The 138,101-nt window shown below is 43.3% G+C and overlaps 7 protein-coding genes, 1 long non-coding RNA gene and 1 gene segment (V, D, J or C); 4 read left to right on the plus strand and 5 right to left on the minus strand.

Annotated features, from left to right (window-relative positions):
* Nucleotides 1–1,207: 1,207 nt before the first annotated feature.
* numb (NUMB endocytic adaptor protein) lies at nt 1,208–40,188 on the plus strand. Of its 6 annotated transcripts, none has more exons than XM_035167998.2 (11): nt 1,208–1,373; nt 22,449–22,585; nt 27,071–27,145; nt 32,946–32,978; nt 33,693–33,767; nt 34,724–34,864; nt 35,340–35,544; nt 35,730–36,020; nt 36,264–36,407; nt 37,158–37,292; nt 37,942–40,188. In XM_035167998.2, exons 2-11 carry the CDS (start codon nt 22,460–22,462, stop codon nt 38,688–38,690), a joined length of 1,974 nt encoding a protein of 657 aa, XP_035023889.1. In that variant the 5' UTR covers nt 1,208–1,373; nt 22,449–22,459; the 3' UTR covers nt 38,691–40,188. The 6 variants fall into 6 exon arrangements, with proteins under 6 accessions (XP_035023889.1, XP_035023890.1, XP_035023893.1 ...); XM_035167999.2 differs by having other exon boundaries at nt 35,733–36,020; XM_035168002.2 differs by lacking the exon at nt 37,158–37,292 and having other exon boundaries at nt 1,209–1,373.
* An 892-nt stretch (nt 40,189–41,080) lies between these two features.
* On the plus strand, nt 41,081–47,297 carry exd2 (exonuclease 3'-5' domain containing 2). Of its 4 annotated transcripts, none has more exons than XM_035167899.2 (10): nt 41,081–41,191; nt 42,228–42,296; nt 42,407–42,844; nt 43,689–43,945; nt 44,033–44,156; nt 44,521–44,831; nt 44,961–45,067; nt 45,162–45,297; nt 45,544–45,912; nt 46,038–47,297. In XM_035167899.2, exons 3-10 carry the CDS (start codon nt 42,437–42,439, stop codon nt 46,252–46,254), a joined length of 1,929 nt encoding a protein of 642 aa, XP_035023790.2. In that variant the 5' UTR covers nt 41,081–41,191; nt 42,228–42,296; nt 42,407–42,436; the 3' UTR covers nt 46,255–47,297. The 4 variants fall into 4 exon arrangements, with proteins under 4 accessions (XP_035023790.2, XP_035023794.2, XP_035023792.2 ...); XM_035167903.2 differs by having other exon boundaries at nt 42,407–42,829; XM_035167901.2 differs by lacking the exon at nt 41,081–41,191 and adding an exon at nt 41,200–41,463.
* A 2,365-nt stretch (nt 47,298–49,662) lies between these two features.
* On the minus strand, nt 49,663–60,747 carry si:ch211-168d23.3 (BRD4-interacting chromatin-remodeling complex-associated protein). The gene is made up of 14 exons (XM_035167898.2): nt 60,501–60,747; nt 59,470–59,646; nt 58,751–58,796; nt 58,556–58,598; nt 58,314–58,379; nt 56,613–58,130; nt 55,681–55,914; nt 54,855–55,437; nt 54,561–54,703; nt 54,184–54,245; nt 53,375–53,523; nt 52,732–52,826; nt 52,452–52,554; nt 49,663–51,421 (listed from the first exon to the last, which is right to left on the minus strand). The coding sequence occupies exons 3-14, from the start codon at nt 58,789–58,791 to the stop codon at nt 50,697–50,699; spliced, it is 3,762 nt and encodes a 1,253-aa protein (XP_035023789.2). The 5' UTR covers nt 58,792–58,796; nt 59,470–59,646; nt 60,501–60,747; the 3' UTR covers nt 49,663–50,696.
* Nucleotides 60,748–61,574: 827 nt separating this feature from the next.
* Nucleotides 61,575–64,688, minus strand: LOC118116314 (enhancer of rudimentary homolog). The gene is made up of 4 exons (XM_035167906.2): nt 64,558–64,688; nt 63,387–63,474; nt 62,705–62,825; nt 61,575–61,862 (listed from the first exon to the last, which is right to left on the minus strand). Exons 1-4 carry the CDS (start codon nt 64,558–64,560, stop codon nt 61,760–61,762), a joined length of 315 nt encoding a protein of 104 aa, XP_035023797.1. The 5' UTR covers nt 64,561–64,688; the 3' UTR covers nt 61,575–61,759.
* Nucleotides 64,689–65,484: 796 nt separating this feature from the next.
* Nucleotides 65,485–75,589, plus strand: psen1 (presenilin 1). The gene is made up of 11 exons (XM_035167904.2): nt 65,485–65,804; nt 68,059–68,147; nt 69,705–70,054; nt 70,352–70,493; nt 70,873–70,940; nt 71,062–71,282; nt 72,135–72,233; nt 72,349–72,441; nt 72,553–72,726; nt 73,302–73,420; nt 73,584–75,589. Exons 2-11 carry the CDS (start codon nt 68,109–68,111, stop codon nt 73,737–73,739), a joined length of 1,461 nt encoding a protein of 486 aa, XP_035023795.1. The 5' UTR covers nt 65,485–65,804; nt 68,059–68,108; the 3' UTR covers nt 73,740–75,589.
* A 6,777-nt stretch (nt 75,590–82,366) lies between these two features.
* Nucleotides 82,367–102,799, plus strand: paplna (papilin a, proteoglycan-like sulfated glycoprotein). The gene is made up of 28 exons (XM_035168869.2): nt 82,367–82,712; nt 85,302–85,364; nt 86,154–86,257; nt 88,338–88,398; nt 88,625–88,727; nt 88,843–88,973; nt 89,160–89,283; nt 89,510–89,590; nt 89,691–89,863; nt 90,010–90,133; nt 90,222–90,348; nt 90,440–90,505; nt 92,274–92,478; nt 92,563–92,739; nt 92,866–93,016; nt 93,263–93,343; nt 94,273–94,468; nt 94,683–94,767; nt 94,854–94,980; nt 95,633–96,155; nt 98,074–98,232; nt 98,631–98,758; nt 99,277–99,322; nt 99,509–99,655; nt 100,052–100,179; nt 100,412–100,520; nt 101,567–101,742; nt 102,074–102,799. The coding sequence occupies exons 2-28, from the start codon at nt 85,308–85,310 to the stop codon at nt 102,232–102,234; spliced, it is 3,750 nt and encodes a 1,249-aa protein (XP_035024760.2). The 5' UTR covers nt 82,367–82,712; nt 85,302–85,307; the 3' UTR covers nt 102,235–102,799.
* A 1,826-nt stretch (nt 102,800–104,625) lies between these two features.
* LOC118116658 (immunoglobulin lambda-1 light chain) lies at nt 104,626–111,536 on the minus strand. Its single transcript, XM_047341690.1, has 7 exons — nt 111,494–111,536; nt 111,063–111,391; nt 106,354–106,420; nt 105,407–105,748; nt 105,300–105,320; nt 105,066–105,172; nt 104,626–104,960 (listed from the first exon to the last, which is right to left on the minus strand). Exons 1-7 carry the CDS (start codon nt 111,534–111,536, stop codon nt 104,934–104,936), a joined length of 936 nt encoding a protein of 311 aa, XP_047197646.1. The 3' UTR covers nt 104,626–104,933.
* A 3,455-nt stretch (nt 111,537–114,991) lies between these two features.
* On the minus strand, nt 114,992–115,727 carry LOC124852584. The segment is given in 2 exon segments: nt 114,992–115,353; nt 115,565–115,727. Coding segments are annotated over 2 exon segments (381 nt in total).
* A 4,241-nt stretch (nt 115,728–119,968) lies between these two features.
* LOC118115945 lies at nt 119,969–121,505 on the minus strand. 2 transcript variants are annotated; one of them, XR_007032991.1, is made up of 4 exons: nt 121,432–121,505; nt 121,111–121,348; nt 120,918–121,000; nt 119,969–120,706 (listed from the first exon to the last, which is right to left on the minus strand). It is a non-coding gene; the product is annotated as an uncharacterized LOC118115945 (long non-coding RNA). The 2 variants fall into 2 exon arrangements; XR_004697614.2 differs by having other exon boundaries at nt 120,691–121,000.
* Nucleotides 121,506–138,101: the final 16,596 nt, after the last annotated feature.

The raw sequence follows: 138,101 nt of genomic DNA on the forward strand, positions 1-138,101 counted from the left end.
AGGATGTAAGAGAATGACAGCTTTTCTTAGTTATATGTGATAATACATTGTCGTTTTATATTATTCGTTGGACAAAAAAAAGACATTTGAAGACATCACTTTGGGGAAATTTGGTTTTTGCTCTGCTGCTCTGGAGGGTTTTATAAAAAACACTGTGAAAAGTCCGGTTTTGATTCAGAAAAAAAGAATAATACAGTTTCAGCCCTTTAAATATGAAGATTCAAGAGAATGACAGGTTTTCTTACTTTATATGAATATATTTTGGCTTTATATCACTGGTTGGACACTTAAAGACATATGAAGACGTGGGAAATTACACTTTTCTATTCTTTCTTATGAGGAAATAATAAATAAACCAATTCTCAGACAAAGAAAGAGTCCAGTGGCTGAAAGTATCACATAGTACTTTGCAGCTCTGCAGGATTTTGAATAAACGTCCAGTTTTGATACAGTTTTTTTAAGGAAACTGCCCCGAAAAAGATGCAGTTTCCGCTCATTAAATATGAGGATGTAAGAGAACGACAGCTTTTCTTCATTATATGTGATAACAAACTGAAAACATTGTGGTTTTATATTACTGGTTGGACAAAAAAAGAAATTTAAAGACATCACCATGGGAAAACTAGAGAATTTAGATCTTTGCTTTGCTGCTCTGGATGAAAAGTCCAGTTTTGATTCAGGGTTTAAAATAAAAAGACATTTGAAGACTTGGGAGATTATATTCTATTTCTATTCTTACTTCTTTTTCATTGAGGACATAATAAATAAAAGTTTGTCAGATAAAGAAACAGTCCAGTGGCAGTGAGGGGCATCAGTGTTCTGCAGCTTTTGATGATTCTTTAATTTTATAGGATATTATATAAGATGATTTTATAAGAAGCAATAAAAAGTCCAGTTTAGCTTCAGGTTTTAAAATAAAAAGACATTTGAAGAAGTGGGGAAATTAGATTCTATTTATATTCCTACTTCTTTTTTTATAAATAAGTGTCTGTCAGTTAAAGAAACAGTCCAGTGGCAGTGAGGTGCATCAGTGTTCTGCAGCTCTCGATGACTCTTTAATTTCACTTGATGTTATTCCAGATGGTTTTATTCGATAAGAAAACGCAGTGAAGTTCGGATCCCGGCTGAACGAGCGGTCCATCGATCACCTCCGATCTGCTCTCGCGGGCCAATGGGCGTCCTCGGGGGCGGTCCGTTGCTAAGGAGGAAGTTTGGTTGAGTCCCGGGGCAGCAGCCATTCAGCGGCGGTGACTGAAGCGATTGGACTGCGAGCGGCTCTGCCTGCGCTTTCTGTGGAATTTGAATTATTCCGGCCCGGCACGGTTCGTGATACCGCAGGTGACGGCTTCAGCGGGGCGTCTTCTGCGCGACAGGTACGTGCTGGCCCCCGTGGAGCGGCTACTTCCACCAGCTCCCCCCCCCACCACACACCCACCCCCCCTCCGCTGCAGCACGTTAGCTCCAGCGGGCTAAGCGGCACTAGCACCCGGTTGTTTTTTTTTCTCTCCTCGGATGCGGCACACGCAGCTACGTTAGCCCCGTGGCTCTGTAGCTCGCATCGAACCCGGGTTACATGGCGTTTAGCCCGCTCGCTAACCCGACTAGGTGCCCGGGTTGGGTCCAGTGTGAGCCGGGGGGACCTGTCTGCCCCTCGCGGCGGCCGGAGAGGGTCTGTTTCTGCCCCTGACGCCCGAGCTAGGTGGGTCAAGCTGGTTAGCTAGCTAACGTCAGATAGGAAGCTAACGATCCTCAACTTACCTGGTTACGGGTTAGGTTGGGAAGAAACGTGACGCACTGGACTGTCACTAACTTTGGGTTAATCTGGGTTTCACACTGTTTAACCCTCAGTTGACATCAAGAGAGAGAGAGAGAGAGAGAGAGACTAATCAGTTAACAGTTGATTTTAAGTTGATTAAAAATGAGCTATAATTTAAAGAACACAGACTACTCATACATCCAGCAGCCAGACGTCAGATTACCCTGCATATCTCACCTATGACTCACAGCCACAATACGCTGGGGATTGGTTTATGATAATGTGATAATGTAGCCTCACATTCTCTTATATGGTAATAATGTCATGTCCCAGGACCTTGTGGCCTGTGTGTGAGAGTTTACTGCCTGGAAGCAGCAGCATCAGTGTGAAGATGTACATTCTGGTCTGTCGTCCCTGATCAGACACTGGTCAGGTTATTACCCCCCCCCCTCACCCCAACTTCACTAAGGTGGGCTCCATGACAGACACAGCATCTCACACATCAGGGCAGAGACACCCTGTTTGTTGGGGAGCAAACACAGTTGGATGCCCTCAATATTGTTTCGTGGATTTGATTCGTTATGTGTATGCTACTGTTTTTGTCAGTGGAGAGACAAGGAGACGATTAAACACTAAAACTGGTCATTGTTTTGCTTTAAAAATAGTAAAACATGCCCCACAGACCAATATAATGTCTTTATATTGCTTATTTTACCCACCAAACAATCCAAAGCCCAAATATATTCAATGGACCTTCATGGAAAAGCATCAAATCCAAACATTTGAGACCCTCAACCCCACAAATGTTTGGCATTTTACTTATAACCCCCTTGAAACAATGCGGATTCATGTTTTGTTTATCCACTAATCGAGTAAATAGCTTGTTACTTAAGCTCGAACGGCGACTTAGCTTTGCTCTATTGTTTCTATTTATGGAGTCAGTACCAGGAGTTTCCTTCACATTTGGAAATTGTATACGTCTTCTGGAAAGGAATTTAATGATCCCTCCCATACAACGAGAGACAAGTGAATTGGGAGTGTCTTTATTTTATTTCCCCTCATATTTTCGAAGTAACTCATGGTTTAGTTCATCTCTCAGAATGAGGGACATAGGATTGGCTCTCTGCCACCAAACCCACTGTGCAAGTCCGTCAGCTGTTTTTTGAGAGAGAGAGAGAGAGAGAGAGAGGGGGAGAACCCCACGAGCAAGTCCAAAGCATTGGGATTCAGACTTTGGAGAAACTGATGTTGCTCTCAGCAGTTCGCCCTGCTCTCCAAAGATAGGCGTTTATTTCTTGGCAGTGAGCAGTACATGTGAATGCTGAGTGGTGATGCAACACCGGGGAGATAAACTGTCAGTGCGATGACGGAGCAATCAAAGGGCTTCACTTTTGTCCCCTGATAGTCGCGAGATAGTCGAGCTTCTTGCTGCTTACGGTGAAAGCATAATGAGCATCAATGTCAGCTTAGCTTTCAGTGCAGTGGTAGCTGAATAGATACGAGATGACAGGAATGGGAGATATGCCTCCGTGTGTCTGTTCTTCTTTTCAACATCAAACAGTCTGGATAAAGGGCAGATTGTCTGTAGCCAGTGTCTTGTCTCACCTGTGCTGTTTATTCATCATGTTAATCCTCCCTACTTGCAGTACAGATGCGGGCCTTTTGAATGTGCTGCCTGATAGTGTCGTCAAACATCACAGCTCTGTAGAAATGTGGGCATACCGAGCGTATTGGGTTTGATTTCATAAATTGTTTAAAATGTTTTCCCTCTCTCGGTTTAACTCGTGTGGTTAAGGTGAGAGAAAGGAAACGAAAAACTCAGGTGCAGAAATAGTTTCTCTCCTAAGTTCAGAGTGATATTGAATGTGGGGGGGTAATGTCAAAGAAAGCAGACTTGTCAATCATTTGTTAACAAACTTGTTGACACTCACAAACAAACAATGTGGGCTTTTGGGTATAGCTGCACTCAGGAGATTTTTTTTACTCACAATTGACCTGTAAAATGGATGGTGCCCAAGGGATCAGAGGACAAATGTTGTCAGCATCATTAACATATATGTCCATGTGGAAAGTGGTACCTCTGCATCATTACATGGAAGGCCATCCCCCATCTGCACTTCCACATGCACACAGCTCCATATCCTGAGCTGATTGGGACCGGGTCCAGCAGGGACACTCTGAGAAGATCCGACTCGAGGGGAGGTTTTACAATCAGGATCTCAAATGTGCAGCTGACCCCGTTTCAACATAAGTAGCCTGAAATAGGTTGTGTGGAACCGCAGAGTTTGTTGGAGCTTGTTACGTTGATGTGTTTGTTGGTAAGCAACGGCGTAAGTGTGTGACCCTCTGTGGCCGAAGGACACACTTACACTGTTGTTATTGGTGCACATATACCGTCAATTCTGCCTTATGTACAAGACACATAGAGTCAAAATGCTGTTTCTCCCAGACTCTGAGGTAGGATAATATACAAGTACTAATCAAACAGCAAAGGGTTTAAAATGCTAAACAACTTTCTCAAAGGGAATCAGTAAATGATGTGCTCCTCAAACTGATTAAAAAACAAATCCAAATATACTACGAGAAGGTCACCCAGTAGAGTACATACCTCCACCAAGGACCAACAGTTCCCATCAATCCAACCAAGCAGCACCACATTTCACAAACTTATAGATATCAGTCCTGTAAATTTCTAGATTTATAGTTCCATGCGTTGTTCCTTGAGAAGTTTGAAATTGCCCAGATCTTTTTTTCTCACACAGTAGTAGCTACCACTATAACCATAGCAACCATATAACATTTACACCATTCATATTCGAGCACATATTTTATCACTTAATGTAAATAAACACGTGTAAGAAATCTTTCTATGGTACATGGAGTTTGCACTTGTCCAGCCCATAATCTATCTGTTGTAATTTGATTATTATCATTTTATTTACCCGAGGAAAGACACTTATTGTTTTTGACAATAACGCATGCTCCGATTATTTGTGAAGAACGGTTACATCTCTAAAATGCATCCACTCGCCCAGTTTTCTACGAACCCTGCAGTATTTGGCTTTGTCAGCAGTCACGAATATAAAAACCCACAGTGTAAGGCTGGGTGTTGCTTGGTGTTTTATTGCTTTGAACATGGTTCTTCTGAGTGTCCCCATTTGGGACAATATCTGTAGCTCTTAATTAGATCCAAGGGGCATTGAGCTCCTCATTTTGCCCTGGCTGTTTAAACTGTGGATTATAGCCGGGAGGACTGTGTGGGGGGGGTACGTCACTGTATGCAAGGAGTTGCCTTTCAGGTTTGCGTCTGTATCACTCCTCCCCGGGTATGCCATGGGGCTCAGGGACTCCTTTTGTCTCACTGGGGCCCTGTATGGAGCGATACCTGAGCCTCCTGGACTGGAAAAGCTCATGCTTTATTCAGCCCTCTGATCTCTGCTTTAATTACGAGTGACCCAGGACAGAGCGACCAGTGGAGTTTCTCCCTGGGTCAGAACTTTGTACCAGTTACTGGTGCCAGTCAGGGAGCTTGATTGTGTAAACCTTTTGGCTGAGGTGTGTTTTTGCCTTTACAAAGATCTATTTATAAAACAAAACAATAAGATTGACCCAAAAGACACAAATAGGGAATAAGGATTAAGGACATTTTAAGCATGCTGCTGCAGTTGCATGTTTTTTTTTGGATTTGAGTAGTTTGACTTGCATGTAAAGAGTTTCCCACCTGTCCCTCGTCTTTTCGATCTTCCCCGTATGGCCTCTCGGCTGCACTGTTATTGACACCAATAGTTATCAGTGTAATTAATGTGTCTGTGAGTTTTATCACTCAATATGACTTCTATCTTGAAATGTAGTAAACTATTTCTGACCTGTGTGTAGAAAGCTGTAGTACAACTTAATAGACATTTTGTAATGTGGGTGCAACAACAGACTTTGGTAGTGGCTTTATAAAACCACCTTGGTGTATCGCACCTCTCATTTCCGCTCTATACACTGTTGTTAACATCTCACTCTGTGGTTGGTATAATAACTCCCTGTCTCAACACTAAGTGATGCACGTGTGTCTGTGTTTATATCTAATGACTCCCTTTCCATAGTGAGACCATTCCTTCACATACTGCGCACAATTTCCATTTCCTTGACTACAGTGACAGACAGTCCTGCGTCCAGTATAGTTTTGACTAATCTGTAGTATAGTCCCAGTCTTTCTTGGCCCCCGCCTGCCATCGTCACACTGGTCGTGTATCAACGTTGCCGTGGCACCGGTTTGCCAGTTCCCACAACAGTGGTTCTCGGGTGCAGCAATTAAAAGGATATGACTTCACAAAATGTCAAAAAGAAAATAATTACTTGCTTGCAATATGTGAGAGAAGCATTTCAAGCCCAGCCCCAGACAGCACAGTGCCTAAGCTTGAAACATGCGGTGTATGCACATTTGTACAGAATCTTTTATAATTACTTTTGCTTCTTGGAAGTAAAGAGCTTCTGTTTTTTTACAAGCATAACTATACAAAGTAAACTGGCTTTATTGTTGTATTTTACACATGTAGTATAAGTTTAGTTAAATGTAAAGTAACAGTTTACATCTACATAACTCTTTTGTTATGTAGATGAATAATCATTATTATGTTGTGACAGATTTGTGTACGTAGCATCTTATAGAATGATTGGTCAGATGTTTATATTTTCTTTGATAAGGTTTGACTGACTTAAACCATAATATTGCATTTAAGTGGTTTTGGCTATTTTGTTAATGTGAAAATGGTTTTCAAGAATTTTTTTCTGGGCAAATAATGTCTCAAATGAACTATAGCTTTGATATCAAGGTGTTTAAAGTTGGCTAAATCTAGAAAAGATGTCAATGAAATGTGTCTTTAACCAAAATGGCACCAAAAACCAGCTCGGGTACGTCTCTCATCTCTCTGGGCCTCACTGCTCTGAGATCAGACTCTTCAGCTGACTCATGTTGTACAGGGAAGCTCCTTCCGACCCACACGGGTTTACTTGGACCGGTACTGGCTGTTGTGTAACTGCAGTGTGTCTGATCCAAAGTCCACTGGCTACTGTTGGGTTTCTGTTAGATAACTGCATGATACAAGTAGGCAAAAGATTCAGATTCGAGTTCCATGTTGTATTTGAGTTATTTTCTTACTGAAGCAGTGACTGAACAGTTATTGTTGGCGCAGTCTATGTATTGTTTCACGTCTGAATTGTTGACAATGGAGGGAGGATTGACACAGCAGCAAACAATGTAGCCTGGTCTGATCGATGATGAATGTTCCCCAGCACAGGAAAGATGTCAATTATTAATGGGCTGAATAAAGTGGTCTGCCTCAGGTGGAGAGGTGAAGTTTTCTTTATAAATCTGTTGGTAGTTTGCACTTGTGTGAAGCACAAGGGCTGTTGGAAAAATGTAACACTTGCATGTTGTAGAGGTCACACAGTTTGGTTTATTTAGCTTTTTCAATCCACATTCCTCCTCAGATAATGTGAAGTTAGTCCGGGACAGGTAGTCGAAGCCTTGTTCCTGAGTGGTAAAGGGTTATCTGTGCAATGGGGCGGTGATGAACACGTTTCCCTGTGTGTTGCATCACTGTGCAGCCTTGAGCACTGCAGCTTTTTGTTCTCCACGGGGCTATAGGGACAGGTGTGTGCGCAGCATGTGTGTGTGCACATTTGCTCTGTGTATGTTGGATTGCACAGACCGGGGAAAGTATGTGGAAGAAGCAGAAACATGTGCGGCAGCAGGTTCACACACCCCACACCATTGCACCATTCCTCCTCCACCGAGCGGTCTGCGGAGAGGATGTCAGGCTTGTGAGAGTGCCACTGTGCTGAGTCGACAGGAGGGGAACAATGGCTTCGCTGTGCTGCCTGTCTGTTTGGCTGCCTTCATGCAGCATTTCAGCGAGGGGAACTGTCGGCTTTTGGCTCCCCAAGCCTTGTTGACCAGGCCTTTGCCTGCTGGTCACTGACCCGTTGTGCCCACAGTGCCTGCAGCTCGTCAGGCCTCTGAGGGATACCGATTATCCCACAGTAATTGGTGCCTGGGCTCTGACTGATCAAAGGTGGCCAGCTGCTTGTGGAGCCCTGGTAATTTTCCATTCTCTGCCTACTCGCCTGTTCATCTGTCTTCTTCCCTGCCCTGACCCAGTCTTTAGGCAAGGAGAGGAAAGGCTTGACGTTACTGTAGTCCTGAAATATAAAATGGCCTGCCCGAGTTTCATCTGTGTCTGCAGAGAAAGAGCTTGATCGCCTGGCTGCTTTGCCGTGTGAGTGGACGTGGTGACATCACTTGTTATGTTCTTATTACAGCCTTGTACTTTGGACTCTTTTACAAATAAGCTGTCCAAGGTTTTTTTTTTGGACTAAAAGAAGGATTCTACCATGGCTGCTGAATCAGTGGTTGGCACTGGCATTAAAGTTCTCCATGGAATTGGTTGCTTGCCATTTAGAGACTTTTGCTTACATAAACAACAGTGTCTATGAGGTTAGAATCACTGTGTTATGGAGTGAAAAGTGAAATGATATAATCTCAGTTTGACTCACGGTCCTGGAGAACAAAGTACAACTTCACATAGGAAAGTTTCCCAGAAATAACCCCTGACATGTCCAGAAGTATTTCCCTATACTTTAAAATTGTCAGAGAATGAAACCTTCCCTGTCATAAAACAGTGCTGTGTTCACCAGTGTAATTTAACCACACAACACAATTCTGGTCATTAAGGCTTCAGGCAGTACTTCGAAGGAACACAGCGTAGTCTCAGGAGAATTCTCTAGAAAGTAAGTCGTGCTCTATAGCTGCGCCATAAACCTGCAGGGTAAATAGCCAGGTCGCTCCAGCAGTTTGTATTTTAATATGTTGTGTAACTTGGTATTCTGCAGTCATCCTTGGCTAGACGAATAGCTCAACCAGGACAGAAAGAAAGAGGCTCAGGTACGTGGAAAGAATTCCTGAAATGAGCGAGAGAAGCTCAACAGCTGCCCTGAATGCTACAGCTCCATTTACATTCATGCTCACAAGACCAGTTCGGTTGGCTGATTCCTGACGTCAGTACATCCCACCTTGCGTCATGCAGACTCACATTACTGTCGAACTCTCATTCCCTTTGGTGGTTAGACTTAGAATTAGGTTACGGTTATGTTTTGTGCAAGGGCAAGGCATTTAGTTGTGATGGTATAGTTTTAGCGGTGAGCGAATACAATATGTGGGAAGCGTCCTCACAAAGGTGTGTGTGTGTGTGTGTGTGTGTGTGTGTGTGTGTGTGTGTGTGTGTGTGTGTGTGTGTGTGTGTGTGTGTGTGTGTGTGTGTGTGTGTGTGTGTGTGTGTGTGTCTTGGCCTGGTCAGAGGGGCAGTGTAGCTATTGCATGTCTGTTCACTCAGCAGGAAGTTCCTGTTCTACTCCATCCTCTCATCACTCCTGCTGCTAGACAAATACTGCTACTGACACACACACACACACACTCTCATACACTGACCAGTGGCACTGTGTTGCTATTTACCCGTTGTGTTGTTGCGATGAAAAGCCGTATTATTGACTCAGCAGCTGGGACCATGGAGTGGGTTCTCTGTGTGATATCGATTCTTCAACCAGTATTTTTCTATGTAATCAGTTGTTCTCATTCTCTCCCCCGTCCTCCTCAGTCATTCCCGTCTTTTCTTCTTATTCAGGATTTCATTCACCCACTTATACAAATCTCTTTCACACTGTCACCCCTTTTGTATGTCTCTTTCTTTCTGCCTTTAACTCCCTGTCACTGTCTGTGTGATACCCTCTCAGCTTCCGCCCTGTGACACGCACGATCTCGAGTGTGTATGTGATGCTTCACAACGTGTCAAACGTGCGTATGAATGTCAGAAGTCAGCAGTTCCGTGTTTAAAGGCCCAGCAGACTACATTTCCCCTGCAGCCATCCCTAGATTATGATTGGGAGAGCAGTGAAGAGTGACAGGCCTTCATCACTCAGCGAACACAGTGACCTGACCACACTAGTGACACAATTCCTCACTGCGGGGCATTCCTTGCTACCACATATTCAGATAGCTGTCTTAAATCTTTTTCTCCACACAAACTGTTAGGGTACAAGTTTTTTTAAGTAATGCCTGCTAGTTGCAAGGTATTTTTTATGATTTGTGTAAAGTATTGACTATTTCCAGTCCTGTGAACACACAGCTGAAATTATCCTTATTATTAAGCAATGTGGGACTAAAATTATGGTCTTTATGATTAAAGGATGAGGGATTGTTTTTTTAACCTCCTTCTTGTGTCTTCCATCCACATCTTTCCTGAGCTCTGTTGTTTTTATTTCAGCCCACAGACACAGGCTCATTCTCTACTCACTAACATAGTGCTACTGTAAAATGTTTCTCAGTTTAATATTCTTTGGTTACCAAGAGACGGGGCAGTAATGATGATGAAGACAAAAAAACATCAGATTTTACTCATCCCAAAACATTTGCCAGGATAGATGGCACATAAAAGCGTATTCTAAAGGGTCTGCTAACCACCACTGACAGCATGATTTAACTCTCCCCTGCTGTATTAGTACCATGCGTACAACAGAAAGTGCAAGCCCACAAAGTTTAATTCCTGCAGGATTGGCTCAGACCTTCTTTTGGGGAGTAAGTTAATTGGCTCTGATCACTGGATAATTTTTCTTCCTCTATGATTTGTCTTTGATGCCTAAATTAACTCAAATTTGTGATTATGTAACACTCACAACATTTAATATCAATTAGTTTTCATAAACTGAGTGTTTGAAGCCTCAGCTAACATGGCCAGTCAGGTGAGTTTCCTATAAGCTTCTTTAGAGTCAAAGTCATTGGGTAAAACACAAACATGTGGTCCCAAATAAAATACAGGAGCCCAGGGTCGGTGCCACTGTCAGAAAGTAATGCTCCTTGTTTTATAGATATGAATGTTAATGACAAGATGGACGGTGAACAGGGTTTATCAAGGTCCTGTGGGAGACTGAATAGAAGCATCGAGGAAGAGGAGTCTTATCTGAATCCACATGTAAACATCAAGTCAAAAAGAAGTTAGCATTGACATTAGGTTGCTGTAAATATAACCACTTACATTATTATGTCACCAGTGGTAAACAACAGTATCATAGAAAGAACATAAACCCGTAACTATTAAGAACTAATCAGCCGCCTTCAGTGGTGCAGCCTGGTTTGCAATGTGATGGAAGTACAAGTAGTTCCTGGAGGTGGTTCTGGAAGGTTGCCATGAGTTTCACATCATTTGATGTGTCAGCTAGTAGGCGGCACAAGCCGCAGCAATGGTCAGCTGCTTGACAACACAATTTACAAGCACTGTGTTTTAAAAAACATCAAGTAAGTGCGTGTACATTTCTTTCTTAAAAACATACTAACACGAAATAGTAAAATGATGAACTGGAAACCAGCCCTTCAATAAACAGTTATCTGGATGAAACTAGAACAGAATAAGATAAGGAATGTTGTAGAGATTACTGACTCAGTGTGGGAGGGTATCTAGGGCATCTTGAGTAAAACAAAAAACGTGCCCTTAATAAATATATTGTCGGTAGTGTCATGCCTTTACTGGCATCTGTGACTACCTGCAGGAGAACCTCAGATTTAAAAAAGTCTGGTCTGTTGAACAGGGTATGTGACTAGAAGTACAGGTTATACCTGTTGTGCAGATGAACCTGAGTAAGCAGGGGAATATCTGCAGTTTCATCAAGCTCAAGGCTGATTGCTTAGGATGCTCTCCTCTGTTCAATGACTCCTCAATGACTCCTCAATGACCTAGGAAACCATTTCTAGTGTCTCATCAATCAAGTAATACCTGTTCCTCTCATCAACCTTAAAATAGTAAAATGAAAAAATACTATTATCTGTTTTGTTATGTATAGAGGTCGATTTGACTTCAAGTTTATAGAAGTATTTAATTTAAATTTGAGGAAATGCTCAGGAGCTGGGCCAAGCTCTCACTTTTGACCAACCAATACTGGAACTGCCCAATTACAGCATTGGTCCACAATGGTGACAGGCTCCATGATGAATACTCATCCAACCACATCTGAAACCTTTGTTTGGGTTGATGATGTGACTGGAGTAAGGCCATGAAATCACACGGTGCAATAAAATAGTCTCATCTAATGCAATCTGAAGTACAGTTTAAAAATTGGCCCATATTCAAAAAGAATGTCCTTCTACTAAATACCAGCTCCCCATGTGGAGTAACTGATATGTCAGTCAACATACATTAAGCGAGGAGACTGACAGCTCACGTGGGTAGCTAAGGTTGCCTGGGGGGAGAGTTGCTAGAGCAACGGCTCAAAACACCACATTGGAGACCTTTGACGTCGTAGGAGTGTAAAATCTTTTCGGTTTGTTATGAAATTGTGGCTGGACAAATTAGACTGCACCACAGACGAGGTAATTAACTGCTGACAGTGTCATTACTGCTGTCACTGTCGGCGTGACGTGTGTTTCAAAAACCCAGCTATAGACTTGTCACTTGCCCTGCTGTGGTTAAATCAGAGATGACTGTGCTGCTGGTGCAGAGGAGGATCTTTGACTTGTGATCGCCAAGGCAACAACCACACACGAAACTTTCCACAGACTGACTTAAACACATCGCTCTCCTCTTGATAACATTATCCGTGGTATTTTATTTTTCTCTTCTGAATCAGCAGCTCTGAACGAAGTGCACTCTGATGCCTGTCTGTGCCACGCATGCTAACTGGCTCACACTGCTACAACAAGACCTCTTAAACCTGACAGAAACTGTGTGTGTGTGTGTGTGTGTGTGTGTGTATGTGTATCTGTGTTGGATGTGATGTAACACAGTCATTCTGTGTGTTTGTGGTTAAATCCTCAGCTGGACTTGACCACAACAGAGGTTTAAGCTCGACATTCTTTGTGGGCGATTGTAAAGTGAATGTTGACACATGGGTCTTAAACCACAATTCTCAGATTGTGTCAGTCTGACTAATCCATCTGGGCTCAGGTTCTTACAGTTCACAAAATCACAGAAGGAATTCTGATCCAGGAAGATCATCTATCTGTTCGAGGCAACAGGGGCTCTGCTTATTTAGTTTACCGTTTTATATGAGTATATTAATTCCCAGAGGATATAGACTGTTATCTTAGATCCGCATTTTTCCTGTCAGACTATAAATGTGCTAATGCCGGCCTTTTGATGTGATTTAACCATAAGTCGGATTTATAGATTTATAGATGTATTTACAGCTCAATTCTGAGGCCTGGTATATATGTAACATCGGCTGTGTTTCCTCAGGTCAGCTTGGACAGAATTACCATGTGTAGTATTTCCTCTGATTTATACACATTTTTGTAGGTTTTGTAATGACACTAGAGCCATTATGCCTTGAGAAGCTGTTGTTATCTGTGTATAATTGTGTGTCAGTGTCTCAAAGAGAATGTTTTTCATGAGTATTGTCTTTTTAAAGTGTATATTTTGGTGAACGTCAGGTGTTAGTTTATGAAAGTCTGTCTCCATTTCTGCTTGTGTGTTCTCTCTGCTGCTGCTGCTGCTGCTGAGTGTGTGTGTGTGTGTGTAATGCAAGTGATGTCAAGGGGAAAAAGTAAACACGGTTTCCATGAGTAGCTCTTTTGCTCCGAGGTTTACTCAAAGTTTCCATGCAGAGTTTACTTCTGGAGTCGGAGACGTATCATTGTAGCTCAGTCTGAGTGACCGCCTGCGAGGAGGTTAGTCCTCTGTTCCGCAGTTTGCGTGACACTAATGTCTTCTGAACAAAGAAGTAAAATACTGACTCCTTAGCTGAAGAGAAAGGAACATGAGGCTGGTTTAGGTCAGCCGATGTACAAAGTGACAGCCACTTTATAAAGACATCCTCTGATGGCAGGAGGAGATTCCTAATGTGTTCCCGGCCACAGTTGGCTGCAGAGAGGGACCTGGATTGATGGAGTTGGGGCTCTCAGGCCCCTCCTTCCAGGCGAGTGCTTTCAGTCAGCAGCACCTCTCCGCAGCAGGGCTACAGTGTTTACAGCTCTCTTCATTTAATTGAAACTCCACTCCATTTGCCTTACTGTCTCCTCTGGCGAGAAGTATAGAAAAACAATCACAAACATGCTGCTTTGGGGGCGAATGCATGGAACATAAATTTTAAGCATGCCATCTCCATGCCCCCTGTGGCCCTGTGACGGAAACCAGGCCAGACCCTGCCTATTGATTCAGGCTGTGAATCACTGCCCGGGCACGCCTGGGGGGAGACGATACAGTGACAGTGATTTGCCACTCCCCGGTGCCAGAGCACTGCCCTGGCCGTTTAAATGTGGCCTCAGCTGTTGCCCAAAGTGATGTGTGGCTCTCGGTGTTGAATGGCCTGCTGGCCGGTCGACATGCTGTCGGTCCGGCACCCCTTAATACCACGCCTGACTGCTCCTAGATACACAAGCACGATCGCACACAAAGAGCCTGATACAATGATGTACACACACACTTAGAAGTTGCTGGAGTAAAGAGCAACTCAATATCCCCTGTGCAGCAGTCGGGGCCCTATTTTCTTTCTCTCTCTCAACCCTAACCTCGGTCAGTCATGTGTACTCAGGAAATGGGGGTCATCATGTCTTGCTGGGGGCAGGGAACAGATTGAAGGACTCTGAAATGATTCAGTGGCAGACAGGGAGTGAGTGAGCCATGCAAACAGTAGCCAGCACTGCTATTCCCATCGTTTCCTTCCTTTTTGTGGAGAACCACCCATTTGTACAGAGTTGGGGGTCAATCTGTCTCTGGCGCTTGTTCGGCTCCTTGCACATTTTTGACCCTCCTAAAATAGATGCTTTTCAGGAATAAAAATACTGGCTCATTGTCCTGCTGACCTTCCCATTTCATTATTTTTATTGGTTCAGTTTGTAGCTTACGTTTGCTAGTAAAGGTTTTTCCATCTTTTCATGATTTGTGTCTCGTAGTGTCTGTGGATCTGTGCACAGACACAGGTTGTACCTATCGAATAAAGTAATTCCTACTATTTTGTGGAGGTTGATTCAAAGTGTAAAGAAGCAGGGAGCGGCGCGCTGAGCCGGAGCAGCTGGCGATAAGTTGCACTTGTTTAATGACAGCGTTTCTTTCCACCAGCTTAGACTCACTGTTATTACTGCTGTTTTAGTTGTGAATTTCCTTTCCTCCCTGTACTGGTGATTTTATGTTTAAGTGAATTAAAGTAATTGATGAAGGCAAGTGTGATCCTAGTTTCTGCATCGCGACTTGGATTCAATTGCAATAAACACTTTAGATAGTATTGCATTTGCTAAAAAGCGCATTGCGATGTAATAACTGAAAGAAAGAGAGAAAGATAATAAGAAAACACAAACCTAATGAACAAATTGTGAACAGTTGCTTTACTTGTTGTTGGCAGTTTGTTGTCGGTGTAGTGCAGGAACAGTTCATTTTATTCATTGCATAAATGTCAGCTCCAGAGAAAGGAAAAAACAAAAGTTTGATTCTCTGAGTAAACAACTCATGAGATATGTTGGTGGAAAAAATTGTCTGCACATGTTCAATAATGAAGCTGTTTGTTTTGTCCAGACAGTCTGCCACTACTAAATATATCCTGTTTAATATTGACATTGTTGAATTTGGGCCAAACTGACTAGTAATTAATTCTGCACTGATTCATGTGACCCAAAATATCACATTTGGGGCTCGGCGTTAATGAGACGAGCTGCAGGGACACTCCATCTCACATTGTTCTCCTGCACTTGAACATTGAATGTCAATATTCGACTGTAATTAAATCAGTTGCAGCCCTGAGCTGTAGCTTAACATGTCAGATGTGAATTTCCCAAATCCGGTTGTTGAAGGTTGAATTTCATTTGTTGTGCAGTTATTGTAGAAGTTAGCCAAGTAGATGGTCCTGGACTTCGACCTCATCTTTGACTCACGCAGTTTGTCCTTGACATTTTGGTTTTCCCGCCACTTCACATGTGTGACTGTGCCCTGCTTTCTCTTTTTTGCTGCACTGCACACTTTCATTTTCTCCTTGTGGGGTTTCTTTTTTTTTTTTTTTTTTACATAAGCACGCCAAGTCACAAACCGGGGCCCGGAAAATTGGATTACCACAGTAACAGCATTTTTCAAATTCTCTGTTCATATGGCCGTTTGGGAGCAGAACAGAGGCGCTATTACCTCGAGTCGACCGGCTCCCTGATAACAGGGCTCAGCAGATACGCCGGCCAGACATGTTTTGCATTACCCATGGCAGGCCTTTTTTGATTGAGGCATCCTATCTCATTGGCGCTCTCCAGACTGTAAACTCAGTCTGAGCACAGAGGACATGGGACTCCCTGAGCAGAGCAGTATAAAATAGGATGAAGAGTATCAGCTGGCACAGCGGTGGGACAAGTCATGAAAGGAGACAGTGGGGCCCTTTTTGTCTTGAATTGCTGCCTATTCTCTCCCTTTCTGTCCCTCTCTCTCTCGCTGTCAAGCTCACTCACTTCTCCGAGCCTCTCCCTCCCTCTATCTCTTCTTTGAAACCCAACCGCTGTACTCATCCCTCGGATCCTTCTGCAAGGATTAATCAGTTTTCCATTCCTGAAGAGATTATTCAAATACCGTTACATCTACAGCCAGCAGCAGCAGCACTCCCACCCTCCTTCCCAGGCAGCTGACTGAGGGGAAAACTCTTATTCTTTCCCACTGTTGTCCTCTATTTCTGCAGATTTGTTCCCTGTTTGTCCTTTGCGTGTCTCCTTTATCACCATGGTTGACACTGCATGTCCGTATGTTGCTTGCTCATCGTGGGAACTGTTGGGTTTTCTCTACCATCTTAAGGTCTCGACCTTATTATGTTATGATTTGGCTTTTAAATTGGACTAAACAGAATATCTTTTATTACAATCGATTCTTCATTTTGCCATGGACTTTTGTGTGAAGCACTTTGTAACCTTGTTTAGATAAGTGCTATACAAATAGTCATTATTATTATGTCTATAATTGTCCTGTGAACGCGTTGGTGATATTGCGTGTTAGTCTCTAGAGAGCTCCCTGCTTTTTGTGCTTCACTTTCACTTGTTTCTGTGTATATGAACACACAGAGAGTATAAACAGCCCTTGTGTAATTATCCTCATTAGTGCTGGTGGGAGCCCAGCCAGAGATCCTCATGGTACCCGACTACAGGAGCTGTGACAGCTCCAACTGGGTTCAGATCCTGCTTTCCTACACCAAAGCCTTCACCTCCCCACCGATCCCTTTTCTCTACAGTTCCCTGTCCCTTTCCTAATCCCCCTCTCCATGCCTCTCGGTCTTGTTTCTCTTAAAATCTGCCCAAACTATTGTATTTTTGTAGAAGTTGACTCTTGGACATTCAGCTCCCTTCTGCCATGATTTAGACAAACATGTTTCTAGGCTTAAAGTGAGGCTCATTTCTATTTCTGATCTATGATTATTTTCCCTGTCGTGCAGCCTCTGCCTTTAAATAAACGAGCCAAAAATAGTTATACTTATGTTATACTGTGATATTAGTTTTTGGAAGGAAAGTTTCACCTTTGAAAACATTACTGTTTGAGAATAACAAGAGGTTTGCGGTTGAAGAGGCAGAAAAATAAATCTTTTATTCATTTTTTTAGATTTGTATTGAGCTGTTATTTGCCTGCTTTGCTTCAAAGTATATAATTCTTTGCTCCGCCACTAATGCCTGTGACGTTTGTAAACTCTGATGTATTAGGTCAGAAACTATTGCTGTCTGTTTTCCTGTAGCTTTGAGTCACCTCCTTGAGGTCATAATGTTCCATTGATTTAGATTTTTTTTTAATCCAGTTAAAAACTTTTGAAGATATGCTAATGCACTGAGGAAAGTCATCCTTATTTTTAATGAGTCTGGAGTAAGAACAAACCTGGGGGAAAATGTTCTAATGCATTTTTCACAGCTGCCTTCTCCACCCTACCTTTCAACTTCTTCAGCTGCTCACTTTTTCACTCTTCCTATTTTCCTAATTATTTTACTTCATTCTGTCCGTACTACCAATAATCTTGACTTTTCTCTTCCTTTACCTTCTCCTCCCCCGTCTCTATCTGAAGTTGCTTCTCCTTCTCAGTCTAGCACCTTCTCTTCTTACCCTCCTCCCTCTGGATCTTGGCCAAACAAAGTGCTAAACCCACCTCACATGACCCACACCCACCCAACCCAGCACTCTGCAGCAGGCGAACGCAGCCAGACTTTTCCCTTCACTGCTCATTCTGCGCTCTGTACCCTCTGGCCTTCATCCCTACCTGCCAACACCGCACACAGACACACACACACACACACACATACTCGTGGTAATGCTGATTTCATACACAAACTCCGTGTTTGACATGGGATAATAACCATGTGTTCCACCTGCTTTTGACCTACCAGTCTGCTGTTACAGGTTAATCCCTGGCTGCTGATGTTGACACACACTCTCCTCTGCAACTGTAGACGAGTTCACATTGCTGTATGACATTGTACACTGCTTTAGTATCGATAGAGAATATTTGCTTAACAAAGTATTTGAATTGATCGGTTCATTAAAGAGTTTTGCTGCAGGGTTTACACTTGGAATCAATGTGAGAGTTTGACAAAACCAAACGAGCAGTGTCAGATTAGGGTCTAAGTCTAAAGCAAGGTCGGGGACTAGAGTCAGATGATCTGTAATGGAATCGTTCAAATCGATCACCCTGATGAGAACGAGGTAGCCAAAGGAGCGCTGTAAATAATGGATGGTGTACTCTTTGCTGTGAGTGCATTCTTAAAGAAGACATATGATGCCTTTTCCTCTGGTGTGTTATATAGGTGTTTTGTGAATTTTAAAGTTCAGCAAAGTTAAAAAGTCTGTGGTTCAGGGAGCTCCTCTCCTCCATTTTAAAAACACCTCTACTGAAAAATGCCTTGTTGGTCGTCCAGCTGATACTTTTGCATTATCAAGATGTCACGATGCCCCACATTTGCACAATGAATGCCTAGCAGCTAGTCTGACACGCCCCCTAACACAGCCAGGTAAAGCAAGAGCAGAGGCCTGACATTGCCTACATGCACTGGAAGAAGTTGACCAATCACAACAGAGTGGGCCAGTTGACCAATCAGAAAAGACTGGGCTTTATCGGTTGGGGGCTTAAAGAGACGGGAGCTAAAACCAAGTGTTTCAGACAGAGGCTGAAAAGAGGAGCCGCAGCAATAGACAGCCTGAAAAAGGTGATGTGTTTTCTGAACATTAAAGCATTCAAACCTTTTAAAAGTCATAACCCAAATTCAAAATCTGAATCTGAGCAGAATATATCTCCTTTAAAGTTAGAAATTGTCTTGTCTTGTTTGGATGTAACAGATAAAAATGATGAAAATCTTCAGTGGGAGGAAACATGTTGTTGGGGGATTCTGACGATCTTGTTTGTTTGGCAACACTACTCATCAGATTCCTGCTAATGGTTACACATGTTGTACAGCAAGTCCATCAGGTGCATATGTTTGGCTCAGCGCTAACACTTCACCGGTTACACACAAACATAGCGAAGATATGCTCTCTTTCCCACGTACATGAATATGTATGCGCTTTCACCTACATTCCTGCTGCCTCCTTATTTGTCTCTCTTAGACACTGCAGTAGTCAGGAGAGGAGGTGTGTGGGTTGTAAGCTGGCAGCTTACAGTGTTAAGTGATTTAGAAGGTGAGTTTAGTAAGGCGCTGTGAGTTGAGGCAAAATATATGGGACATTAATGACTTACATCTGCCTGTGAGACCAAAAAAAACACCCTATTATCTCAGAATAATAGTTTCCTGCATCTGTTTGTCCCTGGGATAGATTCAAAGTGCTCGGTTCTGAACTTGAGTTTTCCTGAACGACCCCTTCTCTCCAAAAAGTCATTGTTGACAAAAAATACATAACGTAGTAAAGATGTGTTTAAAAAAAACACCAGCACAGTGGGTGGTGTCTTGTGTCTGGTGACAATATGATGAGTGGATTCAATGTTATAATATTTACTCAAAAATGCGTATATAGAGCACACTTGACACAAACGCTGTTATTTGTTGCACCGAAGACGAGGTGCTCGACAACAGACAAATCTGTTTTCCGCCTGCTCCTCCTCTTCACTCTGCAGGCTGGAAGCATGCAGCCTGTCACTGGCACCGCAGTGAGCCCAAACATGATATGACCTAAATAAACGAGTGCGTTAGGAGAGTGAGGGATGAAGCAATATTCTTTCCCTCCCTCACTCAGCCGTCTTGTTTTCAAACACTTCATTCTACTGCAGGCTGAAACCTCTCACATGCCCGTGTGCACAGTTAAATGGCAGACGCACACATCGGAGTCGGTATGAGTGTGTTTACATCCTGGCACCTGAAGAGCTTATTTGGCTTCAATTCCACAGGTGCTTGCACTCATCTGGGCTCTTATTGGGCCTTGTTTCTGGCTCCCATTTCACACAGCTCATCTTGCAAATTTATATCTCTACCTAGTACCTACTTTATAACTCAGGGGTCATAATCGTCTGCGAATTATGCTGCAAATAACAGGTGTGAGACAAGAGGTGTCGGCTGGGCCACACAATAGCTTTCATTAGGGAAGAGGTGACAAAAATCCACCAACTATAGCCAAAATCTCTGCGTGAATTTGGCATCTTGTTTGCCAGCTTGGCCACACTAGTACTCATTTGGCCAAGTGACGAGCTGTCCTATTAGGAGTCGTACCTAGTTCACATGTTGGCAACAACAGGTTTTATATTGTTTAAAGTGCTGGAACATGCTACCTGAGTCCATGGTCCCCTCCAGGGTTCCTCCTATAGTGACAGTAGGAAGTTTGATGTGTTTCGGTGTGTTTCGGTGAGCAGGTCAGGACTCTGTGCTTCATTGTGTCGCTGCCCACAGAGCTGGAGCCTGACAGGGACAGATAAGACAGCCTCACCTCAAACACACTCTACACCCCCTGCCATTAGCGGCTCACAGGACAGGTTGCATTATGCAAACAGACAGCTCAGTCCTGTGAGTGTGTGTGTGTGCATGTGCGTGCATGCATGCGAGTGTTTGTGTAGTTAAGTCGGTGCATATGTGTGCGATCGCTGTGAGCATGTGAGTGCACGCTGCTGTGTTTCTACTTGTTCTTGTGTGTGTGTGTGTATGTTTGCGGACAGTCAGTTCACATGGATTAAAGACCTTTAATCCAGCCAGATCCTCATCGGCTAAGAAGTTAGTGGCTACAACTTGTTAGTCAAGGAGTTTGCTCTTTGCTCATGTGTTAAAAGTCAGAGTTGCAAGGCTGAATGACTCCTGGTCCCCATTAATGAGTTACTCCAGAAGACTTGAGCCAGTCTCTCTATGATGGATGCACCTCTCAGTTCCAGTTTGGATCAGCAACTTTTAATTGGGCCTTGGCTTTTTTGTTCCTCCCATTATCCCCCCCCAAAGCCAAGAAGACATGCATGTGCTGTCTGTTTATAGAAGTGCATTAAGCCCATGTCTCTCTCTTGTGCTCTCTCCTCTCAATGCACAAACGTGCGTGGGAGGAAGGATTGTCGCACGTTTTTCTTTACAGAGAAGACTGATAAAATAGCTGCTTGCCAATATCGACTATTCGCGCAAGCATGCAACATTAATCTTGATTCTTTAACTCTGAATCTTAATGTTTGCTCCTTCGATTCAGCTCTTCCTGAAGAGGCACAACGACGGAAAGGACTGATAACTAGAGTATGTAGAAATTTAGCATGTGTAAGCTTAACAGTTGGACCAGTGTTTCATAAGTTATCTGTTGTTACCTCTGTAGTTTTTGCCCCATCACATTGTTTGTCAGCAGGATTATGCAAACATTACTGAACAGATTTTCACAATACTTAGTGGAAGGATGGCACATAAGCAAAGAGAGAACCCAATAACTTTTGGTACAGAACTGGACAAAAGGGTAGATCCAGGAATTTTTGTCATCACATTCGTTGTTTGTGAGATTTGCGATTTAGGGCTTGTCACCAATTGCACTTGATGAAAATAATCTGAGTGTGTGCAACTTGCTGGGGCTTGGTTGGATTTTAGGGGACGGTTGGGCCTTGGCGGAGGTATGCGCTCTACTGAGTGCCATTCCAGTTTTCCAATTAATTACTTTCAAATATTTCCTGGCATCAACCAGTTCTGCTGTAGCAGCTGAGGCAGCCAGAGGTTCAGGAAGGGAAAGCTGTAGTTAATGAAGAGGGAGAGATGTAGGAGAGGAGGAGCAACAGGTGAGATTGACACAGAGGGAGATAGATGTCTTTACCATCGATCTCACCTGTAATAATTCAGTGTTTAACAATACGGTAAATAATCGTCATTGTCAAGATCTCAGCGGTCACTTTGGTGTCTTCAGCACAATCATATCCATCAATGAGAATTTGTTTCTCCTGTTCAGAGACAACACTTTACTGTGTTATGCTCTAATTTCTGTGTCTAAAGGATTCAAGTTTAAAGACAATAAACAGGACACACTGCAGCACTGTTCTTTTGCACAATCCCCAGCGTCTCATCCATCATCAAACAGACGGGACAGACATTAATTTCTGTGTTGACAGACACTATGAACTGCTACATTTCCCAGACTTGGAAACTTTTAATACTTCTTAATAACTGTCTTTAACGGCCCTATTATTGGCGTTTCTCCAGCTTTCCCACCAGTTCTGCACCTTTTTTATTTTTTGCTGCCGATGACTTTGCAGTTTTCACCATGTGTTCTAATAAAATATCTCTTTGCCCTCACAGGGAGCTCAGCAATGAATAAGCTACGGCAGAGCTTCCGGCGGAAGAAAGACATCTACGTGCCGGAGTCGAGTCGGCCGCACCAGTGGCAGACAGATGAGGAGGCAGTCCGCACCGGCAAATGCAGCTTTGCAGTCAAGGTGACCCTCCCCCCGTTTCCTCGCACATAAACACACCTGCATACACAAAATATCACACATTTTTCACAAACACACAAACACTGACCTCACTGTAGAACACTCACGCCTGAGAAACTCTCATGTTGGCTTTGCTCCCCAAGGACACTGCTTGTAATTAATCATAAGCTATCAGAGAGTGTGAGCACATATTTTATCTAGGTTGCAATGTTATATACTGTATCCTTCCACAGTAAGGGGGGGGGGGGGTTGTGTGCACTATTGATTTGTGGCCTCCAAGAGCTTTCAGAACCACTTGAATCATTAAGTTAAACACACAAAATGAAAGAAAAATGCTCCAGTATACTTGACAAATAAACTGGGAGCATTGAAGAGCGAGTCCCTCAACTCGGTAGAATACTAATGCAGTATCTTTGTACATGCAGTCTTTAGTGCTCGACCTGCGGTGCTGCAGTTGATGAAGTGGAGAGTTCACCGTATTGTGGCAACAAAACCTTCCCCATTTGCAAACAGAAGCACAAAGTCACGCTTCCTCTCATCACAAGGGTCCAATGTTCACCTTAGCTTGGTTCTAAAGGGGAATTGAAAACTTCACAGTCGTGAAACGGGAATGTTTATCTCACAGCAGATGAACTCTGTGGCTGTTCAAAGTGTGTCACACATAAGTCGGAGCACAGGTTATATATTTTTTTATTACCTGTGTTTCATTTGAGCAAGAAAGGCGAATTGGAAATGCATTTAGGGGGTTAGTGGTGTGAATATAATGGAAGGTAGTGAAGAGCAGGATTTATTACTCCCTTAAGATTTCTTGGCTGAGCGAAAAGCTGAGCGAAAAGCTCATACTTTGTAGGATACAGATATTGTAATGAGTCATGATTTAAGTGGGATCTTAGTTTTGTTTTTGTTCAGGTCTATACATAGACTTAAGGCTCACTGTTGTGTGTCACTTTACGTGGGTAATTAAGTAATAACGCTGAAGTTTGTGTTCAAGTGCTCATGTTTCTGATCAGTTGGTTTGAATTAGTTATGTAATGCTATAAAAACAGGGTGGAGCGTCATGATTGACAGCCGAGACTTGTGATATTTCAAACTTCAATAATATTCCGATTGATTGTGTACATGTGTGTCAACGTGTTGGCTCCTTGCCTCAAATTGAGCTTCCATAAATTTCAGCCAGTTTGTGAATTTCCTCTTAAGCTGACTTCCAAATGTTCCCTGAACACACGTGCTCATACATACCTCCCCTCCCCCAAACGCTCCCCATACATTGTCTCTCAACGCTGATCTCAAAGAAACACTTGTCTTTTAGCAACTGCTCTACTCTGTCTTCACACATCTGTAAAGGTGTAGATGAACTAGGAGTTTTAATTTACTACTTTCATCAAATGTGCTCATTATTTCCGAGCTTTATCTTTTTGCAAATTGCCTTGAAGGAACGAAGTTTCATTAAAGTTCTGTAGATTTCTTTCCTACCGTTAAATTGCTGGTTGTACATAAATCAACAAAACAACAAAGTAAAACCTGCTCTGCCGCTGTAACCAGCCGGTGGGGAATACCTTGAAATCTAAACCTGGGTAACTGACCGTTCTTGTGCTGCTCTAAAGATCGTGTCTTTACGTATTTACATCAGACAGTGAAACGCAGACTCTGTCAGGAACAATTAAATAGCTTTTTCTTAGATTGTCTAGATTGTCACGATTACTTCCGCACACACTTCTCCGCCAGCAGTTTTTTTCCCTCTGCACTGGCTTTCACTGTGCCAATGCAACCTACCATGCTACTCCTCTGTGTCTCTCCTCCCCCCCCTCGCTCTGCTCCCTCGCTCCTGCTCTAGGTGCCTCAGAGGAGCCCAGTTGTGTGTGGGTTGAGATAGTTGCAGTGGAATTATCACCGACTGCCGCACTACACAGTAATGATCAGAGGAGCGAGAGAGGAGTTTTAAAGTCGTGCTGGGGGGGAAGCGGGTGATCTGGGCTGGTGGTGATATAAAGATTGGGGGAAATTATGTTGTGGCTTGGGGATTCCCCCATTACAATAGCATCTTTAATACAGGCCCAGTCTTTCATTGATCACATTTAACATTTTAACGCTGATTGTGTAAAGCTTGTTATTTGTTTGTATGTTAAGCAGCATTTGTGTTTATTTGTGTGTACTTGCATGTCCTCTGTAAGTTTAAACCATGTAGACTTATTTGCATAAAAATGAATGTGGGTTTTCGTGTAAGCTTGTTTTCTGCAGGTATCCCCACGCTGGAAACAAGTCATATGTATGTAAGGCTTCTTTTCACAGACTTTCTATGGAATCTGGCAGAATTTGTCACTGAAACTGACTTATGGCCAATACCATATGTTAATTCCTGGAATCCATCTGGAACACATCTGGAGGATTCATATCAGCAAAATCTGTACAGAATATTCAAACAATACAGGGCTGCTGTTTTTAGGCCTCAGGTAATCTTGACCTCACATGCTCCTCGTCAGCTGCTACTTCAAATGTTTACAGAATGTGGATTTAAGCACATGTTGCACTTTTTGTCTTTCTGTATTTGCTATGTTAACTCTACTGGTCCTCAAGACCAGACAAATTGGCCCCAGGGCCAGAAAGATTTAAATTAAATATAAAATCTCAAGTTTTTCCACCAAAACTGGTATTGCACTTACAGCACGTTAATACAAATATCATGATGTAGCCCAATGCAGGATTAGTTACCAGTTAAACTGATCCTGGGGTCAGCCCACTAATAAACATGGGTTTAAGATCCTAATTAGCCTCTGTGTGTACATCAGGCTGTTCAGGAGATATTAATTCCATTTGTTCGAGTTGCTTTTGTTGAGCACGGATATTAAATATGAATGTTGCGGCCCCCAGATTGTTGCTGCCAGCTAATTACTAACAGGAGTAAGATACAACAAACCATCTGTTGTGACACTTCAAGCCTCCCCTGGGTTTACGCATCTCACCTTAGTGACGTCTCCTAACAGATCCCTTTATTAGTGGCTCTGCAGCTTTGACTGTCCTCACTACCCACAGCTGCGTCCTCACATCACTTGTCTTTAAAACACGTGTTTCTGTGCACATCTCTGTTTTTAACGTAACATAAGTGCATACACAGTGTTTTCCAGTACCGTGATGTGACTCAAAGTCGTGGCGTCACACTCTTAAAATAGCCTGGACAGAGGGTGGGGGTGTCAGACGGCGGTCAACATCACTTGCTGTGTGTGTATGTGCAAGGAAAGGGTAAGGACTTCCTCTCCGGCCCCACATGTACAATGGCTTCTGGGCTGGTCAGGGTTATAAGTCTGGACACTGGGGTGATGCTGCTTCAAGTCTAAGACGGAGGGAGGGAGTGACGTGTTGGAGGGAGGCAGCCGTGTTGTAACGTGGTTGGAGGACAGGATTTCCCCCAGGAAATTGTTCATTTGAGCAAAAATATGGTGTCGATCATTCACTGCAAATTCCTTAGCCACTGCTGGCAAATGTATATAAAATCTTTCCTGGCATAGACGGAACGATAAACTGATTCGTCAAGAGAATTATCTGCAGATGAATTAATAATAACTTTAATGGCTGTCAGTGCACACCTCTGCCAAGGCCCAGCAGTCCCCTTATAAAACCACATTTATAGTCATCATGATCCATGTATTATTATTATTACAGACATCAACAATCAGCTTGCTATCTTGCATTTAATGAAAGTGAAAATGAATTCCTGGATCCACACCTAAAGTTAATGATTCTTCTTTGGGTCATGCCCCACGCCTCCAGTTTTTCTATAATCCTTCTACCTAACAAACACAGATGAAAAACATCTTTTACGTCCTCGGTGGAGGTAAGAATACTTAGTTACAACCCGAACTCATAGTGTGAAGAGCGTCCTTCAGGATGGGGTTGACCCTGATGAAGGCCACAAGGTGAAATACAACAGTTGTGAGATTTGATATGTTTTCCTTAGACATACAACTGATTCTAGAAAGGTTAAACTGTAATTGCTGTAAATCATTTCAGGAAGGTTAGTTTCCTGCAATCGACACTATACCTGATCTGATCTCATCTGTATTTGCGTGTGATGAGCCAAAACAATGATGCAGGTCAGGTTTCTAGGTCCACACGGAGCCACAGGAGGTGGCTGCCAGTCGACCACGCACAAAGAGCAGCTTCCTTCCATGTTTTTGTTTCTCTCACTCTCTGTTGCATCTGTTCATAGTTCTTTGGCGTGTTCAGTATTTTCAATAGCAATTTTTAGCACTTTCAAAAATATGGGGATTAACCAGGGAGCAATTGAACTGTGATTGACCTCAAAATGTTAATTAATTAGGTTTATAAATCACCAGTGCCAGTATACCGGGGGGGGGGACTTATTTAAATACCAAATCTAATTCCAGAGTTTATTATGGGAGCCATACTTAAACTTGAGTAGAGATGGCCACAGGAAAGGTTTGTCACAGTTTTACTTAGTCTCGCTCTCTCTCTCTCCTCTCTACCCTGCAGTACCTGGGACATGTGGAAGTGGAGGAGTCCAGGGGGATGCACATATGCGAGGATGCAGTGAAGCGGCTGAAGACGGTACGTTTCACAGTACTTCCAGGAATGAGGCTGTTAAACACCAGACATCCTCCTTCCTCTTTATCTGTTCTCTCTTTTTTTTTTATCTTTTCCTCCATTAATTTCCTTCTCTTTGAAACCAGAATCCAACTGACATTCTCTAACGTCTGTTTCACGACAGCCCTCTATCTTCTGTCACTTTTATTCTCCTCCGTGTTTCGTCTGTGTTTATTCCTGTCTAGGAGTCTCTGTACATAGAGGCCCGAGTGTGGCTGATTCTTACCATTTGTCAATGAGCGTCTCCACCCAGCATGACCTACACACAACCTCCAGGGGCGTTGGGCTCTGTTCTGAAACGTCTCTTCCTTTCCGAGCACGCTCTCTCAGCCAGAGTAGATAGGCCGGCGTGTACTTCCTGCTGCGGCAGATTCCAGCGGAGTTGCACAAAAAGGAGCAAATTCCAGTTTGGGGAGCAGGGGAGGGGAAGGGGGAGAAACTGTAGAGCAATCGCTTTTCCATGTTGTCAGTTGTTTGCCAAGGCCCCACCCAGTTTATATAGTCGTGTGTGTATATATGAGGCTGACTCTCTAAAGTCACAGACAAATCTGAGTCGACAGGTCTGTTACCGGGGACTGTATGATTAGAGATTCCTGTTCAGGAGGATCCTCATGTCAGGTATCATAGTTACGAAACTCCTGCTTGAAGTATCTGTAGTTAGCGTTTCAGTTTCAATTTGACATGACTGATTAAATGAGAGCTCACACCCTGTTTCTCCTGTTATCAACACTTTTGGATTCTGTTCAGGGCCTTTTAGTTGAACTGCATATTCTACTCAGTGAGCTGAGTCAACGTCCACCTGATGCGTCATGTGCGTGTATGTACTTTTCAGATCAGGTGCAACTTTTGCGTGCTTCTCCCGTTAGTGTTTTACACGTCATCGTTTTCAAGACATGACTCATGAATTACTTTGTTGGTTTTTCAGTGCTCTCAAAAAGTAGAATCCTTGGTGGAGATAATAATAAAAGTGAACGTTCATATGAATGCCAGCAACACACACACACACACCTATACAGCACTAAGTTTATAACATGCACATACTTGTAGACACCTGTAGTTGTATTGTTGTGTGTGTGTGTGTGTGTGTGTGTGTGTGTGTGTGTGTGTGTGTGTGTGTGTGTGTGTGTGTGTGTGTGTGTGTGTGTGTGTGTGTGTGTGTGTGTGTGTGTGTGTGAGTGTGAGAATTAACACACACACACAATTAAAACACACACTCAGAGATGGCTTGCAGGCAAATCATTTGTTCACACAGCAGCACACACTGGAAGACGTGTACCCATAGAAACAGCAGACAAACACACTGACTATACACACATACATGCAAGCCTAATAAACGCACACACACACACACACACACACACACACACAGCAGGACATACACTCTGGAGCTTGATGAGGTCACATGGTGTAGACACAGAGCCTGAGGCCGTGAGATCTTATTGAGATCCAGTCATTTTAACAAGGCACATAAAAAGGAGCCAAATCAAAAGGAGGAGGCGGGTGCTTCTGTCCTCCTGTCCTCATGTCTCCTGTCCTCCTGTCCTCCGTACGGCCGTGACATTTTTTTCTTATCCCCTCCCAGGTTTGTTTCCTTGTTGTGCAACCCGTGACTGTTAAGCATTCTTGTCTCATTCATAGTCTGCTGACTTATCCCACACTCTTTATATCAAGATGCCATCGCACAATAAAAATAGAATTTCCAGGCTTTGGGAAAGTTTTTCAACTACATAATTTTCATTATTTCATAATTCTGTAACATTAATATTCACCAACATTCAGCAACGGGGCTGAGAGCAGTGGAATAACAGAAGAGTTGTGCTGCATTGCGTCGCTCTGCACTTTTCATTTCCATTTCTCTAATTCTCTTTCCATTATAATTAGTGTTGGAGTTCAGTGATTTTTCAGACGAGAGCAGTTTGTTAATGCCGCACTTTCATCCCGCGTTGCTCTACATTGACCTGCTTAAAAAGAATAATACAGTGATTTGGATCAACAAAACAAGGTTTGAGTCATGGATTCTTGATCAATGGTGTTCGGGGCCTGGGGCCAAATGAGGTTTCTGTTTTTACATCTTACATCATTTTAATGGGACGTCTTCTCTTAACATGCGGAGGGGAAGCTGGCAGGAAGGCTGACTCTGTCTTATATAGCACAGCAAAACTCACTGGCACAAAAATACGCCTTCCCCTGATGCCATTTATCCATGTCAGCGCTTAACCTTCCAGACGAACCCAGGTCCTCCCTCTTTTGAACACAGTTGGCGAGGTCCTGCCAGATCCCACTTCATCCTCACTGACTCTTTAATTAGCTTACTGTTGCAGCTAACTGTTGCCAGGCAACAAATACTGCCAGTGTAAACTCTTATTTCCAGGAACTAATAACCCACATTTGTCTGGAACCAGGCCCTCACCTGTGGGCTCTCATTGTCTCATGTGGGCTAAGTAAAGGAAGCTGTTTCCTGAAAATCAGCTAGCGTCTGCCAGACAGAAGCCACATCATCAACACAATCTGGCAGCATCAGGCCGAGCGTTCTCAGGCCAGACGAGAGAGATGAACAACGGAGAGATAATTCTCTCTGCTGCATCAGTAGGAACAACAGGGAAATAAATGTGCCTTGAGCTGGAGGGTGTGTGTGTGTGTGTGTGTGTGTGTGTGTGTGTGTGTGTGTGTGTGTGTGTGTGTGTGTGTGTGTGTGTGTGTGTGTGTGTGTGTGTGTGTGTGTGTGTGTGTGTGTGTGTGTGTGTGTGTGTGTGTGTGTGTGTGTGTGTGTGAAGACTCCAGCTCTGAGCCAACTCCATTGTTTTTCTCAGCAGCCTTTGGGACAGTAATGAGAGTTTTCTCGCAGCTCTGCGACCTGTGACTCAGAGGGAAGGATGGAGGCGGGTGGGAGGAGGAGGAGGAGGAGGCTGCATTGCGGTAGCGTCAACCTCCAAACTGCCCTTTTTTTTTTTTGTCATCGTGATGTCACTTCCTGCTATTGCATTTGGCCACTGGCCCAGGGTTTGTGGTGTATTCTGTGTTCCATCAGCGGGAATATTTTAGCTGCTTCTCAGGAGCTCATAGAAACCAAGGTTGTTTCCTCTGTGTTGACTGGGTGAGGCACCCCACCATGATGCTGGAAGAATTTCAATTGTGTTTGTACATCAACACCCAGTAGCCTCAGGCTGCATCACTGACATGTATCAGAGTTCATCAGGTGGTTTGTGTAACCTGGCCGTTTCAATTAAGGCTTCTAGCGTCACATGGTTTGCAAAGTTGTCGCTGACGCCTTTTCACCCTCACTAGAGATATTTCCTGTGTAAACACCAAAGGCAGGAAGCTACACAACAAAGTCTTCATTCAACACAGAGCCGCGTCTGCTCATGTCCTGAACTAACTAAACATAAACATTAGAGCCCGGCAAGTATGAGCCTTATGTGCCGGGATAAAAACGGGTATTTTTTTTGTATTTACAACAAAGTATACGATTAAACCATGAAATATCAGGCCTCAATCACGTTACTTTGCCATCAGGATTTGATAACATCTTAGAAATCAACTGTCATGGTCCAAATCAGCATCGGACCCCTAACAGCTCACATGCACCTGTCCTGCAGGGTGGTGGCTTGAGCGCTGACCGTGTCGGGTAAAGTAATAGGATGACATACACTCTTATCTTGGACTAGAGGTATCTGTAGCTCATGTTGTAAGGTGTGACTGTCACAGATGTTACACAAGATGTGTGCTTTTAATGTCGCACATCCAGCTGGTGGCTCATGCTGTTCTTGGCACCAGCCTGGTAGTATCACAGTGATACGATCACCAAAAGGTTTTGACTGTGTGTGTTAAGGTTGTCTTTTAAAATGCGGTCTAGTATTTATCGACACAGAAACCCTTGTTGGGTACAAAGTAAGTTTCGTGCTCCAGTTGTTTTTGTTTTGGACGTGTCGGCTTCACTTTAATCTTTCAAACCTCAGCTTTTCTTTCTGCCCACAAAGCTTTTTCCCCTTCTATAGTTTCATCACCTATTTAATACCCGAATAATGTTCTTTTTGTTGGTGTTACACTTTTTTTTTTGTCTTTTTAAGCAGGTTTTAATGCAGAGAAATGCCTTCAAATCCCCCTCCCCTCACATAACCTCCCATTCTAGTTATCACAACCTTATAGATATTTTCCCCCCCTAACCACCTAGCATACTAATACTAGCTGAGCATACTCTACTCTACGCTACGCTGGCACACTATCAAGTGCTGAGCTCATTTGGAATGAATCTCCATTGCTGGTTAACACGTTAAATCATGCATTAACATGGTGCTCTGAGTGCTGTCTCCACCACGGCTGAGTAACAGGAGCGGAGTGGCACTCCTTTTCACAGCTTATGGGGAGGAGAGGAACAATCAGGGAGCGAGGGGTGAAAGGGAGGATTAGCACCAGGCTGGGTCTGGTTGTGGCGGCCTAAACTTGACCCTGATTCTGGCCAACCAGTGAACAGACTCAGAGGTCAAGCTGCCGCCTGTGGGAATCTGTTTCTGTCTGCTGAACACCCATGGAAGGAGCACATCTCGGTCTAGGAGTCAGAGGAGAAAGAATAAAATGGGTTTAACCCCTCCGCAGATACACACACCTGAAGGTCTGCAGGCTTTATCTCCTCTGTCCAGGCAGCTTGGTAGTACTGCTGTAGTGTTGCAGACTTGTTGCTGTCGATTTCTGTCACAGAAGAACTTGAGGGCGTCATTTCCTGCTGCCGGGGTGATCGAGAGGGAAACAGTAATGTGGTTTACTGGCTTCCCGTGTTGTGGTAGTACTAACGGTGATCATAAATACAATAACGACCACATTCAAACATCTGTCAGTTTGGAATCATGTGGAGCTACATGATCCATTATCTCTCCCTCACTCACTCCTCACTCACTCACTCACTCACTCACTCACTCATAGACTGTATTTGAAGATGAACGATTTCATTTCTTATTCCCATTGTACAAACAGCTTTTTTTTATATGTACTTTATATATACTGACTTTTAGTCTGGTCAGTGTCCAATCCACTGATGTGGAAGAGGTGGGGTTTATGATCTTTACAGCAGCCGGCCACCAGGGGGTGATCCAGACGATTCACTTTTGGGAACTGTCATGTCGTCAATCTTAATATACAGTCTATACATAAATGTACAGTCTATACATAAACTCTGTATAAAGATGAATGATGCGTCTCCTCTTCCTACAATTTTACAAAAATAATAATAAATAAAGCTAAAGTATCTTTGATACAGCCGCTGCCATCTTGTGCTTTCAACGTCATTTGCTGATACATCGACCAATCGCGAGTCAGTCTCGGCTGTCAATCACGACATTTAACCCCCATTTTTTGCATCAAATAATTAAAACTATCAGAAACTTTAACACAAATGTTACCTGAAATGACAGAAACCGTCTTTGAGAAACAATAATTTGAAGTGTGTACCTTTTAAGTGACTTTTTAATTTGATCCATGTCCCATCTGCTTACATGGTGAATATGGGGTTTATTATCTATACTGCAGACATCCAGATGAATTTGCTTCTCTTTTGTGAGCCGTCATGTTGTTCATCTTCATATACAGTCTATACTCGCTCACTCACTCACTTGCTCACTTGCTCACTCGCTCATAACCCACCTTCACCTCAACGAAACCCAAAAATCAAATCCCTCCCCGTAGGCTCCAGTCAATTTTTAGACTTCCTAGGTAACATTTTCATGCCTTGTTCCTCCCTCCGTCTCCTCCATCCCTCTCACCCACCCTCCAGGACAGGAAATTCTTCAAAGGATTCTTTGCAAAAGTAAGTTATTGCTTTGTGTGTCTTGAGTGTGTTTCTCTCTCTATTATTCCTATTATTAATATAATTTTTTTTCCTCCTGTCACGTAACACTTCACCCTTTTGATCACGTCTGAAGGCTGGAAGAAACACACACACAGACACTGATGCACGCGAGAGATCAGTCTGGAGAGAGGCAAACACAGTGATGCATGTCTGTGGGCAGGTGGGGGTGGTTTAGTGTGGGGTGGGGCACTTATCTGTGTTTGTGTGTGTATCTCTATGTATGCGTGTGGGTTGTTTTTTTTTGATTAACAGGCGTGCCTTCTCTCCGTTCAGCCCTTCTTCCTTGAACCAAGAACGGAACAATGAACAGCTTGTATGAATGAAAAGTGACTTTTTGGTGCACACACACAGATAATTTATTGTTATTCTAACCCATGTGGCCACCACTGTCGACTGCATCTGTGCACCAAATCTCCTTTTGTGCCTTTGATTCAATTTTGGGAACTAGTGAATGACACAGCACTCAGAAAAAACCAAATCCTGATTTGTGTCTCCTCTTTTGTCTCTTACCTGGTGCTTTCTCTTTGTTTACAGGTGTGTTCTCTCTATGTGTGTGTGTGTGTGTGTGTGAGTTGAATAGGTACAAAGGGAGCTAATCTTGGAGGATATGGACATACTGGAGCGGTTTCTTTTGTTTCTTAACTTGTTCCTGTTCCTTTTGTGTGTTGGCAGGCCGGGAAGAAGCCGGTGCGGGCCGTGCTGTGGGTGTCGGCAGATGGTCTTCGCGTTGTAGACGACAAAACAAAGGTAATAAGTCCCTTCGTTCCTCTTATCACAGGCTTGATCAAACAGAAAGCGCTGCCAGAGGAAGCACATGTGGATTTAGCAGCATTAAAGCTGGAAGCTGCTGAGCTGTTTGAGTTAATAATGGTGGTGAAGCTGGTCTGGTCTAGTGACCTAAAAAAGGAAAAAGGCCCTTTTGGAAATATGTGCTCACGGCACCTGTAGGAAGTAGGAGTTGATTTAACGCCTTCACATTATAGGTCACAGGGACACCTGCTGGAAAGTGCTGGTACTGCATCAAATGTAGTCTGTTTAAACATTCAAAGCACGTTTAAGAAAACTCGAGGATGTAGGTTATAAACAGGAGGAATTCAAAAGAGCAATAAAAAGAGAAGGCACATGGCTGTTGTTTTCTATATCTACGTAATGTATCCGTTAAAGTTTTGTTATTAAATGCCCTGTAACTAACTAAGGCCATTGTTTTGTGTGTGAGTCTAATTTTAAGTGTACGTAGTTAAAAGAACCAGTCTTTCTGAGGTGTGTGTTCATTTCTGTGTACACACACCTCGTAACTTAATTGTTCAATTGTCACTAAAATATAGTGATAATCGATCATGAGATTGTTTTTTACCATATGAGCACATGCTGTAGTTTATGGAAAGATATTTTTAACCGGTCCAGGATCTTGTATTTCACCTTGAGTCCTGGTTCTGTTCTTTGTTTGCATTTATTTAGTTGTGTTGTTAAAAGCAATAAAAGGATCCAGGATTTCGTGAGGTTCAGCGTTATGTCGTGTTCAGGTGCAGACAGCTGCTTCTGGAGCTCGTTGTAGTTCAGTGTTATTCAAGCACCCTCGGAGCCTTCTCAGTGAAGTACTCTTCATTCATGCAGCATTTCGAACAGACTGGAGTGAAAGTCACTTGACCCTGACCACAGCTTCGAAGCTGCTAATAATGAGGTAATGGTTATTCTCTTTGCAGGACCTGATTTTAGACCAGACAATAGAGAAGGTGTCGTTCTGCGCTCCGGACCGGAACTTCGAGAGGGCGTTTTCTTACATCTGCAGGGACGGCACCACGCGGCGCTGGATCTGCCATTGTTTCATGGCCATCAAAGACTCGGTGAGAAATCATTGTGAAGCTTGAATACAAACAGATGGCTCACACACAGTACATAATAAAATACATTTACATATATTCTTTTAACCACCCTATTATATTTTTGTACAACAGCATTTTGATTGATATTTTTTTATAATCAAGCAATTTATCAAGGTTTATTAAATCAAATATTCTCTGTTTTCATCTCTTCAAGTACGTTGTTCTTTCAGTATCAAAATAAATAGAATATTTCGGGGTTTGAACTGTTGGTCACCATTTCTGTTAAATTGAAAACGATTGATTTGAAACATGATTAAAATAATTTAGTTGTTGCTCTAAAGTAAACTACGATTTATATCATGTTATAATAGAATAATTAATTGTTAGTGAGCTCGGGTGAAGGAGAGACCATTATATTACTGTCATACTGTGATGGTTGTGGTCTGTAGTGGTTCCTCCAGTAACTTACGATTTGTTTTCCATCGTCTCTTTTCAGGGAGAGCGCCTCAGTCACGCTGTGGGTTGTGCGTTCGCCGCCTGTCTGGAGCGGAAACAGAAACGGGAGAAGGAGTGTGGGGTCACGGCAACCTTTGACGCCAACAGAACCACCTTCACCCGCGAGGGCTCGTTTCGTGTTACCACAGCAACAGAGGCGGCAGAGCGGGAGGAAGTCATGCGGCAGCTACAGGATGCTAAAAAAGGTCTGTACTTATTGTGTTGTTATTCCCTGATCTGGGAAAATGGTTGTCCAGTTTAACCGAGGTGTTTTTGTGAATACAAAGACAATAGCATGTAAAACTTATATTCATTGTATTGCTGCTCGGTTTCACATCTGTAAAAATGTTGGTAATTTTAAGAGTTTTGTTGCACTGCTCTTTTCCAACAGCAGAGACGGACTTGAATGTTTCTGGGAACTCGGTGACAAACTCCTCCGCACACCAGGGAGGAGGTTCACCCTCTCCCTCGTCCTCCCCGCCTCTCTCTTTGCCCGCGCTGGGAGCTCAGGCGATACCCCGCAGACATGCACCAGCTGAGGCTCTCGCCAGGCAGGGCTCCTTCAGAGGCTTCCCAGTCCTCAGTCAGAAGACGTCTCCCTTCAAAAGACAGATGTCGCTGCGTATGAACGAGCTGCCCTCCACCATGCAACGGAAGTCCGACTTCCCCATGACAAATACAGGTTAGTCTGGGACCCACGATCTGTGTCTCCAGCTCTTTTATCACTTTACGCATCAGAATAAACTATCTTTTCAGTCTGGTTTTAGAAATATATTGTGCATTACTGACTAATCAAACATGAACACATTCGCAGAACACAACCATTTTCTATCTTCTAATGAGTCGTGTCCTTTCTTTTACGTATGTTAGTGATATTTTCTCCTCTATTAACTCCGGTTATCCATTCCCTGGTGTCCTCCTGTAGTTGCTGAGGTTGAAGGTGAAAGCGACAGCATCAGTTCGCTGTGTACTCAGATCACATCAGCATTCAGCGGGCCCCCAGAGGACCCCTTCTCCTCAGCACCAATGCCCAAGCCAGCCTCATCCCCACAGTCTCCTGTAGCACCAGGTAAAACCTCCTCTTTTAGCCTTCGACATCTAACGTGTGTAACTGGGCATCTGCGCAGCTGTGTGGTGTGAGAGGCGTCTGTGTGTGTTTCTGTGTGGTCTAAATAACTCAACAACATAGGCAATCAATCAAGTTGTATTTGTTTTGCCCATATTCACAAATTACAGTTTGCCTCGTGCTCAGAGTCTGCATCGGTCCTCTGATGCTTTTCATTGCTGCTCTGTTTTTTACTGTCTTATAGCTGCTTTGAATTATTTCACTGTACGAGCTCAGAAGTGCTTATAAAACATTTTAGTGTCCTGCAGCTATTAGTTTAAAAGTCTAGAGACCTGAGAAGCTGGAATAAGAGTAATCAACTTCTCAGCCATTTTGCATTTGCCAAACAGAACCGCTCCGTTTAGTAGAGAAACGATGAAGCTTAGATTAGTCGCTCACTTCAGATGACGGCCAAAAGTTATTTGTTGCCAAATTTTCTGGGCAACAGTCCCATTCATCAGTTTCCCACATTTCTGCTGAGTTTGTGATTAATTTGTCTCCATAGGAAATGAATAAACTTAAATTATACTGAGTGCAATTGAATTTGCAGTGAGAGAGAGAGTGAGTGCCGTGTAATTTACATGTGTGATTAACAATCGTTAAGACTGCAAATTAACGACACAGTAGCATTGTGCATGTCTAACAAGAGTCGTGTCCACGACGCCCGTCACACACGCTTGCTTCGTACTAGCATCTGTCTTTTATCTGCTGTAGTGAACTGCACAGCTCCTGCCTTCTCTGTTGCTGCTGCTACTGCTAACCCCCCAGTTCTGCCCCCTGCCCTGCCTGCCCGAGAAACTAACCCCTGGGCCAAGACCCCAGCAGGGGCCCCGGCCTCAGCACAGCCAGGTAAGCAGCTCCACGGGGAGATTAAACTGTTATGTTTGCACGTCACAGGATGCATGAGAGTCTGATACTGACAGGACAAATGTGGGATTTTGACCTTTTGGATGAATCATAACGGACTTTGAGATACAGCAACTGAATGTCACCAAGTTAGACAGGTTAAGTCTGATTGTACATTGAAAAGAGGTCAAAGTTGATCTTCATAACACAAAGGCTGCAGGTTCATGCTGCTGTTCTGAACAACCGGTGGTTAATCATTGTGGTTTGACCTTCTTATCAGCGAGGTCGGCAGCTGCAGCAGCGACTTTAAAATCACTGAGGTGTTTTAAGCACTTTCCAACTCTTCACACCTGGTTGATGCAATTTGTGAGAAACATACTCACCTTAGATTCATAACTGAGCTAAATCTGAACACAATGATATGATACACATAGATTCAGTGTCGCGCACACTTCAGTTCTGGAGTTATGAGGAGCAGAACTTTGTTTTACTTCCTCAGTAATTAAGTAATACAGGTACTTTGGAAGCAGGAACTGATTATACCTACTGTGACTCACTTTGAATGTGTTCAATTCCCCTTTTTTCAACGGTAAACTGTACCAGTAATATTTTGTGTCTGTTGTTTTCTTTTCTGTGTGCTCGCTGACAACAGGAGGTGACTGGTCATCTCCTACTCCGGTGATAGTCGAGCCCCCCCCATCCTCCCCAGTCCTACCGTCTCACAGGCGCACGCCATCAGAAGCGGACCGGTGGTTGGACGAAGTAACCAAGTCCATCCGAGTTCCGCTGCCCAATCCGATCATGGCAGCGGCGTCGCCTCCCACCCAGGCGTTCACTGCCCCTGTGCAGATTCCTGTGGCGTCTGTTCCTTCTGTTCCCTTCATGACCTCTCTGCCCCCCGTCGTGCCCATTTTGCCCCCCCGGCAGCTCGCCTTCCATGGTCAGGCTCCAGCCTCCTACCCCATGTCCAACGGGCTGCCATTCCCTCAGCCCGGCGCGCCCGTGGTCGGCATCACTCCTTCGCAGATGGTGGCTAATGTGTTCGGCTCAGCCACGCAACCCCAGCCGTTCCCCGTCGCTGCCTCTACGACACCCCAGCATGACACCCAGCATGTGGGCAACATCAGCCCCTTCATCAAACCCCCACACCCCCACACCATGAACCCTATACACCTCCAGTCATCCAATGGTAGTGTGACCTTTAATGGGGCAGACAGCTGGGCCCCTCCTTCCCAACTCGCTCCATCCTCCCTCGCCACCGAGCCGCCCCCCCAGCCGCTGGAAGATGCCTTTGAGGCCCAGTGGGCAGCCTTGGAGGGCCGCTCACGCCAGCGCACCACACCCTCCCCGACAAATCCCTTCTCCACCGAGCTGCACAAGACCTTTGAGATTCAGCTCTGAAGATTGTGCTCGAGATGAGAGTAATGGACAATAAGTGAGCACAGGTGGGTAACTGACAACAGAAGAGAGGGGAAAGTCCCTCTGCCTCTCTTCATCTCTGCTTCAGCGGACAATATCAGCAGGGCTGAAAAGAACTGGCAGATAACGGAGAGCAACGGGTGAATCAACAGGGAGCAGAACTCTGCACAGCAGTGAGGGGAGATTAAAAAAAACAAAACCGTTTGCTGTTAACAAGGGTGCTGCTCCCCAGGCTTTTCATTAGCATCGTCTGTATTGTTTTGTTTGTGCTGTGGAGCTCGAGGTCGTCGTTACCCTGTGGAATCACTGTGCAGAGCCACACCCAGCCCCGTGTCAGCCCCCGACCCCCCCACCCAGGTGTGGCGGCTCCCGTCCCCTGCCTTCCTTTGCTTGGTCGAGCTCCCAGCGCCCCCTGTTGAAAGGACGACACCTCCATCACCTGGCAGAGGAACTGCAGCACTGAGAGAACTCGGCTTCCAGATGAGAAGTTCTCATTAATAACTTTCCAAGCAGAAGAATGGAGTGAGACAATGCCAAAATCTTTATTTTTATGCATTAAGTATATTTTAAATAGCTTTGGAATCTAACAGAAGAGTTGTAAGTAATCTTGCCAAAGGCACAGGCTAGCTACAATGAGACAAGTTTATGTTCGTGTATACAAGAAATGACCCTATATATTATACATAAAATATATATATCTATAAAGAATCTATACTGTACACAGCTCACAGCAGTGCTAATTTTTAATGTGATGTAAAGAGATTTTGTGAAGGGACAGCTGCTTTACTGTTGTGTTTTACTGTTTTATTTTTGAAGAAAAAATCTCTTTATTGCCGTCTACTGCATCCTGTGATTGGATGTGAAGCATCTCACTGTAAATACGGTATCATTGCAGCAACAATCAATGTGGACCTAGCAGTGGTGGTGGTGCCCGACTGGTTGCCTCTCTTACCTGTACTTTTAATAGTTTAGTACACATCAGTACTTAACATTTTACTCCCTCTGTCCTCCCCGTCGTTCATTTTGTGTGATAACAATCTTGCTTGTTTTTCTTTTTTTTTTTATTTAACACACAGTAGGATGTCTTCACTTCTTGTATTATTATTTTTTTTTTTTAGTAGTTGATTTCAAAAATTTTATTTTGCACAAGCACTAAAGTAGATGATTTGACTTCACAGGTGACCTTGATCAACATGGTTTAGTCAGTCGTGGTGCTGCAGTAGCTGAGGCGCTGCACGCTGACCTGCCCTGACCTCCGTTAGCCTGCTGACGGTCAGCAGAAAGCTGCAGTGAGAGAAGATGATTTTATCTCTCACTGTCGGATTTCTCTCTGTCCTGTTATTTTTTTTAATCAAACCTGTGAATACGATCTATTCTCTGATCTATTTTTCCATTTTGTAATTATTTCATTACTTTATTCCACTTCTTTCGAGAAATACTGAAGCTAAAAGATTGAATAAATTGATGGTGGTAGAGGAAAGAGTTGTCTGTGTTCTTGAACAAATAAGGTTTTTTTTACATGTTAAGTAGTAAAACTGTTTCACCTTGATGAGGTAACAGGTTCCATTCTTCAGGGCACAAGCTGGATATGAAAAGAAAATATTTAGAAAATTTTGTAGAATTATAACACTACAAATGACCAATATTCGAATAGAATAGAAAACTTTATTGTCATTGTACAGGATACAATGAGATTAACAGTGCTCCTCAAGATTAGTGCATTAAAAATGTAAACATCAACCACCATACACATTCAGTTCCAGTCTCAATTTACCACTTTTTCTGTTCTATTTAATTGTAGATTGAGTTTTGAGCTAATTATTTAGACAGAATTTGAGGAATTTGTGTTCAGGGATTAAAAATAATGTTTATTGCATTTCATAGACTTATATTTACACATAATACAGTATATTAAATGTAATGAATATCAGGGGAAAGGTAACAGGTGAGAAGATGTCAACTTTATTTATATTGCACATTTAAAACAACTTGATCGCTAAAGTGCTTTACAAAGTAAAAGGTGTAAAAACAAAACATCAATATGCAAAATATCATAATGATAATAAAAGAAAAGGCCAAAGGGAAGAGATATTTCTTTAACAATGATTTGAAGCGTGTAAGAGATAGTGATGCTTTTCTGTTGACACCAAACAATTCACTACTTTGCACAGGATATAACTATGATATCAGATTATATTAAGACTATTCCCAGACTGAATGAGGTTATAAAAATCAAAGCTGTATCTTTCCCAGCAGCTCTAATGACACGTTGTATTTTCAGATTCAACAAAAACTGTTGTTGTGCACGAGTCTGTTGTTGTTGTTAGTCCGCCCCTCCTGCAGGGGGCGCTGACCGACAGAGCCGCGTCCCGGTGGCAGCCCCCGTCGATATAAATGCAGCAGGAAGTCAGGGTCCAGTTGATCACACAGAAACAAACGTGCACGCGCGAGCAGCTGCTGTCGAGTTGCTTTAAACCGTAAAGGTAAGATTTTTAAAAAAAACACGTGGAGCAGCTGAACCGAACCAGCACCGTGTCTGCGTGGGTCCGCGTTTCCGGGTCAGTCCCGTGTTAACCGCCCGGTGCGAGTTAGCAGGTTAGCTCCGGTGTTAGAACCCGGAGCTAACGAGGGTTTAACTTCACTGTAACGAGAAGAAGTCATCAGGAGTAACGACCGCGGACATTCTACCCCCTTAAAGGAAACGTCAGCAACAACGAGGACGCTAACCCGGGTTAGTTTCTGCCTCCTGACCCGGGTAATGCTAGCTGCTAAGTGGTAGCTCAACTTTAACGTTTGACTGACAAACCCACTGGAGTTAGTTGTTGTTGCTCCTCGTGAACTCTGACCCGCACACACACACATACACACACACACACACACACACACACACACGTAGAAGCTCAGGTGTTGTGTTGAGCTGCTGGTTTTTCGTATAAAGGAAATAAACTTCTGGGTTTTTATCTCATTAGCTTGTTTTATTTTAACTTCACCTGCAAAAATCCTGAGAGCTAAGTTCGTAAAAGCTAATGCTAGCCTGCGTTGTTCTGGTTTGTGAATCCCAGTGTCATCTCGCTTTAAACACCTGGTGACATCAAGTTCCTCCTCCTGAGGATCTAATGCATGGTGACAATTAGGAATTGTGTTTTAATGATGCGGTTTCATATTCTGTTTATCTGCAGATTCTTTTTGCATCACACTCAGATTCAGTGTTTGAGTCCACAGAACACACATCTGGAGTTTCAGGGGTCAACAGCTTTGCAGCCAAATCCAAAACAATTGGAAGTAAATAGTGATCGATTCTTCAAACGGAGTAAAACACGACATGTCTCCATCCAAGTGTCCGGAAGCCTCGACATTCAAATTCCACTCAAAGCCGTGTCACCGTGTTTTTAGTGACGTGTTGAGTCTGGATTTAAAAACACTTCCCACTCAAAGACAAACAGTTGGATTGTTTCTACAGTTTCTGACCGGATGATATGTGGTGTGTGTGTTTTTGTTGTTGTTGTTGTTGTGTTCCAGAGATGCAGTGTCCGTCCAGGTCACAGAAACACAACTAGGCTCACATGGGATCTCACTGACACAGGAGAGGTAACACATCTCTTAACTTCCTTTAACAGTTTGTGACCCCGCTCATCATCTGGCCCCTGAAGACTGAGTTTGCTTTCGTGCTTTTTGACCCTTGCTTTGCACTTTTTCAGCCTGTTTTTTAAAAATCACTACAAGTCGACATGTCTCATCGAGGGTCTTTAACTGCCGTCGTAACCACAGTGCTCGGGGCGACCTTGGGAGGGCTGCTCATATGGCGAGTTTACCGAACGAAGAGGAAGAGGCTGCCTTCCGTCCAGAAGGCGGCCGATCCCGTGGAGGCTCCTCCTCCGTTGGAAGCGGAGGTCGCCGCCGCCAAGTGTCGATGCATCCAACCGCAGGCCACCGGGGAGAAGGAGTTCAAGGCTGTGGAGTGTCAGACCACACAACTGCCGCCTCCTGTGCGGATCCCGTCAGAAGACCTGCTGGGGGTGAAACCAGTAATGGTGAGCTCTGAAGAGGAATGGCAGCAGCTGTGGCCGCTGATGCAGAAGGAGCTGTCGGTGTTCCCCGTTCTCGGGCTCGACTGTGAATGGGTAAAGACCAAAGGCGTAAGAAATACCGTTCGCATGTTTTTAAAATGGGAAGAGGACAAATCCACCCTGGGTGACTCAGTACGGTATCGTGTGCTCGGGCTGTTTTTCACTTGTTTGTTGTTCTTTGCATGCGGCCACAGTTACCCACAGGAACAAGTTAACAATACAAAATCATATTAATATTCTCAATTGGAGTTCCTGCAATTATTCGTTCAGTAGATCCTGCACGTTTGGTTTGTCCCGACCTTAGATTGTATTTAAAGATGGACGACACGTCTTCACTTCCTCCCACTATCCACAAATGGAGCAAAACTATCCTGGATACAAACGCTGCCATCTTGACGTCACTTTGAGTCCGTCCTGTGCAGTAGCGATTGGGGAATGCAGCCACGTTAGCCAAGTCCCACAGAAACATGGACCTGACCAATCACGTGTCAGTCTCAGCTGTCAATCATGACCTGTCACCCTGTTGTTATAGCATCAACTGACTAATTACAACCAAACTTATCAGAAATGTGAATACAAACCATCAGCGTGATAAGAACTACCTGAAACGACCGAGAAAAATATATGTGACGTGTTCTTTGACTGTTGAGTTCGGGCCTGTCCCATCAGGGTTTATGACGAAACTGCAGACAGCCACCAGGGGGTGATCTCCACACTTTGGGGGATGCTGTCATGTCGTCCATCTTTACATTCTATGGCCCAGCTGAGCTAAAAAAAAAAATATCTGTAGCATTTGGATTCATTCTTTGATAAAAACATGAAATTTCAAAGATCAGTTTTCCTCAGTCGTCCTTCTCTAACCGGTGAAGCTGCTCGTGTCCCTGTCTGACCCGGCTGCTGTTTTCTGTCGCAGGTCTCTGTGAAGGGCCACACCTCGGCGGTCTCCCTGTTGCAGATGGCCTCGTATTCAGGTCTGTGCGTCCTGGTGAGGCTGCTGCCGTTCCGCAGCAGTCAGCAGAACTTCCCTCTCAGCTTCATGGAAGTCCTCAGAGACCCCCACATATTGAAGGTTGGCGTTGGTTGCTATGAAGATGGCAAACGTCTGACGCGCGACTACGGTCTGTCCGTGACGTGCACGGTCGACCTGCGCTACCTGGCCTTGAGACAGAGGTACAGCTTGGGTTTCTTCTTTGTAGTTCTTCACACTGTGAGAAGTTATTCATGTAAAGTCAAAATGTTCGTTTGCACTTGTTTCAGACAAGCAGTGACTAATGGACTCAGTCTGAAGTCCCTGGCAGCAGATCTGTTGAACGTTTCTCTGGATAAATCTCTGGAGCTGCGCTGCAGTGACTGGGAGGCAGATCAACTGACGCTGGAGCAGGTACTCATCCTTTGTGTGACAGAGTTTTGAAAATTAATTTTTCAGATCTACTTCAGTAAATACATCAATGATCTAGACTGTGGCACCGGCTATATTCTAATATGATTCGCCACAATTTCATAATGAACCAACAAATGGACACGTCTCATGAGAGATCTCTAATTAGTGTTTTGCTGCGTTGAAGAGGTTAAACCATTTCACGTGAGCATCCTGCAATGACAAAACATTTTAAAATCACTGCAGCTCGCACATCTGATTGGTTTCTTCTCTGTAGCAGAAGCAGCTGAGACTCAAATATTTCCTGCAGCTCTTTTTCTTTAGTGTTCTAGTTTTCATCAAAGTCTTTCTCGTCTCTTCGTCCCAGATGACTTATGCTGCCAGAGATGCTCAAGTTTCCATCGCCCTCTTCCTCCATCTCCTCGGCCTCCACTCTGAAGCCAGACCCGACTCTACCAGCGGGAGCTCCTACTCCGAGTTGGCGTCCCGCTGCCAGGGCCTGGTGGACGTGCCCTTCAGGGGCCGAGGAGACGGCGACGACAGGGCGGCAGATAAAGAGAAGAGGCGGCGGACGCGGAAACCTCCCACTTATGAAAGCCCAGAGTCTGGAGATCAGCAAGTCCCAGACCCTCGACGGAACAACAAGAGGAAACCGCTGGGTGTGGGATATTCTGCCAGGTAGGGGGGGTGACAACACACAATGAAAACTAAACAACTGTTCCCAACAGCTAAAAATCAACAGTTTTCATCAACTTCTGATTAAAAGTAAGTTTAATTGAATCCAAATCTCCTCCGTCTGTGTTACAGGAAGTCTCCTCTCTATGATAACTGCTTCCTCTACGCTCCCGACGGTCAGCCTCTGTGTACCTGCGACAAGAAGAAAGCCAAGTGGTACCTGGACAAAGGAATAGGAGGTGCGCCGCAATGTTTACAAATCTAAACAAAATATTTCTCATTCTACTTTGGAAAATCGAAAATGTCTTCTAATGAGATCTGTTTCTGACTCAGTGCTTCAGAGCGAAGATCCTTTTGTGGTGAAGCTGCTGTTTGAGCCGTCGGGACGTCCTGACTCCCAGCAGGACTACTATCTGACCGCCAAGGAGAATCTGTGCGTCGTCTGTGGAAAAGCTGATTCCTACATCAGGTTTGACATGATTCTCTGTTACTGATGATGTTTATCAATGAATCAGTACAAGTCCAGGAACTTGTAAGAATGAGCAGTAAATCCTCACATTGGAAAAGCTTCCACTACTAGTTGCTTGCGGCGTCGTTTAGAAAAACATTCATACACTTGAGTGATTAAAATTTCTAATCTCAGCCGTCTCATGTTGGAGAAAAACTTTATTACTCTGCAGTTCTGATTAAAACGACTTGTTCTGTGGTCACACAGGAAAAACATCGTACCACACGAGTACAGGCGACATTTTCCCACCGAGATGAAGGACCACAACTCCCACGACATCCTGCTGCTCTGCACCAGCTGCCACGCCGCTTCCAACGTGCACGACGGCTTCCTGAAGCAGCAGCTGGCTGAAGAGTTTGCCGCCCCTCAGGGCTGCGAGGAGGGAGTTCGCCTGCTGGAGGATTCAGACCGACGGCGGGTGCGGTCGGCCGCTCGGGCTCTGCTCACCGCCGGAGACGGGCTGCCGGAGCAGCGGCGAGACGAGCTGCAGGTTCTGATCAGGGGCTTCCTCAACATGAACGAGAGGCAGGAGCTGAGCGACGAGGCGCTGCAGCACGCTGCCAGTTTGGAGACGAGGTGAGTTTCCACTCCGGCTGCGTCGTCACAGATTTACACTCTAACAAAACTTTCATTCCAGAGTTTGTTGTCACCTTTAAAGAGAACCTGCACTCGTCCTCTAACTGCCCCTCTCTCCCCTGAAGGATCTTCAACGAGGCGTACGTGCCTCACGGCCTGAAGCTGGTGCAGGCGCACGCGGGGCTGGGCCTGCAGGGCCTGATGGACCTGGAGCGTCGCTGGAGGCAGCACTTCCTCAGCAGCATGCAGCCCCGCCACCTCCCCCCCCTCTGGTCCGTCGACCACAACCACAGCAAGTTCCTCCGCAAATACGGAGAGGACCTGCCCATCAAACTCAACTGACGGTCGGACGCTGCCCAGCGGCCGCGGCACCGGGACGGGGAACTCGTTCTTTTTCTCATCTGCTGGTCAAAGTGGTCGGATGGTTTTGAAGCTTCCGCAGCCACTTTGTGAATCTTACAAGCCAAAGAGCTTCTTGAGTGAGCGGAGGGATGACGTGGTTTTCCAGCCGGGACCGAACCGCTACCAGCACGTGGCGTCTGTCCACCTGTTCCGAGTGTGTGAGTGAATACACCCGACCTGTGGTGGACGCTGGAGGACTTGGAGTTTACCTGAGAACCAGATGTGGAGCCTGAATGAACTCGAGCAGAGAATCCAGCTCCGAACCTGACAAACACTAACTGCACCACGTCGTGTAACTGCATACGGACACTTTTTTTATCATAAAAGATGTATAATGATTATTTATGAACAGATTAAGATATTGAAATTTCTGAAGAGATTTTTAGAAGAAGCTGCTTCCTGCTCTTTACTTTCCCCATGAATGTAACTACTGCCCCCCCCCCCTGCAGGTTAGCAGCTTATAACCTCAATCAGCCTATGATTCTTTGCTTTGTAGAGAGAGGGTCAGTTTAAATACGACCTTACGTGATGTGCTGCACCCTGCTGCTGTTTCAGTCTGTTGTCTGTTTTAAGTCGATGGATGAAGGATGAAGTTTCACGGAGGCAACTTGAAATCACGTGGATCATTTAAACTTGTGATGTTTTGTGCTCCTGCTGCTGATTCTCCTGAAGGTCGGGGGCGACCCCATGGGTCATGTTTTAATGAGCCTCTTAATCCCCGAACCTGAACCCTGAATCTACAGCAGTTTCACCCCCGTCCCCCGACGTCATTTTCCAGAATCCAAAACTTTACCGTGAAGAAAAGGTGAAAGCACTGATGTTATTAAAAATGACCCTAAACCCCAGTTTTTGAGTCTAATACATAAAATTTCCATGTGATTCATGAAAACAGCTGCTTTGTCTTAACCTCGAGCCCCGAGGCCGTTTCTGCTTTGTCTAAATTCTGAATGTGAGCGAATAAATAAAAGTCATGTTTGTATAAATCTTGTGCGACGTGTTTTGCCGGCGCTCAAATCTTCACACATGCGACAGACTCACAGATAGTTTTAGATATTTTTTTTATTTCTTACAAAATCACAGTTTAATAAATAGTCTGTAAAAATGAGTACAAAAGTGTTTTTTCTTAACATTTCATATATGAATCACTCGTGACTTTCAGGTCAAAGGAGTCTTTCGTTGGATTTTTTTTTTTTTTTCTTTTTCTTGTCAGGAATGACTTTTTACAATCTAGTTTTGCTGAATTAAGGCCTCTTGATTTTGGCATCAGAACAATCTGTCAGTCAAATGTTTTGTATCTGAAGTTGAATTAGTGTTGAATCGGCGTAAGAGTTCTGAGCTCCCCTGGTTTCACAGTTCAGTCAGAAAAATAAAAGCACATTTACAAATAAATAACAAAGTGGCTCGACATGCAGATGGAATTCATCCCTTGGCTCCACGATGCTGACAGAAGCATGTTCCTTAATGGTCAGTGTCGGACACTGCGGACATGAACACGACAGTAACAATGGCACATGAGGCTTCTTCAGTGAAGGGGATTCCATCAAAGTTCGCTTGAGAATTTATTTTTCTTTTCTTTCTTTATCATTAAACAAGATTTTTTTCTTTTTGGCAAACCTTTGGAAGTGCTGCGTAAAAAATAAACAAGTAAAAGTTTGTGGAATTCCCCTCGTTTTCTTTTTCTTCAGCGGTGACGAGGAGTGCACTCCCGTGTGGTGAGAGACACTCTGACATCTTTACTGCATTACAGCGAAACCTCCGAGGGCGGAAACACACGTCGGGTTTCATCTGGCTGGAGATTCTCACATTTCTGGACAAATTGGGGAAATGTGCTAATTTGTGTCCTTACTGAGATGTGGAGGAGAAAGTCGGTACTAATGTCTGTTTGGTGAATATGACGCCACAGCCAGCAGCTAGTTAGCTTAGCATAAAGACTAGAAACAGGGTGAAACAGCTCGTCTGGTTTTATCCAACGGTCAAATTCTGACTAATTGGTATAAAACCAGAGCTACGGATGGTTTCTGTCGTCACATCCGACAAAAACTTCCTCCTGCAATGTTTCGACCACTCGGGGCGGAAATTAACTTTTCTCATTGCCAAGAAGCTGTTTCCATCACTGCGTATAATCCATACTGTGTAAATGAAGATGGACGAAGCAGCTCCTCTTCCTCCCACTTCCTAAAAATAACAAAAACCATCTTTGAGAAAAAATTACTTAACGTGCACTTTTTGGGAAGCTGTCCATCTTTAAATATTCTCAAATTCTCATGCTAAGCTAAGCTAACTGTAGCTTTACACTGGCTCCTCCACGCAGACATTAGTGATGTGAATCTTCTCCTTTAACCCTGAAAGAATAAATAACTGCATTTTTCCCAAAAAAACATCCAATTATTCCCTCGTGAATCCTCGAGTGTGTGTTTCCACCCAAACTACTGCGGAGTGTTTCAACACTAAATTACTGCATATTATAAACTCCTTTTGTTCGTTCCAACAAAAAGACAATTTCACATATAAAAACAGAACATTTTAAGAAAATGAAAAGTCCTGTTTGATTTCATCCCACGTCTGTTTCTTTTCTTTTCTGAAGGGACAGGCAACTTTCACATTTCTGAACACCAGATGTAACAGGTTTTAAAAACTCACTCATCACTTATCTCTTCTTCTTCTTCAGATTCCATTTCCTTAAAGGTATGAATGAATTAAAGGCATATTCATAACGTTTTTTTCCTAAATTGCGAGTTCCAACCTCGACCCCTCGTGGAATCTCCAAGAGCGGAAACTCTGAAAGTTCAACTTGTTTTTACAAAAGTTAAACACGTTTTTGCAGATTTGAAATTTCGACCTACAAATGACCTCAACTCTCTCCTACGAATTTCACACGGACAGAATTCACATTTTCACTCAGACCAATAAGATTGTCACATTAACATAAGACGCCGCAAAAAAAGAAAATGGTACATATTGCTCCAGAACGGCTGCGTGAACTTAAATCTTCGGCTTCGCTCAGCGGGCTACGGACCAATAACTCATGAAGAAAGGGGAAACCTGGAAATGTGGGAACGTGAAAGCGGATGATTCCTCTAGTTTTTTTGGTCAAAGGCTGTTTGATGATGCAGAGGCTCAGGTTCTGTACAGTGTCGAGGAAAAACAGCTTTTCTCTCGCGAACTGGACGTTTTGTTTCATGGTCATCTCGCCGCTAAGTGACCATCGAGCCCTTAAAACATGTTAGAAACACAACTTCTAAACTACACGGGCGTCGATGATGAAATCAGCTTCATTCATTCCTCTTTTCTTTTTTTTGTCCTATGACGACGATAAGCAAAACAGGCAAAGATCTCCCTCCTCTCCCTCCTCTCCCTCCTCTTCCTCCTCTCCCTCCTCTTCACTGCACCACCCCTGCTCCAAACAACCCCAACTCATTATTGCTTGCATGTAAATACACACAGAATGGGAGACGACTCTTGTCTCTGAACACACACAAAACTATTTCACAGTCAGACTCGAGCGTGATCGACGGCACGGGTCCGAAAGAAAAGAAGAAGAAACAACGACTGCCTATAACTCTTTCTCTTTCTTTTTTCCGTCCTGTGCTCCCTCGGGTTCTTTCTGCTCGGACAAAGACACACTCCAGTTTGTGGGAAGAGACACAACATGGACGTTTGCTGGTGTATTCAGGATGTAGCAAGTCACAGATTCTTTGGAGTTTCATTCGTTAAGCCGAGACGATGGAGCCTGCGGGATTCTCGTGTAGCGTCCCGTCGCAGGATGCTATGTTTCACACACACTTTACATCCACGCAAATTATTCCCAAATGTGGACACACACACACACACACACTTGTCTCACACACACACACACGCTGCCTTTCTCAATGCAACTCATCTGAAAACACAGTTGGCACAGATTATCAAAATAAATACCCTGGAAGCTTGGCACTATGCAAAAGAAACCACATTTTTTTCTGAAAGAAATCTTATAAAAAACTATTGAATAATCTCAGTCTACTCCACGTTTCCGTTAGCCTCACTATTACTTATATACTATATGCTGATGAAGGTTACACCAGTGTCGTAAACCTCTGGATGACTTAACTACCACTGAAACAATATAGCTCCTATTCAAATAGATTTTTTTCCACAAACGTACATCAAAATGAAGTATCTAACATCTGTCCGGCTGTAGATAGTGCTGCTGTCTGCATCTCTTCATAGTGCCTCTGTAGTTTTTTTCCTCCTCCCTCTTTCTTTAAAACAATCAGTTCCTTTTAAAGTAAAATCTGAAACCCAGAATCAAAACCTCTTTCGGTTCTGGGGAACAGACGAGTGCACTTCCCTTTGTCCCGCCTCAGACGGATGTTTGTGGACATCTGTCAGGACACGTTACCTCACAGGTGTCCCTCCAGGATGCTGGTGACAGCCTGGTCCAGGGGCGGCCCTGACGGGGCCCTGGTCGGGGCTGCAGAGGGGCCCTGCAGGCGCTGCAGCTCCAGGATGCTGTCGATGGCGCTCTGTAGATGTTCGCTGAGCATGTTGTCCTCTTGGAGGGGCGGAGGCGGCGGACTCAGCCGCGGCTCCGGCTGAGGCGTCGCCTCCAGCCTGTAACATTTCAGTTTTGGGGCACTGACATCTCTGGGAGGCAACTCGAAGCAAGCCGCCTGTGGCTCTGGCATAGAAAGAGGATGTGGGGCTTTTATTTTGGGATTGGGTGCAGTCTGTGGGACTTCCTGTGCAGTGTCGCTCTGCAGAGCCCCGTTGACGACCTCCTCCTCGTGCTGGGGGCGGGGGGCTGCTCCGTTGGGCGCCTGCTGACAGTGGCGTTCGTTCACGGCTCCACCGCCGTTGGTCAGCTGCCCCGTGTGGTCCCTCTTGAGTCCGGGGTCGCAGGCCGAGTTGTGGACCACCTTGCGGGAGCCCGACTCCTGCTTGATGGTGAGTCTGAGGGCGCCGCGGGAGCTGGAGCGGTACGTCTTCAGGCCCGGGGGCCGGTCAGAGAGTCTGGTCCAGGCCGGGGGGGAGGAGGGGCTGCCGGAGGAGAGCGGGTGGGAGGGGCCGGAGGGGGGGGCTTCATGAGGGGAAGACGCTGATGTAGTCAAGGCCATCATGAACGACTCTGGAGGAAACAAGTGAAGTCAGAGGTTCCACAGCATCAGGTCTGGATCTTTACTCAGGTTTTATTCTAGACATGCAGATTGTTTGGTTTCCAGTTGCTCGTGTTTGCTCGTGTTTGTTCTAAATAATTGACCTCATTACTCTTCTTTTGATTTTATTTGTTTTATACGTTTTCTTGTGTTGCTTTGTCTGACTTTTGTTTTTGTAAGCGTTTTACATTTATATGCTTTTATTGTGAAGTACTTTGTAACCTTTGTTCTGTCGTGTAAAATAATTATAAAGATTTGACGTCTTATAATTTTTCATGTTTTCACCCCCTTGTGATTCTGAATTTGGTTGAAATGACACTTAACATTTTAAGTGGAACTTTCCAAATATATCAAATATGTGTTTTTAATTAGAGAGAAATGTGTTTAAAATATGAAAAATGCTGTTGAAGAAAACAAGTAAAATTGTTTTAACTTGACGTTGAAGCTGCTTTAAAGTAAATTGAAGGAGAATTTGTGGAATTTGTATGTGATCTTTAGTTTTTTAATGAATATGTAACATCTGTGCAGTGATTAAGGATGAAATCCCATTAGGAGCCGTGTTGATAAATGCAAACTGTCTATGAGTTACAAATAATTGATCAATTATTGGGTTATAATTTATTCCCATTATTATTATTATTATTATTCATAAGTCCCAGAGTCCAGCAGTTTCAAGAGCCCCCTCCTCTAACTTTAATTAACATTAACAGTTCTGCTTTAATCAGCTCTTCACTTCTCACGTCTCACTTTTCTTTCTCAGCGTGACCTTGCTCCACTTTGACGCAGCTTAATTACACCTTCACACCTGGGAGCTGCTCTGGAGCAGTTATGGAGGTTAAGTGTTTCGCTCAGAGGCGCCGCTAAATTAGTAATTCACTCCCCCCCCCCCACGTCCAGAGTCTCAGGGCCTGGGATTTGAACCAACATCTTTCTTATCGAAAACAGACAGTGCAGCAGTAATGAAGTAGGTGGAGATGACGGACCCCCTGCTGGGACACTGACCTGGGTCTCTGCGGGCTCTGCGTCTGTCCTCGGCTAAAGCGAATCGCTCGGCCTGAAGGAAGAGACGCTCCAGCATCACCATCTCCGCTGAGGGACTCTCCTGCTGCGGAGAACAAGTCAAACCCCATCACACAAACATCTGGACATTAGAAATAAAGAGTGAGACTATTGTACATTTAACTCACTACTTTATTGAGTTTTGTTACAGATAATGTGGAGAAACGTTAGATATTTTTGATGTGGGATTGATCGTATGAACACAATGAACAACATGTCTCACCTGAGTTTCTCTGACCAGTAGCTGCCTGTATTTGTTGATCATGTCCTTGGTGCGTTTCAGCAGGAAACCGGACACAGAGTCAAACTCCTGGTCCACTGAGGAGAGAGAAACCATCATCCATCATTAATCACTATCATGTTAATGATATAATCAAACCCTGAAGTGAGACTGAAACATTACAGAGCTCTCAGGATTCATTCATTACTGCCGTGGCCTTCGTATAAAGTCTGTGACCCTGGTCATCTTAAACCAATATGAGTTTTTGGAAGCTGATTTTCAGACGAGCACTGAACTCTGGATCCTGCTGGAGGGACGGGACATGGGCCAAGAAGGAACCCATCACATTCTGGTGTGGATCCAGACGTTCTTTATCACTTTCATTCATTTTCACCAATTTAACTACGAGGGTGTAAAGAGCAGAGGCGGATACTTAGATGCAAAGTGTTTCCATAGACAACCAGTGTTTTATATGTATTTTTGATGAGTCAATTTAACCTGGTTGTGTTTCTCTGTTTAGGGACATGATCGTATATTCGAGGTGGAAACCAGACGTCTTCTGTGTCAGCAGGTTAAAACCGGTTCAAACTGTTCTACCAGCCGCCGTCCCGTTTGTGTCCACGTCTCCAGCCTCAGCCTCACTCACCTAAACCGAAGTCGCTCTGGGTCGGCAGGTGACCGGCACACGCGTGGTACGGCAGCAGGCGTCTGACGGCGTCCTTCAGCGTGGAAAAGGCCGGGCCGGTGAACGGGTGCTGAACTTCTGCGTGGTCCGAACACAGCTGCTGCTGGAACCTGAAGGACGCAGGGAGGAGACTGAGCGAGCCGGGGACCACGACTGGTAAACAGACAGGAGGATTTCACACAAACACATTTACCTACTGACTACTCAGGTGAAGTTTTTAGTTAGTGGATCAATCCTCAGTTTCTTCTACATGTTATTATGATGTGATTCATGTCAGTAGGTTTGTATGGTTCGTATCAACCTACTGACATGTACTGACCTCTGTCTCTATACCTCTGCAGTACAGACAGGTCCCCCCCAATCTATCGGAGTAAATGGTCTGGATACGTGTTGAGATTCCTCTTATTTTGGTATCTTAGTTTACATTACTATGATTTGGATATTATGTGCATTTGATTAGTATTTTTATGTTTCTTTAAATACTTGAGGTGTCTTCAAATGCATATGTGATAGCTGCCATTGATTCTTTATATTTCTTATCATATTCTCATGTTCCAGCTAATTATTCCATGACATCTATTTCAAATTCATGGCAGGAAACAAGGACTGTGGTGAGTTTGAGAGGTTTCTCTTTCTAAACCTCTGTGACGTTATGAATGACGGTGGTTTGGATCGTCTCCAGCTCCCCCTGCGACCCTCACAGGACGAACAGGAGACATAACGGATGGACAGGAGGACGGACGGATCTCAGGTTGACTTTCATCTCCTACCTGTGCCGGCGTATTGCTGGTGTGATCCTGTCCTCTCTCTGCTGCTCCAGACAAACTGCCAGCTGGCACACACATCACATTTCAGATCAGATCACAAGACGCAGACAGGCCGACATTTTCAAGTCATTAATATTAAATGTTTTGCGTTTAACGGTGAATAATCACAGAGGGATTTCTCTGGAGCAAATTCAGCTAAACACAGAGAAGATTTGATATAGAATCTTAAATACTAAAAACATAAGAGATATAATATGATTAAAGATTAAACTCAATCAGTATATATCAGCTTTTCACTATTTTCTGACATTATATTGATAGTATGATATAATTATGATACAAACTGATATAAAATTGGATTCATATGAGTCTTTTCCCACCTTGGTGCCTGTCTGCTGGCTCGTCTGCACGGGGCCCCACTCCCTGGGAGCCGGGGGCCCGTGAACATCCTGGGCTGCAGGAGAGCGTAGATGGACATCGAGAGTAAACGCTTTACTCTCCACGGCCAAGGCAGCTGTCGGCTCTGATAAAGTGACAGTGATGACAGATGTGACGATGATGATGATGATGATGATGATGATGATGATGATGATGATGATGATGATGATGATGATGATTAGAATCCCACAGAAAATGTCCTGGTTTTGAGCTGTTGGTTTTATGCTGAAACTCACTGTTTTGTGTTTGCTGTTGCACAGCGGAGTCGTCTCCTCCTTTGGAGAGACGAGCAGCTGCGGGATCAGGCTGCTGCTGAGGCACCGGGACGCTGACCAGCACAGGGGAGGAGGAGGAGCTGCTGTGGGCTGGAGTGTGGCTCGAGGACCGGGGCTGGGGAACCGACGACTGGAGCTGCACCTGGTTCTGGATGAATAAGGCCTGTGAGACCTGGAGCTGAAGCGGGACCTGGTACTGGGCTTGGGGCTCGATGAGGGTCTGTGGAGCCGACCTCTCAGGTGCAGGCGGAGTCATCTGAGCTCCAGCTGGAGGGGAGAACGCTGCCGGAGCTGTTCTCCCTGTGTCCTGAGGGAGGTGGGGAGGGGAGGAGCAGAGCAGCGGTGTGTCCTCAGGATCCGAGCTGAGCGGAGAAGCCTCCACACACTGGTCAGATGTCACGTTGTGGGGGTCCGGATCTGGGACTGAGTGGGTCTGAGGTTGGGTCTCTCTCTCGTTGGCCACGGGGGAGGAGAGAGTCTCCATCGGCACCACTGGCAGCGCTCCAACCAGCAAATCAGAGGTGATGGGAGAGTTAAGTGCTTGCTGTGGTGGAGATGAAGAGAAAAGGATGATTTTTGTTGATCCAGCCACAAACAACATATGTTTTATTGGAGGTGCAAGTTGTTTTTCAACCTTTTGACAGAAGCAGGGTCATATAAATAGAATATAATTCCACTAATAGTCAATAAACCACTAATACTACTAAACCTGAGAAGCACAGTCACACAAACACACACACACTGTAAACTACCTTTACATAGAACACGAACTTGCTGAATCTCTGACCTGTTGCAGATGTTGCATAAAGGCCTGGTTCTGGCTCATGGACTGGGCCACCTCCTCCACTACTTGGGTCATGTCCGCTGGAGGCATCAGTAGTTTGGGCATCTCTGCAGCTGGATTGGGGGCCAGAGGTGGTTCAGGAGGAGGCTGCAGGACGGTGACAACAGGAGGAGAGGGGGCCTGCGGCCCTGCAGAGGGGGCCTGCACGGAGATGTGCTGGAGCACGTGTCCGTAGGGCTGCAGAGGGAGGAACCACACTTAGATGGACTGAAACCATCAGAAATCAGACTCTAAAACAGACCAGTATACTTTGATGAAGTGGTGTAAAGTCAGGTCATCACGTGTCCTCATCAAAATACATATCGTGACATTTCAGAGCGAGTGCAGATTGCGTCCATTAACCTCATTTATGTACAGGAAGAAAACTAACCCATAGCAGACTAGCTTGTAAAAGTTCACCATCATTTTGTTAACTTCAAGTGCGTGGATTTGAAAAGTTCCTTTTCAGAAATCAGAGTTTTAAACTTTGGAAAACCACCAGTGCAGTCGTTTAGATTAATGTTCATACAGAGAATATACTATTCATGGTTGTAGTTGTTGTTATTGTGGGCAAATCAATGAGCAGCACTGGATTTGAGGGTTTGTGCATTAATCTGATGACGCATCTGTTCGTCAGGTATTTAATTCACTGCATTAACAAGAGACATCAGCATATCTGATCTATTTTGAAAAGGTCTATGTGCTTTTCTAGTTTTCACGACCACTCAAAGTGCTTTACAGAACATTCTACTGTCACACATTCATACAGTGCATCTATGGGCAGCACCTTTGGTTCAGTATCTTGCCCAAGGACATACATATGTCCAGTAAATCTACTATCAAATCCAACATGCCACGATAGAGGCTTTCCTCTTGATGCAGAGGTGGTAACTCACCTGCGGCAGTTGGTGGAAAGTCTCCTCTGAGCGGCTCCTCTCCTCTTGAACAGTTCTCTCCGGCAGCAGCACCACAGACGCCTGCTGGAGGCTGAGCTGTCCCTCCGCCACCCCCGCCTGAGGAGCCGGGGCCTGGGCAGCGAAAGGCAGCCCCTGAACCACCGAGGGCCCGTTGACGATCGAGATGGAAGTGAGATCCGGGGAAAGCACCCCCGAACTGTTGATCAAGGTTATGTGGTTTCCAAGAGCGGGACTGTGGACCAGGGTGGCGCGCTGCCCCTGCCCCCCTGCAGTGTAGGCTCCAGCCAGCTGTGCCGGCATCTGGAAGACAGTGGGGGGTGCTGACTGTAGATGCAAGGGTCCTGAAAGCACCGTGGCCTGGCGGAGCGCGAGCTGCCCTGTGGGGGTGGTGAAGACGGGGCTGAAGTTCAGCTGTCTCTGGGGCACAGTAAGGATCTGAGAGCCGTCTACGAGCTGCCCAGTGGCCGATGGGCCCTGGTGACTGGGAGTCAGCAGCGTTCGAGCCCCACTGGCAGGCTGGGAGATTGTGACGGGGGACTGGCCTGGAAGAAGGAACTGGTTTTGGCCCTGGAAGAGTCCCTGAGGCTGGAGCACGAAGGAGCCGCCCTGGTTGACTAACTGCAGGCTGACTGGTTTGGGGAGCTGCTGGCTGGGCTGTGGCTGTGGGCCTGTGGGCTTTTGGCCTGGAGTTTGGGACAGTAAAATATTTGGTGAGCCAGTCCCAGGGACGAATGTAAGACCCGGTGTGGGTTTATGCCCAGAAGGCTTGGGGCTAATTTGAACCAGTCTGGGCTGAATGCTGATGGGGAGCTTGGGCTGGATGTGGAGAGGGGCCCTCTGCAGCACAATCCCCGGTGCTGCCGCTGTGGCTCTCAGGGACGGAGTGATGAAAGGACGACTGGTCAAACTGGGAACAGCCTTGTGGATGATCATACTGGAGGCCTGGGCGGGACTCAGAGAGAAGGAGGTCTCTGGAGAAGGAGCCGGGAACACGTTTCCAGGCAGGAGCCCCATCAGCTGAGGCGGTGCAGCCGGTTTTAGAGAGGGGCAGCCAGGCCCGACAGCCAGGAGCGAGGGCTGGGGAGGCTCCACTGCTGCCTGGGTGTCTCTGGGCAACGCCGGGGTGACGGGCAAGGTCACGGACTTGGTTAGGAATGGTGCGGTGGGAGGAGAGAGGAGAGGAGCGGGTGAGTAGAGGGAGAGACTGTCCCCGGTATGGGCCAGACCTGCCTCCAGAGCCATGGTCTGCTCGGTGATGTCAGCCTCCTGCAGGCTCTGCTGCAGGATGTCACACGCCACCTCCGCCTCCTCCACCTCCGGCACTTCTCCCTTCTTCGCCTCACATCCACCCTCCACAGGCTGCCCACCCTGCACCACCTGCAGGTCTTCACCCTCCGGCGATGACAGGAGAGCCTCCTCCAGGAAGGACAGGTCCACGCACCCGGGGGGAGGCGTGTCTGGGGAATCACTGCCATCTCCCAGCAGAGAGACGGGGCTCTGGGGGAGAGAGACAGCGGGAGACGGGGCGAGGGGAGCAGAGTGGAAAGCAGGGGAGAATTGTGTGATTAGCAGGAGTTAACAGGAAAAGCAGTTTCAGGCACAGACACAGAGAAAAACGAATCCTCGTGGGGGAAAGTGTTGGTTGTTGTGACGCTGCCGGCGGCGGATCCAGACACTCACCGGGGCGTCTGCGAAGAGGGAGGTCTCCCCAGAGGAGGAGTTAATGAGCAGGTCCTCAGTCGGCAGCTGGTGGGATGAAATCACACGATTTTGGGTTGGGCACAGTCGTACTTCATGAATTCAGTATTACGCTACAACTGTCTTTCCTCCACATCTCCCACAAGAACATGTGCCAAGAAATAGTTTCAACTCAAACGTTTCATATGAACTTTGGATTTCTTTCTCTGGACGACGTCTGTTACCTCATTGGTCCCATGAAGGAAGTCGTTCAGGGCTTGGGGGTCACTGAGAAGACGAGGAGAGGAAGATGAATATTTGGTGAAATGACAAAGAAAGTTGCAAAATGAGAAAAAACTTAAATGTAAACAAACCTTTTCCCTTCAATGTATTTTACTTCTATTTAATTATCTGTAGAGTTGTGTTTAATCCAAACTCACCACAAAACATCAAGTAGACAAGTCCCATCTTCATCCTCCATGTCAACTGAAGGGAAGAGGAGGACAAATATTTATAAAAGGAGATTTAATCAGCGAGTAAAAAGCAACTTATTCCCAATATCTCTGTTTTTATGACTCCAACCGGTCGTTATCTTCATCATCGATACGTCTCCAGGTAACTTTTTACTCCGTAGATTCTCTAAAGTCTCTACTCACACGCAGAGAAATATCTTGAAAATAATGTTTGAGTTCTGATAATCAGCTTCTTCCTTTAAGATCCTCTTCATACATATCAGACTGAAGAAAGCCTGTTCTGTCACAGCCTGGAATATATATATACTGTATATTTCTTTGCTTTTTATTATAATGTGAGGAACCCTGAACTGATCTTTTTAATCAAATCTATACACAAATCTTTACTTAAATGTTTGACATAGAAAAGATCAAATAGTAGAATGCACATAATAACTTTAACATAACATCTGTTTGATTAAAAGGCTGAAAACACCTGCTGACGCTGAGGTTCACAACTGAAGATTCGTCCCCCAGCATTTTTGGTTTGTGACCCTTTAAAATAAAGGTTGTGGCATCAAGAGTGTGTTTTAAATGGTTTTAGAGGCCTGGAGAGGTAAAGGCACATTGAGAGGAGAGTAATGTCTCGTGACCTCTCACATCTGCTTTGACCCCAGGTCGGGGGTCCCACACACTCCACAACATACTTCATATGTGAGAGGCCCCATACAGAGCGGTCGAGCTGAGTTCTGGTGGAGGCCTCATGGGAAGTCGTGGCCGGGCTTCGGTGCGTGGAGGCGGCGGGGAGCCAGGCCGAGGCGGCGGGACGGAGACGGGTCCTCCTCCCTGTGGTGGGGCATCGCTGCGTCCTCACTGTGGAGAGGCTGGACGAGAGGACACACACACACACACACATGTCATCAGGTCACTTGAGGTTAGCAGAAGCCAGAACACATCACATCACTATGGGGTTCGTGGGGTTTCTGCTGTGGTTCGGTTGCAGACGTCTGAGCGGACGTCTCCCATCATTGCATCATCATCATCATCATCTCTCTCTTTTTTTGGGATGTATTGATTATGCCTGAGGCTGATGAGGAAAATGGAAGCTATTGTTGTGTCTCTCACAGACATGAGAGGCGACTCAGCTGTGAAGAGACGACTCCCCCTGCTCCTGGGAGGTGACTGCTCCTCTCCTCATGGCTGGATGATGATAAAACACACAATGTGGAGAAGCTGGAGCCCGGTGTAAGGTACCACACACACACACACACACACACACACACACACACACAGACACACACACAGGAGACAAACCTCTCTGACACATTTCTGTTTACAACACGACCACCGCATTATCAGCCTCCAGGTTCCGCATCGCCCAATGAAATCCACGCACACGACCCTCACGCAAACCTGCAGCCGAGCCTCATGCAACAACAGCATCCAGCGACGCATCTGCAGGTTACGTAAGGTGAATGTGCGTCCATGTGAAATGAATGTGCCAAACGGTGCAGGACGCGGAGCCGCTGCTGCTCAGACTCCGTTTATTTCTAATGAGAATAATGTCATGTCTCAGGGTGGGAGCGCGGCAGCGGCTGTAAAAACCACATCTCGGTAACAAAAGGTGCCTTGTGTTGAATTTCAGCTCCACACAACCGAGTGGCTCCTTCGCCGATGAGCCGCGAGAGTAAATCCCGCAGAAAATCAACAACCGAGAGGAGGAGGAGAGAAAACTCACCCCTTCTTTGTGGTTTATTGTCCTGTCAAGCGGGGCCTCTGCGCCATCGATTCTCACTCAGCGGTCCTTTCAGATGCTAAGAGGAGGAGGAGGATGGGGCAGGGTGGGCTGGAGGAGGAGGGGAGCAGAGGATGGGTAGGTGGGGGTGTGAGAAACACACTGATCACAACACAAAGGTGGAGGAATCAAAAAAAAAAAAGAACTGGGTTACAACCGAGGAGGAGGAGGAGAGGAGGAGGAGTGTGGCCGCCTCCTGCGCCCCGTCAGCCGGCACACGCGTCAAATGTCCCCGCGCCGACCCAGTGCGGAACTCCTCCGTCCCGGTGATACACGTGCTCTTCCACATGGAGGGTATTGATTTTCATTTGTCTCCATTCAAAAAAATACCAAAATCAATTTAATGTCAAATCAATATTTCCAGACTGTGTCCAAAAGGAGGAGGGAGAATTACATCTTCACGGTTTTATTCCCATTTAAGAGATGAAGATGGGGAAAAACACAAAGACATGAGGGATAAATAAAACCAGTAAAGAGAAACAGACTGGGAAATCAAATAAAAATGATCACAGAGCAAAAACACAAACCAAAAAAGAAGAGAAGACATGGTTTTAATCTTAATCTCATGGTCCAACTGTTTCTTAAATCCAGGGAAATAAATCCAGGCACTTAAAAAAGAAAAACTCTTAGATGCACTTTTCTGAAATCAGACAGAAGAGAAGTGGCAGAAGGAAAAACAAGACAATAAAAAGAGACAAGAAAGTAAACCAGTGGAAGAACAATTACATCATCATAAAGATATTAATGGTAAAAGAAATTTAATAGAGATTTATTTGCTTGTATTGAACATAAAAAGTTCATAAACATGTGCACAACTGTCATCATTCATTTAAAGGTTTCTGCAGTCGACACCAGAATGTGGAAGAGTAAGAAAAGATGAGAACAAAGGAATAAAAGACAAAAAAAAAGTGTTTATTTGAAAAGAAGGAAAAACTAAATGAAAGGAAAGAGCCAGAAAATTGTTCAACACAAGATGGAAAAGCTGAGGATAAAAAAGAAAGAAACTTCCGAGACTTATTTAAAATGAAATCTTTATTAATAAGTCAAACATTAAGATAGAAAATACACCTCCTCTCCAGGAAGAAAAAAAAAATATTTTCAAAAATAAGTTCGGTCAAACTTTGTCAACACAAGTTACACAGTAAAAATAACACTAAACCCCCCTACACAACCCCCTTCTCCCGGACTCTCCAGCCGTTCCTTCACTTGGTCGCCTGCTGGGCCTGACGGCGAAGCAGCACATAGATCTTCTCCTTGATCCAGTCCTTGTTGTACGGCTGGTACGTCTGCGTGTCGGTTCGATACCTGAGGCACAGAAATCATCTGTATTCACTTTTTCAAAAGACAAATCTCTGCACAGAAGACGTAAAGCACTGAATCTAACGGGACACGTTTCCACACGAGCTCTCCGACTTGTCCTCTCTGTGAGGTCAGACATTATGTGCAGCTACACAGACGGAGAGAGAGAGAAGCACCACAGCAGCTGCTTGAGATGGTGTTTCGCCAAAGGGCACCATGGCAGAGTGTTGTACACACAGGGGTCTGAACCTCCCACGAGAAGCCAACAAAGACGAACCGTCACAGCTTCAGGCTCAGTGAGCTTCCTCTGCTGTACTTGTATACTGTGTTCAGATCATAGATTGCCAATCGCCCCCTGGTGGCTGTCTGCAGTGTAGGTCATAAACCAGACCTCCTCCATGTTAGCAGATGGGACACGGACCAAACTAAAAAGTCAAAGTACACGTCCCATTATATTGTTCTCAAAAGGTTTTTGTCACTTTAGTTTGATTGAGTTTTTGTGTTTCTCATCATTTTGGTTTTAACAAGTAATTTGATGCATCATGATTGACAGCTGAGACTGACTCACGATTGGTCGAGCCTATGTATGGGCCGGACCTCTCGATCGAAGATGGCAGCGTTCGTAAGTGGGGGATTTTTTGGTTCATGTCTGGATAGTGGGAGGAAGTGGAGATGTGTCGTCCATCTTTATCTACGGTCCGCTGTGTGTGTCGCTGGACACCTGACGAATCAGTCGAATCATGAACTAGTTTTAACAGCTCACGTGTTCTAAGTCAATGTGGAGGACCCCTGCAGGCTGGTTTATCACCAGCAGCTTTAATGGCCTGAATCCAGTCTCACAAACTTACACCAGACAGCTGAGGTCAGCCAGGTCGTCGATGAAGTCGAACAGCTGGCTGATGTCGTACGTTATCGACGGACTGTTGGGGTTCATCCTCTTTAAATGCTCCTCGTACATCTTACAGACACCTGCAGGAGAGAGGACCTGTTAGTCGTCTACATCAGAGAAGATCACTGCCAGATAAATACTCAATTAATGTACTTATATCTGGATTAAAAAATCCAGATATAAAATTCTAAAATCAATATCGTGTGCAATATCATTTGCAGTATCCCATACTACTCCCAACTCACTGCCACTGTAGTATTAGTTTATCTTAATACACTTAATTATATATCATTACAATACACTTATATTTTAGACTGTTTTATTTATCTTTTCTGTATATTATTTTACTTTATATTGTTCTGTACTGTAATTTCAGAGCAAGCTGGCACAAGAACAAGTCTTATCTTATAGTTAAATTCTTTACGATCTAGTTAGCCCCTTAACTTAAATATCTATAATTGTATTTCAGTCAAGACAATAACGTGTCAATGAGAATAAGAAAGTGGTGAAATGGGATTTTTCCTACTTTAAAAAGATACAGTCTGAGTTGTATGAATGTGTGTTTAACTGGTGCATATCAACACGATTCACAGTGTTTCTGAAGAAGAAGAAGAAGAAGAACAATCCGTCCATCAGCTCACCTTCCATACACTCGTTGACTGACTCATAGTCAGCGTACGTCCTCCCCTCGGGCCTCTTGGTGGGCTGCACCAGCAGGATGGTGTGGGACTGGAGAACCAGACACATGCGGTTTAGACGGGGGTTCAACTATTCATCTCAACATTTACATATTCACAGTTGTACAGACTTTCGATTGTTACGTGTTAAAGATGTGAGACAGGAATAACAGCAGGTTATGAGTGAATTATCATCGCAAATAGTCTTATTGTCTTTAATTTGGTTAATTAATAAATCACTTTGCTCAATTTACACCAGAAATGTCCACAACTGTCTGTTTCCCTCTTTTAAAATGAGGATTTTCTATTTTTCTTGGTCGTGTGACGAGTTTAGACTGAAGACATCAAATCTCAGTCACTGTAAACAGCATCTTTAATACTTTTAAAAATCATTTATCTACAAAGTGATATTGGAAGATTCATTTATTAATACGTATTTTTTTAGTTGTCTGCAGTCTGTCATTAAAACGAAAATAACTTCACAAAGCAAACAGAGCTAAATCTTCCTGTATATGTATCAGCCAACACTAATTTAAGGATATGAACAGTAATATAAAGTATTAAAGTACTGTACTCACTGAACAACATGTATATTTCTTATGTATTTCCATTTCTGGACATTTTATACTTTTATATTTATACATTTAATGCTTTTAGATTCTTAAACGTGACAATTCGCTGCTTTCCCTCATTTTAAAACCACAGTAAACTCCTGAACTCTGGATGATTAATGGTTAATCACAACTTTCTCACATTTCACAAACCAAACAAACACAAAAAACGTGAAAATAATCACGAGTCGCAGCATTTTGAGGTTTTAAATCCACAACAACCAACAACAACACGTCAATATTGATAGTTGCAGTACAATATTACCCCGCAGTACTTTATTCTTTACACTATAAAACACAAGTACGTGTTCAGTAACTAGATAAATGACGGGAAGCGGCGCAGGAGTGTTTAGATTCTCGTGTTTGTGCGAGTGACGGGTTCGAGCCGCGGCTACATTCATGCTAACAGGGACGTTTCTGTCGTCACCGAACATTTCTCCTGCTGAGATGAACTCGACGAACACGTTTCACGGAACCGGACAAACTTCTGCTGGGTGAACGTCGAACCGTAAACACGCACTGACCATGTTCTCGAGTCGTTTCAGGTCGTTTCCGTGGATCTTTCTCGGGCTCCTCGTCTCAGCGGGTTGACCTCTGAACCAGGAAGTGGAAGGCTGACGCTGCGTTCAAGTAGCAGAGGCAGGATGGGACAGAAGAGCTTTTCCTCCAATCAGCAGCGTTCACTCCCCCAATGTCCAATCAAACTGTGAAACGATGTACACGCTCAGAATTATCTTATTTAATCATGTTTTATTCTATTCTGTTATTCTTGTATATTCTTTATTATCTTGTCGACCTCATTCTGATCTCTCTGCTGTAATTCAATCTAATATGTCTCATTAATTAAGTGTTTTCTATCATGTCAGAGTGAATACATCACATAACTAGAGAGTGACTTGATTGAATGATGTTAAACTTATACATTAATATACACATTAATCACATCATATATTTAATTAAATCACTTTTAAGATATTTGATTTATTCACACTATCTCAACACTTCATTAATGTGACCCTTCACATTTAACTTATGGAATAAAGTTATGTGGAAATTGAATATGTTCGTTCTGTATTTGCATGTGTTGTGACTTTTTGCAGTTTCTACATTTGCACGTGTTGTTAGTTTTTGCCACACGTTTATCCTCAAATTGAGGAAGTGGTTTTCTTAATTTGCACGTTTTTTATTAACTATTTGCATGTGTTCCCTTAATTTGCACGTTTTTATTATCTATTTGCATGTGTTCCCTTAATTTGAACGTTTTTTATTATCTATTTGCATGTGTTCTCTTAATTTGAACGTTTTTTAATTATCTATTTGCATGTGTTCCCTTAACTTGCACGTTTTTTAATTATCTATTTGCATGTGTTCTCTTAACTTGAACGTTTTTTATTATCTATTAGCATGTGTTCCCTTAATTTGCAGTGCGTTGATCTCTCTCGGCCACCGTACCCCCGCTCCAGCAGCAGCACCTGAACGCAGCACGGCCACACTTTATTTCCTCACAGATGTGTTTTCAGTCCGTCGTTGGTTTAAAGATCAAAACTGAGTCCGGATGTTGAATTAATTATTTCACCGGATCGTTAACGAGAGAAACGTGAAACACGCGCCGTGGCCGTGAACGCGCCCCGGTGTGCGGCAGTAGAAACCGGAAGTAGTTTCCAGCGGCGGCCGGATGCTCAGTGGACACACAGGAACAACAAAGAGGGGAAAGCACCCGGGTTTCAAACCCTCAACTCACACCCAGCAGCTTCTCTTCAGCTTGTAGCAGGTGAGTTCGTCTCCTCTCTGTCCGGCGGGTTTCTCCAGTTCCCCCCCCTGTTCTCCGAGTGAGTCATGTAGCATTAGCCACCTAGCTCGGCCGCTGCCTCCCGGTGCCGTTAGGACTCTGTGAGCTAACTAGCTGCTGTAGCGGCGCAGCCCCGAGGAACGAGGAGCCCAGTGGGAACTGTTAGCTTCGCGTTAGCCCCAATTGACAAACCACGTTAGCGTCAAGTCTCATTAAACCTTCGCTCGTTCAATCAATTACCAATTAGCCGCGGGTTTCCCTTCGGTCACATGAACGTCACGTCCCCCGCCGGAGTTCGCGTGTTACATGTGACGTCCACAGGTTGGTGTCTAACGGTTCATTTCATTACTATGGTTAGTAGTCATAGTTACTGTTTTTACTTTATACATGGTTTTGATTATATGTTTATCTCAGTTTAATCCTCACAGGGGAGAAGTAGAGTCACACAGGTGAGGATGCAAAGAGGCGAGTCACCGGTAAACCTGCGAGATAGAAACCTACATGGATCATAACTAGTAATAAACACAGTGTAAAGAGAATATGAGGATATATATACAGTGTGAGGAGGATATATACAGTGTGATGATATATACAGTTTGATAATATGTACAGTAAAGAGGATATATAGAGTGTGGATGATGATATATACAGTGTGAGGCTTGATTTCACATTAGCCATTAAATTGCACAATCAGAAATGAATGTTGCTCAGTTAAAGAGTTTACACTTGTAGTTTCAGTGCAGCACAGGTTTGCTGCAAAGTTGCTTTCATATTTTTTGTTATAAATGATGGGTTCATACTCCAGCTTCATATAATGCTCACATGTTGTGATGGAAAGTAAATACACACACACACAGGTTAAAATCGGAGGCACCACATGGTTATTGGTTTCATTGCAGATGTAGAATTCAGGTCGTTCACCTGATTCTGCAGCTGCTGCACATTTCCTTCCTTGTTGATGATCTAATAATATTGTATCTAACAGGGCGGGGCAATAAAACACTATCAATGATCATCACAATATCATTACAAAAGTCCAGTTTAAATTGATATATTGCTTCTTCATTGTGTCAGCAGGTATAACATATTATTGATTAACCTCGGATTTATGACTCTGCTCATAAAGAAGAGTTAAAGCCGTGTCTTCTGTCTTTAAGCTGGTTTCATGAACAGTTGTGATAATTAACGACATCGACTGATGTGAAATTTATATCTTGATATAGTTTTTGGCCACATCACCCAGCCCTGGTGTTTAATAATATATTTACCAGAGGTGCAACTTTTTCTCCAGAATTACTCCTCTTACTTTTGATGCCTAAAATATATTTTGCTTATGATGCATTTGTGCTTTTACAAACTTAAAAATATAAACAAAGGACTTGAAGTGAAGCACTTTTACTGAAATAAAACATGTGTGATTCATGTCACACGGCTCACATGTACTTGTGTTCACTAAATTAGTCCCTGTGATGTATTCTTCTATAACCAGGCTTACATATTAACTTAGGTTTCTTATTAGCTTCCGGTGGCGTGAAAGTTCTCGCTGTGTTAAGAGAAACTGTCGAGCCTCATCCCCCCCCAGTGACCAGAGAATTAAAGAGTTGGCTGGTGAACGGCTGGTGTCTCCTAAAGATTCAGTGTTTTAGTACAGATTTCACTGTCTCTCTCCACTGCAGCTCAGCAAGAGAACACACTGTGAAACACAAAGAAGGGATTTAATGATTCAGAAGAAGAGGTTGTGAAATACCCATTTAATTCATTTACATACAAGACTGAAAACCTGATCATTTGTTTATTTAGAAGGATCCCCATTAGCTCTACCCTAAGACAGAGCTACTTTTAGTGGGGTCCACATTTAAAACATACACACAAATATCAAACATTTAAAACGTACATTACAATACCAATATCAAACATTTGAAACATGCGTTACATTACAAATATCAAAAGTTAAAATACATAAAAATAATGATCATACAATTTTTGATCATGTCTTTAAAAAGTATTTTTGATGAGAATGAGGACTGAGTGAGTTCTGTAGAGTCAGTGTAGACAGCAGGAACGATTACAGTGAATCTTTGGGAATTGAAACAGACTGTGACTTAAAACATTAAAGCACCAATCTGCTCTTTTCTGAATCCAACATCAGTGTAATGTGTTTTTTTATTTACTCAATTGATTTGTGGCCTCTTCAGGGGCCATAAGCTGAATATTGTCCTCTGTTCTCTTTCATCAGGGCACAAGAATTTGGTTTGCATGTGAGGACAAGTGTCTGCCGAGCCAACGATGGTGAACAACATTGAAATGGATATTGAAAACAATATGGTGAGTATGCGAAAATGTCGCAGTTGCGCTCTCAGCGTCGGTGCATTGTGTAATGATTAGCCCACAGTTCAGTTCCTGGCAACAAAGTGTTTCAGTGTCGCGTCACCGTCAGCCCGTCTTAAATTACTTTGGCTTCTTTCATATATGAAGTTGTGAGAAGGAGGAGAAAGGTGTCAGAACAAAGTAGATACATGAATGTAAGAGTTCTGTCTCTGCTCTCACTAAATAAAGGTGTGGCCTCTGGTACATTCAAGGGGTCAAAGTACTTTTACTGTCACAGTCTGCTCAGCAATTCTTGTTTTGTGTTTACACAATAACAGTTGTGTATGTACAGTACAACAATATCTGTGTGTGGTGGTGGTGGTGGTGGTGGGGGGTCTCAAATAGGTCATTCAGGTCAATATGAGGCTATAAAGGACGTTTAACACATTTTGTTTTCCTGTCACAGAATCACTGCACCTCAACAAACGGTCAACTTACACTGATCCAGTAAAGTAGTCCGTGTGTGTTGTGCCCTTGTTCCGAACATTGGCCTTATTCCCAGCACCGAGCTACAATGCGGCAAACCACACAGTGAGGTCACTTTGTACAACAGCCTGTTTATCAGAGCTGTGGCAGCTTTCACTAGTCCGATCAGTCCCCAGAGATGCCTCCTGTTTTCATTTCTCTGAACCCGAAAAGATCGCTTCGTGTCTCGACTCGCCTGCCGGCCCTGAGAGTTTCAGGTCACACAGTCTCCTTGAATTTTCTCTTTATCCGGTTCCTGACTGAACAGATCCTCGGGGTGGGCGGGAACGAGCGCAGTGTTGCTATCTGGGAACTGGTGTAGTGAGTGTAAATGTGCCAGTTGAGCTCTGATCCGCTAACACAGACGACCCGAAAGCAGCTGCCAACAAAAACTGTTCCAGCTAAAACTGGAAGTCCCCAATTAAACCACATTTAAATTCACTAGATCCACGCTTTTATTTGCATTTGCACCAAATTGCACACACTCAAAAATATCCACCCCCCCCTAAAACGCCTGATTATTTTCATCAAGATCAATGAGTTATTCTCTGAGGATGCAAATGTTGGAAAAAAAAGCCAATAGATCTTTAAGTTTAAGAAAGTGTAAACAAAAATATTCCTGGATCTGCGCCCTGATCCGGATCCGCACCCTGAACATAACCAAATCCATCCGGTAGTTTTGCGTCATCTTGCTGACTAACTGACAGACAAACAAACGAACGCCACCTCCTTGTCAGAGGGTAAAAATTATGCTCTTGTTCAGATACAATACAAGAATCTTACTGTCTCAGCCCATCAGGACGTCCCAGAAGTCTTCGTAGTTATTGGACCACACCTAGAGGAAATACTTGGTCAACAGGCTTGATCTTGTTGATTCTGAAAAATTCCTGGTGTTATTTTTGCTATGCTTAATCTACACTCTCATAATTATCTGTAAATATATATATTTAGCTTTGTATGTGTTTATATAATTATAGAAATACCCTTTAAACTGTCACTACACCAGTATTGCATGAATTCCTCTTAAAGAACGGCTCCCTCGATCCACAGGACCAACAGGAGTCCAGTGCGCCTCCTGAACCCGCCCAGCAGCCACAAGAGGGCGCGGTGACCAGAGCGCGGTCCAGGGGAAGTTCAGGAGCTGAGGGGGGAGGCGGCGATGGCGGCGGAGGAGGCGGTGCAGGTGGCAACGGCAGCGGGCCGGAGCAGAACGGACAACCTCCCGCCGCTCGACCCCCGCGCGTGATGGAGAGCGAGGAGGACGAGGACGAGGAGTTGACCTTGAAGTACGGGGCCAAACACGTCATCATGCTGTTCGTTCCCGTCACCCTCTGCATGGTGGTTGTCGTGGCAACCATCAAGTCCGTCAGCTTCTACACCCAGAATGACGGACAGAGACTGTAAGTGATGCTGGATGCTGATAGGCTGGGAAAGAATGTGGCACTTGTTCCATACTCACATGGTGTTGTAATGAAAATACAATACAGCTGCAGCGCCACTAGGTGGAGTTAATGCAACATAGACTGTATCTGTCCTACATAGTTTGAATACCAGGACATCAGTGTTATTGCATAAGATCTTAAAACATTATATGTCTTTACCTCTTATCCAGAGTCATTCAAATCTAAACGACCACAGTGAAAACAGCTACAGACAAATACAGTTTTTTTCATCGTTCTTTGAAATGTCCCCCTCAGGATCTACACGCCGTTTCCTGAAGACACCGACACGGTGGGACAGCGAGCGCTCAACTCCATCCTGAACGCCACCATCATGATCACTGTGATCATCGTGATGACGCTGGTGCTGGTGCTGTTATACAAGTACCGCTGCTACAAGGTACAACTTCAGCTCCCGTTAAAATGGCTGCATTACATTTAGATGTTGAAGAGGTGTGTGAGTTGCTCTGCACCAAAACCAATAGAATAGTGAAGAAAATGTTTATGAAGCACTTTCTGTAAAGCTGCACATTCCTGTGGAGGTTTATCATGTAAATTAAGTTTAAAATAACCTGCTTGAGTTTCGTCTAATGTTTAATGGTTTAAACCTTTAAACCGTTTAAACTCCGGTTCAAGCCACTCACTCTGAGCAGCAGACAGGTGGGGCTGAGCACTTCAGGACAATGAGCCACCCACCTGGTCGTCTTGGTAGTTTTAAAAACAAACACGAGAAGCACATTTTTGCAAGTTGAAACATTCCCATGACTTCTCCTCCACAGGTGATCCAAGGCTGGCTCTTCCTCTCCTCTCTCCTCCTGCTCTTCTTCTTCTCCTACATCTACCTCAAGTAAGCCCCCCGCCCCGAGCCTTTGATCTTTCATAGATTCTCGTGTCACGTCGTCACTTCTTGACGATGATCGATGGAGCCTCTCCAGGTATTTTCACCCTGTCTCTGCTTTGTCCAACAGAGAGGTTTTCAAGACCTACAATGTGGCCATGGACTATTTCACCCTGGCGATAATCATTTGGAACTTCGGAGTGGTGGGCATGATCTGCATTCACTGGAAAGGACCTCTGAGGCTTCAGCAGGCCTACCTCATCATGATCAGCGCCCTCATGGCCCTGGTTTTCATCAAGTACCTGCCAGAGTGGACCGCCTGGCTTATATTAGCTGTCATCTCAGTCTACGGTAAATCCTGTCCTCTCCTCCTTGCTCTGACCTTTGTGCTTTTAAGGAAGAAATACGTCTTTAATCAACTGCTTGAAGATGTTTTTGTGCTGCAGCGTTCGGTCATCTGCTTCCTTTTAGTGCGTGAAGACAAAGGGAAAACTAAACATGTGCAATCTGACTTTCTTTCTAAAATACAGAATCATTTTTTGTAACACAAGTAAAGAGATAAACTTTTTAGCAACTTTTTAGCCTTTTCAAAATCGTAAAAACCAAAAACATCTGAACCAAAGACTAGTTTATCAAAAAGTCAAATGCAACAACTCCAGTAGGATCTCATTTATTGTAAGGATTTGTTTTTCTTTCCAGCTGCATGTGTAAATGAAATAAAGAGGTGGTGTGATGAAAGTAAACACGTGTGTGTCAAGCCCTGAAGCCTTTGCCCAAACGCGTTAAGCAAATGTGTGATGAAAGACCAATCTACCAGGAAAGGAAGTTGGACTCAAATCAGCTGCTTGACCAATTTCTCTTAAGCTTCCCTCTTGCTGAAGAGTTGATTGGTCAAAACAGTGGGTTGTGGACAATAATGATTGTGGCTAATTGACTTTAGTTGCCGTAGCAGATTGGTGCTTTCGATTAAATAACAATCACTTAGTCATTTTGTATGTTGAAATTGTTTTGTGTGGCTAAATCAAATACTCCAAACTTCATTGTAGAGTCAAATGCACTCATCGTTACTTGTAGACCAGCTCTCCACTCAGTCAGAGCCAGTTTGGCCTCCTGGTCTCACAGATGTCCGGCTGATGTGTTCTCAGCTTTTCAAAGTGTCCTCTGCTTATTGGCCTCTGGCCTCTGTCTTCTCTCCTCTCACAGATCTGTTAGCGGTGCTCTGTCCCAAAGGGCCCCTGAGGATCCTGGTGGAGACGGCTCAGGAGAGGAACGAGCCCATCTTCCCAGCGCTCATCTATTCTTGTAAGACTGACTCTGACCATCCAAGACAAGCTGTTTAACATGTGTTATTCCTCTTTGGCTCTTCTTGTAAAACAAACCTTAAACCGACAGTTTGACTCGCTCTCTTCTTCCCCAGCTACAATGGTGTGGCTCGTCAACATGGCTGACACAGACGGGCCGAAGAGGAACTCGACAGAAGCCGCTTCGCCGCAACAAGTCCCTCAAGAAGGTGAGTGGGGGGGGGGGTGTCAAAGTGTTTATTTTTTCGCAGGCTCCAACCTGTGGCTGGATGTTCTCCTCACGATTGTTGTTTAGTCTAACTGATAACACTCGTCTGCAGCCGTGGCGTCTCCCGGCCCCTCCAGCCCGTCACAGGACGACGGCGGCTTCACTTCAAACTGGGTCAACCAGCAGGAGCACCAGCTGGGACCGCTCCAGTCCACAGACGACACCAGGCGGGAGGTCCAGGAGATGCCCTCTGAGCGTCCTCCCGTTGACGACGACGACGAGGAGAGTGAGTGCTGACAGCAGAACCGTTTATATCCAAACACAGATGCACAGTGTTGATTCAACCATGTGATTATCCACAGGGTCTTAAAAAGCCTAAATTCAATAAACTGACTTAAATATGTTACAATATTAGTTTCTAGGATTTAAATACTGTAGATTTGAGTTGTGTTCAAACCCAGATGATCTGCCGGCCTCCTCCTCACTGTGATCATCATCTCTCTGTTCCCTCTTCGCCAAACACACTAAACATTTCCAGAATGTTTTTTATGTTTTCTCGTTTCTGTGAAATTGGTGTTTGTGAATGCGACTCCATGTTTTCTGGCCGTGGACTGTTTTTAGTCGCAGCAGATTAGGACACGATTATTCATGGCAATTGCTAGGTTTCATGTCTGTACTATTTGAGGGCCGGCGCTCTTTTCTAACCTACAGCTTCAGTAAGTACGGGGTCGGCGCTCTCGTTTGTACAGTAATTACAGCTGAGAAAAAAGATTTCTATAGGGGTTGGAGGGCGTGGGGCCGGAGCAACTCTTGTGTTTGAATTAACTCCACCCTGAATGTGGTGTCGTCCCGTGTTCTCAGGGGGCGTCAAGCTCGGGCTCGGAGACTTCATCTTCTACAGCATGCTGGTGGGAAAGGCCTCGGCCGCAGCCAGCGGCGACTGGAACACCACGCTCGCCTGCTTTGTCGCCATCCTCATTGTGAGTGACCACAGCTGCTTATTTCGGTGTCAAGTCCCCAAAACCTCATCTCTGTCTCTCAGCGCAACATCCAACCCCCACGTTATGTGAACCGTAAACAGAGCTGAGGGTGTTTGGTACACAAGCACTCATTGTGTTATTTCCTGTTTTATTCTGTCTGCAGGGCCTCTGTCTGACCCTGCTCCTCCTCGCCATCTTCAAGAAGGCGCTCCCCGCTCTGCCCATCTCCATCTTCTTCGGCCTGGTCTTCTACTTTGCCACCGACAACCTGGTACGGCCCTTCATGGACAAGCTGGCGCTACACCAGTTCTACGTTTAGCAGGACGCTGGCCTGATAACCCTCACCTACATAGCTCTCTGGCCAACAACACGAGAGCGGTCCCTTCACAGCCGGGGAACAAAGGATGATGCAGGGGCCCCTCCCGCCCCCACGTCCCCTCCTAAGAACTCATGATGATGGGACACATGTAGTTTTTGCTCTGCCTTTCTTTCTGGCGCCAAGAGAGGGTTTTCCCCACAGCAGCTGTTCTTAGATATTTTATGTCTGTTTTAAACCAAGAAGTGACATTTCTGGCTCGACTTGGGACGTCATCTCTCGATCACCGGTCTCAGGCACAAAGTTAGTGAGAGGATTTTACCTTTATTTATCCAGGGAAGCTTCTCAAGAGCTCGTCTGCGTCTTTTTCCTGCAGCGCCCTGCTTCACCTTCTCACACACACACACATCTGGGAGCTTCCCAGTACAACCACTCTAGCTGGGGCTCAGCAGGAGGTGCCTTGCTCATGGACACCTAGGCGCGGTAGCTGTTGAGCAGAAGGAGGTGATTCTCTGGATCGAATCTTCCCGTAAACATCTTCCTCACCTCCAATCCGTTTACATGACCCCCCCCGCCCCCCCGTGATTAACCGAAGATTTGAAAAGCCTTCATCACACCAATGGACACTCAACAATGATAGGTGTTGTAGATCGGTTGGTAAATGTGTAGTTTGATTCCGTGTGAGCTGTCCGTCACCGGAGCGTGCTTTCCTCACCGCTGTTCAGAATGGTTAAGACCCTTTTCTTCACTCTAGACACAAACTAAAGCTCTGACGCCCGAGCGACTTGCACCCAGAAAGATTTGCACTGAACAGGATGTTTTGAACATGAGGATCTTTCGCATGTGGGAAAGTGGTGGTGAAAAAAATGTAAATCCAGAAATTTGAGTGTTGTTGTGACACTGAAGCTGATTTCACCGTGTTCTCGGACCTTAACTCTGACCTTAAATCACTTTTTGAATTCACAGCCTGCATAGGAAGTAAAGTTCACACACACACTCACACCTGAGACCTGCCTGCCATGTTAGCCATGTGCTGTGGGCCACTGAGCAGTTCTGCTGGAGCAGTTGGCGGTTCAGTGCCTTGCTCAAGGGCATTTCAGTAGTCGTAGTCGTCGTCGTCGTTATTGTGGGACAGAAATGTGCTTTTCATTCTCTACCCTGACTGAGATGTCATTTGTTTTTTATTTAAACACGTCCAGGGATTGTAACCTGTGATCATCTGGTCACAACCTCTGAACCTTGAGGCTACAGCCGCCGTCATGACGCTCGCCTGGTGCTGTCTCGAACTATGCTACATCAAATTAAATCATTTCATCTATACACAGACATCGTTTTTTCAAGATATGCAGAAGAGACATTTTGTACTTTTTGAAACGGGGGGGGGTGGATGTTAGCAGGGACGCAAAATGGGACAAAAATTGTGAAAGAAATATTGAAAAACAAATGAGGGAGCAATAGATGTAGCTCAATTTGATACATGAATTTGAGGAACATTTAGGAAAATATGATCCTAATTGACCGTTTTAATCAAATGGAAAAACCAAAAAAGTAAGAAAGTAATGTTCTGGTATGAAACATTGAGATGTGTATGAACCTGCGGCGTCTCGTACACGAGATGAGGCTGAGCTGCGGAGTGAAGATGAGCTGCACCGGTCGCTCGTCTGATGTTGGACTCGAGTCTCGTGTTTGCCGAGAAAAGAAATAACATTTGTTTCCTCCTACTTGTTGTCGGGGAATATGTCGGGTGACTGGCTCTTTTTTTTTTTCTTCTGTCCTTCACATGCATATGTGTGTTATGCAAGGTTATTCAATTCTGATTTTGTTCTTTTTTTAATAAACAATAAAACTTAAAATAGTTCCTTTTTTGTTTATTGTTGCACCCACACACCAAATGTGTTTTTCCCAGTGTCGTGCACTGCAGCACTTACAGTGGTTATGTGTGAAATCATAGTCTTGGTTTTGGGTTTTGGTTTCATCTTCCGTGACAAGTAGTGACTGTGCTTGTGGTCGGCTGTGTTAGATGCTTTGAGAGCAGAGTCCCCCCCCCGCACTGTTCATCCATCCTTTATCTGTACCACTTATCAAGGGTCAGGGGTGAAGCTGGAGCCCGATCCCTTCTCACTGTCTGCCGTCCTTTAGATTAACTTAGATGGACCAAGTTTCCATCTTTGTTAAATCAAAACGTTTCAAATGGTTTCTACATCCACATTATTATCAATCAGCTGATAGATCCATGAGGACAGACGGGATTAATCGTCAATCATCTGCTCAGAGCGATCAACAGTTAATGAATTACACAATGGAAATGATCAAAAATACAAAAACATACATCTATGCTAAATATTTTAATAGCGTCAAAGTACTGGGACACTTTTCTTTTTATCCTTAAAACTCAGGATATCTTGACTTCCCTTTTGTTTCAGTTTTGTCCATTCCTTTTTTTTAATTCTGTATCTCATAAATCCATCTTTATGTGCAGGATTAAATCACAGGAGCACTGTTATTAAATCACTCGTAGAATGATAAGCTGCTGGGAAACAGGAGACATCGATAATGCTCTTCCAAATTCCTGAATTCTCTGTCATGTCTTTCCAATGCATATGTATTTGTCGTTTAAGCATCTTCACGCTGGTTGAGAATCGTAATGTTGAAGTTGTTTATCTGTTTTATGTCAGGTTATAACAAATCATATTTAAATATCAATTATATTTAATATTTGATTACTGAACTTGAGTAAGTGCTCAAACTTCTCTGCAAACTAGATATAAAGCACAAAACAGCAGATAAAGCTCAATGACGTTGTTAAACTGTTTCCTGTTGTTATTGTCCCCCTCTGCTCAGGAGGTCAAAGGTCAAGCCCAACACTGTTTCATAATTTCACACAATGACAAAACGCTCTCGTCTCTCACGCTTCATCTGCACAGATTTCCACTGAGCGAACCGGCCCCGGAATTGACGCAGAGCATCTCTGCAGACGGTGGGAACAATGTGAAAATTCCTCTGCATGCTGATCCACTGGCATCCCGCGCTCGCCGTCCCCCGATGCCAACTGGCTGACGGGGCGCGTTTGGCACGCCGCCCGGAGCGCTGGATGCATTAGCTGTCACCATGGAGACTGTTAAGGCCGTGCTCGCTGGCAGGGACAGTGGAACAGTGTGGCAGTTTACCCAGGATGCTTAGCCTCAGACTGAGGCCCTCAGGAAGGCCTCATCCTGGCATGTGAGTCCTGCAGCTCAGCTGGCCAACGACCACAGAGCTAATTCCATAAGGCCTCTGCTGCATCGGCTCCAGACACCTGCTCTGCTCAGATTATGTTGCTCTTGAAACTGTTTGGCAGCTTTTTCCAGATAAGATTAACACATCAAACCTGTTTTTCCCAAATACTGAAGAACTCCCATCGACAGAAGTGTGAATCCTCTGTCTCTGTTTCGTTTGAGACGTTGGATCAGATGTCGTATTACTTTGTAGATCTTTAAGCTTATTTGCTGACAACTTGATGAGACTACAGAGTGATCTGAGGTCAGCTGTCAATCACTGTCATCCTCCGTATGGTGTGGATTTATGCAGGAGACGACGTGTGTCACACCTGTGTGCGTTGGAGGTTTCCCAGGATAGCTCTGCTAAAGGGATTACTGCGCAGGGAGGGACGTCTGCTCCATGTGAGAGATGTGAGGAATTGAGGATTAGACTTAAATAATCGCTCCAGACAGGAAACAAGCGCAGACGCTCAACATCACAGGAGAAAGGAGACGCAGCTCGGACAGAAAGAAAGAGAAACTGCCAAAGAAGATGTCCAAGGACCAGCTGGAGAGCCTGGTGAAGCGCATGGAGGAGACGCTCTCCGAGATGGAGCAGCTGAAGCTTCACTGTGGGAAGCAGAGCGAGGAGCTGAGCCAGCTCGTGGTGGAGCTCCGCCGGGAGAACCAGGAGCTGGTGGAGAAGTACAACCAGCTCGCCGCGGAGATGAAGGAGGCCAAGGAGGTCATAGACCAGCTACAGGACACGAAATATGCCTTTAATGCAAAGGAGAGGCAGGCGCAGAAGCTCAGCCGCCATCTCTGAAGGCCACAGGGGAGCAGGTGGAGGGGACCTGGTTTTGCAGATGATAAAAGTTGAAGACGTGTAAAGACTGGGAGGGAATGGAAGCTAAACCGAGCTGTTCTCTGTAACGTATAGAAAGGGTGTGTTTTTTGTCTCCATGTGTGTACATAAAGTTTAGTAATTTGAATGTTAACCTCCTGTGGTGTAGGGCTCTTTTTAAATCCACGGCTTAACGAGCAGGAATCCTGGAGGTCTCGGAGAAATGTGGAAAGTGTGGAATCCGTCTGAAAAGGGGGGTTTCGAAAAGGGGGTGAAGATTTCACAGAAAGAAATTGTGCTCATTTGGTTTCTATAATTAAAACAACAACATGCCTGGAAGCCGGGCTGTAAAACCTGTAAAGATTTTATTTGATAGCAGCCACTGGATGCTACTTTTAGTTGTTCGCTGAGCAGAAGAAGTGGGTGGTCACATATTTTTGTACTTTGTAGAAGTCAAGGTGCTAAAAATACCTGATTATCCCTCCAGGCCGTCGACCTTGTGAGGTGTGAAGCTCCAAGGTGCCTCCCACCGCACTGGGTCTCAGTCCATGGGCCTTTTTCACAGCAGACATAGGAGGGTGTTAACTATACTTCAGCCAGCCACCAGGGGGCGATAAAGATGCTTTGGCTTCACTTTGTGGGAGCGGCCATGTCGTCCATCTTGTTGTTCAAATGTCTGAAAGTGAAAATCACCAGAGTTGAAGATGTTCTGTGTTCATCGTGTTCTCTGTAATTTCTCCCTGTGGTGTTTATAAGACATGTTGAGGCCATTAGAACTACACGTGGGGTTTAACCGGGTTTTATTGACCCTGAAACCCAAATTAAAAAAGCTTATTGAAACTGAATGCTTTCTCAAATCTGTGTGGGTTTTACTTTATAGAAAACGAGGGGCAGCACCTCTGTCATGAAGGAAAACTGGGTCACCAACAACACATGGTCTCCTCCTGCAGGGCGTGGGGACGTGAACCCAGAATTTAACGTCTGTCAGATTTGGTTACAGACAAAGACACATTTGAAAATGAAAGGCAGAACCATGTTTCCTTAAATTCTATGATTGAGACCCCATGTCACTGACTTTCTGCCAAAAGCCTCATAATTTGAGAGTTTGTTCATTGAAATGAGAGGAGGGGTCACTTTGTCCTGGGCCCCCAGGGTCCTTTCAATATTCTCTTGTTTAAAACAAGAGTTTGATGTCAAATGAAAGTGATGGAGGCCAATTCAGCAGCTGTTCTGGAGCATTTGATCGGATCACGTCCCACATCTGGCTCTTGGAATGACGGCACCTGGGCAGTTCGCCACATCTGGGCCATAACACAGCCATAACGCATGTAAACCAAAGGTGGTGTGAATTTGTGTTGTGCCATTCGGGAGATATTCATCATTTACCACATGGGCCATCAGTATAATTTACATTTTTCTTAGAAACTTAGAAAATGTTAAATCCTGCTTACAAATGGATTCATCAACAATAATAATATAATATGTAATAAAACACTCACAGGGGTCATGTATCTGCTATGGTAATACTTTTACTTTTAGATATAAATACTTCAGTTCTTTTTGCAGTAGAAACATTAATTCAGGACTTTCACATGCACCAGTGTATTTTTACTGTGCGACGCTTTTACCCTCAGCATCACACGTCTCTTTATAGGATCCTCGTGTACTGTACAGAAAACATACGTTGTTAAAAAACTGTACATGTGCTTCAAACCACAGCTGGATTATACTGCTCCAGATGTACATTATATACTATTTTGGAGCTATACATATCCCAGATGGCAAAAATGTACGTTCTCAATGAAAAGGTTGAGCTGGAAATGGAGGTGGAAGCTTCATTTCTGGTTGATGGTCCACTGGGATTATGTCGAGTTTCTCCTGGCACGACGCCGAGTGGACACAGAGGTCGTGGTTACCTGTACACATGTGTTATGTTATGTTATGTCATATTTATGCTCATGTGAGTCATTCGGTTAAACTTAAACTTGTAGACAAACAAACGTGTTAACGTTGTTTTGTCTGTTTGGTGAATGATGCGTGTGAAAAGTCTGGAGCCCGCCACGATGCTCCGGCGGCTTCCACACTCTGAATGACTCCCAGACTCAAAGTCAACACAAGTGCACATTACACCCTGATGTATTTTTACATGAGCCCACAATTACATAATATCAGCAGTTCTGGGTGTTTGTTTTTAGATGTCATTGGCACGTTCTGAAAAACCTCAACCCCCCCCAAACACAGAAGAGAGGAGAGGGGAGGGCTCGAAAAGACGGGAACCATATATGTTTAAACACAGCTTTGGAAGCGGCAGTGGTGGTTTCCTCTTTAAAACCCGAAAATAATCACTTCTGTCCGTCGTTTTCCTGCAATCAGAACATGTTCAACGTGATATAGCAATTAAATAGTCAAACTCTTCTCAGGGACTTTTGTTTAAATCAAGATTAGTCTTTTGAATTATTGACAAGAGAAAATTAAACATCGGCTTAGGGACTGTTTTAGTTTGTTTGTGTGTGTGTGAGAGTTTTTAACCTCTAACGTAATGTTTGGGCTCCAGAAGAATGTGGACCTCAAAAAACACACTTCACAAAGTTTTATTATTTTGTGCAGATATTCATAGTCCTCAGAGGATGAGTCCCACTGACTTTGTGTTTTATATGGATGAGATTTTCTTTGTTGAAATGTTAATTCATTCAATTAACTATTGAATAGATTGCTGTGAAATATGATTCAGGATTTTATGGTCCTGAATTATAGCTAAAGTCTTGTCAGGTCAGAATTATACTTTGTTCAATCCTCTGACCAAACGTTAGAATTTATTTAAAAGCCCTAAAGTGTCAAAGGAAAACAGAGCAGCTTGAAGTTCTGAGAGAAGGAAACACAAGCTGTTACGTATCATCTCTGACAGGCAACATGGCGACTGTGAGGAGAATTAAAGTAGTGACAGAAAGGTTTCGCGCTTTTTCGAGATAAACGGTTATTTTTGTAGTTGAAGTTAAAGTTAAAGTTTGAGGAGACACTGTCCCAGATGGAAAAAGTCCAAAGTCAAACGTCATTTCATCGTGAAACAAGCAGCAGAGGTGGATGAGTTACTAGATAAATATGCTTGGATAAAGTTAACGATCTATTATGAATCTTTAACAAGAAACACATCGTGACAGGGACAATGTGATGTTGACTGGATTAATGGCAGGCGAGCTAACGGCCAACAGCAGAAGGAGCAGATCACTGATAAGTTTCAAGATACAGGAAAAAACAAAGATGGAGGATCTCTTTTAGCGAGTTGTTTTGGCTAAAACCAGCAGTGAGCATCATCATCATCTTCACCATTTGACGACAGACACCTCAACTAACAGGCCTATGACAAAACAACATACTTAACCAATTAGCCTTTATTGTCCATTTGATACCAGAGAGAATTCCATGTCTTTGCTATGGAACCACTAGCTTAGGTGAAGATCTGTTAGAGTTGTTTGGACTGTTACTACCTAACTAGCATCGAGTATCATCATCATCATCATCATCATCATCATCATCATCATCATCATCTGACGCCAGACACCTCAGCAAACGGCTGCAGTCCACAGAAACATTAAACCCCCCCTCTTAAGAAGAAGTAGTTTAGGGACGGGAAAACAAGACAATATCAATAATTATCGAAATATAGTTGTCATCGATATCAATTTAACCAAGGTTCAATGTATATTAATAGGAGGCAGAACTCATAACTGCTTTTTAATGTTTTACCTCAGACTTGTAAAATGTTTTTGCTGTTTATCAAGATTTCGTAAAGAAGAGTTTAAAACCACAACCGTCAATCAGTAAGTAAAGATAAAAGGAATCGTGATAATTATTGATATCGACTGATACAAACATTTTGATGTCGCCTCAGCCCCTTGAAGAGGTTCCTCCACCCTTTAATGTTTAAAAATCGTTTAAAATGCCAGAAGTAGTTCTTGTGATTCAGAATCTTTTTGTCCTCAATGTTCCATCTGGTGAACATACATGTTTTAAAACAATCTGTAGAACATGATTTTTGTTCTTGTATTGTCCATTTAATGAATAAAAAAACATGAAATATTCCTTTATCTTATACAATATCAGGTGAAGTTGATACAGATTTATTTATACAGCAAATTCAAAAACAACAGGAGATGAGGCAAAATGCAAATGAAAAACATACATATGTTGATAAAAGGTAAAAACAGTGAAATATCACTGAAATATTCACACAATCCTCCATATGGATTGTACATATGGTGATTTCTATACTTTGCCCTGTGGTTTTAACGTCAGCAAAAAGAAAAAGCAGATTTAAAATCTGTCAACAAACCTCCCAGCGAACATCCAGTTCTCTTTAAGGAACATTTCCCTCTGAGCATAATAACCCTTCACATTAGTGACTGACTGTGGATCAGCGCACCCTGGTATTACACGGAGGGTTTGTACTGCTGGTTTCTGCAAAGTGGGAATCAACTTTTCAAGACCCTCATCTGGAACATGCTCGTCGGGGGGACCGTGCACCGAACGAACACGCGCAACAACAGGCTGTTATTTGTACAGTGGGAAATTACAGAGTGCGCGTAAAAGCTCTCCATGTGCGCCAGGAGGGGGCTGTAATTGCGCCGCGTGCGCGTTGGTTGAAAAGCGCGGCGGTGACGCAGCGGAGGAGATTTAACCAGCAGGACTTTCTCTTCTCCTGGTCGGTTTCCTGTGGGACAAGAGAGAGAGACACAGAGAGAGAGACAGAGACAGAGGAGCAGCAGCAGGATAAACCTCCTCATTCACCAGGACACCGCGTCTTCCAGGTCCCAGCTCCGGAGAGACACCAGCAGCTTCCAGCGCAAGGACCCGATCCACCAGAGCTCAGGGACTCTGAAGAACCCGCATCTGAACAGGGTGAGCAGGACTATGATTTCACCTACAGGCGAATAAAGCTTCTAAAGTATCTCACATTTCATTTATTAGACGGAAAGTGGAAGGAAATGTTCAGTTTTTTGGGACTTTCTTTTCCCACAAGAGGAGATTAAACAAAGACAGTTTTATTCTGAAAGAGACTTTATTGTTGTAGATCAACAGTAAAAAGACACGATAGGGGGTTAAACCTAATTTTCAATGTATCATATGAATATTTAAAAGATGAGTATTCCACAGAAAACACAATAACAACACCTGATAGGATTTGTATGTTATCGCAGAAATGATTGAATCTATTTAAATACACGAGCTGTTATTATGAATTCATTTCAGTATTATTGTTGATGCTTATGTCCCACATTGACCAGGTGCCTGGTGCAGACACGCCTCACACACACATGCACACAGGACACAAGACGCTGCTTGCCCCGGCTGACTGATGAATAATTGTTAATTTGGTTGGATAGAGGTTTGTACACAGCCCGAGGCTAAAGGCTTTGTGAGGTGGAGCGATCACAAGTTACAGGCGACGCAGAAAAACGCTCACTGGGAATATTCTAAACACATCAGGGGGTTAATTGGCTCGAGATCCAGAGTTTGGTTTGGTTTGAGAAGAGGATCAGTGATGGATCAGATTTTCTGTTGATATTGGGAACTGATTAGTTGCTGGGAGTCATTTATCAAACAGAAAGACTTGGTCCCTGACCCTTTTTGCTGTGTCTGTGTGACTCTGCATTAAAAGAAGATGTTTTATTGTGACATCCTGCAGCTGGGAGTTCAGCAGGAAGCAGTTTTCTTTTCAGGGAAACTTAATTTGAAGAGTTTCGTCTGATCAGAACAACGGATCCCTAATGTTTATCACTGGGACATTTTAGGTCACCACTCATTTAGGCTGTTGTAGAAATAGTTGGGTCAGTTAATTGATTCATTTGAATGACATTAAAACCAGTTTTGCATTTAATGGATCATTTAAAGTCCTAAACAAACATTCACTGGTTTCAGCCTCTCGAAGGTTTTCATTCTTTTAGAGCTCGTCGCTGCTTGATTGTAAATTGAATAACTTTGGGATGTTACACTTATTTCTGACATTTTATAATCTATAAAGACAGAGGATGAATGGGAAAAACAGTCTGCAGTTTGATTGGGAATGAAAATAATCCGTGGGGCAGCTCACCAGGGGGTCTTCCTGCACGGTCTCAGATTACCACCACCAGCACCACCACCACCACCAGCACCACCCAGTCAGGGGAGATGACTCCAGCAGGTTGCTCAGTTTGGGGCTCTTCACATCAGACATGCTGACTGCCTGTCGTCTCTCCCCTCTGACATAACCACCCCTCTGTTCGCTGTTTCACGGCTGCGGGCGGTGGGGGCATTCGGTGGCCATGGCTGACGGGTCAGAGGTAGTTTGGCAGCTTCAGCCACCCCCCCTCCACCCCTCCACCAACCCCCCCGACCCCCCCGACCCCCACCCCTGCAGGAAACCCCCCATTTGCCCTGAAAAAAATAAATAAACAAACAGCCGCTCCACATGCAACAAAAGAGCCATTTTTAGGTCAGTTAAGCAATTAAGTGAGAAGATAGCAGAGAAAACAATGTGCAGGTTCTGGATTGATTTAAGGCTGCTGGAAACACTTATTATCAATTAATAGATTTATTATTTTGTCTAAAAATGATAGAAAATAGTGGACAAACTGTTCAGGTTGACTAATAAAACCAGCGTCTGTCTAACAACTCCAGAAATCTCTGTCTGTTTGTCCGTCTGTGTCTCATGTGTCTCGAGAACAGTTCATCTCTTCAGCTTCACACTTGGCTCGTGTATCGTTAAGGGATCAAGGAAGTGCAGAGTTCGTTCAATATCAGTAAACTTAGATTAAACAAGATCATCTCACGACATTTTTGCTTAAACCTCAACTGAGAAAATTTAAACTATCACAACTGTTGCAGGTTATTTTCTGTTGCCTGAATATTCGATAACTTGCTCCTCTGTGGATCAAGAATATTATTTAGAAGCTTTATCTGTTCTTTGCTGAAACCTTGTAAACCTGAAACCAGCGCCGTGTTGTGGTTGAATGCATCAATGCAGACGTTGACGTCTTCGACATTCAAGGTTTTCATCAGACTTCACTGTAACCAGAGCGACAGATGCAGATCCAGCTGCAGATCATCTGCTGTGGTCGGTGGCTTCAAACCAAACCACAGAAACAAGCTGCTGCATCAGTCACGTTCAGCTTGATGCTCAAAGGTCTATTATAAACCATCACTACACATTGATTTATAGACTTGGAAATGTTTGAGGAAATGCAGATGTTTACAGCCTCTCGGCCAAAACCTCAGCAGATTCCTTTTTTTATTTTGTTTTGTTTTGTTTTGTTTTGTTTTGTTTTCCGACCTCCTGCCGTCTCTCTCTGCCCTCGTAGATCTTCTTTGTTCATGTTGGCCTGTGCCTCACTTCCTTTATTGTCTCCCCTCTCGTTGCCCTGGCTTGTTTCCGAAAAAGTTGCTCAATGTGTAATAACCTCTATTAGTCACAGTGACTAACTCTGGATCCTCTGGGTGTTTCTCTCCCAGGGAACAATGAAGATGCTGCTGCCTCTGGTGATCCTCCAGCTGCTCCTGGCTCCAGCTCTCATGGTAAATTCCCAAATACAATCAACACACACTAATAAACCATAATGAAAGCTGTCAATCTCTTTATACGTTCACTTCTTTAAAATAGAATTAACACTTTCCTTTCTCTCTTTCAAATCCCTGCAGTTTTCACAGTATTTCAGGTGTAGCGTAGAGATCCAGCGATTATTCAAATTATCGATTGATCCAGTGACAATGTAAAACTATCCTTACGTAATCTTTTCTGATGTTTTAGAAATCCACGTTAATAGTAATTAATCGAGAAAATAATTGTGAGAAAAATCAACTATCCTAAATTAGCCTTAGGCCTGGTGTAAAGCCCATGAAATGTAAAACTATAATGTTATGGAAACAGTTACAGGAATAATGCAGAAGACTCACTTGTTTGAAAAAAGGACATAACTGCTCTTACAAAGATTTCTTTGTGATGTTTCAGACAAGTGAAACGCTCCCGGAACCAATAATTCAAATAAACAAATCTAGAAATGTGTCATTTTAGTGGTGATGTTGTTTTCGATACTGTAGATGAAAGTTTTCATATTAAAAATGGAAATTTGTTTAATGTGAATCAAATACTTTAACGTAAAGGCCACATTTGAGTTAAAACCACAAAACACAACATCCTTGGTCGAGGTCATAACATAATAAATCACTTCCAGATCCATTCATATTTCGTTGTGTAGCTTCCAGTCTTGTTTCTTTTTTACTTAATTCTTGATCTTTGAAGCAAAGAAAAACAACTTTACAGCTCAGCTTAGCTTTTGTGTGTCTAACCTGCTGTTGTGTACTCAGGTGCCCAGTGTGGATCACTGGGACACGTGGGCGCCTTATGGAGAATGCAGTCGCAGCTGTGGCAGCGGAGTGACCATGAGAACCAGACGCTGTATCACACTCAGGTGAAGTTTTTTATCTGACTTCATCTGCATATACACACCAACATGTCTGCACACGTGTATAAACACACACTGGTAACACACAGCCAGACCCTGTGTGACAGAGCCGGCTCGTTGTGAGGCTTCACACACACACACACACACACACACACACACACACTCTTTTCCTGTCTGAATAAAGCTAATTGTGAGGTTCAGGGGCACAGACGGTATCTTGATTGTGAAAGAATGCCTTGAAGTCACATGGACGTGGAGGGAGCGGCTCTTTAAAGGGCTCCGCTTCCCTGGGTGTTGCCTGTTGGCGGCTGCAGGGGATCAGATGAGATGGGGAACGTTTTTTATCTGCCTCCCGTTTTATTTTAAATCAACACTTCATGGTTTTACTTTGTTGTGTTAGAGTTATTTTTAAAGTAAGATTTGATTAAAGATGGTTTCTGTCCATTTTGAGTTTGGTCTGACATGATTCTCACACATCTGGCTAAATAAGAAAGGTTTTTTATCGTAGCTACTTGAAATGAAGCTGTAGTTTTAACAGCTTCAGTTCAGTACAGTCCAGTAGTTTCCAGTTTCCTAGTTCAGGCCTCTCCGAAAGGTCACAATGTAAATCTGAAGCTCTGCTGCTATAGTTGAACTCCCGAATGAAACTTCTGATGTTAAAAGGAAAACAGACGCCACAAAGGTTGGGAAACGCTTCTAAACTATAACTCTGTCTGTAAAATGCTCGGCAGACGTGTAGCTGTGCCTCAACAACTACTTGGAATACGAAAAGAAGAGTTTTGACTTTTAGTTGGAAGACAGACGACCGCCAGACAGAACATGTCGATGAAGATGCTTCTCTAACGTGTCCAAACACTTTTCTGATTCACCTTGTTTGATATTTTGACGCGTTTACGTGAAGGCAAAATGTTGTTTTTCCTCCTGACACATGTGAAACCTTGTTGTGATGGAAGCAGAACAGAGGCTGTATTTGATGCTGCAGGTTGTCAACATGTTCCTGCAGCTTGTCAGTGAGTCAGACGTCTGTTCCCGAGTCTGTTTCTCCTCTTCTCCTCCAATGATTAATAATTTTCGGGACGTCCTGCCTCCTCCTACCTCGTCTGCCCCTGATTACACCTCCGAATATGATTGACAGGTTGAATCATTGTTTGCTTTACAGGAACTCCCATTTCCCCAGATATTCCCCTAAGTATGAGATTACCTGACCTTGATCCAAGTGACTCACATCAAGCGAGTTTGTCATATCATCTGCTGAGGGCTACAATCACTCACTGACATATCTGCCCATTTCTCCACCTTCCTGATGTATGGAAATAGAAATGCTCCAAATGTTTTATTTTCCATTTCAGAAGTTGTGAACGACTGTCGGGACATGTTTTAGTTTCGGATCTGGCGCGTTGACAGGAGGTTTGTTTTCCAGGCTGAAGGGCAGGGACTTCTGGGGAGGACTTAATCATGAGTTATCAGCACGGCTTGAAGGGAAGGTGGCAAAACAATCTGCCGTTTCAAGGCTCAGAGCCGAACATGTGCGCAGATGTTTGGGTTCAGCCGTGTTGCTGTTCGGGCTCCTGCTGTGCTGAGGAGTCAGTTTCTTTACAGGCACAGATTAAAGAGGAATGCCACTTAATGTCAGAGCTGAAACGGGTTATTTCTGAACTCCCAGACAGTTTGTATTTGCAACATGTGCTCTGCCGCCTCACCTACTCATTAACTGCCGCTGTGTAACAGTGATGACCCGTAAAGTTTAAATGCAACACTAGTCAGAAAATACTCAAGATGGTTTTTACAGAGCCGATGAAGTTAGTTATTATATTTACATAATCTCAGTTTAAGCTCGATAATTCAAACGTTTACATGAATCCTGCGTGAGGTGTGAAGTTCATACATGTATACATAAACAAACATACAGGAGAGGTTTGCTTTCACATAAACACACAATAATAATAAAACCTCTTTTCAGCCTCTGTCTGAAACTTACTAAAACCCCTGTTGTAAGGAGATAACAGTCAAAAACCTGCATCAGGGTTAATTCATGCAAACGTCAGCCAATCGTGTCTCATCTTCACGCTTCATTTTCCACACGCAGGGCGGATGGAGGACACAACTGTGTTGGACCAGACAAGTCGTACCGCTCCTGCAACATCCAGGTGAGCAAACACAACTCCAACACAACTCAAAGCAGTTTGTCTTCAACGTGTCTCAGTATAAGACTCGTCGTCATTTTAGAATCAGCGTATCATCTGTAAACATCTTCTCTCATTGAACAAACCAGGTGTATTAGGTTTGACGAGCTCTGTTTATCTGAGGTTTTACTTTAAGCTGAAGTCTTTTCTGCTTCACTGACCTTTGACCTCCTCCCACTCTTCCCCTCAGGACTGTCCGGAGGGATCCAAGGATTTCCGCGAGGAGCAGTGCTCCCAGTTCGATGGGACGAACTTCCAGGGGAAACTTTACAAGTGGCTCCCGTATTATGGAGGTCAGAAACACAGTGGAGTGGATGGGTTGGGCTGCTGTGGGAACACTGGGCATGATACACAAATAATGTCACGGTTCCTCATGAATGAACAGATGTTCCATCCTCTCTCTGACAGCTGAGAACCCCTGTGAGCTGAACTGCATGCCGAGAGGAGAGAACTTCTTCTACCGTCACCGCAGCGCTGTGGTCGACGGGACGCCCTGTCACCCAGGACGGAGGGACGTTTGTGTGGACGGCGTCTGTAAGGTGGGCCGTGTAGGATCAGCCGTTTACAGACATTAAATAAGGATTTACATGTTCACCGAAACACTGAACAGCCACAAACATTTTATTTGTGTTAAATCAGGTCAGAGACAAAACTTTAAACTCTAACCAGGTTCTAAAAATCATGCTATTTCCTCATAACATATAAATATATCATTTCTTCTGCAGCGTCTGGGCTGTGACAACATGTTGGAGTCTCCTCAGCAGGAGGACCCCTGTCTGCAGTGTGGGGGCAACGGACAGTCCTGCCGCCAGGTCAAGAACAGCTTCGCTGTGCGAGACCTGCCCAACGGTACGACACACAACATTAACACAGACACACACACAATTACTTCCTTCTCCAGGAAGATCTGACATCTTATTTGTGCGTCAGTCATCTCGCCAATAAAATGTATCTGTGCTCAAAACCTTTTTGTCATTGTAGCAAATATTGAATATTTAAGACTCTGAATGCATTTCTAGTTTTTAGTCCTTAGTCGTTTCTGTCTGTGAAGAGTTGTGTCTCATTTTCATCTCAGGCTACAACCAGATGTTCATCATCCCAGTCGGAGCGACCACCATCAGCATCAGAGAGACGGTGGCTTCACGCAACTACCTCGGTAAAAGTCTTTTACTTTCTACAGAACTGATCCACAGAGAAACAAACAGTTTTCCTTCATCAGACATTGTTTTAATGTTGAACTTCTTCTGCGTGGTCAGCGATCAAGAACCTGCGCGGTGAGTACTACCTCAACGGCCACTGGGTGATTGAGTTCTCCAGGGCAACACCCATCGCGGGCACCATGCTGTACTACCAGCGAGGAGCTGAGGGCGACAACGTCCCTGAGACCATCATCGGCCGCGGCCCCACCACTGAACCCCTGGTGGTTGAGGTGAGATCACACACAGTGGATATGAGATTCCTTTTGGTCTGGTATCAGGGGGAGTACAACAACAGAAGGGTTCGTCCTCTGAGGATCGTGAATCTGAACCCATGGTCATTCCTGATTGGTCTTTGTGTACAACCCTCCTCCCTCAGCTGATCAGCCAGGAGCCAAACGCCGGGGTGGAGTACGAGTTCTACCTTCCCAACGGACGCTCCAGAGAGGGCTACTACTGGAGCTTTGGCTCTTGGTCCGCCTGCAGCAGAGAGTGTGGATCAGGTTCGATTTCCTCGTACATTTCTCTCGACTGAAGCTTCGCAATCCTGCTTCTCGGGAGACAAATCAACTCCACCTTTCTCGTCACTAGGCTACCAGTCTCGCTTGGTCTTCTGCACCATCGACAACGAGTCCTACCCCGATTATCTCTGCGCATCTCTGCCGAGGCCTCAGACCAACCGCACATGCAACCCACACCCGTGCCCCGAAGTCCACAGGTGAGTGTCCACTGATGAAATGTGCAGATGGTTGGCATGTAACTGTCCCGAGCGGTTCTTGACTTGTTGGTGTGTTGTGACTGTCTGAAAGGATGGCGTACCTGTATCCACCACAGTTGTGGAGATCCTCACAAAGACCCAGAGCCCATGTATTCAGGTAACTCAGGGTCTGCGGTCGTAGTGTTAGTTGTAGGTGACTGCAAACACAGGGGGAGATCTCAGTCTTCACATAGTTGCATAGTTAAAATCCATTCCGTCCTTCAGATTGACAGCCGGAAAATGAAATATCCTTCGGCTAGAGGCCTAAAAAAAAGTGCCAAGATCGTAAAATTAACAATTCACACGTGAAATCAATGTCTGTCACACACTCTCCCCCTTCAGATGTGTTTGACTCTGTGTTTAGCATTTAGTTTAGCATTGAGCCTGTTCCTCGAAGAAGAAGAACGAAGGCGAGGGGCAACTGTCGAGCTCAGAGATCTTTTCAATGGCCGTCATTGATCCTGGACACATTTGATTTGAACGTCTCTCCCTCTTCAGAGACCGAACAGTGATTTGAACCCAGATTTTCCACTAAAGGCCTCCTCCCTCTGCAGCCTCCCACCATGTGGCCCCTGTACCTGATCTCTGAGCTGGGCTGCTGCCTGGTAGCTGCACTGTAAAACTCTGTCCCTGTCCGTTAGTGTAGCTGATGTGCAGTGAGGGGTTCGTAGGTCAAAGGTCACCGTGCAGGGTGTCGGGGAGTGTGTGCATATGAATGTGACGCAGCAGCAGCAGCAGTGATGTGGTGGTAATTAGCCGTTGCTTCACTCAGAGACTCTGGTATTTCCTGCTTCTTTCCTTTGATGCTGCTGCCGCTCAGAAACCTGAGACGTTAATAAAACTCGGGCGAAGCTAAACCGAGCCCTCGTTGTCGCTCAATTTAAAGAAATGCTGCAGGGAAGACCAGAAACAGAACGTGTTCACATTTTTGAGATGCATGTGTGAGCTAAATTTGGAGAATGCTTTCTCGTAAGCGCTGCTTTTAGCAATTAGTAGCACACATACTCTTTAAATGTCTTTCAGCTCAGAGCTGCTGGTTTTCTTTCACTCGACAAAAGGATTGTGTTGTTTTTAACACAATCATGTGGTCGGTGGTTAAAACGATGCATCCTTTTGTAAACCTCTACAATTGAAGGGTTTCATTCTAAGACACAAATTCACATCTGAAATGAATAATTCAAGAGTGAACATAAAATCTGATAATCGATCACTTGACTTGTTCCGTGGAGGCAGACGGCCGCTCACACTCAGTCTGGCTCTGCTGGAGGCTCCTCCACGTTTTTGAGTGCTTGATCGTTGTGGGATCTGTTGTGTGTCTCTCTAGTTTTGTACAGTCTTTAACTACTATTTAAAGTTATAGTTTGTTTTGGACTAACACAAATACAATTTTATTCATTTTGAACTTGTTCCTGCTTCTCAAATGTGCATTTGAAATATGAAATATCTTTGAGTTTTTGAATGTTGATTGGACAAAACTATTTCAACTATTTCAGGTCGTCACTTTAGGCCCTGGTGAATAGTGATGAGAGTTTTCACTAATGTTTGATTTATCACAGATAAAATGATAATGAAAATAATCTTCTGGTGTAAACTTAAATTTTAGTTTTTCAAGTCAAAAACTTCCCATGTGACACTGAGTGAGATTTTAATAAATAAGTGTCTCCCCTCATGGAGATTCCTCAAAAAATTTAGAATTAAATTCTCATGTTTTGCATTGAAGTATTCACCCGTCAGAAAACAGAATTCAAGCACCAATTTTAGATCTTAGAGGAAGCTGGACACATATTTTTCTGATTTTGGAATGAAACACTTTCCACCACCTCCTGAATCTGCACCAGTACAACCCCCTGACTTCTGTCCCTCCTCCCTCCTGTCGGGTTTCCCAGCTGGAAAACCGGGGAGTGGAACACCTGCTCGGTCACCTGTGGTGGAGGCTCCCAGGTTCGCAGTGTGCAGTGCATCTCCCACGATGCCTCAGGGCCCCGCGTGGTGGAGGATGCCGTTTGCGCCGCCTACACCGAGGCACCTCCGCCTCTGCAGACCTGCAACATGCACAAGTGTACCGAGTATCAGGTGACCACCTGGAGTGTGGTGAGTGGACCGCTTTGTTTTTCATGATGCAGCAACGACAAGATAATGTGTCACATGTGAGGTAACACCTGTGTTGCTGTGTAGTGCTCTGTGACCTGCGGTTCGGGGGAGCAGACCAGAGAGGTGACCTGCATGGGGTCAGGTGGGATGAGGCTGGAGGAGACATCCTGCAGCACGTTGCTCCGTCCAACCGCCGTCCAGCCCTGTGAGATGGCCGCCTGCCTGAAACAGATCAGCTGGCACGTTGGCGAGTGGGGCCTGGTGAGTCGGATGAGCACAAACAATGCGGCGCAGTTACTGTGCTGCTGAATGTGAAACATCAAGTCATCACTTCTCGTGGAGTCTTTTTTCCCCTGTCACACCAATTCTGCTACTGTCACCCCCCAGTGTTCAAAGAGCTGTGGCTCCGGCTCTCGAGAACGCCAGGTGATCTGCTCGGACCGAGAGAGGAACCTGTACCCTGTGGGTCGGTGTAACCCCCACCCCAAACCCACCACAGTGGAGCGCTGCAACAGGCAGCCCTGCTACAGTCCACAGGGTCAGTCTGTGCATCACCTGCTTCCAACCATCACTCTGTAACTCCTGAAAAAGAAAAGTTAAAACTTCATCTCACAACTTCGCTCCACCCGCTGCATCATTAGGAAAGATGTTGAGGACCTTTCCCCTCCAGAATCTCCTTGAAGAAAATCTAAAAAAGAACCCAAAGATGAACACATCGCTGTATCAAGATAATTCATCCACATGTTAAACTGAACACGTGTTTGTTCTCTATCTTTTCATGTAGTTGTCCCCAGCGTCCAGGACCCACGAGGACATGACAACACTCAGACTGTCTTCCAGCCGTACGCTCCGGATCACGCAACAGGTCAGTGTCCGTGTTTGTCTGGTTGGTAGAGTTGAGTTCATGGAAACGGTTTAATTCATCCGTTAGTGAGTTCACAGAATGTTTTGAGTATAAACTGATTTAGATCCTGTGATGAACTGGTGACTATCGCTCGTCGTGTAAAGTTTAAACGCTCAGGGGAACCAAGGGGAACCCAGAGGATCATGGTGAAGACAACAACTCCCATGATCCCACGCTGCGTCATGTGTTAGGTCTTTTGTTACTGTTTTGATTGAGAGACACCTAGTGGCCAAAGTTATTTCTGCAAATGCAATCCGATAATTTTTCTAAAAAGGTAAAGCTTTCTTCTCACCACGGTTCGGACCGAAGGAAATTAAATGTAGGTGTGACGGCGCCCTGATCATTTCTACCCTCCAGTTCCCCCTGAACCCCTCGCCCTCCTCCTCCATGCCCCCGCCCCGTCCCCATCCAGCCCCTGTCCCAGCACTAATTATCCAGGCCTCATTGACATGTTTTCAGGGGTCAACGGCCATTGTCGGCCTGATTAAAATACTTCCGAGGCACTGAAGTGTGCGAGCGCTGGCTGTGGTGTCTCTGGCATGTTCTGGCATTTTTCAGAACCCAGTGCTGTCCCAGTCTTCAGGAATTTGCAAGTTTGACGTCTTGCGTGCCTCCACTTCCTGTGCGATTGTGTCCTCTGGATGCTTGTCCTCGTCGTCCCAATGGATTCTCCATCGTTCTCTGCTCCACCTTTCCAAACACTAATAGGTCGTTGAAGTGTTTTTGGTTTCGGCGTGTTCCTGTTCAGTTTCCTTTGTGTTTCGGCCTCGTCGCTGTGTGGCCTCCAGCACAATAGCTTCAGACTGTATTGTGAAAAGCTGATGTACGTGTGAAGTTCTTCTTCCTGTCTAGTCAAAACACATGAGCATGTACAACGTGTGAATTCTCAGTCCGCAGGCCGGAGACGGACCCGACCCAGACGAACGCGGTCCACGACCCTCACAGCTCCGCCCCTGCCCTCCACTGCAGCCAGTCGCATTACGGCTGCTGCCCGGACGGACGCACCTCAGCTGGAGGCCCTCAGGGTCTGGGCTGCCCTCAGGCCGCAGCTCCCACTCCTGTCCAGCCGTCCTGCTTTCACACCAGGTACCTGCCTCCAACCTGTCATTGCACTGTGGTGGAGGTTATTCATGGAGTCTGATCCGAGGTCTTTAGCTCCTTTTACATATTGTTCACTGCATCCACGCTTGTGTAAATGGCTTTGTTTAGAAATGTCACAGTTGTTATTTTTCGTCAGTACCTTCAGTACAAACTGTTTTATTTTAATTTTAACTTGCTCTCTTCTTCTCCTGTGTGACAGTTACGGCTGCTGCCGAGATGGCGTGACGGCCGCTCAGGGCCCCAACAAGGAGGGCTGCGTGGAGTTTGTGGCCCTTGCACCCACTGTGAGTAAATTCACAGTTTGATAAAAAGAGATACCGGGGTTATTGTTTGATCAGAATAAGATCGAGGGATGATGTGTTTCCCACAGACTGCTCCTTCCCTCCCCACTGAGAACGCAGTGCAGTGTCGCACCACCACCTACGGGTGCTGCTACGACCGCACCTCACCTGCAGGGGGACCCAACGGGGAGGGCTGCCCCAACCCACCCAACCACAGTAAGGAACACAACATCTGCTTTTTAGTCTGTTTCAATGAATGAATCAAATATTATGTTATTGGGATTTTGGGGCATTTTAGAAAGATGAAGGGAAGATAAAAGAAGAGAGAGAGAGGACAGGGAATCACCTGAAAACAAAGGTTCCTGGTGTTTACTTACAATTTATTACACAATTCCTCCACTGGTGCTTTTAGTATTTTTTATATTTAATTTTGTTTCCAATTTCTATATTTTTTATATTTATACTTGCACACATTTAGTTTATGTACAGTTTACATTTCGGTCGTACCTCCAATACTTGGTAGAAACAAACTTGTAGAACCAGTGAACTGTAACTAGAAACTAAAATATCGTTAGGAAAGTAAAAGTTTTAAGTTTAGTCTCTCTTCATTAACCGCACTTTGCTGTTACACAAATCAAACCCTCCTTGAGATGAAGTGATTAATAGATTCAAGATTCAAGAAGATTTATTGTCATTCCAAAACATGAGGTACATGAGAGGGAATCAAACTAAGTACTGAGGTCAGCAGTAACAGTAGAATCTAAAAACTAAGCAGAATCAGCAAATGAATGCAATGAAATAAAATCAATAGAACATTAGAATCTCAAACTAACTTTAATCTGGAGCCTGCTCTCCTTCTTCGTTGCAGTCGAGCGCTCCATCTGCTCCCTGCCTCGTGCCGCCGGCTCCTGCAGCAGCTGGATCTCACGCTACTACTTCGACGTCATCACGTCCAAGTGTGTGCACTTCTGGTACGGCAGCTGCCACGGCAACAGCAACAACTTCATGACCCGGGCCGACTGCCACAGGGCGTGTCAGGCACCTGCACCGAGCCAGCAGGGCCCCGAGGTTCTGGCTCCCGCTGGAGAGCCAACATCGAGGAGAGAATCCACCCCTGGGAGGCCCACATCTGGAGCAGGCTCCTCATCTGGAGCAGGCACCTCATCTGGAGCAGGCACCTCATCTGGAGGAGGCGGGTCCACCTCTGGAGGGTCAACAGGCGGGCAGTCACGCAACATGGGGAGGATTTTCACAGTCCAGGGAGGTTCGAGCACCGGCACCGGCAGACAGGCCACAAGCGCCGCCACAAACGCCCACAGAGGTAGAACCTATCTGCGGGGACGCCGGCCTGCGCCTGTCACCGCTGCACAGCACAGCAGCCCAGCAGCGAGGTAAGACCCCGGAGACCCAGGGAGCACGGCAGACAGCCCTCTACCTGCTCCAGCCCTGACGCCACTGGTCCTTTAGCTCTGTTTAGCCTTCCTGCCCTCGTGAAGGAGCCAGAGAGCGAGCTGAAGGAGAAACATCATCCAAAGACATTCACTCACCTCCATAACATATTATGAGGATGAAGTTGATGTTAGAATTCTCCACAAACATTTTTAAACAGTTCAACAAAAGTCAGAACATGAAGGGTTTTTGTTCACAATCTCATTTTTAGACGTCTTCAGTAAAATGTATCATCTGTTATCGTAAGAGACTAAATCTTAGCTTCTTTATCCAAGTTTTTGAGGCTAAATGATCTGATTTAAAGAGTAACTCAGCACCTTGTTTTCACTGACCTCTGGTGGTTTAACTTCTCACCTTGCTGCAGTGATGTAGAGGTGTACCTCAGGTCAGTCAGTGCTGTGACGTCCAGCAGAGTCCTGCACCCACAAAGCTCCGGACCCGACCAATGACCCACTAATATCTCCACATCAAGTCCAGAACCCCTGAACACATGACCCACTCCCCGACCTCGGATTGAACACACAAGTTTTTACAAGCATCATTTTAATTTCTCCAGAAAAACAAACTTGAGTTCTCACCTGCTGCCCTCATGCTTTTATTTAATTTCTACCCATACCTGTGAATTAATATGAATATATTTGACACTGGAGCCCTGACCCGGTGCAGGACTCACAGATACAACACAGCAGAGTTCAGAACCCTTGTTTTCCTGCCTGATGTCGAGTTACTCTTTAAAGACGACTATTCTCATTTTGTTATGATCTGTCCAACAGAATCTTTGCTATGTGCTGTGCTTTAGTTTGTGCATCACGCTCTTCATGTAGAAAGCTTTGCTTCGTAAAACACGCTGCAGCTCCACAGACTCTCACATTCACGCCTGCTTCAGTAGCTACACCTCGTTTCTGTTGTTTTAACCTCGACGCCACGTCAGGAGAAGTTGAGAACCTCACGGCGACGCTACACGGACTCCTCTCTGTTTGTTTCTGGGACTTTTCCTGGTCTGTGTGGGAGTTGGTATCGGTTTCCTTCCTGTGCTGATCTGTGCCCTCTTCCTCACGTGTCAGCTTTGTGTTTCCACCTCCATGTCTTCAGATCAAACTAATAAAGGTTCCGCTGTAATGCCTCACGTCCTCGTTTGTGTGTCGTCACTAAACTCTGTCGTGTCCACCTCACACGTTGTGTAGTTGTGTTGTGTTGGAGTTGCCGCTGGGAGATGTTGCTTGTCCACTTCTTACTCTGGGTTTTATCTGGTGTAAAGAAAACTGTCCTTCGTCTTCTGGTGTGTGTCAACATCACCTCCTAGTTTTTAACATTAGTTCATGTTGTGTATCTTTGTGGTTTCGAGGGTCAACATTGTGTGTGTGTGTTTTCTCGTTGCATGTTGAGCCTGTTGTGTCTTCTGCTCTCGTCTTTTCTTCTGCTGCCGGGTTGTGGCCGTTCTTTATGTCTGCTGTGGTGACAACTAATCAAAGAACCAACAGGAGCATAAAGTGACTCTTCTTTCTTTTCATCCTTCATCCTCTGTTTCCTACACCTTCCTCTACTCCTTCCTTTCTTTCATCCCTTCTTGAATCCATCCCTCCTTCTTTACTTCTTTACTCCATTCCATCCTTCCGTCCTTCCCTCCCTCCCTCCATCCTCCATTCCTTCTGTCCTTCCTTTATTAATTTCATCCTTACTTTTTTCCATTCGTCCTTTCCTCCTCATTCCTTCCTTCGCTCCTTCCTTCCTTCTTTCCTTCCTTCCTTCCTCCCTTCCTCCCTTCCTCCCTTCCTCCCTTCCTTCCTTTCTACCTTCCCTCCTTCACTCATTCCCCTTCCTCTACCTTCTATATCTTCCTTATCACCTCTTGTTCCTCAGTTTGACGCTGGGTGAAGTGACCATCGATAAGTCGGACCCCTCCACAGTGGAAGCTTTGGTCGGCCAGACGGTCGTGCTGCCCTGCAGAGTCAGTCCTCCGCCGTCCTCCACCGTCATCGTGGAGTGGAGACGAGAGGGCGTCCCTCTGTCCACGCGCAGGTCAGAAACACACACACACACACACACACACACACACACAGTCTGTGACTTCATGGACATTTCATTTAACCTGTTTTAATGAAGTAACAGCCAATGACCAGGGTTTCCGTCCCATTCTTGTGAACATCGCTCAAGAACATTTTGAGGGAATTTCTCCAGATTTCACTTAGGCTCACGGATTGAATTGAATAGATTTGTGTGGTCAAAGGTCACTGTGGTCTCTTAACATATCTCAAGTTTGCCTTCGGGACATTTCTTCACATTCTGACCAGTTGTCACTTGGATACAAAGATGAACTGATCAGTGGTCAAAGGTCACAAGTCACGATGACCTTGTATGAATCTGGTGAATAATGTGCTCTGGCTCCACTGGGTGGTGATCTTTGGTTTTTTCCTCAGGCATCACCAGCAGCCCAATGGCTCCCTGTTGGTTGGTCCTCTCACCAAGTCGGACTCTGGCTGGTTTTTGTGCTTGGCCACTCGGGAACGTGAGAGAGATCACCGCTACATTTACCTCTCCGTCTCAGGTGATGTCGTACATTTACACCAATTTAATAAATACATCGAACGGTTCATTAAAGATTGTGATAAAAGAACCATTTTATTCAACCATTACATTCCCACTTACGACTTTTGAAACAACTATAGATGTGTTACATGAAGGATATACATTATTTATATGATTTTCTTTTATCATCAATTTACAATCTCATGTAGGTTTTTATTCAAGTTTGTAAAAATTAGGGAATGACATAAATACACATACGACAGTGCAGATAGTCGTGTAAATTGCAGATTGTATCTATAAAGACTCGATCACTCCACGTAGAATCAGATAATTGGGGCCAGAGTCGGTCAAAACCCTAATTTGACCGACTTTAACCCCAATTAGTTGGTCACACGTAAATCCTGAAGACTGGGGGAGAAGCCCTGATGTCACAGCTGAAGTCAGAGCACACTGAGTCTGTATGAATGTGTTGATTTGACATTATGTAAGTGAATTATGACGGGAGCGCTCAATCGTCTATGTGTGTGTGTCACATAGAGGGATCGTCCCCCACCTCTCTCCCCGGAGACGGCCCGTTCCCTCGGTGAGAAAAATCTCTACTGTCCATGAAATCTTTATTAAATGTTTCCAATATCAAACACAAAGTCGAGACATTGAAACTTACAGACACATAAGCACCTGGAGAGGTGGAAAATGTCAGTAAATCTCAATTCTTCTAATAATTTGTGGCTCTATAAATGATACCGACTCCCCTGACCGTCTCCCTCAGGTTCAGTATTGACCGTTCGAGTCCGTCTTTGCTGGAAACGCGATCAGGACAAACTGTCCGGCTGCCCTGCACCATCGTCCCTCCGTCAGCTCTGCAGTCTGTCAGCGTTCAGTGGACAAAAGATGGACGGACCCTCACTGACTCCAGGTGATCACATGCTTCTGTCTCAATACAAGCCTGATCAGAGTCCAGAGAAAAGAATGTAAATAACCCTGGTTGAGCCTCAGTTAAAGATAATAACTGAAAGATATTTAAAAGATAAATGACTTAAATTGTAATTAATGTTTCAGTTGCAGTGTTAATCCTTAAAGATTCAAACTCTGACGTATACGGTGCCTTTCAACACCTGAATCTCAGTTCAGATGTTGTTGGACCCCAGAGGATGAATCTGGATGATTTTGGTGTTTCTTTGACTTTTCATCTAGCGTCAACCTTTTTCAACATTTTCACTGTTTACCCAGGGAATAATTCATCTAAATATCAGGCATATTAAGGTCCAGATGTGCACGTGGACAGGGGCTCTGACTGACTGCTGTGTTGTAGGTTTACCCAGAAGTCCGATGGCACGCTGATCGTTGGTGGCCTGAAGTCTGGTGACTCCGGGGTCTACACGTGCACAGCCTCCAGTCTGCAGCAGCTGGACCAGAGACAACTGCAACTCAGAGTCCAAGGTGTGTTGACCTCGATCATCCAGTCACTGACATGCACGTCAGTACTTGTTTATTATGAGAAGCAGAGAATGAAATACTGAGCTTCTGTCCTACTGATGGTGTAGCTTCACACAGCTACCAGCAGGCGGCAGCAAAGCACATACACTTCTTTCTACAACATCCAGAATAATAACTGATTGTAAATAAAGTAAAAGAGAATAAATGTGATTTTATCTGTTCCCTGGTTGTCCAGTGGACCTGAAGATCACCACGGCCCCAAACAACATCCAGGTGTCTGAAGGCAGCACGGCTCTGCTCCCCTGTGTGGTGTCAGGAGACAACATTAACATCGGCTGGTCCAGGTACATGAACATTATGTGGCTGAGGCAGTTTCCTTATTGGACCTGATGTTGAACCTTGAGATCAGCAGCAAGACACTGAAAGACACAAAGGAGATAAGATATCGAACAGTGGAAGAGGAAGTACCCAATCATTTTAATGAAGTACAAATAAACAGATAGATGTCAAAGTAATCGTACAACATTAACTTTTCTACTTGAGGAAAAGTAAGTTCTTTAAAATATACTTTTAAGTATTAAAAGTAAAAGTACTTGCAAAGTGTAGCCTACTCCCTTATGCAGTTGTCTACTTCATGTATAACTGTATATTTTTGTTTGATACAACAGTACAGACTCTGTCATATACAGAAAATAAAAAGAGCTGGAGATGATGCTACTGGAAACACTTTTCATTAACATATTAATTAATGATCGAGTCTCTGCAGCGACCTGTTTCCAATCAATTTCAGCTGTAACTCAATACATTGTTAAAAAACATAGTGAAGCAGAAAGTACAGATATTTGCTAATATATGCGGTGGAGTAAAAGAGAAAAGTACCTGAAAATAAATATACTTTAGCACAGATACATGAAAAATGTACTTAAATACAGTAACAAAATAAATGTGCTTGGTTACATCCCACCAATGATATCCAACATCTGTAAGTGACACAAACAAAATAACAAAATGGTTGATATGATTTTTATTCTATTTGAAAGGTGATATATATTTTAAATGTTTTGTACCTTTTCAGGAACATCATCACAAAGTTTATAACTGAGTCCAGTTTTAAACATAAGATGCTTTTATTAAAAGGTTGTACAGTCGTCTATGGAGATGCTCTAAATGAAAATCTAAAATGTTTTCTGAGAAGATGATTTTTATTTGCTTCAGCTGAGGTAGATGTAACTCGACTTTTGTAAATTCTGGTCAAATTAGACCCAAAAATGCAGAATCTGATAAGAGGAAAGCTCATGTTTGATTCTCCAGAGAATTAAAACATATTTCTGCCATTGAAAAAGCTCCACGAAGCTAAAGGGCCTGAACTGACTTCTTCTTCTTTTGTCAGAAATGGCGTCCCGGTGCGTCCAGACGGTCGTAACATCCTGATGTCATCCGACGGCAGCTTGATCCTAAACAATGTGAAGTCGTCGGACGAGGGCACGTACACCTGTAACGCCTACACGGGCATCTACTCAGTGAGCGCCACGGCTGAAGTGAGGGTCATCAAAGACACGCAACAAGGTGCGAATGAAAGTCTCACTCAGACATCCTCATGTTTTCATGATCCCAACGTTCACATTCAGGAAAGAATCATTATTTTGACTTGATTCACTTTGCTGGAATAAGAAAAGAGTTTTAGAGAGTCCAAGGAAAAAGAGTAAATCACAAATAAACTGATTTATAATAGGATACAAAACAAACAAACAAACAAACCAAAGGACAGAGGTGGAAACATAACCTCCTTGGGTAATAATTTGTTTAGATCATATAGATTCTTATTGTTGAATAGCTCTTATTTGTGTGAGGCACAGAAGAAGCTGAACGTGACTGTCTGTCATTGCTGCTGTTGCAGGTGTCGATGTGCCTCCAGAATGCGTGGACCAGCCCGAGCTCGCCAACTGCGAGCTGATCGTCTACGCCCGACTTTGCTCCAACTCGTACTACTCCAGTTTCTGCTGCGCCAGCTGCACCAGGCATTCACAGAAAAACGACAGGTTCGGCTGGCTGGGTTAAAACCGCCGAGCGATTGAAAAACCGTGGCCCAGGCAGGTTGGTGCTCTCGGGGACTGGATCTTTAAAAACCTGAACTTTCAACTCTGAACTGCCGCATTTGCCCAAAGGACTTAAACATATCCGAGCAGGTTGTGCAGAGTCGTACTTCAACGATACAAAAGGGACTGATTACTGTAGGCGTAGTTAAATCTGTGGAGTAGGATTTCTGCAGCTTTGTTCAGGGAGCCTTTACATGTAGGAAGCGAATGATCCCGTAACGTCTGTTGAATGTGACCAATCAAAACTCAGACTTTTTCTTTTGAAACGTGTTTAACATTAAGTTATTGCTCAACTGGACCGACTTTATGATTCATGCTCTCTGTTTTTAAGAGAATCGTACAGCTGATGCAGGATTTAACGTATCGTGAAACTTCTCCATCCTCGCTGTAGTGTTAGCCACCATATTTCTTTTGAAGAAATCGATGCAGGAATTTGCTTTTTCGCTGATTCTGTGACGTACCAGGAGCTCACACTGTTTATTTGTATGTAATTATTTGATAATAAAATAATATTTTGATTAAAAAAACAACAACTCCTGTTTGATTTTAATCACTGAATGTCAAACCCAAAACAAGACGTGTCATCCCAGTCAGCACCACGAGGTGGCGCTCTGCAAATTGTCTCATTCAGCTGCTTTAAACTGTCACTTGTGGGTCAAACTTTTTTTTCTCGTTGGTAGCTTCCATTGTGAAGATGTTGTTCCAACTTAAACCTAATAAAACATCTGTATCTGTAAAAAGTGTTGTTGAGGGATGGACACAGTTTGTGCTTTTTAGAGCTGATTGTTAATTAAAGTTAAATCGGTTTATAAGTGATAACGTCAGCAACTATGCAACTCTTGTTTCAAAACGTTCACAGACCTTCTGAGTTGTTGTTCAAACCTGAGGTGGAGTTCACATTCATTTTCAGAGTCGGTAACTTGTTTTAACTGAATACTTTATATTACGCGTGTTTTGTTTCTCAAATTATTATGTGCAGAAGACGAGATGTAATCATCAGACACACTTTTCTGTTTCCTGTTTGCGTGACTGCCGAGAACACAAACATGTTTTGCAAGGAAACAAATGGAGAACGTGGACGTCAACGGTTTGAGTCCCACTGGAGACTTTACTGGTGCAACATAAATAAATGTGCAGTTTGATGAGACGGAAGCTTTAAGTTTATAATCTGGTTTCAAACATAGTCACATTCAGAACAGTATCACATGAAAATAGAATTTAAACACTTGGGACGCTCATATAAATAATGTATAATTCTCTTTGTCTTCCTCTAATGTCATAATGTGATCTCTGTGACTGCAGCAACACTTTATCAGCTGTTGTGTGCAACACAACACGTGCTGGTTGGTTGTGTAGCTTCAGTTGACACAGAAGTGGAGGTTTTCCAGCTGTCTGCTCAGAGATGTGCAGTGTGGGTGTGGGTTCGTGCAGAGATGCAGGTGCACGCTCGGGGGCCGGAGGTTGTGGTGAAGTGAGATGTTGCAGCTCCGTCATTTCTCAGCACAGAGAACGATGTGCAGGCTGCTCTGTGACCACATCCTCTCTTCTGCTGTCGCTCTCCACTCCTCTGCTCAGTTTCCATCCCCGGTTTGTCTTCTCACCAACAGAAGCTCTGCTCTTCTTTTGTGCACAGAGGAGAGCGATAACTTCCTGTTGTTGTGTAGTTGACTCACACTCTTCACTTTTTACTTTTCCTCTCACAGTTTATTCATGAAGAAAACTGTACTACACTTTCTTATGATTGTGCAAAGTCCAAAAATGTGATATGACGAACATAAACCCTTAAGGTCAAATGATTTAACAACAGATAATAACAGCTTAGTCTTTATTCCTCCTGCAGCAGCTGCAGCTTTGGTTCTGACCCGACACTTTGCTGCTTGTCTTCCAAACTATTTCCCTGTTTCATACTCGACCTAAAGCCTCAACACCCCAAAGTAAATCTTAAAAAAAATGACCGTCGAGTCACTTCTCAGTTTGCTCATTGGAAAAACTTGATGTACCAGCTTGTGACGTTTTCCTGAGCTGAGATGTTTCAACGTGTGAAGGTGAGAAAACGGGTGATTCTCAGAAAACAGGCTGGTTTGTGAGCTGCTAAAAATACCTCAGAGAATCAGTTGAGTGTGGAAACAACAAGGGGGGGGACATCCTAACTGCATATCAGCAACAGTTGTGACGGATGCTGTCATTTATCGAATAATCTCTTATTAATTAACAGTGTATGAACGGTGCCTGATATGAAGATGAGTCCAGGTTTGATTTCTGTTTTAGACGCCGAGTGGAAACAGGAACGACAAATTACAAAACACATCAAGTTGCATGGAACAAAGTTTAAAAGAAAAATGAATCAACAAAGTTTTCAAGATACCTTGAATTGCTTTTATTGAGAGGAAAATGAATCACACAAGCATCGCAACACAAACAAACTAATGCGAATTATAAAGCAGCGAAAACAAGTCTGGTGCAGATTATTCTGTTTTCAGTCCAGTTATAGATTTAACATCTTTAACAAGAATAAGCAGATTTATCGACTAAGTGCAGAATTTTAACAGTTTATATTTATATACGAGTACAAATGCACTGCGACTCACAGCTTTATAGAATTATTGTGTTCTCAGTTTTATTTACATAAAGCAACCGTTCATTTTCCTTCACGCTCAGGTCTCACTTCCTGTGCTTCTCAGTTGAACTCTGCAACGGACACAAAGGAGGAATCAAAACCACATAAATATATACGAAACACGTTTTTTACGAACTTTAAGAACAGTTGATCATTGAGCTTGTGTTTTAACGAACCTGGAGTCTCCAAACCAAAAAGGTCACGAAGGCTCCGTAGACGCAGCTCTTGATGATGAACACACCGTAGGAGAGCTTGGCTTTCGTTGTGATCCTCAGATATTCTTCTGCAGAAAGGTTCAAACATTTAGATGAGGGACATGATTCAAAGAGGAAACATCCAGTGCTCTTTGTGGAGACGGTTGATGTGAGCAGCAGTGAGGTGAACAATGAATAACTGAATAATGTATTTACCTCTGGTCAGGATGTCTGGAGCTGGTAGAAAAATAAGAAACGCATTAGATTAGAACAGAAGATTATTTAACGTGTTTGTCCAGATCAGGTTTAGGACATGAACGAACCTGGTTCACCATAGATTACAGGTGATGAATGATTGGTATATTCCTTCCCATTGAAGAAACTGACGATGCACTCAAATCTACGCTGTTTGTACCAGTCTTCGGCAGCGACCCTCAGCCGGCTGGTGATTTTGTAGGATTTGCCATCCTGCACGGCAGCTTCATCTGTTGCTACACCACTGGTGACGGTTTGTTCGTCAACCTGCCAGAATACACTGACATGGTCCGGGTAGAAATCACTGGCCACACAAACTAAGGTCTTCTGTCTTTCATTGTCCAGAGGGTTTCGACACTCTTTTGCTGATGGTCTGAGAACCGTCACATTTGGTGCCTTGACTTCATGCTCTGGTGGAGACAAAGACATAAAACGATTCAATTAAAAATCAAACGTAGATCTACAACAAACCAAAGTGCAGCAGCAAACTCTAAATGACATGTGACGTCTTGATACAAGAATTTAGATCATGAACATTGAGGTTAAACAGAACACTGAGCATTAGCATCAAATACAGTAATCACAGGTCAGATAGCTCACACTGAGAGTAATGACGATTTAACTCCTTCAGAGACGTGTTTGTTCGTTTTTTAAATAATCTTACCGAGAACTGTGAGTTTGGTTCCCTCTCCAAACTCAGCAGGATAACCTCCAGAGCACACTGCTGACTCGCATGTGAAAAACTGACAAGTTCCTACAGTACAATACGAGTTTTGTGCCAAACTTATGCAATTTGTCCCTTTTACATGCAAAGAAAGGCATCTTCTGAATATTTTACAGCTTTAATATAATAAAACAGTGAGTTTAGTGGCTGAACTTAAAAAAAAAACATATGTTAATTTCCGTTTTTAGTTAAGAAATGTTTATTTGCACTTTTGAATGTAATCCTGAGCAAAACAAATAATAGCACAGTTAAATTACACTTTTATAAATGAATTTTGAATTTTGTTCTTACCTAACACTGTCAGTTTAGTGCCGCTGCCAAAGTAAGCTGGGTAGTTGTTGTTCACACTGATACAAGGCTACAGAAAAAACTGCTCAACCACTCTGCACTGAAAGCTGCAGACTTTTATCAGATAAACTTAAAAACTGTTCTGCAGACAAACATGTAGAAATAACACATTTTCACACTCAATAAGATTGGATGCTAACAATTTTTTACATTTTTGACTCGAGTCACATTTAAACCTGGTATAAATCAGTATTGGCAGATAAATGCTCCAGATGATTTTCTAGGTATTAATTACTATTGTATGAAATAATTTTAATTGTCTTACCTAAAACAGTGAGTTTAGTTCCAGCTCCAAAGTACGCCTCAGACTGGGAACTCACAGTAATTCACAGGGCTGATAAGAACTCGCTGTGACAGTAATATTCTGGGCAAAGAGCCAAATGTTTTACTCCTGTACTACTTGTACTTGTACAAAACTTCATCCATAACTTTAACAAAAAAAAAAAGAGAGGACTATTTTTTTTTTAATTACATTAAATAAAAGATCTTTAAGTACATTTTTTTTTTTTATCTCAAGCCATTTATTTATTTCTCACTTACAGTAAAAAAAAAAAAAAGCTGTCAATGGTTTAACTTTTGCAGGTTTTCTTACCTAGAACAGTGAGTTTAGTTCCAGATCCAAAGTAAGCCTCGGAGTACGAGCACGGAGACATTCAACTGCACAAAAACTCTTCCTCTCGTCTCTGTACCACTGACACTTTGAAACTTTTTTTTCACTTTGACATGTAAAAACTCTGATAGTTTAAGAGAAGATGTATTTTTACCATTCAAACGTTGATTTTGTGGTTATATTATGATTGTCTCTTCAGAGTATCTAAACAAAACTATACTTCAGCAGCGTGAAGAGGACGTTGAAAAGGTTTTCTTACCTAAAACAGTCAACTTTGTGCCTCCGCCAAAATAAGCCTCTGCAGCACCAGAGTCACAGTGAACGTGATCAGTGCTGGAAACAAGCTTTACTTTGTACTTTTGAAATAAAACCCGACAGTTGCATCCTGTTTAGTTTCACGCTGTTTGCAACACAAACCTCTCAGCTCCAGTCGGATTTTTTAACTCACCTAGAACAGTCAGTTTGGTTCCATGTCCGAAATAAGCTTCGTACTGACACAGTGTTTAACCTCAAGAACCAAAAGCTCTGAGCCAAACTCTGAAGAACTCGACTGAGATGTGTATGTTTGTGAAAGAACAACTTAACCTTGAATTTAATTTATCTTTCCTTTTGCTTATTCTGATGTCATAGACTGTACAATATATAGTTTCTTACCTAGAACAGTTAACTTTGTTCCTCCTCCAAAGTGAGCTTCATACCCAGAGTCACAGTGAACTCCATCAGTGCTCGAACCAGCACAAACATGCAGCTTTTACTTTGTTAAGCCCGAAACTACACTTGTCGCACCACAGTTTGGTTTTTACAAGTTTTATGCGGCAGAAAAGAAAATGGCTCCAATCAATGGATCTGCTTCATTTGGCTTTAGTTTTTAAGAGCTGAATTCATGAGCATAAAGTTTTACTCACCAAGAACTGTCAGCTTCGTTCCCTGGCCGAAATAAGCTTCGGTGTTGACACAGCACTAAAGCTCGTCATCAAAAACCACTGAAGTGAACTCAAACTGTCCAGACCTGAGTACGTTAGGTTTCTTAATGCAGCATTTATTAAGTTATTGCATTTGTTCCATTTTAATAAACCTGACTCACCCAGAACAGTCAGTTTTGTCCCTTTTCCAAAGTACGCTTCGTTGGCATTGTCACAGTGTAAAAATACTGAGCATGAAACTCTTTCTCTATTAGAGTCTTTTGAAGGTTTTTACTAATGCTTCTATTTATACTTGGATTCCAAAGCAATGTGACATTTATGAATATACAGTAATAAATGGAAATATTTACCTAAAACCGTCAGTTTGGTTCCTTGGCCAAAGTAAGCAGGCTCAGAGTAGGTCACAGTGTTTCTCTGTTCACTTTTTACTTTACTTCCACACCAGCTTCTTTTGTTTTTAGGATTGTTTTAGTGAAGTGATGTTGTGAAAGCTTAGACTTACCTAAAACAGTGAGTTTGGTTCCTTTTCCAAAGTAAGCTTCGTTGTAGTTGTCACAGTGTAAAAATACTGAGCATGAAACTCTTTCTCTATTAGAGTCTTTGGAAGGTTTTTACTAATACCTCTGTTTATACTTGGATTCCAAAGCAATGTGACATTTATGAATATACAGTAATAAATGGAAATATTTACCTAAAACCGTCAGTTTGGTTCCTTGGCCAAAGTAAGCAGGATCAGTTTGGTCACAGTGTTCTCTGTTCAGCTCAATATTTCAGATTTCATGACAACACTTTCTCCTTCACTTCCACACCAGCTTTTCTGTTTTTAGGTTTGTTTTAGTGACGTGATGTTGTGAAAGCTTAGACTTACCTAAAACAGTGAGTTTTGTCCCTTTTCCAAAGTACGCTTCGTTTAAGTTGTCACAGTGTAAAAATACTGAGCATGAAACAGTTGAGTCTTTCTCTCTATCAGAGTCTTTGGAAGGTTTTTACTAATACTTCTGTTTATACTTGGATTCCAAAGCAATGTGACATTTATGATTATACAGTAATAAATGGAAATATTTACCTAAAACCGTCAGTTTGGTTCCTTGGCCAAAGTAAGCAGGATCATTGTAGGTCACAGTGTTTCTCTGTTCACTTTTTACTTTACTTCCACACCAGCTTCTTTTGTTTTTAGGATTGTTTTAGTGAATTGATGTTGTGAAAGCTTAGACTTACCTAAAACCGTCAGTTTGGTTCCTTGGCCAAAGTAAGCAGGGTATGTGTTGGTCACAGTGTTTTTCTGTTCAGCTCAATATTTCAGATTTCATGACAACACTTTCTCCTTCACTTCCACACCAGCTTCTTTTGTTTTTAGGTTTGTTTTAGTGAAGTGATGTTGTGAAAGCTTAGACTTACCCAAAACAGTGAGTTTTGTTCCTTTTCCAAAGTACGCTTCCCTTCCAGTGTCACACTGACTGTCTCCTTCACCAAAAAGTCACAAAACATCCCATAAACATAAAGTTAGGACACAGCCTAATAATCCAGAGGATGAAAAAGGTTAAATCCTGCAGGATGAGCTTCATAAGTTCCAAATCTTCTTTGTTTTGTATAACCAAAGTCATACAATCATCCATTTGAATTAAATATATAAAAATGTAAGACTATGTTTCAGCCAAATTCTTCATTTTGATCATCTTTCCAGTGCCAGTGTGACCTGACATCAGACACACCTTCAGAGTGTTGATGTTTTCTGCTCGATCAAGAGCCCCAGGTTCCAAACAGCCGTCTATACAATGGGTGTCAATGGGAGGAGGTTTTTGTACAGCGGCTCTATGGGAATGTATCACCGTGGCCCCCTGTCCCCACTGTGATAAAACACTACACAAAAACCTGATGTCGTTTTTCTTCACTGTTTCCCTCCCCCACCCAGCGTCTCCATATCTCAGCCTCCATCTCCCTGTGAGAGCTGCGTCTATTTCTGTGTCTGCTAAGAAAAGACGTGATTACGGAGGGAAGGAAAAGAAACAGTGGTTTTTTTATTTTGGGGTCTTTTGTAGCTGCTTAGAGGAAGTGACATCACACATGGTCAGCCCCCTGAATCCACCCTTTTATCTAAGGACAAAAGAGACTCACATGTACTGAGTAGTTTGCATAAAACTAAAGGAATTACTACAAATAAATTCAGTGTGCACCAACTGTCTAAATTAAATATGTTATGGCATCATAGGAGTTATAGAAAAGTGATTTTATAAAAGTGTCAATTTGTGCGGATCCACCTAAAAATTCAATGTTTTGTGGAAATCCGTTTCATAATTAAAGTGTAAACCTCCTGACAAACAAACAAATGGAAATTGGTGAAAACACAACTACCTTTCAGAGGATGAATACACAGTAGAGTTGATGTCCTTTTTCAAAATTCACTTTATTTCCATTCCAGTCTCATATTAAAATATATTCACTGCTTTTTATGAAATCAGTTTTTGGACAAGCTTTGAAAATAGGTGATGTTTCCTTTTGTTTAATACTTTTAATCAAATACAACTGTGAAGCATTACAAGCAGGAGTGAGTTATGTGACTTATTCTTCAGTTACACTTTATTCCAACTACCTCTTTACTATTTTTTTAATCATTTTAATGCCTCTCATGTATCCTGACTTTAAATCAGCAAATAGATGTTTTTTGAATGTCAAGTCCCGCGTGAAGCCTGTAGAGGTCAGTGTGTGATAACAACTGCCTCCTTGGGATTGGGACGACTGAGGGCCTAGTTCATGTTAAAAGTTTCCCCCTTTTTCAGAGCTGCAGTATGTTATGGGTGTGATGTCCGATGTGCAGAATGAAGCATAAAGGAGGTCGGGCCTTTGAAGAAGTTGCCCCTAAACTGTGGGACAGTCTGACTCTCCACACCAGGACTTCACCAAGTCCAGACTCTTTTAAAATTGCATGAAAACCCATCTTTACTTTGGCTTTTAAAATAGGAAGAGTCTTTTATTTTATTTAAATGTGTTTATTCAATGTCTTATTGTTGTCTTGGCTGTTTCTCTATTTCAGCTGTACAGCAACGTATGTTATTTTCAAACGTGCTTCACAAAAAACGAACTTGACTGCACCCTTCTGGCAACAAACCGTGAACACCCACTTCAGCATAGCATTTGTGACATCTGTCTGGTCTTTGTGCATCACTGTGACTGGCAACACAGTAGTAGGTGCTGCTGTCGTTGAGAAACACTTCATCGATTTGAAGAGAGAAGCGGTTATTGTCTTGATCCATAGACGACTGAAAGTGCCCCACAGAGAAATCGAACTCTGACAGGAGGAACTCCATAGGAGCTGCGTAGTGCTTTTGTCGATACCAGTACATGAAGATGATTTGCAGGCTGAACCCTGGACCCAGGCTGCACTCCAGTATCACTGTGACTCCTGGTCCAGACACTTGATCTCCAGACTGCAGAACTGTAATAGTGAGACCTGTGACACATGACGTTAATATAGAAAACCGTCAATTCACTCATACAAGTACATCTGGTGGGAATTTGATCCTTAAAGTGCTTCTTAACTAGTAAAACCCACCTGAGTTTAAAAGAAGTGACAGATAAAGGACTGTGATGAGCATGTTCGCGATCATCTGGCTTCCAGCTGAATGATGCAGTCACACATCAGCTGCACCAAGCAAATAGAAAACACCAAGTCACATGATCACATGGTTGGAGGAGTAATGCTGTCACTCACTGATCATCAAATTACAGCTTAAAATATATGAGGCTCAGAATCACTTTGGAGATTTCAAATCAAATGCTCAAAAGATAAGATAAGATAAGATAAGATACGATAAGATACGATAAGATAAGATAATACTGTTTACATCAAGCATTCATTGGTCATTCATTTCATTTCTGTCATGGCTAAAGGCATCTGAAGCAGCTTTTATACCATCAAAAGACACCAATACTCCATAATGAAAGTATTTATACGTCAATGATGAGAATGTCATGTGTGTATTTTAGGTGGAGTGACACTGGGTTCAAGGAAAGCGAAATAAAAAGACTTTAATTAAATATTTATTTAGAAATTTACAAAAATAAATAGACCGTCAAGAGTGATTGAATTCTTTTATTCAATAATGTTGTACATTGGGCTACATGAATCAGTTGAATGCTTCATGTGGACTTAACAAACAGCATTTTTCTTCTTTTTAGAAGACGTTTTATTATCAGCAAATCAAATTTTGATATTATTAGTTATCAGTTCTCATTATGTAATTTTTGTTAACCTGTTTTCATCCGTGTGTATGTGTGTGTTATGATACTGTACGGACTAAAAAGTCAGAGAATGGTATCATATAGTGGACCAAGCTTCAATTTAATAAAAATCCTAATGTTATTCATTTAACTCTTGATGCTTTCATGGCTTAATATCATGTCCAAGTAAAAAAGATGAAGTAACACTGCCTCTGTTGTTTTATTGGTTTTAGTTCATGAGTTTAGAATATATTCATTTATCCTCACAGAATATGAGTAATATTTAACAGTAACAGCTTTTATTTATTTTACCTCCTTCAAAATCTTTTATTCTACTCATTTATTTACTTTGTGTTTTCTAATCTTTTTACAGCACATTGAATCTAACTGTGTTTTCAATCCACTTTATAAATAATAATTTTCCCACCAATAATTAAATAAACCTTATGATTATTTGTTATTTGTACAGTATAGAAAATATATGTTATTCTTCACTTTATTCTCCAGTCTGATCCACTACCTCAGTGTCAGCGCTGATTGGATGAGAGCTTCCTGACCGTTGGGCCTCGGTGCAACACGATTGGTCAATGCCTGATTGGAAGCCAACGTCCCGCCCACTTGACTCGCCGTTCCTCCAACGGCTGCCGCTCGCGCTAACCTGCTAGCAGAAGACTAGCTAAAGATAAAGAGGCTATAAACGGTGAGAATAACAGAAAGTTAACTTAACAGTTTAAAAGTGAAGTTATTATAAGACTCCAGGACGGATGTGAGGAGGAATTACGATGATTTCATCGAGCTGACAGCGGTTGAGGAGGCGGTGGCTCATCACCTGTGATGCTAACTTCAAACATGAAGCGGACATTTTGTTTCTGGAACCATCCGCTGCTCCTCTGGACTTTAGTGGGTAAGCTAAGATTAGCCTCTCTGCTAACGGTCCCCCATTAATAATAATAATATATAATAATAAACTTTATTTATACAGCACCTTTCATACTTAAAATGCAACTCAGTTCTTTACAATAAAGTAAAAGACCTAAAATAAGATGGATCAGTAAGAACAGGCACTAAAACAAAGAGTTAGGATAAAAGCATAAAACTAGCAAAAGATATAAAAAGTCAATGGTGTTTAAAATATGGATAAATTAATTAATAGTAGAAACCATAGAAATCTATCTCGAGTTGTTTTTATTGTCCCAACAACAGAAAGCTGCTTCCCCTAACCTTTTATAGTTCATGGTCACTAATGGTCTCTTCAGTCTGACTCTGGTGCTGCTCCGGATTCATTCAGACAGAATTACAGCTTCATTTTAGCAAGACAAGTATTTTCTGCTTGTGCCTCACATTAGATCGACCTATCAGCTGTCATCGTATGATATAAATGATCCTGATGATGTCATGGAGCATGAAAAAGTTTTGGGGTATATTTACAGTCCATGCATCACCCCTCCAACGCATCATTTGTAAAGTTTGTGATGAGTTTAAGTGACACTCTGAGTTGGTAATGAGTTGTCAGAACAGTAGTTTAACTCTTTTGAGCCAACAATTCCACCAGCCTACCTCATAGCATCTGCACCCTGCCAACAGGAACAGGGCTTTTAGTGATGGAGTGACATTAAACCACATCACTGTGTACTGGCAGCGCAGAAATAAACAGCAGTGTGTGACAGGTTTGCCCTGTTAATAACTAGCTCTCCTGTTGTGGTGCTTTCTCTGCTCAGCTTGAATTGGTCTTTGAACTGAGTCTCATAGCTTTGGGGGCTGTTTGCATATCCGGACCCAATGAGGGTCAAAGACAGACGGTCCTGTCTCTGCTGATACCAGAGCATATATGGAAGGTTATTATCATTGTGACTGCAGTCGATCTGGACCACAGTGTTCTCCTTCACTATCTGGGGAGGAGACTGTTGAAAAGTAACAGCGCTCACCTGACCTGTGGGGAAAAAAACAGATTTATAAAATATTATTGATTCTGACAAACAAAACAAATATAACAGTTTCATAGACGAAAAAGAAAAATAGAAAATGAGTATTGATGAAATTAAAGACAAAATTCTACATCTTACAATAAAAACCGATGAAGAGCAAACCAAATGTTTGCACAGGTGAAGGCATCGTGAAGAACTGATGTGAGGAAAGCGCTGCTCTGAGAAGAATAAGGCTGTGTGTGTCTGTTTGTGTGTGTGTGTGTGTGTGTGTGTGTGTGTGTGTGTGTGTGTGTGTGTGTGTGTGTGTGTGTGTGTGTGTGTGTGTGTGTGTCATCACCACATCCTCACGACAGCAGCTGTAATTCATGTGCTGTGCCTCCATCTGTTGGTTGACTCTCTTCCTCATTCACCTGCCACACTCAGACGCGTACAGCCAGGATCTTGGTCTCAGTGACCAGAACCATCCGGATTCCTGATCCGACTCCATCGATTAGAAACTAAATTAACGTGATTGTCAGTTTGTGTGTGAAGAAAAGTGATGAAGTGATCCCATGATATAAAACTGTAACTGTCCAAAAAGTGGAAGAAATACTGTAATATTAACTTTAGGTCACAGCGCCCACCCCTACCCCCTGTCACTGCAACAGGTCACTTGACTCAAAATATAAAGAGGAATAAAAGTATTGTATTAGACATTGGTTTGCTAAAACTTTAGGGATATTTTGGGGCATTTATATTTTACTGTTTAATTATAAACTTTATTAGAAAACAAATACAAGCAAATATAAAGAACATGTATTCACAAAACAACTTAATTGTTTCTTGTGTGTTTTCTGGAGTCTGATCCGCTGTGTTTCTCTCAGCTCTGAAGCTGTGTCGTGGTTTTTCGTGCTGTTATCTGTTGCATCGTTTATGGAGGTTTTTGAACGACGGCTCTCTCAGTCTTTATTACTGTGTATTGTTGCTGCTCCAAAATATTCTCCACTGTCCTCAGGGTGCTTCAGGTTCTTGATTTGAAGAAAAGCTGTTTTCTCTCCATTTCCACTCACATTGAAGCGGCTCGGAATATTTGGCTCAATATTGGGTGAATCATAAGAAACATAGCCGATCAGCTTCAGGGAACTGTCTCCTGCTGAGCGCTGGTACCAGAGAATCGTGTCATAGTTCGGGATTTGATGTGTTAATCTCATGTTGACTTCACCATTTGGTTTCATCAACAGGTCGGCTGGAGTCTGAAACACTGTTTTTTCTTTACTGAGGTAAACACCTGTAAAGAGAGAATTCAGGCTCTAACTTCTTGTTACTAGTGGTTAAAAACATTTAGTGCACTTGGAATAAATTCCAGGGAAAGCAACAGTAAGAAATATGCAATCAATGAAAGTGAACATAAATATTACATCTCAGTTCCTCACTACTGGGACCTATGAAGATTCATTTAGAAATGAAAGTGTAAAAGTGGCTTAATGAAGGAATGATACCCTTAATCCAGAACACAGTGATGATGGATGTGATGAGACGAGGTGGCGTCATGTTGAATATGAAGAACCAGCTCCAGTCTCTGCTGTGTTTTGTGGATCAGAGGGAGGGACAGGAAGTGATGTGGAGAAATCAGAATGACACAGAGGTAACTTTCTTTCATTGAGGAAATACAGCACAACTTAACACTGTTACCTCCACAAAAGAGGTTATGTTTTCACTGCTGTCAGCTGGTTGGTTGGTTTGGCAGCAAAATTAAAAGTTCTTCATTGCTTTCTTTAATATTGTGAGATGGGTCATATTTTGAGAGATGACACTGCAACATTAGGTTGTTTAGAGATTATAAATGTACGTTTGAATACATTTTGGATTAATTCCTCCCTCGTTCCATTCAAGTAGGAATGTTTTCCTCCATGCTGTTATTTGCAGAGACGAGGTAATGATGTAAAACTCCCATGACAGACACGTTGACTGCAGGTGGCTGCTGAAGGTGTTTTTTCAAACCACAGTTGATAAAGAACAGCGTTTAGTTTTTGTGTTGTTCAAAGCAGATCTACCTCAGTGTGCATATCGAGCTGCACAGTAGTACACGGCACTGTGCTCAGACTCTATCAGGTCAACTATAAATAGAGAACCATTCTTTGCTTTGATTCCACTTAAATCTCCGGTGATATTGAAATGCTCTTTGTATAATTCTTCGCAGATTATTTGGCTGTAGTCCACATGTCCGATGAGTTTTGAGCCTGGTCTGTGGGTGACTGCTGGTACCACAGCATCACTCTGTAGTCGGTCTGTCCGTGGCTACAGGCCAGCTGCACAGCGTCACCAGCCTTTCTGATGAGAGCGGAGGGAGACTGGTGGACCTGAACCCCCAGAGAAATACCTGCTGTAAGCACAGAGGGACAGATCGACTGAAGAGGTGAAGGTGCATACAGTTAAAAGTCACTTCACAGTGTAGCAGCTGTTACCTGTGAGGAAAGAGCAAAAGAGAAATCTAATCATCATGATGAGATCTGAGTTTCTCTAAAGTCATGAATGAAAAGTGAAGGTAGAAGTGAGTCTGGTTTAAAGAGGAAGTGAACGTAACATAGACAAGAGGAGTGGCTCCATGTGGTTCATTTATATACAGTCTGCCATTCACCTGATTCCTCTGAAGATGTGTTGCTCTTAATTTATTTCATCACATTAGAAATTGCACTTGTCTGGTTTGAGTATAATACACAAAAAACTACAAAAAAAATAGATAAACTGTTGCATTAAATAATGATAATATATAATTGTGTCAAACAAAAATCAAACCACAAAAGCAGGTGTCTGGCAGCAGTGTATTCAGCGTCTCATTCAAAAGCATCCATGATAAAAGGTGCAGGGTTTTTGTTCAGTAGCGAGGGGATTTTTTTCAGTGTGCTTCTCTTGCTGCACAGTAGTAAACTGCACTGTGCTCTTTTCTGACTGCTTTGATTAGGAGAAAGCCATTCTTTGCTGTATCCCCTCTCAAATCTCCAGTGATTTCAAACTCCTTATCATAAGGTGCTTCCATTGTTGCATCTTGGTAATTCAAATATCCGATGAGTTTCATAGCTGTGTCTCCTGGTGAGCGCTGGTACCAGAGCATCACCCTGTAGTCAGTTCTATCATGGCTGCAGGAAATCTGCACGTTGTCACCAGGGTTTGTGACGAGGTCAGAGGGAGACTGACGGACGTCAAGACCCAGACAAACACCTAGAAACAGAGAGAAGAAATAATCAGTGCTGACACTTTAAATGAAGTGGTATTCCTGAAGGGTTCAAGTGATTACCAATGAGCCAAGAAAGCAGGAATACTGTTGTCATGTTGACTCTGTCTGAATGAGTACCGACTGACTCTGTGTGTCAGAGTCCTCCGAATCAAATCATCATTTACATCTCATTCTATCGCTCTGTTTGTTAACCTGAAGTGTTTTTCTTTTTAGCACCAGTGCCACCTAGAGGAGGATGTAAAAGTCAGAACTTTGTAGTTGGTGGTGCTGTTAACCTGAATTCTGTTATGTTGACAGATATTCCTTTTATTTTTGTCCACCACATTCAAATCCATCTCCTCTCATATATCCATGTTATCTCCTCTTCGTAGCAACGTTAAGTGTTCAACCTCATCTGACCTCATTCGTGGGGACTTCGATTATATTCGAACAATTTAATTATAAACTTTATTGTAAAACAAATACAAGCAAATATAAAGAACATTTATTCACAAAACAACTTAATTGTTTCTTGTGTGTTTTCTGGAGTCTGATCCGCTGTGTTTCTCTCAGCTCTGAAGCTGTGTCGTGGTTTTTTCGTGCTGTTATCTGCTGCATCGTTTATGGAGGTTTTTGAATGACGGCTCTCTCCATCTTTATTACTGTGTATTGTTGCTGCTCCAAAATATTCTCCGCTGTCCTCAGGGTGCTTCAGGTTCTTGATTTGAAGAAAAGCTGTTTTCTCTCCATTTCCACTCACATTGAAGCGGCTCGAAAAATTTGGCTCAATATTGCGTGTTTCATAATAAACATAGCCGATCAGCTTCAGGGAACTGTCTCCTGCTGAGCGCTGGTACCAGAGAATCGTGTCATAGCTCGGGATTTGATGTGTTAAGCTCAGGTTGACTTCACCATTTGGTTTCATCAACAGGTCGGCTGGAGTCTGAAACACTGGTTTTTCATTACTGAGGTAAACACCTGTAAAGAGAGAATTCAGGCTCTAACTTCTTGTTACTAGTAGTTAAAAACATTTAGTGCACTTGGAATCAATTCCAGGGAAAGCAGCAGTAAGGAATAAGTAATCAATGAAAGTGAACATAAATATTACATCTCAGTTCCTCACTACTGGGACCTATGAAGATTCATTTAGAAATGAAAGTGTAAAAGTGGCTTAATGAAGGAATGATACCCTTAATCCAGAACACAGTGATGATGGATGTGATGAGACGAGGTGGCGTCATGTTGAATATGAAGAACCAGCTCCAGTCTCTGCTGTGTTTTGTGGATCAGAGGGAGGGACAGGAAGTGATGTGGAGAAATCAGAATGACACAGAGGTAACTTTCTTTCATTGAGGAAATACAGCACAACTTAACACTGTTACCTCCACAAAAGAGGTTATGTTTTCACTGCTGTCAGCTGGTTGGTTGGTTTGGCAGCAAAATTAAGTAAAGCCACATATCCGATGAGTTTTAGAGCCTGGTCTGTGGGTGACTGCTGGTACCACAGCATCCCTGTGTAGTCGGTCTGTCCGTGGGTACAGACGAGCTGCACAGCGTCACCAGCCTTTCTGATGAGAGCGGAGGGAGACTGGTGGACCTGAACCCCCAGAGAAATACCTGCTGTAAGCACAGAGGGACAGATCGACTGAAGAGGTGAAGGTACATACAGTTAAAAAGTCACTTCACAGTGTAGCAGCTGTTACCTGTGAGGAAAGAGCAAAAGAGAAATCTCATCATCATGATGAGATCTGAGTTTCTCTAAAGTCATGAATGAAAAGTGGAGGTAGAAGTGAGTCTGGTTTAAAGAGGAAGTGAACGTAACATAGACAAGAGGAGTGTCTCCGTGTGGTTCATTTATATACAGTCTGCCATTCACCTGATTCCTCTGAAGATGTGTTGCTCTTAATTTATTTCATCACATTAGAAATTGCACTTGTCTGGTTTGAGTATAATCCACAAAAAACTACAAAAAAAATAGATAAACTGTTGCATTAAATAATGATAATATATAATTGTGTCAAACAAAAATCAAACCACAAAAGCAGGTGTCTGGCAGCAGTGTATTCAGCGTCTCATTCAAAAGCATCCATGATAAAAGGTGCAGGGTTTTTGTTCAGTAGCGAGGGGATTTCTTTCAGTGTGCTTCTCTTGCTGCACAGTAGTAAACTGCACTGTGCTCTTTTCTGACTGCTTTGATTAGGAGAAAGCCATTCTTTGCTGTATCCCCTCTCAAATCTCCAGTGATTTCAAACTCCTTATCATAAGGTGCTTCCATTGTTGCATCTTGGTAATACAAATATCCGATGAGTGTCATAGCTGTGTCTCCTGGTGAGCGCTGGTACCAGAGCATCTGCCAGTAGTTAGTTCTATCATGGCTGCAGGAAATCTGCACGTTGTCACCAGGGTTTGTGACGAGGTCAGAGGGAGACTGACGGACGTCAAGACCCAGACAAACACCTAGAAACAGAGAGAAGAAATAATCAGTGCTGACACTTTAAATGAAGTGGTATTCCTGAAGGGTTAAAGTGATTACCAATGAGCCAAGAAAGCAGGAATACTGTTGTCATGTTGACTCTGTCTGAATGAGCACCGACTGACTCTGTGTCAGAGTCCTCCGAATCAAAACATCATTTACATCTCATTCTATCGCTCTGTGTGTTAACCTGGAGTGTTTTTCTTTTGAGCACCAGTGCCACCTAGAGGAGGATGTAAAAGTCAGAACTTTGTAGTTGGTGGTGCTGTTAACCTGAATTCTGTTATGTTGACAGATATTCCTTTTATTTTTGTCCACCACATTCAAATCCATCTCCTCTCATATATCCATGTTATCTCCTCTTTGGAGCAACGTTAAGTGTTCAACCTCGTCTGACCTCATTCGTGGGGACTTCGATTATATTCGAATGATATAATTATAAACTTTATTAGAAAACAAATACAAGCAAATATAAAGAACATGTATTAACAAAACAACTTAATTGTTTCTTGTGTGTTTTCTGGAGTCTGATCCGCTGTGTTTCTCTCAGCTTTGAAGCTGTGTCGTGGTTTTTCGTGCTGTTATCTGCTGCATCATTTATGGAGGTTTTTGAACGACGGCTCTCTCCATCTTTATTACTGTGTATTGTTGCTGCTCCAAAATATTCTCCGCTGTCCTCAGGGTGCTTCAGGTTCTTGATTTGAAGAAAAGCTGTTTTCTTTCCATTTCCACTCACATTGAAGCGGCTCGTAAAATTTGGCTCAATACTGGGTGATTCAAAATTAACATAGCCAATCAGCTTCAGGGAACTGTCTCCTGCTGAGCGCTGGTACCAGAGAATCGTGTTATAGTTCGGGATTTGATGTGTTAATCTCATGTTGACTTCACCATTTGGTTTCATCAACAGGTCGACTGGAGTCTGAAACACTGGTTTTTCATTACTGAGGTAAACACCTGTAAAGAGAGAATTCAGGCTCTAACTTCTTGTTACTAGTGGTTAAAAACATTTAGTGCACTTGGAATAAATTCCAGGTTAAGCAGCAGTAAGAAATATGCAATCAATGAAAGTGAACATAAATATTACATCTCAGTTCCTCACTACTGGGACCTATGAAGATTCATTTAGAAAGGAAACTGTAAAAGTGGCTTAATGAAGGAATGATACCCTTAATCCAGAACACAGTGATGATGGATGTGATGAGACGAGGTGGCGTCATGTTGAATATGAAGAACCAGCTCCAGTCTCTGCTGTGTTTTGTGGATCAGAGGGAGGGACAGGAAGTGATGTGGAGAAATCAGAATGACACAGAGGTAACTTTCTTTCATTGAGGAAATACAGCACAACTTAACATTGTTACCTCCACAAAAGAGGTTATGTTTTCACTGCTGTCAGCTGGTTGGTTGGTTTGGCAGCAAAATTAAGTAAAGCCACATATCCGATGAGTTTTAGAGCCTGGTCTGTGGGTGACTGCTGGTACCACAGCATCCCTGTGTAGTCGGTCTGTCCGTGGGTACAGACGAGCTGCACAGCGTCACCAGCCTTTCTGATGAGAGCGGAGGGAGACTGGTGGACCTGAAGTCCCAGAGAAATACCTGCTGTAAGCACAGAGGGACAGATCGACTGAAGAGGTGAAGGTGCATACAGTTAAAAAATCACTTCACAGTGTAGCAGCTGTTACCTGTGAGGAAAGAGCAAAAGAGAAATCTAATCATCATGATGAGATCTGAGTTTCTCTAAAGTCATGAATGAAAAGTGGAGGTAGAAGTGAGTCTGGTTTAAAGAGGAAGTGAACGTAACATAGACAAGAGGAGTGGCTCCGTGTGGTTCATTTATATACAGTCTGCCATTCACCTGATTCCCCTGAAGATGTGTTGCTTTTAATATATTGCATCACATTAGAAATTGCACTTGTCTGGTTTGAGTATAATACACAAAAAACTACAAAAAAAATAGACAAACTGTTGCATTAACTAATGATAATATATAATTGTGTGAAACAAAAATCAAACCACTAAAGCAGGTGTCTGGCAGCAGTGTATTCAGCGTCTCATTCAAAAGCATCCATGATAAAAGGTGCAGGGTTTTTGTTCAGTAGCGAGGGGATTTTTTTCAGTGTGCTTCTCTTGCTGCACAGTAGTAAACTGCACTGTGCTCTTTTCTGACTGCTTTGATTAGGAGAAAGCCATTCTTTGCTGTATCCCCTCTCAAATCTCCAGTGATTTCAAACTCCTTATCATAAGGTGCTTCCATTGTTGCATCTTGGTAATTCAAATATCCGATGAGTTTCATAGCTGTGTCTCCTGGTGAGCGCTGGTACCAGAGCATCATTGTGTAGTCAGTTCTATCATGGCTGCAGGAAATCTGCACGTTGTCACCAGGGTTTGTGACGAGGTCAGAGGGAGACTGACGGACGTCAAGACCCAGACAAACACCTAGAAACAGAGAGAAGAAATAATCAGTGCTGACACTTTAAATGAAGTGGTATTCCTGAAGGGTTAAAGTGATTACCAATGAGCCAAGAAAGCAGGAATACTGTTGTCATGTTGACTGTCTGAATGAGCACCGACTGACTCTGTGTGTCAGAGTCCTCTGAATCAAATCATCATTTACATCTCATGCTATCGCTCTGTGTGTTAACCTGAAGTGTTTTTCTTTTGAGCACCAGTGCCACCTAGAGGAGGATGTAAAAGTCTGAACTTTGTAGTTGGTGGTGCTGTTAACCTGAATTCTGTTATGTTGACAGATATTCCTTTTATTTTTTTCCACCACATTCAAATCCATCTCCTCTTCGGAGCAACGTTAAGTGTTCAACCTCGTCTGACCTCATTCGTGGGGACTTCGATTATATTCAAACGATATAATTATAAACTTTATTGTAAAACAAATACAAGCAAATATAAAGAACATGTATTAACAAAACAACTTGTTTCTTTCTTGTGTGTTTTCTGGAGTCTGATCCGCTGTGTTTCTCTCAGCTTTGAAGCTGTGTCGTGGTTTTTCGTGCTGTTATCTGCTGCATCGTTTATGGAGGTTTTTGAACGACGGCTCTCTCCGTCTTTATTACTGTGTCTTGTTGCTGCTCCAAAATATTCTCCGCTGTCCTCAGGGTGCTTCAGGTTCTTGATTTGAAGAAAAGCTGTTTTCTCTCCATTTCCACTCACATTGAATTGGCTCGAAAAATTTGGCTCAATACTGGGTGTTTTATAATAAACATAGCCGATCAGCTTCAGGGAACTGTCTCCTGCTGAGCGCTGGTACCAGAGAATCATGTTATAGTTCGGGATTTGATGTGTTAATCTCAGGTTGACTTCACCATTTGGTTTCATCAACAGGTCGGCTGGAGTCTGAAACACTGGTTTTTCATTACTGAGGTAAACACCTGTAAAGAGAGAATTCAGGCTCTAACTTCTTGTTACTAGTGGTTAAAAACATTTAGTGCACTTGGAATAAATTCCAGGGAAAGCAACAGTAAGAAATATGCAATCAATGAAAGTGAACATAAATATTACATCTCAGTTCCTCACTACTTGGACCTATGAAGATTCATTTAGAAATGAAAGTGTAAAAGTGGCTTAATGAAGGAATGATACCCTTAATCCAGAACACAGTGATGATGGATGTGATGAGACGAGGTGGCGTCATGTTGAATATGAAGAACCAGCTCCAGTCTCTGCTGTGCTTTGTGGATCAGAGGGAGGGACAGGAAGTGATGTGGAGAAATCAGATTGACACAGAGGTAACTTTCTTTCATTGAGGAAATACAGCACAACTTAACACTGTTACCTCCACAAAAGAGGTTATGTTTTCACTCCTGTCAGCTGGTTGGTTGGTTTGGCAGCAAAATTAAGTAAAGTTCTTCATCGCTTTCTTTAATATTGTGAGATGGGTCATATTTTGAGAGATGACACTGCAACATTAGGTTGTTTAGAGATTATAAATGTTCGTTTGAATACATTTTGGATTAATTGCGCCCTCGTTCCATTTAAGTAGGAATGTTTTCCTCTATGCTGTTATTTGCAGAATCGAGGTAATGATGTAAAACTCCCATGACAGACACGTTGACTGCAGGTGGCTGCTGAAGGTGTTTTTTCAAACCACAGTTGATTAAAGAACAGCATTTAGTTTTTGTGTTGTTCAAGGCAGATCTACCTCAGTGTGCATATCGAGCTGCAGAGTCGTACACGGCACTGTGCTCAGACTCAATCAGGTCCACGATAAATAGAGAACCATTCTTTGCTTTGATTCCACTTAAATCTCCGGTGATATTGAAATGCTCTTTGTATAATTCTTCGTAGATTATTTGGCTGTAGTCCACATATCCGATGAGTTTTAGAGCCTGGTCTTGTAAGTGTCTGAATTGTAGCTGTTCAACTCTGCACGGATAAAATTTGTGTCTATTTTTTGAAAGTAAATAAACAGTTTAAGTTTAAGAGAGAGATGACTGATGAGCGTTCTCTGTGATGCCTTGTTTTCACTGCTGTCAGCTGGTTGGTTGGTTTGGCAGCAAAATTAAGTAAAGCCACATATCCGATGAGTTTTAGAGCCTGGTCTGTGGGTGACTGCTGGTACCACAGCATCCCTGTGTAGTCGGTCTGTCCGTGGGTACAGACGAGCTGCACAGCGTCACCAGCCTTTCTGATGAGAGCGGAGGGAGACTGGTGGACCTGAACCCCCAGAGAAATACCTGCTGTAAGCACAGAGGGACAGATCGACTGAAGAGGTGAAGGTACATACAGTTAAAAAGTCACTTCACAGTGAAGCAGCTGTTACCTGTGAGGAAAGAGCAAAAGAGAAATCTAATCATCATGATGAGATCTGAGTTTCTCTAAAGTCATGAATGAAAAGTGGAGGTAGAAGTGAGTCTGGTTTAAAGAGGAAGTGAACGTAACATAGACAAGAGGAGTGGCTCCGTGTGGTTCATTTATATACAGTCTGCCATTCACCTGATTCCCCTGAAGATGTGTTGCTCTTAATTTATTTCATCACATTAGAAATTGCACTTGTCTGGTTTGAGTATAATCCACAAAAAACTACAAAAAAAATAGATAAACTGTTGCATTAAATAATGATAATATATAATTGTGTCAAACAAAAATCAAACCACAAAAGCAGGAGTCTGGCAGCAGTGTATTCAGCGTCTCATTCAAAAGCATCCATGATAAAAGGTGCAGGGTTTTTATTCAGTAGCGAGGGGATTTCTTTCAGTGTGCTTCTCTTGCTGCACAGTAGTAAACTGCACTGTGCTCTTTTCTGACTGCTTTGATTAGGAAAAGCCATTCTTTGCTGTATCCCCTCTCAAATCTCCAGTGATTTCAAACTCCTTATCATAAGGTGCTTCCATTGTTGCATCTTGGAAATACAAATATCCGATGAGTGTCATAGCTGTGTCTCCTGGTGAGCGCTGGTACCAGAGCATCTGCCAGTAGTTAGTTCTATCATGGCTGCAGGAAATCTGCACGTTGTCACCAGGGTTTTTGACGAGGTCAGAGGGAGACTGACGGACGTCAAGACCCAGACAAACACCTAGAAACAGAGAGAAGAAATAATCAGTGCTGACACTTTAAATGAAGTGGTATTCCTGAAGGGTTCAAGTGATTACCAATGAGCCAAGAAAGCAGGAATACTGTTGTCATGTTGACTCTGTCTGAATGAGCACCGACTGACTATGTGTCAGAGTCCTCCGAATCAAATCATCATTTACATCTCATTCTATCGCTCTGTTTGTTAACCTGAAGTGTTTTTCTTTGAGCACCAGTGCCACCTAGAGGAGGATGTAAAGTCTGAACTTTGTAGTTGGTGGTGCTGTTAACCTGAATTCTGTTATGTTGACAGATATTCCTTTTATTTTTGTCCACCACATTCAAATCCATCTCCTCTCATATATCCATGTTATCTCCTCTTTGGAGCAACGTTAAGTGTTCAACCTCGTCTGACCTCATTCGTGGGGACTTGATTATATTCGAATGATATAATTATAAACTTTATTAGAAAACAAATACAAGCAAATATAAAGAACATGTATTAACAAAACAACTTAATTGTTTCTTGTGTGTTTTCTGGAGTCTGATCCGCTGTGTTTCTCTCAGCTTTGAAGCTGTGTCGTGGTTTTCGTGCTGTTATCTGCTGCATCATTTATGGAGGTTTTTGAACAACGGCTCTCTCCATCTTTATTACTGTGTATTGTTGCTGCTCCAAAATATTCTCCGCTGTCCTCAGGGTGCTTCAGGTTCTTGATTTGAAGAAAAGCTGTTTTCTTTCCATTTCCACTCACATTGAAGCGGCTCGTAAAATTTGGCTCAATACTGGGTGATTCAAAATTAACATAGCCAATCAGCTTCAGGGAACTGTCTCCTGCTGGGCGCTGGTACCAGAGAATCATGTTATAGTTCGGGATTTGATGTGTTAATCTCATGTTGACTTCACCATTTGGTTTCATCAACAGGTCGGCTGGAGTCTGAAACACTGGTTTTTCATTACTGAGGTAAACACCTGTAAAGAGAGAATTCAGGCTCTAACTTCTTGTTACTAGTGGTTAAAAACATTTAGTGCACTTGGAATAAATTCCAGGTTAAGCAGCAGTAAGAAATATGCAATCAATGAAAGTGAACATAAATATTACATCTCAGTTCCTCACTACTGGGACCTATGAAGATTCATTTAGAAAGGAAACTGTAAAAGTGGCTTAATGAAGGAATGATACCCTTAATCCAGAACACAGTGATGATGGATGTGATGAGACGAGGTGGCGTCATGTTGAATATGAAGAACCAGCTCCAGTCTCTGCTGTGTTTTGTGGATCAGAGGGAGGGACAGGAAGTGATGTGGAGAAATCAGAATGACACAGAGGTAACTTTCTTTCATTGAGGAAATACAGCACAACTTAACACTGTTACCTCCACAAAAGAGGTTATGTTTTCACTGCTGTCAGCTGGTTGGTTGGTTTGGCAGCAAAATTAAGTTTTTTATCGCTTTCTTTAATATTGTGGGCGATGGGCTATTGTTTGGTTCAGCCAAGTTGTGTGTTCAGTGCTTAGATTTGGAAATAGCCTTTTTTTATTATCACGATATCCCATATATTCACATATTGGGGTTGATATCTACAAGTGTGTGCGGCTTAATTGTCATGAGCAAAATTAGGTTGGTTAGAGATTATATATGTAGGTTTGAATACATTTTGGATTAATTGCTCCCTTGTGTCTTTCAAGTAGGAATGTTTTCCTCCATGCTGTTATTTGCAGAATCGAGGTAATGATGTAAAACTCCCATGAGAGACACGTTGACTGCAGGTGGCTGCTGAAGGTGTTTTTTCAAACCACAGTTGATAAAGAACAGCGTTTAGTTTTTGTGTTGTTCAAAGCAGATCTACCTCAGTGTGCATATCGAGCTGCACAGTAGTACACGGCACTGTGCTCAGACTCTCTCAGGTCCACTATAAATAGAGAACCATTCTTTGCTTTGATTCCACTTAAATCTCCGGTGATATTGAAATGCTCTTTGTATAATTCTTCGTAGATTATTTGGCTGTAGTCCACATATCCGATGAGTTTTAGAGCCTGGTCTGTGGGTGACTGCTGGTACCACAGCATCCCTGTGTAGTCGGTCTGTCCGTGGGTACAGACGAGCTGCACAGCGTCACCAGCCTTTCTGATGAGAGCGGAGGGAGACTGGTGGACCTGAACCCCCAGAGAAATACCTGCTGTAAGCACAGAGGGACAGATCGACTGAAGAGGTGAAGGTACATACAGTTAAAAAGTCACTTCACAGTGAAGCAGCTGTTACCTGTGAGGAAAGAGCAAAAGAGAAATCTAATCATCATGATGAGATCTGAGTTTCTCTAAAGTCATGAATGAAAAGTGGAGGTAGAAGTGAGTCTGGTTTAAAGAGGAAGTGAACATAACATAGACAAGAGGAGTGGCTCCATGTGGTTCATTTATATACAGTCTGCCATTCACCTGATTCCCCTGAAGATGTGTTGCTTTTAATATATTTCATCACATTAGAAATTGCATTTGTCTGGTTTGAGTATAATACACAAAAAACTACAAAAGAAATAGACAAACTGCTGCATTAACTAATGATAATATATAATTGTGTCAAACAAAAATCAAACCACAAAAGCAGGTGTCTGGCAGCAGTGTATTCAGCGTCTCATTCAAAAGCATCCATGATAAAAGGTGCAGGGTTTTTATTCAGTAGCGAGGGGATTTCATTCAGTGTGCTTCTCTTGCTGCACAGTAGTAAACTGCACTGTGCTCTTTTCTGACTGCTTTGATTAGGAGAAAGCCATTCTTTGCTGTATCCCCTCTCAAATCTCCAGTGATTTCAAACTCCTTATCATAAGGTGCTTCCATTGTTGCATCTTGGAAATACAAATATCCGATGAGTGTCATAGCTGTGTCTCCTGGTGAGCGCTGGTACCAGAGCATCTGCCTGTAGTCAGTTCTATCATGGCTGCAGGAAATCTGCACGTTGTCACCAGGGTTTGTGACGAGGTCAGAGGGAGACTGACGGACGTCAAGACCCAGACAAACACCTGCATGACAAAAAAGAGGAACAAGGCAACAGAGAAGAAAGCGGATCCTCAAAATAAAGGAATTTCCCCAAATACTGAGATGTAACATCACATCACAATGTGAGTGTCGGACATGTAGCTGAGCTCGCCTGTCAAGAGGAAAAGGAAGAATGAACCACAATAAGCTGGCGAAGATGAAACTGTCAAACAAAATGCAGCTGGGAGGAGTCAGAGGTTGGATGTAAAACCATACATGCTGATAAGGTTTGGTAGTTTTTGTGTAACGCAGAACAAAATTAGAGCAACTGTGCATAGCTGGCTGCACAGTAATAAATAGCACTGTGCTCAAGTCCCGTTATTTGGACTTTCAGAGAGCTGGTCTTTGCTCCCTTTCCACCCAAATCTCCAGTGATGTTGAAATGTTCTTCATATGGCTTTTCTATTCTGACGTCTTGGTAATTCAAATATCCGATGAGTGTCATAGCTGTGTCTCCTGGTGAGCGCTGGTACCAGAGCATCACCCTGTAGTCAGTTCTATCATGGCTGCAGGAAATCTGCACGTTGTCACCAGGGTTTGTGACGAGGTCAGAGGGAGACTGACGGACGTCAAGACCCAGACAAACACCTAGAAACAGAGAGAGGAAATAATCAGTGCTGACACTTTAAATGAAGTGGTATTCCTGAAGGGTTCAAGTGATTACCAATGAGCCAAGAAAGCAGGAATACTGTTGTCATGTTGACTCTGTCTGAATGAGCACCGGCTGACTCTGTGTGTCAGAGTCCTCTGAATCAAAACATCATTTACATCTCATTCTATCGCTCTGTGTGTTAAGCTGGAGAGTGTTTTTCTTTTGAGCACCAGTGCCACCTAGAGGAGGATGTAAAAGTCAGAACTTTGTAGTTGGTGGTGCTGTTAACCTGAATTCTGTTATGTTGACAGATATTCCTTTTATTTTTGTCCACCACATTCAAATCCATCTCCTCTCATATATCCATGTTATCTCCTCTTTGGAGCAACGTTAAGTGTTCAACCTCGTCTGACCTCATTCGTGGGGACTTCGATTATATTCGAATGATATAATTATAAACTTTATTAGAAAACAAATACAAGCAAATATAAAGAACATGTATTAACAAAACAACTTAATTGTTTCTTGTGTGTTTTCTGGAGTCTGATCCGCTGTGTTTCTCTCAGCTTTGAAGCTGTGTCGTGGTTTTTCGTGCTGTTATCTGCTGCATCATTTATGGAGGTTTTTGAACGACGGCTCTCTCCATCTTTATTACTGTGTATTGTTGCTGCTCCAAAATATTCCCCGCTGTCCTCAGGGTGCTTCAGGTTCTTGATTTGAAGAAAAGCTGTTTTCTTTCCATTTCCACTCACATTGAAGCGGCTCGTAAAATTTGGCTCAATACTGGGTGATTCAAAATAAACATAGCCGATCAGCTTCAGGGAACTGTCTCCTGCTGAGCGCTGGTACCAGAGAATCGTGTTATAGCTCGGGATTTGATGTGTTAATCTCAGGTTGACTTCACCATTTGGTTTCATCAACAGGTCGACTGGAGTCTGAAACACTGGTTTTCATTACTGAGGTAAACACCTGTAAAGAGAGAATTCAGGCTCTAACTTCTTGTTACTAGTGGTTAAAAACATTTAGTGCACTTGGAATAAATTCCAGGGAAAGCAGCAGTAAGAAATATGCAATCAATGAAAGTGAACATAAATATTACATCTCAGTTCCTCACTACTGGGACCTATGAAGATTCATTTAGAAAGGAAACTGTAAAAGTGGCTTAATGAAGGAATGATACCCTTAATCCAGAACACAGTGATGATGGATGTGATGAGACGAGGTGGCGTCATGTTGAATATGAAGAACCAGCTCCAGTCTCTGCTTTGCTTTGTGGATCAGAGGGAGGGACAGGAAGTGATGTGGAGAAATCAGAATGACACAGAGGTAACTTTCTTTCATTGAGGAAATACAGCACAACTTAACACTGTTACCTCCACAAAAGAGGTTATGTTTTCACTGCTGTCAGCTGGTTGGTTGGTTTGGCAGCAAAATTAAGTAAAGCCACATATCCGATTAGTTTTAGAGCCTGGTCTGTGGGTGACTGCTGGTACCACAGCATCCCTGTGTAGTCGGTCTGTCCGTGGGTACAGACAGGCTGCACAGCGTCACCAGCCTTTCTGATGAGAGCGGAGGGAGACTGGTGGACCTGAACCCTCAGAGAAATACCTGCTGTAAGCACAGAGGGACAGATCGACTGAAGAGGTGAAGGTACATACAGTTAAAAAGTCACTTCACAGTGTAGCAGCTGTTACCTGTGAGGAAAGAGCAAAAGAGAAATCTCATCATCATGATGAGATCTGAGTTTCTCTAAAGTCATGAATGAAAAGTGGAGGTAGAAGTGAGTCTGGTTTAAAGAGGAAGTGAACGTAACATAGACAAGAGGAGTGGCTCCATGTGGTTCATTTATATACAGTCTGCCATTCACCTGATTCCTCTGAAGATGTGTTGCTTTTAATATATTTCATCACATTAGAAATTGCACTTGTCTGGTTTGAGTATAATACACAAAAAACTACTACAAAAATAGATAAACTGTTGCATTAACTAATGATAATATATAATTGTGTCAAACAAAAATCAAACCACAAAAGCAGGTGTCTGGCAGCAGTGTATTCAGCGTCTCATTCAGAAGCATCCATGATAAAAGGTGCAGGGTTTTTGTTCAGTAGCGAGGGGATTTCTTTCAGTGTGCTTCTCTTGCTGCACAGTAGTAAACTGCACTGTGCTCTTTTCTGACTGCTTTGATTAGGAGAAAGCCATTCTTTGCTGTATCGCCTCTCAAATCTCCAGTGATTTCAAACTCCTTATCATAAGGTGCTTCCATTGTTGCATCTTGGTAATTCAAATATCCGATGAGTGTCATAGCTGTGTCTCCTGGTGAGTGCTGGTACCAGAGCATCTGCCTGTAGTTAGTTCTATCATGGCTGCAGGAAATCTGCACGTTGTCACCAGGGTTTGTGACGAGGTCAGAGGGAGACTGACGGACGTCAAGACCCAGACAAACACCTAGAAACAGAGAGAGGAAATAATCAGTGCTGACACTTTAAATGAAGTGGTATTCCTGAAGGGTTCAAGTGATTACCAATGAGCCAAGAAAGCAGGAATAATGTTGTCATGTTGACTCTGTCTGAATGAGCACCGACTGACTGTGTGTCAGTGTCCTCCGAATCAAATCATCATTTACATCTCATTCTATCGCTCTGTGTGTTAACCTGGAGAGTGTTTTTCTTTTGAGCACCAGTGCCACCTAGAGGAGGATGTAAAAGTCAGAACTTTGTAGTTGGTGGTGCTGTTAACCTGAATTCTGTTATGTTGACAGATATTCCTTTTATTTTTGTCCACCACATTCAAATCCATCTCCTCTCATATATCCATGTTATCTCCTCTTCGGAGCAACGATAAGTGTTCAACCTCGTCTGACCTCATTTGTGGGGACTTTGATAATATTCGAAGAAATTTTGTGACTTGTCGTTGGAAAATTTTGTAAACAGTGAGAATAACAGAAACTCAACTTAACAGTTTAAAGGTGAAGTTATTATTAGACTCCAGGACGGATGTGAGGAGGAATTACGATGATTTCATCGAGCTGACAGCGGTTGAGGAGGCGGTGGCTCATCACCTGTGATGCTAACTTCAAACATGAAGCAGACATTTTGTTTCTGGAACCATCTGCTGCTCCTCTGGACTTTAGTGGGTAAGCTAAGATTAGCCTCTCTGCTAACGGTCCACCATTAATAATAATAATATATAATAATAAACTTTATTTATACAGCACCTTTCATACTTAAAATGCAACTCAAAGTGTTTACAATAAAATAAAAGACATAAAATAAGATGGATCAGTAAGAACAGGCACTAAAACAAAGAGTTAGGATAAAAGCATAAAACTATCAAAAGATAGAAAATGTCAATGTGTTCGAAATAAGGATAAAATTAAAAGTAGAAACCATAGAAATAGCTCTTGAGTTGTTTATATTGTCACAACAACAGAAAGCTGCTTCCCCAAACCTTTGTAGTTCATGGTCACTAATGGTCTCTTCAGTCTGACTCTGCTGCTGCTCGGATTCATTCAGACAGAATTACAGCTTCATTTTAGCAAGACAATAATTTTCTGCTTGTGCCAACATGTGTTTTATCTGCTCGCTCGAACGAGTGTGTTTAGTGTCAATGCTGTGTTTCACATGTGTGAAAGTTGTCGTGCTGTATGTTTCTGAAGTGTACTTGGTTATGACTTGTTTAGCTCACATTAGATCGACCTATCAGCTGTCATCGTATGATACAAATGATCCTGATGATGTCATGCAGCATAAAAAAGTTTTGGGGTATATTTACAGTCCATGCATCACCCCTCCAACGCATCATTTTAAATTTTTGTGATTAGTTTAAGTGACACTCTGAGTTGGTAATGAGTTGTCAGAACAGTAGTTTAACTCCTTTGAGCCAACAATTCCACCAGCCTACCTCATAGCATCTGCACCCTGCCAACAGGAACAGGGCTTTTATTGATGGAGTGACATTAAACCACATCAGTGTGTACTGGCAGCGCAGAAATACACAGCTGAATCTGCTGGATCCGCACTGCGAATGATCAGACCTCCTGCAAGGACGTTCTCCCTTGTAATCTCAAAGTGTTTATCTGACTGCGGCTCATAGACGGGATCACTGCCGGAGTAGCTGTATCCAATCAAGCTCATCAACCCTGTCTCTTTTTGGTGGTACCAGAGCATTACCAAGAGGTTGTTGTCATTGTGACTGCACTTGATCTCTACCCTGGCTGCTTTGTTGACTATTCTTGGAAGTGACGGCTCGAACCTCACACTCTGTGTTTGATCTGGTGGGGGAAAAAAACACTCAAATTTTAAATGTAGTCGACACCAAAGTCACAGTATAAAAAAGCATTATTAAATTTGCTGTATGAATTTAACAACACAGTTAGAAAGCTCTTTTACTCACATGGAAATAAGAGCAGGAGAAATCCAATCGCAGCTGGAGACGTCCTCCATGTTTCTGCTGCTGCAGAAGAAACACAGCTTCCTCCAGTGAGAGTCTGTGAAGCGACACAAGTGGCTTATCATGCAGATGCTCAAATCTCATGCACAGTAAAACCGTTAGGGTTTTTAGTAAGGGAGTCGAATTGAACCACATCACTGTGTACTGGCAGCGCAGAAATAAACAGCAGTGTGTGACAGGTTTGCCCTGTTAATAACTAGCTCTCCTGTTGTGGTGCTTTCTCTGCTCAGCTTGAATTGTTCTTTGAAATGAGTCTCATAGTTTTGGGCGTTGTTTGCATATCCGTACCCAATGAGGGTCAAAGACAGACGGTCCTTACTCTGCTGATACCAGAGCATAACTTGAAGGTTATTATCATTGTGACTGCAGTCGATTTGGACCACAGTGTTCTCCTTCACTATCTGGGGAGGAGACTGTTGAAAAGTAACAGCGCTCACTTGACCTGCGGGGAAAAAAAGCAGATTTATAAAATATTATTGATTCTGAGCAAAAACAAATATCAGAGTTTCATAGATGAAAAAGAAAAATAGAAAATGAGTATTGATGAAATTAAAGACAAAATTCTACATCTTACAATAAAAACCGATGAAGAGCAAACCAAATGTTTGCACAGGTGAAGGCATCGTGAAGAACTGATGTGAGGAAAGCGCTGCTCTGAGAAGAATAAGGCTGTGTGTGTCTGTTTGTGTGTGTCTGTGTGTGTGTGTGTGTGTGTGTGTGTGTGTGTGTGTGTGTGTGTGTGTGTGTGTGTGTGTGTGTGTGTGTGTGTGTGTGTGTGTGTGTCTACATCATCACGACAGCAGCTGTAATTCATGTGCTGTGCCTCCATCTGTTGGTTGACTCTCTTCCTCATTCACCTGCCACACTCAGACGCGTACAGCCAGGATCTTGGTCTCAGTGACCAGAACCATCCGAATTCATGATCTGACTCCATCGATTAGAAACTAAATTAACGTGATTGTCAGTTTGTGTGTGAAGAAAAGTGATGAAGTGATCCCATGATATAAAACTGTAACTGTCCAAAAAGTGGAAGAAATACTGTAATATTAACTTTAGGTCACAGCGCCCACCCCTACCCCCTGTCACTGCAACAGGTCACTTGACTCAAAATATAAAGAGGAATAAGAGTATTGAATTAGACATTGTTTTGCTAAAACTTTAGGGATATTTTGGGGTGTTTATATTTTACTGTTTAATTATAAACTTTATTAGAAAACAAATACAAGCAAATATAAAGAACATGTATTAACAAAACAACTTAATTGTTTCTTGTGTGTTTTCTGGAGTCTGATCCGCTGTGTTTCTCTCAGCTCTGAAGCTGTGTCGTGGTTTTTCGTGCTGTTATCTGCTGCATCGTTTATGGAGGTTTTTGAACGACGGCTCTCTCAGTCTTTATTACTGTGTATTGTTGCTGCTCCAAAATATTCTCCACTGTCCTCAGGGTGCTTCAGGTTCTTGATTTGAAGAAAAGCTGTTTTCTCCCATTTCCACTCACATTGAGGCGGCTTGGAAAATTTGGCCCAATAGTAGGTCTTTTATAAGAAACATAGCCAATCAGCTTCAGGGAACTGTCTCCTGCTGAGCGCTGGTACCAGAGAATCGTGTTATAGCTCGGGATTTGATGTGTTAATCTCATGTTGACTTCACCATTTGGTTTCATCAACAGGTCGGCTGGAGTCTGAAACACTGGTTTTCTTTATTACTGAGGTAAACACCTGTAAAGAGAGAATTCAGGCTCTAACTTCTTGTTACTAGTGGTTAAAAACATTTAGTGCACTTGGAATAAATTCCAGGTTAAGCAGCAGTAAGAAATATGCAATCAATGAAAGTGAACATAAATATTACATCTCAGTTCCTCACTACTGGGACCTATGAAGATTCATTTAGAAAGGAAACTGTAAAAGTGGCTTAATGAAGGAATGATACCCTTAATCCAGAACACAGTGATGATGGATGTGATGAGACGAGGTGGCGTCATGTTGAATATGAAGAACCAGCTCCAGTCTCTGCTGTGTTTTGTGGATCAGAGGGAGGGACAGGAAGTGATGTGGAGAAATCAGATTGACACAGAGGTAACTTTCTTTCATTGAGGAAATACAGCACAACTTAACACTGTTACCTCCACAAAAGAGGTTATGTTTTCACTGCTGTCAGCTGGTTGGTTGGTTTGGCAGCAAAATTAAGTTTTTTATCGCTTTCTTTAATATTGTGGGCGATGGGCTATTGTTTGGTTGCAGCCAAGTTGTGTGTTCAAGTGCTTTTAGTGGGATTTTGGAAAATGAGCCTTTTTTTTTTACATTATCACTGATATCCCATGAAAATATTCAAGCATAATTAGGGGGTTGATATCTACAAGTGTGTGCGGCTTAATTGTCATGAGCAAAATTAGGTTGGTTAGAGATTATATATGTAGGTTTGAATACATTTTGGATTAATTGCTCCCTTGTGTCTTTCAAGTAGGAATGTTTTCCTCCATGCTGTTATTTGCAGAGACGAGGTAATGATGTAAAACTCCATGGAGAAACGTTGACTGCAGGTGGCTGCTGAAGGTGTTTTTTCAAACCACAGTTGATAAAGAACAGCGTTTAGTTTTGTGTTGTTCAAAGCAGATCTACCTCAGTGTGCATATCGAGCTGCACAGTAGTACACGGCACTGTGCTCAGACTCTCTCAGTCCACTATAAATAGAAACCATTCTTTGCTTTGATTCCACTTAAATCTCGGTGATATTGAAATGCTCTTGTATAATTCTTCGTAGTTATTTGGCTGTAGTCCACATATCCGATGAGTTTTAGAGCCTGGTCTGTGGGTGACTGCTGGTACCACAGCATCCCTGTGTAGTCGGTCTGTCCGTGGGTACAGGCAGGCTGCACAGCGTCACCAGCCTTCTGATGAGAGCGGAGGAGACTGGTGGACCTGAACCCCCAGAGAAATACCTGCTGTAAGCACAGAGGGACAGATCGACTGAAGAGGTGAAGGTACATACAGTTAAAAAGTCACTTCACAGTGAAGCAGCTGTTACCTGTGAGGAAAGAGCAAAAGAGAAATCTAATCATCATGATGAGATCTGAGTTTCTCTAAAGTCATGAATGAAAAGTGGAGGTAGAAGTGAGTCTGGTTTAAAGAGGAAGTGAACATAACATAGACAAGAGGAGTGGCTCCATGTGGTTCATTTATATACAGTCTGCCATTCACCTGATTCCCCTGAAGATGTGTTGCTTTTAATATATTTCATCACATTAGAAATTGCATTTGTCTGGTTTGAGTATAATACACAAAAAACTACAAAAGAAATAGACAAACTGCTGCATTAACTAATGATAATATATAATTGTTTCAAACAAAAATCAAACCACAAAAGCAGGTGTCTGGCAGCAGTGTATTCAGCGTCTCATTCAAAAGCATCCATGATAAAAGGTGCAGGGTTTTTATTCAGTAGCGAGGGGATTTCATTCAGTGTGCTTCTCTTGCTGCACAGTAGTAAACTGCACTGTGCTCTTTTCTGACTGCTTTGATTAGGAGAAAGCCATTCTTTGCTGTATCCCCTCTCAAATCTCCAGTGATTTCAAACTCCTTATCATAAGGTGCTTCCATTGTTGCATCTTGGAAATACAAATATCCGATGAGTGTCATAGCTGTGTCTCCTGGTGAGCGCTGGTACCAGAGCATCTGCCTGTAGTCAGTTCTATCATGGCTGCAGGAAATCTGCACGTTGTCACCAGGGTTTGTGACGAGGTCAGAGGGAGACTGACGGACGTCAAGACCCAGACAAACACCTGCATGACAAAAAAGAGGAACAAGGCAACAGAGAAGAAAGCGGATCCTCAAAATAAAGGAATTTCCCCAAATACTGAGATGTAACATCACATCACAATGTGAGTGTCGGACATGTAGCTGAGCTCGCCTGTCAAGAGGAAAAGGAAGAATGAACCACAATAAGCTGGCGAAGATGAAACTGTCAAACAAAATGCAGCTGGGAGGAGTCAGAGGTTGGATGTAAAACCATACATGCTGATAAGGTTTGGTAGTTTTTGTGTAACGCAGAACAAAATTAGAGCAACTGTGCATAGCTGGCTGCACAGTAATAAATAGCACTGTGCTCAAGTCCCGTTATTTGGACTTTCAGAGAGCTGGTCTTTGCTCCCTTTCCACCCAAATCTCCAGTGATGTTGAAATGTTCTTCATATGGCTTTTCTATTCTGACGTCTTGTAATTCAAATATCCGATGAGTGTCATAGCTGTGTCTCCTGGTGAGCGCTGGTACCAGAGCATCACCTGTAGTCAGTTCTATCATGGCTGCAGGAAATCTGCACGTTGTCACCAGGGTTTGTGACGAGGTCAGAGGGAGACTGACGGACGCCAAGACTGAGACAAACACCTAGAAACAGAGAGAGGAAATAATCAGTGCTGACACTTTAAATGAAGTGGTATTCCTGAAGGGTTCAAGTGATTACCAATGAGCCAAGAAAGCAGGAATACTGTTGTCATGTTGACTCTGTCTGAATGAGCACCGACTGACTATGTGTCAGAGTCCTCCGAATCAAATCATCATTTACATCTCATTCTATCGCTCTGTGTGTTAAGCTGGAGAGTGTTTTTCTTTTTAGCACCAGTGCCACCTAGAGGAGGATGTAAAAGTCAGAACTTTGTAGTTGGTGGTGCTGTTAACCTGAATTCTGTTATGTTGACAGATATTCCTTTTATTTTGTCCACCACATTCAAATCCATCTCCTCTCATATATCCATGTTATCTCCT

This window comes from Hippoglossus stenolepis, chromosome 10 (assembly GCF_022539355.2).
Source record: "Hippoglossus stenolepis isolate QCI-W04-F060 chromosome 10, HSTE1.2, whole genome shotgun sequence".
Taxonomy (NCBI): domain Eukaryota; kingdom Metazoa; phylum Chordata; class Actinopteri; order Pleuronectiformes; family Pleuronectidae; genus Hippoglossus; species Hippoglossus stenolepis.

Bases quoted from the DNA above. Each gene is read 5' to 3' on its own strand.
- numb (XM_035167998.2), top strand. From the start codon at position 22,460: ATGAATAAGCTACGGCAGAGCTTCCGGCGGAAGAAAGACATCTACGTG. The intron at 27,146-32,945 runs GTACGTTTCACA...CCCACCCTCCAG, and splicing joins CAGTGAAGCGGCTGAAGACG to GACAGGAAATTCTTCAAAGG. The intron at 37,293-37,941 runs GTAAGCAGCTCC...CGCTGACAACAG, and splicing joins CCCGGCCTCAGCACAGCCAG to GAGGTGACTGGTCATCTCCT.
- exd2 (XM_035167899.2), top strand. From the start codon at position 42,437: ATGTCTCATCGAGGGTCTTTAACTGCCGTCGTAACCACAGTGCTCGGG. The intron at 43,946-44,032 runs GTACAGCTTGGG...CACTTGTTTCAG, and splicing joins TACCTGGCCTTGAGACAGAG to ACAAGCAGTGACTAATGGAC. The intron at 44,157-44,520 runs GTACTCATCCTT...TCTTCGTCCCAG, and splicing joins ATCAACTGACGCTGGAGCAG to ATGACTTATGCTGCCAGAGA.
- si:ch211-168d23.3 (XM_035167898.2), bottom strand. From the start codon at position 58,791: ATGGAGGATGAAGATGGGACTTGTCTACTTGATGTTTTGTG. The intron at 52,827-53,374 runs GTGAGTGAGGCT...CTCTCTCCTCAG, and splicing joins CCAGAGCGACTTCGGTTTAG to TGGACCAGGAGTTTGACTCT. The intron at 52,555-52,731 runs GTGAGACATGTT...TGTTCTCCGCAG, and splicing joins TACTGGTCAGAGAAACTCAG to CAGGAGAGTCCCTCAGCGGA.
- LOC118116314 (XM_035167906.2), bottom strand. The intron at 62,826-63,386 runs GTGAGCTGATGG...TCTCTCCTGCAG, and splicing joins AGTCAACGAGTGTATGGAAG to GTGTCTGTAAGATGTACGAG. The intron at 61,863-62,704 runs GTAAGTTTGTGA...TCTGTGCCTCAG, and splicing joins GCTGACCTCAGCTGTCTGGT to GTATCGAACCGACACGCAGA.
- psen1 (XM_035167904.2), top strand. From the start codon at position 68,109: ATGGTGAACAACATTGAAATGGATATTGAAAACAATATG. The intron at 70,941-71,061 runs GTAAGCCCCCCG...TTTGTCCAACAG, and splicing joins TTCTCCTACATCTACCTCAA to AGAGGTTTTCAAGACCTACA. The intron at 72,442-72,552 runs GTGAGTGGGGGG...ACTCGTCTGCAG, and splicing joins GCAACAAGTCCCTCAAGAAG to CCGTGGCGTCTCCCGGCCCC.
- paplna (XM_035168869.2), top strand. From the start codon at position 85,308: ATGAAGATGCTGCTGCCTCTGGTGATCCTCCAGCTGCTCCTGGCTCCA. The intron at 88,974-89,159 runs GTGGGCCGTGTA...TTTCTTCTGCAG, and splicing joins GTGTGGACGGCGTCTGTAAG to CGTCTGGGCTGTGACAACAT. The intron at 100,521-101,566 runs GTACATGAACAT...TTCTTTTGTCAG, and splicing joins ATTAACATCGGCTGGTCCAG to AAATGGCGTCCCGGTGCGTC.
- LOC118116658 (XM_047341690.1), bottom strand. From the start codon at position 111,536: ATGCTCATCACAGTCCTTTATCTGTCACTTCTTTTAAACTCAG. The intron at 111,392-111,493 runs GTGGGTTTTACT...CATGTGTCACAG, and splicing joins GTCACTTCTTTTAAACTCAG to GTCTCACTATTACAGTTCTG. The intron at 104,961-105,065 runs GTTCGTTAAAAC...TGTCCGTTGCAG, and splicing joins TTTTGGTTTGGAGACTCCAG to AGTTCAACTGAGAAGCACAG.